This window comes from Diceros bicornis, chromosome 7, assembly GCF_020826845.1.
Source record: "Diceros bicornis minor isolate mBicDic1 chromosome 7, mDicBic1.mat.cur, whole genome shotgun sequence".
Lineage (NCBI taxonomy): Eukaryota > Metazoa > Chordata > Mammalia > Perissodactyla > Rhinocerotidae > Diceros > Diceros bicornis.
This window is the reverse complement of record NC_080746.1, coordinates 38,700,301-38,803,637: the sequence shown is the minus strand read 5'-3', so window position 1 is coordinate 38,803,637 and position 103,337 is coordinate 38,700,301. Positions and strand designations below refer to the sequence as shown.

General features: G+C 38.7%; 1 protein-coding gene across 1 annotated transcript; it reads right to left on the bottom strand.

Moving 5' to 3' along the window:
- Nucleotides 1-20,795: 20,795 nt before the first annotated feature.
- On the bottom strand, nt 20,796-90,370 carry SESN3 (sestrin 3). The gene is made up of 10 exons (XM_058545382.1): nt 90,080-90,370; nt 49,362-49,427; nt 46,546-46,743; nt 44,859-45,041; nt 40,493-40,729; nt 39,832-40,006; nt 34,076-34,194; nt 33,061-33,251; nt 30,248-30,392; nt 20,796-28,640 (listed from the first exon to the last, which is right to left on the bottom strand). Exons 1-10 carry the CDS (start codon nt 90,155-90,157, stop codon nt 28,554-28,556), a joined length of 1,479 nt encoding a protein of 492 aa, XP_058401365.1. The 5' UTR covers nt 90,158-90,370; the 3' UTR covers nt 20,796-28,553.
- Between the last annotated feature and the right edge of the window lie 12,967 nt (nt 90,371-103,337).

Below are 103,337 nucleotides of genomic sequence, written 5' to 3'. Positions count from 1 at the left end.
ACTTACTGAGGACTTCCTGTACATCAGGAACTTTCAAATAGGTTATTTCATTTAGTCTTCTCAACTACCCTGCCAAGATAAAGAATTATAATTTCCATTTTTGTGGAAGAATGAATCTGAAGCTCAGAGAGGTAGAGTAACTGGCCCAAGATCTCACAGCTAATGTCAGAACCAGGATTCTAAGCCAGGTTGGAGTCTACACTCTTTTCACTTGATCCTCCTCCCTCAAGGTTACTGAGGCCCCTGAGCCCCACATATAGTGACCTGGCCTTGCTTTTGGCTGATCCAAACATTTGGGGTCCAGCAGGGAATGCAAATTCTGCATGGATCTCTTAAGTTATCCACTACTGGAATTTTATTTTTATTTTATTTTATTTTTCTGTGTGAGTGTTGGTACCCATGTAGCATATAGGCCTGCCTTAAATAAGTAAAACTTCCCATCTGTACTGAGTCTTGGCAAGAAGAAGAGGTCCCCAGGCACTGCAAATAGAGGAGTACAGGAAAAGGGAGGGGTGGGAAGAATTTTGTAATGTATGGAGCTGTGAGTGCAAGCTCCTCGGTTTTGCATCCCCCTCATTTTGCCTCCCTTGCTAATATTCACCCAAGGAGTCATTCAGTCTGCATTTTGATCTGTGGTCCCTTAGTGACCCCAAAGCCAGCATCCACTGCCCTGTGCCTTTGGCAATCATCCTTGGTCTGGGGCTGGCTCTAGCCTGTGTGGATGCCTGTGGACACTGCCAATAGTTCCTTAAAGGGGGTGGGAGGGTAACCATCATCCACAGCACCCCTGAGGCCCTGCCTTTCTGCAGAGCAGATGGGAGGGAGCAGGTCCTCCCAAGTCCTGGCAGTGTGGCTAGACACTGGTGGAAGCATGGAGGGAGGGCTGAGAAGCCAGAGACTGAGGGGAGAGGCCATTCGGGAGGCACATCCAAGTAGAAGGCACTGTCCTCTCAGAACCAAAGCAGGAGGCAGGGGGCACATGAGGCCGGCCCCCAAAACAGTCACACTATGACCCTAAGTGCTACCAAGCAACCAAGGAAGTGGGGCAGGTAAGTGAGGGAGGTGGGTGAAGGAGGAGGTGGGAAGACCTTATTATTAAAAGACCCCCAGTTATTTACTGGGGGATATGGAACAACTGGAGTCAAGCAAATGCCAGCCACGCTTTTAGGGTCTAGATGGAAAGCAGACAACATCAAATACCATTAATCCTCTACCTCAGGTGGTGGAAAGGAAGAATATATATACATGCATGTATGTACACATATATACGTATATGTAATTTCTCTAAGTCAGACAATGCTGGGTTTCAGACCCCATCTGCCATTTACTAACTGTGGGACCTTGCACAAGGCACATAACCTAACTGCAGGCAATAACGCCTCTGGACAGGGCTGTCTGGGAGCATTCAAGTGCTGGCACGTACTCAGAGTGCAGGGAAAGTTCCCCTCCCTTCCACTCCCTCCCAGTGATTAGGAAGGCTGTTTTGTTTTCTTCCCGGGCAGAGACCTCAAAGGAGAGTGAGGCTTGTGGCTATCTTTGGAATCCTCTAAGGGGAGGGAGCCCTGAGCGTGGAGGGGCAGCATCAGCCCCGGGAGGACGGGCGACAAAGGGGCATTGTTCCCAGGAGGGCTGGCTGGGGCAGGCACTGGTTCGGCTGCTGGCCTGGGAGCCGGCAGGTTTGCTCCCCGTGAGTAGTCCTTCATCCCCGCGCACAATGGCTGACCTCCAATAATAGTTTTGTCAAAAATCGAGAATGCAGGAAAATGCCAGAGACTATTTATTTTCCCCGGGGGTACGCAGGGGAGAAAGCCGCTCCTTTTCTTGGGCTGGATGGAGCCTGTCCGGCCCGTGGTTGGGTTGCACGGAGTTCCGCGGTCTCCAGGGAGGCGAGCTGGTGACAGCACCGCTCCCTTCTCTCGGCGACTGCGCGCCTTTCCGAGCTCGGCTCAGCCCGTTTCCTCCGGCGCAGAAAGGAGATACTGATGCCTACGACGCACAGGCCCGAAACCGGGATAAACGTCACCTCACCCTAACCCCACTTCAGTACCGGGAGATGAGCGGGTGCTCAGTCCTGAAAGCTGGCAATCCTGCAGCTGCGATTGGAGAAAAACAGTTATACAAATCGCGCCCATCTACAAGGAAACCCGGCGCCTCGTGTGACAACTCCCCAGTCCCACCAGGACGGTGGTGGAGAGGGTCTCCGCTTGGAGGAGGGCGCTGGGTCGCGAGTTCTCTGTCTTGGGGTTGCCCGCTGCCTCGGGGGTCCTGAGGCGCCTCTGCGCCCCTTCCCAGGGCTCGGACTCGAAGGAGGAAGGATCGGGCTTTGAGACAACCTTCACTAGGATCGCAGTCGACCCCGGCCGCCTCCAGGTGGCACGCCCTGCGAGGGCAGCGGGCTGAGAGTCCCACGGCGGCGGCCCCAATCTGGGGGTCCTGCCCGCGCCTAGGGCTGCGTGTCCCAGGGCGGCTGCCCCCACCGCTGTCCCGACACCCACCCGCTCCCTGCATCTCTGGTGACACTGGCCGCGGCAGGGAGGATGAGCCCACAGAAGCAGACAGCGGCCGGGCGGGACAACCAGGGCTCCTGCCCGCTGGCCGAACCTCGCGTCCTTCCTCCGGGCGCGGTCCTTCCCCTTCCTCGGGCTGGGAGCCTTTGAGAGTCAGAGGGAAACCTTAGACTCCTCCCAGAAAAATGCACTCTCATCTACCCAATTCTGCATTAACCTCTGAGCCTTCCTGAACCCGCTGAAGACCCCGGTGGGGCCCGATCCCACTCCACCGGCCCGGCCTCTCGTGACCCTACCAGGGCCAGCGCGCGGGGGCAGGTTCCGGCAGCGCTCGGTGCCTGCAGACCCCCAACGGCCTCACCCTGGTGACCCGACTGGGAAGGGCTGGGCAGTGCTAACCATGCTAACTTACACCGAGAATGGACTGCGGGGTCACCACAGCTGGGAAGTCGCCTGTGGAGTGCATCTCCTCCCTGGAGGCAAGCCCCAGGGGAGGCCGAAGCAGGCCAAGTTGCTGGAAGACGGTGAACTCAGAGCAGAGGAGTTAGATGGCTCAAAGGTGCAGTGGCATCTGGCTCGGACAGTTTGTTGACCCATCTCAATGTGACCAGATACTTCCGTGAGCCGCATAGGCCCCGCCTTTACCTAGACCTGTGCCCCCTTTTTCGTGATGCGCCGGTCTGAGATGTATCACTACCTGCAGTCAGGTTACAGGCTAGTCGGGCTGTTCTTTACACTTACCTGCGCTCTTCCGCTGTGAGCTGATTTCATAGGTTCACCGGCAGAGGGCAACCTTATTCCAAGTTCTGGAGCACCCCTAGCCGTCTCTCCTTTCGCCACCTGACCCCTGAGACGGAACTGAGTATCTGCGCTGTTTACCGCCATTTCCTTCCCATGGCTTTCCTTTTCCTCCTCCCCTCAGGCATCCTGCGTGATCCAGTAGATCTGGCCTCTCCCTCGCCTGCAGTAAGGCTTAGGGGAGCTGGTCCCTGTACATCTTGTCTCTAACAGAGCCGTTCTGAACTGGCTTTGTCCTGGTGACTGTCCTTTTCTTCCTCCTCTAGAGAACTGTTTACATTTTAAGGATCCAGAAATTCTCCAATCTAAGGAAAGCAGGCCAGGGAAGGCAGGGTGAGTGAGGGTGTGTGCATGGGTGCATGTTGTGAGAGAGAGAGAGGCAGAGAGAGAGCGAGCTGGGCAGCCTCTGAAAGAGGGTGAGGCTTCCCTGTTTTCTGAAGTCGCCTCAGATTCCAATTCAGCTCGCATATGGAGGCACCTACTCTGCACCAGGCACTCCATTGCACACTGTCTTGTGCAGCAAGCTCTGGGTTTGGAGCTCTAAGATCCAGCTGGAATTCTGGCTCTCTCCCTATGAATTTCCTCTTGTAGCAGTACATCTTGTTCATGGCACTTACCACTATGCAATTAAACGCTTCTATAGTCATTTTATCCAGTCGGCACACATTTATAGAGTGCCTGTGTAAAAACACAGTTCTTAAAAAGATCCAAAAGAAATGAAAATACATGTCCATTCAAAGACTTGTACATGAATGTTCATAGCAACTTTATTTGTAATAGCTAAAAATTGTAAACAACGCAAATTTCCATCAACAGGTGAATGGATAAACAAATTGCGGTACACTCATGCAATGAGATGCTACTTAGCAATAAAAAGGAAGGAATTATGTTGTATGAACTTTGAAACATGCAACCAAGTAGATGAATCATTATATTGAAAGAAGCCAGGCAAAAAAAGAGTCTTTACTGTATGATTCCATTTATGTAAAATTCTAGAAAATACCAACTAATCTATAAAGACGGAAAGCAGATCAGCGATTGCCTGGAGCCTTGGGTAGGGGGAGGGAGGGATGGATTAGAAAGGGCTTGAGGAAATTTGGGGGAAAGGGGAGAAGATAGAAATATTTGTAATCTGGCTTATATTATGTGCCAATAAATGACCCCTTGCTGAGCTTGTAGTCAGGCGGAGAACAAGCAATAAATATAATAACTAAATCCTATCTGTTGGAAGGGGGCCAACTGTACAGGGCTTTTCAGACACTTTATGGACTTTGGCCTTAATGTGAAAGAAATGGGGAGCATCCGTGGGTTCTGAGGTTCTGAGCAGCAGACGGACTTTTACTTTTCGCAAAGATCACACTGGCTGCTGTGTTGAGAATAAACCGTAGAAGGTAATTCAGCAAAATAGAGGCCACAGTGGTGATCCGGGTGAGGGGGGTATTCTCTCAGGCCGGGGGTAGTGTTAGAGGTGGAGAGAAGTGGTCAGATTCTGAATATGTTTTTCAAAGTGGAATAAAAAAGATTGTTGTTCGATTGTGGGATGTGAAGGATCGAGAGGAATGGAAGATGATTCCAAGCAGCTGGAAGGATAGAACTGCCGCTGACTGACCCCTGGAAGACTGTGGAGAAAAGGTGTGGAAGAGCTTAATTTGGGACTTATTAAGTTTGAGGTGTCTATTAGAAAAACTAGTGGAGAGGTTGACTAGACAGACACTCAAGTCTGGAGAGGGCTGGGCCGGAGATAGACATGAGGGGTTGTCAGAATACACACGGGTGGTGCTGAAAGCCGCAAGGCTGGAGAGACCACGGAAACAGAGAGGAGGACAGAGGAGTCTAGGCACTAGGAGCCCAGGATCCCGGGGCGCCAACATGCACATCACGTCTGTTCCCTCTGCTTGGCTCTAATTCCCATGATCCTCTCCTGTTCACGGCTCCATCCGTAGCGCCTGCTCATCTACTCAGTGAGCAGAGCTAACCTCTCTGCCTCATACTTTCATTGCATGTGAAATGAAGATAAATGGGATACCTACCTTATAAGGTTATTGTCAGGAAAAGTTAAATGAGGTAATGAAAGTGGAAATGCCTTGCAAATAGTAGGCACTCAGTCTACTTTTTTTTTTTTATGTGTGGGTTTGATTATCTCATTCTCTCTCTTTTATAACTCAGGTTTATATGAACTTTACCGCTCATATTACTTGATGGTGTCTTCACAATTCATTTCTGACGCATGCAGAGCAAACACTTATTCTCATTTATAGAGGAGGAAAGTAGGCTTGGTGAGGTAAATAACCTCCTGAAGGCACGCATCTAACAGTAATACCAGTGGCTAACGTATCTGAGCGTGTCTGTGTCAGGCGACGTGTTAACGATTTTGCTTGTATCTTGCAACAACACTTTAGGGTGGGTGTTATCATCCTCATTTGCAAATGAGGACACTGAAGCATAGAGAGGATGGTTAACTTAGCCAAGGTCACGAGGTGGGTGAGTGGCAGAGCCTGGGTCATGAAGCAGATCTCCGGATCCTGCCTTGAATGTTCTTTCCCCAGCCTTGTAGCTCCTTTTCCTCATTCCTGTCCTGGACCCCTGCCAGGGCTGGGCCTCACTGTAGGCAAAGTGAGTGGCTGCCTCCTTGCTTTGAGTTGGCAAAATTCTGTCTTCTCACATTCTTTCCTACCAAGCCTGCTGCAGGATCTGAAAGTTCGATTACTCCCTGGGAACTTTCTAGAACAAGCTAGGTCAAAGCATTTTGGTTTATTGCTCCCCCTCTCTAGAATGTCCTTTCCCCTCTTCTCTATACGGTGAACAACTTCTGTGTGTTCCTCCAAATTCTGGTGAACTTATATGTGTTTTTCCAAATCAGCTCATGCGTCACTTCTACTGTGAAGCCTTCCCTGCTCGCACCCGGCAGACTTAGTCACTACTTAGTTCCCGTGACACTTTGTTTATACCTCTGTTGTAGCAAGTGTTACAATGAACTGACAGTTTCTATGAATTTGACTGATGCCTCTGTAAGACTGTGATCTCCTCTAGGAAAGCTGCTTATTTTTTTCTTGTCTTTGTATCTGACATGGTGTTTGCTTCATGAATACATAAATGAATGACTGACCCATCAATAATCACTCTCAGAGCAAGTTTATGGATATCTGGTGCTGTTTTAGGCATGAGCAAACAGGCTCAGAGAAATGACTTGCCCAAAGTCACTCAGCTAATTAAATATTGGAGCCGGAGCTCCAGAAAGGTGAGGAGGTTGTGCCTCCTGAAGTCTCCTGACAACTGGTGAAGCCCAAAGACTTCACACTACTGTTGCCTTCTTTTTCCACTGCCATCCAGGGTCCTTGAACTCTCTCCCAAATGATCCTGCAGGTGGCAACAGAGGCCAAGGAAAGGCGCAGCCTCCTGGAGGGAGCCCTGTCTGGGAGTGTGTATAAGGAAGGCAGAGCTCCCTGAGGGCAGGGGCAAGGCAATCTTAAAAAAATCCAGGCAAGGGAGAGCATCATATGCCTCCATCATTTGTAACTCAGAAATTGTTTAGACACTTGTAGTGTAAGCACTAGTCATAAAATCGACATGAAGAAAGGAAAAAGCAATTAAAATAAAGGACATCAAATAATAAAATGAAACCTTATATTTGGATGGAAAAGCCACGCCATCTGTCCCAAGCCACAGAGTTAGGAAGTGGCAGAGGGGAGGGTCAGTCTCAGGGCTCATTGCCTCATGTCATCTGCAGAGCAGGGTTCTGCCTGATGGCTGAGCACAGAGAAGCCGGGTGTAGTACAGGCACATTAGGTGGGACCCACAGGGTGTTTGGTCGTGGACTGATGGCCACCTGGAGGGTCAGAGCTTCTGGCTTGCTGTCGGGCTCTGTCCCCAACTCTGCCCTAGTAAACATTTTCCCAACGGCTCACTAAAAAAGCAGAGGAAAGGTCATCAAGTTTGCCAGGGACAGGAAACTGCGTACTTGCAAGTACCCATGCGGAAGAGTGGGGAATTGTATGAGTCCAAGCAGTGTGGCCAATGGGGAGATGGAACAAGGTGACATTTTACCCCTGTGTTCAAAATAATGGGGCGAGGACAGCATGGAAGAGACATGGCTTTAGCAGCAGTGTATGTGAAAAAGAATTGGGCTGGGGCCTTTATGATAATAACTCACGTTTGTGCAGTGCCTGTGAGGCATTTCTATTATCTCTTTACTCCTCACAACACACTATGAGATGGTAATGGGGAAACTGAGGCTGAAGAATCTCATCTAATTAAGTGGTGGAGCTGTAGCGTGAATTGCGTTTTTGTAACTCTGGGGTTACTTCTCTGCTTTCACTCTGCATCTCTAAGCAGGCTGCATGTTCTGCCCATTCTTTCTTAAGAACATTCTCACCTCCAATCCAGCCATCTGCCCTGTTATGGGAGTAGATTATTCATCTCTTTCTGGGGCTACTGCACAACCTCCACGTTTGACCTCATCCTCTCTTTCCTCCCATTAATTTGATATATGGCACATAAGCAGAGTTGCCAGATTTAGCAAAAAGGAAAAAAAACAAAAGAACAGGATGCTCAGTTAAATTCGAAATTTAGAAAAACAATGAATACTTTTTATTGTATGGGACATAGTATATTAACATTTTTTTTGTTTATTTGAAATTCAAATTTAACTGGGCACCTATATTTTATCTGGCAGCCCTACAGACGAGTGATGGTTCTGAAACAATATTTCCATCTTTGTGAAAATGTCCAATTTCCTTGTTACCCATAGGAATGGGGCCACAAACTAAAATTCCTCCAGGGCCTGGGCAGGTAACACAAATGTATGAATTGGGTGATCAACAGGAGTGGGGCCTAGAGCTAAATTCAAAATTAAAGAGCAAATGTTCCTCCACCCTCGACATTCAAATTCAGATTTTTAAAATACATAATAAATCCCTATTAAAGCAAAAAGCAAACACACACACACATCCATGGCTGTCAGTCTGGCTTCCTATCTGAAACCCAGGCTAAGTCAACCACTCAGCCTGGCACTGGAGGCCCCTGATTGAGCATTCTGCCCTTCACTCCCACCACCATCTGGCCAGCCCCTCCCCTACCACTTGGGTCCATGGCGATCTGGCCCTTTCCATGGTCAATGTGCTCCTTTCTGCCCAGGAGCATCTCTAGTGGTCACATCATTTTCCTCTCCTACAGCCCAAAGGGAAGACAGGAAGTGACTTTGAGAAGCCCCTACCACGTGCCAAGTCCTTTACATGCAGATCTTTGCTTATTTTTGGTCTCCTCTTCTTGGTGAGATGGTGAATCACTCAAGGGTAGCAACCCCATGTCATACCCCTCCGAATTCCACTTTGAGCTTTGGTATCAAGACCTGCTCAAGTATATACTTACTAGCGGGGCCAAGAGTGTACAAACGCATGAACTCAACAACTTCAGACTGGAAGCAAAACCACACACCAGTGCTTCCCCCGCCCGCACATTTCCTTACCACACCCCGCCACCTCCCAATTCTAGTTTCGTGCATTTTTCAAATCTGAGGCTTTAGCACCAGTTTAAGCCTTGGCTTAAAAATTCATTTTTTTACAGAGCTGATTAACACCTGAATTTGAAAGATGTTTGTTCTCTTTTGGCCTCTGTCCAAAAAAGTTTTGCTTTATTGGAAAATTAGCCACAGCACCTTCAAAGGCCTCGTCTTGTGCATGTTGAGCTGAGCCAGACTCAAGGCTTTGAAAGGAGTGCCATTTAATCTTGGCAAAGCCCCACCTTTCGTTTCTAAGGGGGAAAAAGGCCTGAGGAACATGGATGACTCAGGCAAAGGGCAGTTGGCCCCAGACCTGATCTGCTTCTGATGGGGAAAGGGCAAGAATCCTGGAAATACCCGAATTAGACACTAAGCTGGGAGAAAAAAGGGACAAGCACCAGCCGGGCAACCTTTCAGTTTTGCTTAATCCAACGATTTTTCAAATACCTTCCCATCTCGTGATTCCTGGCCTCCCCAGCTACACTCTGGCTGAGCTGTGCCGAGCACGGGCTCACTGAGCCGGGCTGGGCTGGGCTGCCCTCTGGGACTGCCCTGGAGCCAGCTGCACCTTCAATGAGCTCCGTCTTCATGACTTCCTCCGACTCCACAGCCGCCTCCTGGAGCTGCCTGGCCAGGGAGGGACCTTCTAGAAGCCCTGTTGCCTTTTGAATTCTGTTATTACTCTTTTCTTTGTAAATGGAATCCCTTCATTATGATGGGAAAATGTGTCATGACCAATAATACGTCTCTATTTTCTCATTAGGCTCCAAACTTCTCCAGGGGGAAGGAAAAAATGGCTGTTTTTTTAAAAACTGAACGAACTTGAAGAAGCTCTTTATTATTCATCATCTTCAAAGAGACTGGCTGTACTAGGCCCCTTGGACAGGACTCAGCAGAGTTTCTTAATCGGAAATCAGGACGGAAAGAAAAGGAGACAAGGACATGTGGGTGAATTTTACTGGATTAGTGGTTTTTCCATAAATAGTCTAGTTTCGTGTCTAGGGGGACAGGGGGGAGCGCGTTTGCATGTGCTTGTGTGCCAGGTACTGTGTGGGAGCTGGGGGTGCAGGAATGAATGAAACACAATCTCCAGCTCTCCCTGCCTGATGGAGGAGGTGAACTTAGGCGCCCTATGCCCAGGGAGAAGCAGTGTAGTGCAGCGGTTAGGAGCACTAGTGCTGGAGTCAGATGGTCTGGTTCGTGCACTGGCTCTGCCACTTATGAGCTGTGTGGCATTGGGTAAGTTACTTAGCTTCTCTGTGCCTTTCATTTTGCATCCTAAAGTGGGGTTAATTATAAAACCTACATTATAGGGTTCCTGTGAGGATTTAATGAGTTAAAATAGTTAAAATACTTAAGCACAGTGCTTGGCACTTGTGTTTATTATGATCACTCAGGAGGTGTGGAGGAAGTGTGTGGGAGAACAGAGGAGGGTGCAGCTGACTGCCTGGATGTGGCAGGGGAGGCTTCAAAGAGCAGGTGACATTTGACTTGCATCCTGAGAGATGAGTAGGAGTTTGTAGACAAAGATAGTGCCAGGGAACCCAGGCAGGGGGAACGTGGTCAGAGGGGTAGCGAAGGTGGTAGCTGTCAGGAGCAGAGGCCAGTGTGGCTCTTGCCAAGGACTTGTGCTGGCCTCAAGTGGGAGTGAAAACACAAAAGGAGTCTGCAGAGGCGGGGTCAGGCTAGATTGGGAAAGGCCCTGAGTTCCATGTAATAGGTGACTCATTCACATCTCTTCAACTGTATCTTGTTTATAAGTGCTTATAAATACTAGCATTGTTATTATTACTGTTATTATCAAGTCCTTGACAGACATCATCTCGTTGAATTCTTGCAACATCCCTGGGCAGTGGGTTCTGTCACCCCCATTCTGTGAGATGAAGAAGGAAGGCCCAAGGAAGTTACATAATTTGCCCAACGGCACTGAACCAGGAGGGGGCGGAGCTGGAATTTGAACCTGGGCCTCTCTGACTCCAGAGCCTAAGCTCTTAACCATGACTTGGTGCTTTCTCACAATACTTAAGGCTGCTGCCTTCAAAAGTGCTTCCTATTTGCCTAGTTAAATGGGATTGTATATGAATAATACTATACTGCTTACTTTGAAAGAAATAAAGGAATCCAATAAGGGAGTCTGACAGGGACCTTGGGTGAATAAATGCACCCTTAGGCTGGGGTGTATTTCAGGCAGCCTGGGCAGGGAACTCATGGGCTGTACACCCAAGGCTCAGGCCCCAGAGACACAGCTGTCTGACCCCCTGGTACCCCTGGCCCAAAAATCACCATGGCAACCCCAGTTAGCATTTCTCTGCAGACTGCTTGGCCAGGCTGAGTGGTACCTGACACCCTCTGGGTCACTTTGCTTTGAGCAAGGGCTTTGCTCCCTTAGAGGTCCGTGCAGGCCAGTTGTGCAGGTCGCCAGGCCTTGGACAAGAGCCCAAACATCTTCCTATTGGACCGGGGCCTGTGATACCTTCTCTCCCACCCGTTCACAGCCAGCTGGGCCTTTGTGTCCTAGATCAATTCTGCAGATCCTCCCCCCTTCTTTTAGAAGACACTCACTGGTGGAAGACACTTAGTCAGTGGGCCCCCAGGACCTCCTGGGAAGTAGCTGGGGTGGGAGGAATGGGCTCCAGTGGGGAAGCAGACAACAGGCACTGGGGAGTTCCCCTTTTCCAAACACTTCCCTGTTCCCTGTGCACTGGCGTCTTCAATGCCAGGGGTTTAAGAAATCACCACAGATCCCCTGGCATTCCCCCTGGGACAGCTGCCCCTCAGCACCCCAAGGCGGAGGAGCTGATCTGCAGAAATGTCACCTTCTCAGGGAACCCTTCCCACCCCACAATTCACCCTTATGCCCTATCTTTCCCTTTACAACATTTACTCCAATTTGTAGTTCTGTAATTTTATGATTTTCTTGCTTAATGCCCCCTGCCCCCTCCACCTGACTGTCAACTCCGTGTGGGCAGGGAATGCTGTATTCCCTGCTGTGTAGCCAGCACTGAGAATAATGGGGCATGTGGCTTTTTTGTCTGCATCTGTGGCAGTCCCTTCTCTACCTCCTTCTCTGGTGCTGATGCCTTCTCTTCTTCCTGGCCTTAAAAGTGGAGTCCCTCAAAGCTAGCTCTTAGGTTACCTTCATCTCTCACTCTTTTTCCTTAGCCATCTCACTCATGTACAAAGCTTCAATTCACCTACTTGACATCTTTGTATGTCTAAAAGTCACCCTAGATTCCCAATGACCAAGGCAAAACACGTGGTCTCTTCCCTAGAACTTGGCCCCTTTCCAGTGCTCTCTGAGTAACCGTCTCCATCAGGCCAGCCAGGAACCTAGGGGTCATCCCGACACCTCCTTATTGTTTACCCTCCCCCCAATCCAGTCATTGTTATCTCTTCCATACTCCCAAATCCGTCTACTCCTCACCCTAGTCTGCAGTTCCCACTCTAGTCTGAGCTACCTGCTCTTTTCATCTGACTGGCTTATTCATGAGCCTTCTGGCTTCTATTCTGGTCCCCTCCACTCTCCATACTCCAGCCAGAGTGTTCTTGAAATGCGAGTCTGATCATGTCACTATCATTCCTCCCTCCTCCACACACACAATTTAAAACTCTGCTATAGCTTCCGTTGCTCTTATGATAAAAGCCAATAGCCCAGACGACATGGCAGACTGACCTGGAACATGCACTCTCTGGGTGATCTCTTGTGATGCCCAGTGTCTGGCCTTTGTGCCGGGGGCACCTCACTCTGGCAGGGCCCCTGTTAGACAGTATCCCTTCTAACTTTCCAAGATCTCTTGGCTTACAGAGAGCTCACAAATCCTTGTCATGCCAAATGCTGAAACAACAGTTGTTCTCGCTGCTGCCCTCCCTCCCTCCCAGGCTGGCCAGCCCATCAGGACAGCTCATGCCACACGTTAGCCTCTGTGCTTTCTTTTAGACTGGAGTTGAACACCAGTCTATGGGGCCCTCTGAACTCGGCAAGACATGTATAAATTCCTCAGAACAGTCTCCTTGAAGACAGCTAAGACTTAAAGCACAGAGACTTCAATCTCAACTCTTTTATAGTCAGGAGTGGGGTTGAGGTAAGGGTCACAAATAGGTTTGGGATCACCTCTTTTGCTAGTTCTGAATCCATGGGCCATGATTTCATTTTGGGAAATGGGAGCACTTTACCATGTCCTGAATCCTTTTGGGGCCACAGGCAGAAATGAGGGGAAAGAGTTCCAGTTCCAGAATCCTGTTTTACATAGAATGTACTCAATGGAAGGAGCTGGTTAGAATCTGCCATTATGAGACAAGAAGGGGCATGTTCCTTTTGGAGAAGTTGGGTGGGCACAGCTCTGAGCAGCTAGAAACCCCCTAACAACACCAGGAAGCTGAATGAGAGGGCATAAGGGTTAATTTGGTTCTGTCACCACCAAGCCTGCTGCCTGAAGTTAGAGTGCAGGGTCTTCTGAAGCCCCCACCCCTGCTGATCTCCAACTCTCTCAGTCAGTCCCTCTACCCCATCTGGGGGCCTCTCCATGAACATCAGCCCCAGCCTCAGCCCAGAGAGGTTGCTTCTGTAGGGAATGGCTCTGTAAGAAGCATCCCCCAACTGTGTGCCAAGCAGCTGGAGACCTCAGTGCTGCCACATCCCCTCCAGGTTGGGTAGCCACACTTCTCTTGAAAACTGCTCCAAATCTTTTTACTTCAATCAAGTGGTAAGACTCCTTCTCTCTTGCGCAGAAGTCCCATGGAGGTCTGAGCCTTTCCCCTCACTGAGTCCTAGGTCCAGACACAGAGTATTTCTGTCTCATTTCACCATGGCCAGCATTGGGCAAAACCATGAAGGAATGCACTTTGTTTGAAGTGTTTTTGACCACAAGGAGGGCCGTCTCATGCACATTGGCAAGGTGTAAATTGGCACAACCTTTCTAGAAAGCAATTCAGACATGTGTATCAAGAGCATTAAGAGAGTTTTTGTCTTTTCATTGAGAAATTCCATTTTAGTGGTTTCCATTTTGGGAACAGTTTCTAACAGAGTTTTATAATGGGGGGTTCATTTTCACAATGGGAAATCTGTCTTTGATGCATCTTCTTCTGGATTCCATTTGACTTGCTGCTCTAATAACATGTGAACCTTCTTTGGCTTTTCAGTCATATACTGGACATAGAGAGGGTGTAGGCAGTCAAGGCTGATTTAAGACTGTGTAACTCTATGGATAATGTTGTCTAATGGCGCCTGCTCCCAAAAGGTACATGGTTCTCAGATGGAGACTAGAGTGGTGCTGAGTGCATAAAAATTTGTGTAGGGAGCTTGTAAAAAGGGAAATTGTATGAGCGCCTTACCTCCCATTCTGATTCATTAAGCCTGGGTGGTTTCCAGGAATGTCTATTTTTGGGAAGTTTTCCTGTAGATTTTGATTTGCAGAGAGAAGATTTGAGAACCATGGCTTAGACTGTAATCTACCATAGTCCATTTAGTTTTTCAGGAATTCCCCTAGGTCTTATTTTCATGGGAGTATTGTATGCCACACAGGATCCATGCATTCAAGAAATATCTGAAATACCAGACAAGCATTCTTACCACCAAGTTATAGGAAGTAGGGCAATTACAAAAGACGCTATGTAACCCATATACCACGCTTTTCAGTGCATGCACTGCGTATAGATACCGAGAAATCTAGAATGACTTAAGTACGCAAAAATGTTCTGCTCACAAGCAAGCTTGGAAACTTGACATTTTTTCCCAGGGTTCATATGAAATGGGTATACGTTTCCATGTTCACCTTCCCAGCGCTTCCTCCACTCTACCATAAGGTATGTTCTTGGAAGAAGCTGGGGATTCCTTTTCACATCTGCCTGATCCAACTGTCTTCTCTCGATTCTGTCTGCAGGTCAGTTCGGTAAATCAGAGCTGCAATTCTTTTCACTGTTGGGGAGATATCTATTTGGTGAGAGGTGTTATTAATTTTGCCCACTGGTTCTCAAAATTGCTGGACACTGGAATCACCAGGAGGGCTTTTCAAAACCGAATGTCCTGGATGCACTTCAGACTAATTCCATCGGAATCTCAGTTGGGGACCTGGTTCTCAGATATCAGTATTTGTAAAGTCCTCAGGTGATTCTAGTTGCAGCACGATTGAGAACTGTTAATTTGGCCTAAACTCACCTGAGGTAGGAAAGGATGTATAGCAAGAACTTTCATTGAAAAGCCAGGAGAGAAGTATTTCTTTTCCTTGTACCCTACCCCCACTCATGATTCCATGACTACTTTCTGTGTCCTTTCGTCCTTCGTGGCTTGGTTTGCTTTTATTCTTTTCACAGCTTTCAAGTATTACCCTGTGGTGCATACATGTATTGTAGTTTTATTACATTCAGAACTGGAAAGCTCTCTTTATAACCCAACTTTCTTAAACACAACCTAATTTTCTTTCAAAGTCTGACTGTGTGGCCCCCAGTTACCCAGGATGCTTTTTAAAAATGGAAGTTCCTGGTATCTGCCCCATACTCACTAAGTCAGAATCTCTGGGGGTGATTCCACGAATCTGGATTTTTAACAAGTTCCTCAGCAATTCTTATACTCTAAAGTTTGGGTATTTCTGCCCTAAACTCACCAGTTGAGCTGTGGATACTTTCATGTTTAGGGTCCAAAATACTGAGGATGAAGACATAAGAACAAGCTTAACAGTAATGTGATATTTTCAACCCCACGAGGTTGGACATTCTGAGGACAGGGATGAGCAAAGGGCTGATTATTAAGTTACCAACTACTGATTCTAGTTTAGAGACATAGATGAAAATCCCTAAGGCTATTCCCAAGGCTATCCTTCATAGACTGTGCTGTAAGGAAGACATTTCCCAGCCCAGATTCTCAATGGATGAATGCTGGCCATCTCCAGCATTTAAATTGTATCAGTCATCTATTGCCAGAAGGATGCTGTGTAACATGCAACCATAAAACCTTGATGGTACACATGAGTTTTGCTCATGAGTCTGTGGGTTGGCTGGGTGACTCTGCTGATCTGAACTGGGCTTGGTGGGGCACCCCCGTGAGTTGGCAGTCAGTTGTAGGTAGGCTAAATGACTTTACTGATGGGTGGGCTTTCCCACATGTCTTAAGCCTTGGCTGGAACATCTGGGGCATTTCAGCTTGCTCCACATGGCTCATCCTCCAGCAGGCTAGCCCAGGCATGGCAGGATTCTGAGAGAGTGTAGAAGCGTGCAAGGTCTCTTAAAGCCTCAGTCTGCAACCCACTGCCACTTCTGCCACACTCTTTGGGCCAACTCGAGTCACAGGATGAACCCATATTCAAGGAAGTAGAGAAACAGACTCTACCCCTCAATGAGAAGAGTTGTAAAGTCACATTCCAAAGGGCGTTGATGCAGGAGGACATTAATTGGTACCATTTATGCAAACAATCTACCACATCCGTTACCTAAACCTTATCTGTGTGGGTAATGCTGTAGTTAGAAGGCACAAAGTCCTGAAGGCTCCTATATTGGTCCTGGGCATCAGAAAGGTCTGTGTGCACAACTGTGGGGAGGTAAGACCTCATACGTCAACACTTTGCTTCAAGTATCTCATGCTTTGCCAGTGATAGCCTGGGTCCGTCATCAAGGGGACCTGCAAAGGTATCCAGAAAATTATTCAAGATATTCAGAAAATTTCCTGAAGAAGGCATTAGTTACCTTGCAGATCCTGTTTCTGTGCTGCCCTGAAATCCCAGTCAGGCTCTGGTTGTCAAGGAGATGCTGTTGTTTCAAAGTGGGACACATCCATCCCTGAGCTAAAGACCCATTGAAAATGGCTTTCCTCTCCTTCTCCAAATGAATAAATACGGGTATTTTAGCCTAACCTTTCAGACCCTGCACAGTCTGACCAAAGTACACTTTCCAAATTCATCTTCTAATCTAAGTCCTACACACAGGCACTGAGTATTGCAGTGGGGTTTTTCTCCGTCTGTCCTCTCCACCTAAATGTGTTGTTCCTCAATCTCTGCAAATCCAAATCTTCGCCATTCTACAAGCGCCTGTTTAAATCTTACCTGGTTAAAAAATCATCACTGATAATAGCAAACTAAAGTGCACTACTTTCTTCTTTATTTGGCATAGAGGAAAAAGAATAGTGATTAGAGTCAGACAAGTCTAACAGTTCTCCCATCTACTTGTTTGACCTTAGACAAGTTGCTTAATTTTGCTAAGCCTATGATTTTAACTTGCTAAAATGGGGATAATCCCTACCTGCAGAGTGATTATAATAAAATCATGTATTTAAAGTTCCTAACATATAGAAGGTTCTGGATAAACGGTGGCTATTTTTATGACCCCATGTTACAAGCTTCTACTTTATTCTTTTCTATGTTGTCTGATGTTGCTCATCTTACCCTCTTTTTTTTTTTTTTTTTTTTTTGTGAGGAGATCAGCCCTGTGCTAACATCCGCCAATCCTCCTCTTTTTTTTGCTGAGGAAGACGGCCCGGGGCTAACATCTGTGACCATCTTCCTCCACTTTATATGGGACGCCGCCACAGCATGGCTTGCCAAGCAGTGCGTCGGTGCGCGCCCGGGATCCGAACCAGCGAACCCCGGGCAGCCGCAGCGGAGCACGCGCACTTAACCGCTTGCGCCACCGGGCCGGCCCCCCCTCTTCTTTTTTTTTTTGATGTTTATTTATTTATTTTTTTCCCCCAAAGCCCCAGTAGATAGTTGTATGTCATAGCTGCACATCCTTCTAGCTGCTGCATGTGGGACGCGGCCTCAGCATGGCCGGAGAAGCAGTGCGTCGGTGAGCGCCCGGGATCCAAACCCGGGCTGCCAGCAGCGGAGCGTGCGCACTTAACCGCCAAGCCACGGCGCCGGCCCTCTTACCCTCTTCTTACCCACACCTCCCCCTTCGTAAGGACAAGGGCTATGTCTTCTTTCTTACTACTGCTATCTGCATTTTATGGATGAGGAAATGGAGGAACCACAAGATTAGGTAACTTGTTTAAGGCCAGAGAGTTAGCAATGGTGGAGTCGAGATTTGAGTTTATTCTGGGATCTGCTTTCTAAGCCCCTACCCTGTACTGCCTCATCTTGGCCTGGGCTCCCCGGGAAGCAAAGGCGGAGACCAAGGTTTATTTGAGACGGAGGGAGGTCAGAGGGAGGGAACAGGGAAGGAGGGGAAGCCCAGAGATTTCACCCGGTCCTCTGAGTCTCCAAACTGTGGCCTGGGGGAATGAAAGAGGGAAGCACTGCTCCACAGTCCCCAGTTAGTCACTGCCCCTGGGTTAACTGTTAACTCCCTGCACTTCTGGTTGCGCATGCTTAGCACAAAGGCAGTTCCCTCTGGCATCCTGCCACAAGCACTCAGAACAGCCCCAGGCCAGGAAGCCAGAAGCAAACAGGCCAGGGCCACCAAAGGTACTTACCCACTGAAGCTGTGAAAACCAGCCAAAGCCTGCGTGGAACTGGTGGCCGCAGCAGCAGGCAGGCGGGAGCTAGAGAGGGGCCGGGTGATTGTGCAGCGGTGGACAAGAGGCCTGCACTAATGCCTCTGAGCAAAGAAAGGAGAGGGTCAGTGGTGAAAAGTACTATAACCAGGGGAGTTTTCCCAAATTTCATCTTGATGTGAAAATGAAAGATGTGTTTACATGTATTTTAGGAGCAGGCCAGTGCAAGAGGGAGAATTAAGAATTCTTGCCTCCAATTCCTTTTAAAGAGTTCTGTGGAAATGTTTGGGCTCACCTGTGTTTGGAAACTTGTCAAGTATGTGAAATTATGAGAGAAGAGACATTTTCTGAGACTTGCTTCTCAATTCAGTTAGAAAGTTACATGCATTAGAAACTATGACTTTGAATTAGTAATTTCCACCATGTGGTAGAATGGTCCTAAAAATAAAAATGCAACACAGTTTTAAGCTTTCCTGAGTCTTCTTTATAATCACGCTTATTCTCCTGAGAGAAACTTTTAGTGTTTAAATTGACAGGTACTGATTTTATATATTGGTCTGTGAACCTTCCCCTCAGAGATCATCTTTTAAAATCAAAGGGCCCATTCAGGACTGGAGAAAAAAATCTATTTTTTAAAATTAAAAAAGCTGCAAGTTGGGGCCGGCCCAGTGGCACAGTGGTTAATTTCTCACGCTCCGCTTTGGCAGCCCGGGCTTTGCACGTTTGGATCCCGGGTGCGGACGCACTGCTTGTCAAGCCATGCTGTGGCAGGCATCCCACATATAAGGTAGAGGAGGATGGGCACGGATGTTAGCCCAGGGTCAATCTTCCTCAACAAAAAGAGGAGGATTGGCAACAGATGTTAGCTCAGGGCTAATCTTCCTCACCAAAAAAAAAAAAAAAAAAAAAAAGTTGCAAGTTAGCCAGAGAGGAAAATTATCTAAGCTCTGGCTTGGAGCATGGACTATCCTTTTACTTCTTAGTAAAATGTCATGTTGATAGCATGATCATTTATATCATTAAGCAAGAAATTTAGCCTGAGTTAAGGTAGTGAAGTTCAGTATAAAAAGTGACATCAGAAAGATCAGAATTCACATCCCCACTGTGCCGATTCTAGGTGCCAATTCTTGGGCAAAGCTAAGAGTCAATTTCCTCGTCTGTAAAATGATATCAGTTCTTTACAAAGTTATTGTGAGGATTAAATGAGATCATATGTGAAAGGACCAAGCACACACAGAAACATGGAGTTTTATTTTACTTTTAAAAATGACTCAAAGTTATTAATAAATTCTGAGGGAACTAGTGTCAAAAAGCTGGCTTTTGAGTGTGGGGGGGAGACTTGTGGAAGGGCTGGGCTGTTGGCTGAGTGCGTCTCATGTGCCCTGTCCTTTATCTCAGCCAGAGGTGGCCTATTATTGGAAAAGACAGGCTCTAATCAGCAAGGAGCTGGTTTCTGTTGATCCCCCATTACAGCTGGACATATGGCACCAAGGGAGAGCCCTTGCCTTTGATATGGACTTTTATGTCATCAGAAAGTTAAGAGAAATGAAAAGTTAGGACTTTGGAAAACCTGGCACAAAAGACTTTACACATCCCCTCATAGCTTTCCAAAAGCCTATCCTACATTTCTAGTTGGAAGTCTTATCATCACTTCACATTTCACATGTATAATGTCCCCCTCCCCATCAATTCTCCTTCCTACCTCCTTCTCTCTGGGCTCTCTCTTTTACCCATTCAAACTCATCACTGTACCGTATATTTCAAACACATTATTACATTTCACCCAATTCTCAAACAACCATCTCAAGAAGTTGTTAGTCCCCTCAGACTATGGTATGGAAATCAAGGTTCATAGAGATAAAATTACTTCCAAGGTCACAAAGCTAGTAGAATGTGAAAAAAATAGGTTTCTTTATTCTTTTGTGAGGAAGATCAGCCCTGAGCTAACATCCATGCTAATCCTCCTCTTCTTGCTGAGGAAGACTGGCTCTGAGCTAACATCTATTGCCAATCCTCCTCCTTTTTTATTTTCCCGAAAGCCCCAGTAGATAGTTGTATGTCATAGATGCACATCCTTCTGGTTGCTGTATGTGGGACGCGGCCTCAGCATGGCCGGAGAAGTGGTGCGTCAGTGCGTGCCCGGGATCCGAACCCGGGCCGCCAGTAGCGGAGCGTGAGCACTTAATCGCTAAGCCACAGGGCTGGCCCAAAAATAGGTTTTGAATCCAGGCTCTGATCCCATGTTCAGTGCTCCTTTCCCCATTCTACACTACTATTTTGGTTAACAAGAGATAACAGTGACATTAATTTGCTTCTTGCTGAGCTCACAATCCACATTTTAAAAGGTAATAATAATTATACATTTTGCACAACTGACACTATTGCAATATTCCATTAATGCAATACTGAGTGATTATAAGAAATGTCACAAGAAAACTGGGTCAGGAAGAAAAAAGGGGAAAAATGACTCAATTCTGATGTCTTTCAGAATGCCTGTTGCAGTAATTAAGCAGAAACCAACCTAGGCAAGAATGCTACTCCAATACAAACATAAATACATATATATAAAAGCAAATAATCAGGGTTCAGTTTTGCCAATTTTATTGAACCAATAAAATTCCTACTAATAACAATGAAATAAATTTCTGCAAGTATAAATGTGATACAGTTTAACAAAACCCATTGTTCTGTACCTATAAATAGATTTTCAAAATGTCATAAAAAGTGCAGTTATGAATTGTTGTTAACATGTTAATACAGTTCCTTTATTTCAAATGTGTTTGTCTTGACTCACTAACAGTTCCTTCTGCATCTGTTCAAATAATATTACCCATCCCTCCAAAAAAAAACAAAAAGGAGGCATTAAAGCACTGGAATATTACACTTAAACTGATCCGCTTAGGTCAGCTTTAGTCAGAATTGTAAAATCAGCAACATAAGAAAAATAAAACCTAGTTATACATACAAAAAGCTTTCATAAGTTCTATAATCTCCTTACTGCTGACTCACGGGGAGGGTGTAATAGTTGAAAAGGCTTATATGGTTAACTACCTTAGACTACATCTACAGCAGGATCTGGTCTGCCAGAACAAATTTAAAGTGGCTGTTTATCAAGTTTGCTATTTTCAGAATTGAACCTATAAATGTAAGACCGCGATTTGACACTGAAAATTGTGTGCATCCTTAAATTGCATCAATGAGCTATTTGATAAAAGCTTATTCTATTTGAAAACCTTATATAGTAAGAGACTGATATATATAGCAGTCTTAAAGATCACGTCATCCGCCTCACATTAGTCCAAAGTCACGTGCTTCGTAAAAAAAAGAAAATTACAGTAACAAAGCACAGGACTACAAAGGCAAAACATCACAGCTTCTGATTACACTGAATAAAAAGTACCGAGGAACGCAAAAGATAATTCTGTATTAATACTGATGAATTAAAGAACTATAATAGACGTTTCACAGCATGCTACATATATCACTCACAACTTAAGGATAAAATGATGTCTAAAATTCAAAGTCAAGAAGTTGGCAATCTGATTTCATGTGCAATTCAGCTACAAAGTCTTAATATATACATTCATTATGTAGCTGCCCTGCAAAATCAGGATTTTAAAAAAAGAGAGATTTCAAGTTCAAATCCTATTTCATACGCTAAAGGATACATCCAGTTCTTCTGTGACCAGGAAAGTTATTTTCAGGTTTGAAGGAGCTAATTAAGTAGCAAGGCCATGTTCCAGGTTGACCTGACAGGGTTCTTTTCTACCTTGCTCAGACTGTGCCTGTGGATGTGACTATTCTATTAGCATGGAGAAGATGCCAAACTGGCTTGTGTTTTCCTTTCTGTGTCTATCTTATTTTGGGTTGAAAAGAGTAAATGTGAAGAGAAAGAGGAAGGGAAAAGTCATATTTTCTTTCTAGAGAAGATATATGAATGCAAAGGAATTATTTGTACTAGATAGAGAGTTTGGATCACTTGATGAACAAGGGTATGATTTAATTCTCAGCTTTTATTTTAGAGAACCAGTGAAATTCAGAAAAGAGAAAATAGTCTCAACATTACAAAGGAAACTTCTTGGCTACCCAACTGATACGTTTCCTTTATCCTACCTTTGGATCCTTCCTTATCAGATTTGGGAGTCACTTGAAAATTTGTAAAGACTGATTAATTTAAGGAAGAGATGTATGATCAGTTTCATTTGGTAAGTGTCATAATGTGTACACTTATCTAGCCAGGATTCATGAACGATATTTTAGCATTAAAGACCAGAGATTCTCTCTCCCTTGGATATTCTTTCTGTAGAAATTATACATTCATTTTTAAGAGATTAAATTGAGGGGTGCAAAATAGACTGTTTTAGCAAAATGTATATAGCAAAAATTATATTTATCATACTTAGACTTACTAATGTTTGATGTTGTCCTATGAGCTGTAAAATGGGGTGTTTGTTCTAAAGCCTATTTTATAGTATGCATTTCATTATTTCAAAGATTTCCAGAAGCATTGAAAAGGATCAGATATTCATTCTTTTTCCCTCTCTCTATTTTTTTTCAGTTCTGTACCTCATGGTGGTGTAGTCTTAATTAATTTAAAGCTAGAATGAACACTTCATGATATATGATTTAATAAAAACCATCCCTTCAGTCTCCCATTATTAAGTCTCATTTCTTAACTAGGCATCAATTCATTCCTGGGCCCTTACACGCATTTACTGGACTCTGCTGTCAGGTTGGGTTGTTCATGAATGGGAATGGAAAGCATGCAAATACCACCATAGATCATAATAATCTATACTTTCAAACAGGGTGGTTCGTCATCAGGTCAGACAACCATTCATAAACATGCCCCACATTAGAAATCTGACAGAGTTTTCATCTACGAACTATACCAAGTGCACAGCGGCTGGAGAGGAAGAACTGTCGCTTCTTCCCCCTCTGTGCATTTCTTGTTCCTTAACGATACTGTCTGGACATATCTGAAGTGCAACCAGGGGAATAAAGACTGCAGTCAATGCATTCCTTTTTCATCCCATAGTACATTTTTTTCCCCATGAGAACAGGGTAGGAATGGGGTTAGAAGCTTAGTCTAACCCAGGCAAGTTTGATCAAAACCCTTAGGGATCCAATTTTGTGGTATTTTATCTAAATTATAAATCAAGTGGGCTTCTGAGATCCCATGGGACCACCTAAACACCCTTTATCACATGTTGTTCTATTAGAAATGTGTTTAAGGCCCAAACACCACCAAAAAAAACAAATGTCTCAAACACCACCCATTTGTATGCCAGAAATTTCCTGTTCTACTGAAGGGTTGAGATCAATCTGGCTGCTGGAGAATTTTAACTTTACATTCAAACAACTTAGACTAACATCAGTATTTATTACCTAATATATAGATCCAGGTTAGGATGGCAATTCAATCACCTTAAAATCCTGCTAAATGCTAAATTCTGCATGGTAGAAATAGTTCAATTTCTGTATCATGTATAAATATAAAGATTCTTACTTTGATAGAAGGCAAAAATCGTCTATGATTTATTTAAAATATGGAAGTAATATTACTGAACAATAGAGAGTGAATCCATGAAAAGGTTGGATACTCTGAATTTATAGGCTCTTTGGGGATGAGGTAGAGGAGAGCAAGATATTTTGGCAGCTGGGAAAGGGTAGGATAGTATGGGATGGACAAGATTACACTTGGTGCTGCATAATATCTGGTAGGGTGTCTAGGGCAAAGGTCAGCCAAAATATAGCTGGATGGTTGAGGGATTCAGGGGGAGTTGGGACAAAGTCATGTCAATGAATGGAGAAAAGTGACTCAGAAAAGTAAATGCTGGTGACTATCAGCAGGTGGCTGGTGATGTTTGGTTTGGATTGTGAAAAGGCATTCAGACCAAGACAGGCTGAGGGAAGGGGAGGAGAGCAAGCGTGCAGAGGTCGAGGCACTTGGAGGAGGAGAAAGCAGACAGGAAAGGGTGGACTGAATGCAGGCAGGAGCTTCCACAACAGGAACTGTTCCCTTACATTAGTTGTATGATGCTGAGGACAGCCACACTCTCAGAATTATGTTCCATGTGTTTGAAAAACTTTTCCTTCCTCCCAGGGCTCTGCCTTGTCACATACCTCTACCTCTATGATCTATCTCACCCCAGCTATTTTTGTTCTAGGTCTCACCTGAGCAGACACTGCTAACTAAGCCAAATTAGCATGGAAATACGCTCCAAATACAGGCGGCATTTCAATTCTGGTGACTGAGATGAATACATTCATGTTACAGTACTGCTTTGAGGAAAGACTACTTAATTTGATTCTCAGTCTCCAGAGGGATATAATAGGGAAACATAGTTTATGATGACGGCCACCTAGAAGAGGTTCTGATTATACAAATTAGGGAACTTAAAACTCATCTGAACAGAGGAGCCACATATCTCTCAGTTTGCTGCTGAATTATACTTCTAAGAAAATTTCATATACTATTTATAAAACATTACTGTCGCATAAATTTTACTCCATGCAAGACCATCTATTTGCATAAAAAGAGAAAAAGTCCTATTGGATAAAGAGAAGAGTTTAAGGTCTTGCTTTCCAGAGGAATGATTTACACTTGTCTTTAAAACACAACATAAAACAAAACAAAAACTTCATTTTACTAGGACAGTGCAAATCATTTTTATAACATGCACTGAAATTTACTTTTTTCCCTGATGAATTGTCTTTAGAGTATAAAAGAATCTTTCCATCATACATGCATGCACTCTGCACTAAAGTGGTGAACTATTTTTAAGTACAGATCTTTAATTGTTTGCTGATAATTTTATTTTGCTGCAGCATAAAAATCTAAGATTTTGGATCTGAAAAAACTTGATAAGACGGAAAAGGAAAAAGTTGCTCTGGAATAATATTAATTGGTTTTTAGAAGCATTTAAAACCTTTAGGAGATTTTATAACAATTAAAATAGGGGCTCTGGTTCAAATATGATTTTGATAAGGAGCTTACATGGAATTTTCTGTTCTAAAACAGTCCTGTGTTGCTCTGTTATTATTTGGGTTTAAGGCCATAATTAAAGGGCAAGGCCATGCCCCAGATTCCAAATTAGCCATCTTTTGTTTAAAAAGTACCCCAAATGGGACAAAGATTCTTCCTGAGACTGAGACAATAAGTTCAAAAAGATGAAGAAGGTAATAAGTAGTCCCGTCTCAAAAGCCTCTCTTCCTCTAATGGTCACGCGTGCATCTGAGGAAGCCTGATCTGAAGGATCCAATGCGGCAGCTGCCTGACCCCTCCCAGAGTCAAGGGACCGGGTTTAAGAACAGATTTCCTTTCAAATGGGAGAGTACTTAAGATATTTTTTAAGGTGATGTGAGAAATTAAGAATTATAACCGAAGCTGGAAAACTTGATGTTCAAAAGTAACTAGACATCAATCAAGCATACATATCAGTGGATTATTAGACTAATTTTAACATAATAAGCAACGAAGTTAGAGAATTCACATTCACATGTGCTTTCTTCACAGACACGTGCATTTACATTTGGCACAATGTGAGCCCCAGGTGTATGTCAGCATATTGTATGATCACATCATTACACCAATTGAACCAGATATCTCTTTTAAAAATATCACATTTTAATATAAAAAGCTATACTATAAATTACTACATAGTAAATTCAATACTCCGAAAAAATACCACCCTGGAAAACCGCATCAGAATTTCAAGTTTGCATTAGATAAAGTTTACAGCAAACTAGTTGTAAAATGGTATTCACAACCTGGAATGCTGTGCATGCTGCATCTTAGGAGGTGCTTTAGCACTTCAGAAGTCAATTTTTCTAGGCTGGTTCACTGAGGTTCATAAATATATTGTTTTGTTTTGTTTATAGTTCCAAGTCAACTGATTTTCCTGATTATTGATGAGATAGATCAATGCTGAGCTAAAAAAAAATTAAAAATTGCTAGGAAAGAGATCTAGTAAAGGCACTAATATTTCCATAACCCAAACTCCAACTACTTACATTTCTGGGGGAAAAAAACAAAAACAAAAACTAAGTGGCCATGTTAGTTACTTAAACCTTGTTTCCCTTTTGGTCTAAAGCTCATGTGGTGTTCTGTGAGAATTTCCCCTCCTTTTCAATATACAAAAATCATTTTTCATCCTATAATACAGATCACCTGCACAAAAACATAGGGCCATTAACTAAAAGAATTCTAGTAAAAAAACAAATGTTAAGAATAAAAGATATCATCAACTTGAAAGTTCTAAAGTTAGGGAAGTCAAAAGGACATTTATGTTGTCATCCATGTTTTGTCATTCTCCTGAATACTTTCTTTGTAGTTAATATGTATCTATATAATGTGATATTGAATAAAATCAACATATGGTATATGCAATAAACAAAACAGAAGAGATCTGGCATGAGTTCTTCAAATAATCTCTCTACATAAACCACCCTGTCTTAAAAAATATTAGTCATCTTTTCCTCACATGGAAGATTTCAAAGATCCTGTAATCCAAAAATGCAGAACTACCTTATGTTAATAGGTTTACAGTCATCTTTCTATTTTCTTATCTGGAACAAAATCTAAAAGAAAGGAATCTAATGTATTGTACCAGAAAAGGATGATAAATGGAAGGGGAAAATGATTTAATAGAACGCTAGTCCACGATTCTTTCGTGAGAGGAAAAAATGTGAGTCCTATATAACAGGTAAGTCAGTCTAAAATGAAATCTTTGTGGGAAGTCTAACGGAAAATTTTAACACTATTATTTACTATGAAAAAATGGATCTGTTTTAAAAAATTAGCATGTTTGTGTAAAATTCAAGTCACCCTTAATTAACCAAAAAGTGTTTATGCAGTGCATCCGTGTCCTACTGGATAGTTGTAAGCATCTCTTTAGGCACTTCACTGGTTCATGAGCATAATACAAATTAAAGCTATAAACATAATCATGTTGTGCTCTGTGAAGATAGTCTAATTAAGCAACAGAAACCAATGCAAAAATGTGACTTTCTGGATGCTTATTCCTCCCCTAAGACTTGATACTTTTAACCAGTTGTCCAAAGAGATTTTTCTGGGGAAGGGGATGCTTTGGCATTATGAAAGGAACGTTGTTCAACCCCAGTAAGGCAAAAGCCTTGTGCAATAAAGAAATTTGAACAAAATTTCTTTATGGCTCTGTTTAAAAGGACACTTCTGCAGTGACATAACAGGGGGAAAGTTTAGTTGAGTATTTTTTTTTTTAACATATTGCACTTTTTTTCTTGTTGTTGTTCAATCACATTAATGCATAGAAACACAATTTTTACCTTTGAATAATAAACTGTTTAACCTAGTATAAGAAAAATCATGGAAAATAAGTTCTAAAAGCCTAACAGGAAAAATATAGGTATAGTAACCTTCCTCTGCTTACTGCAATATAGAAAACACTATGAGAAAAGAAAAATGTGCAAAGAAAATTTTTGGTCAGTCTTGTGTGTGTACAGGTTTATATGCGCCAACTAAATGAACTGTAAGCAGCACTGTGAGCACTGATTATTCAAGATGACTGAAGATTACTGTCAGTGATAGAAAGGATTGTGCATAATTCCACTTTTAATATATACATCTGATATGGAAAACTGAAACTTCTGTTTCAGATGAGAAAGAAACAGCTGAATTTGGCATTTCAGTAGCATGCTATAGAATTCATCATGATTAATTTCACATTAAATTATGGACAATGGCTGTATCACATTTCACGTTATCGCCAATAGCAGTAAAAAAACGAAAACAAATAAACAAAAAAAACAAACAGTGCCTGACAAATAATCTCCTAGGGACACAGATGTGTGTCCTGTGAGCAGCTTAGTTCAACAGCGCATGCTTTTCCTCCACCAGATTTAGGACACAACATTAAAAGTTTAGAATGGCCAGAGGAGGTCATTCTTTGCCGAATTCCAATATCTGAAAAACAATTGCTTGAGCAGATTGTAAGCGCTTTTCCTTATTTAAAAAAAAAAAAAGGAAGGAAAAAATACACATACACTCAAACCCAAAAGCGCTGAAGTTAAGCATTAACAAACCAGGTTCATGATTTATGATCAGTATCCAAAAATCCAACTATGAACAATGCAAAGTAGTGCTCCTCAGTATTATTTTTGCAATTGTTAGTAATGTTAAGCATCAAGAAAAATAAAACACATCATTGCACATTACAGCCGCCAAAAAAAAAACGGCTAAACTTGGACACTAGAGAATTGAATAATTTTTGATGCTACATCACAAACAGCTTCTGATGCATATCTCATGTGAAAAGGTCTTTACGCATACACGCTATTGTCCCGGGATGACGCTTCAGGTCAAATGCCGAGTTATGGCACGAAGAGCATAAAGAAGTTCAGCTTGCATCCGCGCTTCCATTAAAAGTAAATTTACGTGAACCTAGAAATGAAAATGTTATCAGTTTAGTGACCGTTATAAACAAATGAAAAAACTTTCATTTATTTTCATATATCAGATATTCACAAACGTTTTCCACGTGTATTTAGACACATGTACACACATACACACACACGCCTGGGCATATTTATGCATGTACATGACGTAACACCCAAGAAAACTGCATTTATAAATAACAGCTCTTGTGAGCAGTAAAAATGACCCCAAAGACTTAAAAATTCCAATGATTTTGTAGAATATATGTTATGTAAAGCCAATCAATCTTTGAGTTAAATAAAACTAAATTTTATAAATTACGCTTGTCCTACGAATTACACTTTCCTCCAGTTGTAAAATTTTATATGGCTAAAAATCAGCCCTACATTTCTTATAGCCTATGTTTATTCCTTAGAAAGCTTTAAAAAACATCTCTTACTATTTACTTGAAATATACTAAAGCGAAACTCTGAATCTTACAGCAGTGTGTAATTAGTGTCTGGTACTCATTAGATATGCACAGCTTCTCTAGAGCCTTTTAGATAACAGCTGTGAACAAGCACCTGACTTTTGGGGGGCTATGTCTCAGCTGATAGGTTAAAATGAATACACACACGTTTTCAAAATTTATTACAAAGAGTACGTTATATTATATTTAAGTTATTTTGATATCTTTCTATAGGCTGGATACATTGTTGGATATATTCTCTTCACGGGTAAAGAGAATTTCTAGATATAACCTAGTAAAGAAAGAAAATCTAATGCAAACATATAAATAGGGCATAAAGATCCATTAAGGAGAGATGCTGGAGATAAAATGGGTATTTATTTGATGTGATTGGCTCTAAGACTTCAAAAAATCTATTAGGTATTGAAGCCATAACATTCTCTGTCACAGTCACACAGTTAAGTAGTGAATATTAGGACCCTGAAAAGATTTTCTTACCCTCAAGCTTGGAAACTGTGGTATAAATGGAAGATTCTGAGACTTAAAGGTCAAAAGACCTAGGATTTAAGGCCAGTTCTTCTACCATACAGTTGGTAAAGATCCTTAACATTTATTAAGTCTTAAATAATGAATCCTATATATTTCACCCAAAAAAATATTCCTATATATTTGGCTCAAAGGTCCTGCATTACATTGTCAAAATACTAAATTACCAAATTGGAATGAGAAGCTATTGTTCTAATGGGTTAACTCTAATGGCTAGGGTTACACAATCTCTAAATGGATACATCTTCTGGGCCAAGATAGAACTACGCATAACACACATCTCAGTAGGTTTGATTTTTATTAATAGTTAGAATGGTAGACAGTTTCCCAAATGTACTTTTAAAATATCAGTATTAAGATCCAATCTTTCAAAGGCCGATGCTAAACCTATACTTTATACACCACCTTGGACAAAACACATAACCAAAATTTAGTTAATATTCAATTAAACCAGAATTTAAAAACATTAAAAAAAAAAACAAAACAGATGGCTAGATGGTGCCACTTCCATTTCTGTAATGGCACTAATTTATTAATGTTTTTATGTATACCTTTTCATAATCATTATTTCTTATATTGAACATTGGTCTATGGTATAGTGTTTGGTCATGAAACACACCTTTTCTGAGTGTTTGAACTGACGCCAGTAACTGTCATACATGCGCTTGGTAGTTCTCTCAGGATAGCAGGTCACTGTCTTAATGTAAACCTTCAGGCTTCGTTCAAGTAATTGATTAACTTCTCCATAATCATAGTCATCATACCTAGATGGAATATGACAACAGCTTTATAACGACAAAGTCAAATTTCTGACTTATAAAGTTGTACAAAGAGACATTTATTGTCCAGTAATTACACACCAAAAGCTCATTAATTCATCTAACAAATATTTACTGAGTGCCGATTATCTGCCGTGTACTTTCCATGTACTCTTCTAGGCACTGGTGGTACACTAATGAACAAAATAAACAAAAATCCCTGGCATCATGGAATTTAAATTCTACCGGAGGAAAAAGAAAAAAATTAAAAAGATAACTATATAATATGTCAGATGGTGATAACTGCTGCAGAGATAAAATGAAACTGGAGGCTGGAGGAGAGGAGCTGTGATTTTAGATAGGGTAGGCAGGAAGGCTTCTCTGAAAGGCTGACATCTGAGCAAACACAAGAGAGGGAGAAGAGAAAATGTACAGCCCTAAGGCAGGAGTCAAGTGTTTCAAGGGAGAGGGAGGAAGTAATCGACTATGTCCCATGTTGCTGCCTAGTAAAATAAGATGATAACTGAGAACTGACCACTGGAAGGAGCTATACAGAGGTCACTGGCAACCCCCCCGGAGCAGTCTTGTTGGCATGGTAGGAGTAAAAGCCTGATACTGTAGTGGGTTCAAGAGAGAATGGGAGATGAGAAAATGGTGGCAGTAAATATACAAAATTTTTTCAAAGAGATTTGCTGTGCATGGGAGCAGAAATATGAGGGAATAGCTGGGGGAAACAGGGATGAAGAAAGGATTTTTTTTAAAAGAGAGAAATAACAGTATGTTTATGAACTAATGGGAAAGGTCCAATAAAGAGACAAAAGTTGATTATGCAGGAGAGAGACGGGAAAATTGCTGGAATAGGGAACTTTAGAAGATGAGATGAGATGGGATTTTGTGCCGAAGTGCATAACAGCATTGACAGTTCATTCATAATAACAGAGAAGAGACAGGGACTGGCCCCCTGGCGTAGCGGTTAAGTGCACGCGCTCCGCTGCTGGCGGCCCAGGTTCGGATCCCCGGCATGCACGCACCGCTTGTGAGGCCACGCTGTGGTGGCGTCCCATGTAAAGTGGAGGAAGATGGGCACTGTTGTTAGCCCAGGGCCAATCTTCCTCAGCAAAAAGAGGAGGATTGGCATGGATGTTAGCTCAGGGCTGATCTTCCTCACAAAAAAAAAAAAAAGAGAGAGAGAGAGAAGAGACAGCAGAATAAATGGGCACAGAGGCAGACAGGAGGGTAAATGCAGCGGTGGGAGCTTGTGGGATTTCTCTTCTATATTTTTCAGTTAATTTTTAACCCAAACACAAGGCTTAGTTAAAAATAAGTATCTCGAGGGCCGGCCCCGTGGCGTAGCGGTTAAGTGCACGCGCTCCGCTGCTGGCAGCCCAGGTTCGGATCCCAGGCACGCACCGACGCACCGCTTGTCAGGCCATGCTGTGGTGGTGTCCCATATAAAGCGGAGGAAGATGGGCCCAAATGTTAGCCCAGGGCCAGTCTTCCTCAGCAAAAAGAGGAGGACTGGCATGGATGTTATCTCAGGGCTGATCTTCCTCACAAAAACAAAACAAAACAAAAAAATAAGTATCTCGAGGATTTTACATAAGCTTTATTTAGTTACATCCAACAGATAAACACAATCACCATAACATTTGTTATTTGTTGTCTTGAAGATAATAAATATTTATCATAATTGAATTCAATTCTGTTACTGTTTATTTTTCTTAATTAGGTAGGCATAATATCTGTGTTTTAAAATGTGATGATTTTGTGATAACTTACCATCTAAGATGGTAAAGAGCAAATAGCATAGTCATCATTTACCATCATAACAGTGTCTTTTAAGTAGAATGTTTCATTATTATTTGATTTTTCAGGAAATTTGGGGGTTTTTTTCGTTAAAATTATAGAAACTACTTTGCTTAACAAATTGAATTCTAATTCCATTCCATAAAGGCTTTCTGATACTATATCAGAGAGATACAGTATAGAGTCAAACTGAATGTATTCATAACTGGGAATTTTCTCTTTCTGCAAATCTATTTCCACAAAAGCCTTCAAAACCCAGCAATAAGGCACATTCTCCAAAAAAAGCTTTCCTGATTACATCATTCAATCTCATTCACTTATTTACTCACTGTCCTCTCAATGCTAATGTTCTAAATTTAGAGGCCATTAATTTACATTGATAGTTTCATTTCAGTGTTCTTATGTGAGCTTATGTAAGTCAGCTTTATGAAGGCAGAATCTATCCTAGTTTTATCAATACCCTAATTACCATTCCTTCAAAAATAATAAATAAATAAATAATCAAACCAGCATTTATTATAGTGATCTAAAGGGACATAATTTATGTTTTTTAACTGTCCAATTCTTCAAAGAAGGATTCTCAAATTGAGTCTGATATAGAATCTTCAATGATTCTATCCCCAATGATTACTGATGTTTTTTTCCCACCTTAGTAAATTCTTACTACTGTATTTATATATGCATGTTAAGATTCACTACAGTTAAGCAAAGGAAAATGTTTTGTAAAATAGAATTAATTTTTTAAAATCAGAAGTCCACGTGTAATATTTTCTCCCCAGAACTGTATACTCCTAAATAGGATAGAAGTAAAACTCACGTCAGAATTTTCATCTAGAAATGTATAGAGCTCTCTCCACAATGAACATACCTGATTCCAAACATACAGTGAACATAGTTAAATAAAGCTCTGCGCAGCATGGTTGTGTCAACATCCTCATGGGTGGCCATAGTGTTATAGGTGAGATTGTAGACCATGCGAAACTTTTCATCAAGAAGATGTCCAATGTCAGAATAAAGTCTGTTCACCAGGGAGAACCCATGATTTTCCCAGGTATAGTCCTAAAAGAATAAAATGTATCCAATTACAAAATGGGCATTCTCCATTTAAACTCTACGTTTTTATTCAATATAACTACTGAAGCAAGTAAGTGAAGATATTTCAAATTTAATTCTAAGTCTGTAGCTTTACTAAGAACCTTTCCCACCAGTTTGTAGATTGGAGTGCCATGTAGTTTCCTCAATGGGGCCCAGGATTTGGCATGTTGGTGGTGAACTCTGGCCACCTCCTGGGGTCAGGTACTATGCAAACTAAGCCCTTATCTGGAAGGACCCCAGAAGATCTTGGAATATTCCTATGTGATCAAACCTACGCAGTGACATGGACAGTTAGTAGATCATCTAAAACAAGCACAAAAGAGTCTGTCTTAATTCAAACTTACACTCTCTCCAGGAGCCACATCACTATTTATTGTGGCTATGTTTCCTAGGAATGGGGAGGGATGCAGCCCTTAAGCCCATGATTACTGGTATATGATCTTATTACAAAACGCCTTTTTATTATAAATGCAACTGTATCACTTGATTTCCTCCCTGCTTCTCTCCAAAAAATGGTATGAACATTATACAACTACCATGAAATAATACGGGTAACCCATAAAACAGACAGTTTTCCTTTTGCCTTCTTAGGGAGAAAATGTTGAAATAATAATCCATCTACTGGGACATCAAATTAGACTAGGCTGAAAACTAGGTTACATAAAAAGATTACAGACTCTATCAAATGGCCTATTAATTTCTTTAGAAGTCTCTTTACATTTTATCATTTCACAGGTAAAATGACAGTATTGATTCTCTAGTTTCCCTGAATTAAAGGCATCTTATACCTGAGCTCGGAATGTTGGCAAATGTTCTTCTCCTCGCCTGGCAAAGTCTTCATATCCAAAACCAGGGTCTTCGATATAACGGGAGACATCAGAGGTTATAACCATGTCATCCTCAAAATCTAAGGACAATAATGAACAATCCAATGTTAAGGAAACTGTACACATTTAGAACAACGAAACAACTCCATTTTCCTCCACTTTTTAGCTTTTCCACAGGTTTCCAAAGTAACAGTATTGTCTACGTGCCTTAAATCATATAAAATATCTATTGCTGGCAACTTGAACATTTAATTGTAGTTATCCAGGCAAAAAACTGACTAAATTGAAATATCTAAACAGTAGTGGCAAAGGATGAACACACTACTGTAGCTCTACTTCTTTAGAAAAGGAAGACAGCAAAGGCCTGTAAGCACAGAGCTTAAATATTTTTTTGATCTCTCTAGGGGTTGAAGTGGGATGTGGGGAAAGAGAAGAGATGAAGGTGAAGACCACTTTAATTGAGTTTAATGTTAAGATAGATTTTGTTAAAATTAGATGGTGTTTCATCTGGATGTATTCACAGTGAAAATGAGTTCAGTATAGTTCATTTTTAGCTTACAGAGAGGGAGAAGGACTGGGAAGGGAACACAACAGGGAGGGAAGTAGACTTTTGGTGCCACTAAATTCTTATTTGACTTGGCTGCTAGTTAAACAGCAAGGCTCAGTTTGTAAAAATTCATTGAGTTTTACACCTAAGATATGTGCCTTTTTCTCTGCATATGAAAAAGTGTACAACACATGAAGTAAACATGTGCTAATGAGACTGTGATTAGAGATTGTAATTAGAATATTACCAAAGTGGCATTTAGGAAGACAGGAAGATTATAATATTTTAAGACAGCCAACTTCTGCATATTTCAGCACTGAAAACTTTTAAATGCCCAATGCATGTTAAACTGGTTTAAAGATTATCTCTTTCAACTTATTTTTTTTTTTACTTTTTATTTTTTTGTGAGGAAGATCATCCCTGAGCTAATCCTCCTCTTTTTGCTGAGGAAGACCAGCTCTGAGCTAACATCTATTGCCAATCTACCTCCTTTTTTTTCCCCAAAGCCCCACTAGATAGTTGTACGTCATAGTTGCACATCCTTCTAGTTGCTGTATGTGGGACGAGGCCTCAGCATGGCCGGAGAAGGGGTGCGTTGGTGCGTACCTGGGATCTGAACCCGGGCCGCCAGTAGCGGAGCACGCACTTAACCGCTAAGCCACGGGGCCGGCCCCCAACTTACTTTTTTTAGGTTAGTCTGTCTTTAAAATTACTTTTTTCTGATTTCAACCACTAAAAGGAAATGAACAATCTTTATTTACTGCCTTCAACTCTAGAAAATGAACATAAAGTTTTCAAAATAAAAATTAGCTCCTTCCATGCAAAGAACAATATTCTCTTAATAAGTATTTCAATTAATATTAAATAAATTCAATATTTAATAAATATTAAATAGTTAACAAAACAATTTTATGCCATAATAAAAAAACTATAATTCTTAATTAGACAGTCTTGAGAGGCTTAAAAAACAAGTGCAATTATAATAATTCATCCGAAACACCTGGTACCTTCATTATCTTTAACTTTTGCTATTTCATGAAAATCCTAGCAACAAGTATTCTTTTCTCACAAGTTTTCACCTTTCCTTAGGGTGCTGCCATGGATTAATTGGGATGCTCGATACGGGCAGAGAACCACCCTTATCGAGCCCAGGCCACCCAACTTTGGAAATATCTTATTAATATTCTTCCCTAACTTCTTTATTACACATAAACAGAAGAGATTGGCATTTGTTGAGTACTTACTACATACCAGGTACTGTGCTATTTACTTAATATCTATTTTTTCTTTGTTTCATTAATAAGAAGTATCTATAAAAGAAATAAGTAAACTAACTGTAAGTTACTCATATCATTGTCAGTACTGAGTGTGAATTAAGAAATACAATGGGGATTAGTTTAAGATGATGTGGAAAACTTGTAAACATTACACCACTTAAACTGATCTGAAGCTTTTAAGTCACTCTCAGTTCTCTGAAGAGAAATCTCAGACTTAGCCCCAGCCCAACCCCACAGCTACTGTGTCGTCTCCTTGCGCTCCAGCACTCTATGCAGGTATAGAAACACTTCAGAAATGGCATTTTCAATGCCTTATCTCTTAACATTTATGAACAAGGTTATGCTTTCCTTACTTCAGCCTGTCACGTAATAATCAACAGAAACAAAGAAAAAAATGTAGTAGCGATCACTGAGGCTGCTATGAAAACTAGGAGTTTTGTGGGTTGTAAAGTAAAATTAAACCAAGAACAGTGACTGATAACTAAACTCTGTAAAACAGTTTCTCTCTTGAAGTGATATTCCCCCCCCACTGTACAGCTGGGTGGTTTCGTTCGGCAAATATCAATACTGGAGTTGACTATTACATAGCTGGATCCTTTGACTTTGATGTTAGTTTTTGTTTTGCTCATATACGTTTTCAAGTCATCATATGACTTTTAAACATTTTTAAATAAACAATAAAGACTAACCAATTTATCCTATGAATAATATCCTATGAACTTATCCTATGAATAATATCCATTTATTCTTTTTAAAATTAGAAGCCACCAAGACCTGTTTTCTAGACAATTCTGTCCACAGAAAGAAATGTACAGAGGTCTCTCAACCCACAAATATTTTTTTCCTAAATTTATCTTAAGAAGTTAAAATATTTTTTAAAAAGAATTTAAAATTAGTACTCCAATCAACAAATCTAAAATTCAATTTTAATTCTGTCTGAACAAATATTTCAAAGTCTGGACTTAAAGGAAATAATATTTTGCACATTGTCTGCCTTCTTCTGCCCCTAAGAGGTGGCTACTAACATAATACAGAAGAAGCTATGTTACAGTACTGGAAGATCTTTCTAACTCAAAAAACAAAAAACAGTAAAAGCTAGTTGACTCTGTTATCAAGCTCTAGAATACGACCCCTATAGAACACTTTAAACATTTATTTTCTTCGAAAGGCTTGAAAAACTATTCTTAGAATCTCTACATGGAATCTGGAATGCCTTATCACACCGCTCAAACCAAGAAATATTTTATAGGAAAAAATAAATTTCTAATTCCATTTTAAAACATGCTAAGTCTATAAAAATGACTCAGCTACTGTACTGAGTCATTTTTCTATGTTCTTTTTGTGATCAACAAATTTAGTACTGGGAATGGTTAAGAATGAAATGATTTATTTCCTTGAATGATCTGCAAATGATACAGCCTCTTCTGTTAAAATTAGAATATAATTTTTGTCTAGGGTCTAAGACTTGCTAGTCAAAATTCAGTTTAGAAGGCAGTAGTTCCTGCTCAAGGGTCCAAGAAGGTAGAGAATGGGATCCAAAATATATTTTCAATATTTAAAAAAATCTAAAAGAAATAAAACATTTATATCCTTCAAGCTCTAGTGACCTTAGCAAAGTTCTTGAAAATTAATGCCTAAAAGCAAATAGATATTAATAACCTTAATAAATATGTTAGATTTTTAAATATTGGTTTACCTAGAAGGTTCACCTAGGCTCGTTATTTCCCTCTGTCCCATTTGTTCTCCCTGGATGATTTTTTTTTTTTTTTTTTTTTTTTTTTTTTTTTTTTTTGTGAGGAGATCAGCCCTGAGCTAACATCCGCCAATCCTCCTCTTTTTTTTTTTTTTTTTTTTTTGCTGAGGAAGACGGCCCTGGGCTAACATCTGTGCCTATCTTCCTCCACTTTATATGGGACGCCGCCACAGCATGGCTTACCAAGCAGTGCGTCGGTGCGCGCCCGGGATCCGAACCAGCGAACCCCGGGCCGCCGCAGCGGAGCGCGCGCACTTAACCGCTTGCGCCACCGGGCCGGCCCCTCCCTGGATGATTTTTATAATCAACTCTTTTGATTTTAACTCCCAATTATATGCTGATAACTTCCAAAACTTTATCTTAAGCTTAAACCTTCCCCTGACCTTCAGACTATCTGCTAAACCCTTGCTTCTCCAAGTGTGGTTTGCAGACCAGCAGCACTGACATCACTTGGAGGTGTGATAGAAATATGGCCTCTCAGAATCTGCATCTCAACAAGATTCCCCAGTGATTCATATGCACATTAAAGTTTGAGAAGCACTGTACTGGACATCTCCAGTACAGTGTCTCAACTCAAAATGTCTAAAATATGGCAGGTTTCATGTTCCTTTAGGTTCCTTTAGGTCATCATGATAAGGCCTCTGTCTACCTAAGCAGCTTCCTCCTCACATTATCTACCTCATGATTTATGTCCTAAGAACACAGAACCACTTGTTTCTGCGCCCAGAATCCTGTTTCCTTACCATTGTGCCTTGGCTCAGGCTTGGATGCTGGTTACCACCAACTCCCCTATCCCCTAGCCATTGCCTGACTCCCCTGCACTCAAGTCTCTAAGATTTAGCTTAGAGTCAAATGGTTGGAGGAAGTCTTCCTCTAGGATTCCTTCTGTCCACATTCCTCCCCACCAAGATTGGGTTCAGAGTCCTCTTCTAGGCTCATATACCTTTCACATTCTGCTATGTGTTATAATTATTTATTTCTCTCCCACTAGCAATGAGAGCTCCCAGAGGGCAGGAAGCATGTCTTATCTAGCCTGAAAACCTTAGCACTTACCATAATGCTGTCACAAAATGAGGTACTCAATAAATGTTTGTAGAATGAATATTCAACCAATAACTAAAACACTGATTTTTTTTTTATTTTGGTTTCCTGTTGATTAGAAGCTCTGAGAAACTCTTACTTAATACACTCAATTTCGCAGATAAAAAAAGATTGTCAGGGAAAACAATGAAAGGAGTTTTTGTCCTTCCTGGTAAAACATCTGAGAGCTAGTGGTCAATGTTACGTTTAATGTTAACAAAAAAGTTATGGCCAAGTCAATTACCCTCAGAATTTATGAGATTGACTAGCTGTAAGACTAGTAATTTTGAAGCCCTCTTTTAAACCAATGAAACACTATTCTAAAAATAAATGTTATGTAGATTGATGACTTTGAACGGTTTAAGCTTTCTATTGAGTATATGCTATTTTAATAACATTTACTATGTGGTATTTGATACCTTTTTAAGTCATAATCACAGTTACCCTCCTATTTCTGTCTCAGAATATTAGAAAAAACATATTTGTAAGACTAGAGCAAAGAAGCCTAGCTTTTAATACAGAACGAATTCTTCCAAATTCTAAGAAAACGACCTAAATAATACATTTTTATAAAATTCCAAAGATTTCTCCAAAGAAATGCAAATGCAAGTGCAATGTAATTTTAGAACTAATCTGGAAAAGCAGCAGTATAAGAACAGTCCTCCCACACACTCCCCACCCACAAAAAAGGCAAAGATATCTTTTTAAAAATTATATCTATTGAAACAGGATTTCACTTATCATTAAAGAAATCACAAAAGTGGGGTGAATTAAATATTTCTATCTACCATTATAAAAAACTGGTCTGCTTTGAATGACGTTTCACCCGGGCTAGAGTATGGACCACAAAGCTGGAAGTTCCTCTCGCCTGGATCTGAAATGTACTCAAAGGTGCACCGACCTGAGAGGTGAGGCATAACACTGGGGTAAGGAGGGACGGGAACTGAATAAAAGGAAGAGGGCGGTAGAATTTTGTACACATCCATGTGGAAGATACTGAAGGTGGTCTGTCAGGGTTCTAACAACAACTAAAAGGCAAAGAGTGAACACAAAAATGCACCTGAATGAGGAAATGAATGAAAAGTATCTCCAGAAACCACAAAAAGACTTTCTTTCTTCTCCTTCTCAAAACGAGTGGTCATTTCTTCCTGAGATGCCTCTTCATCTTCCCTTTCTTCTTGAAGCCTTTTCATTCTTTCCATTAAGGCCTCTAGCTCACTTAGAGAATCTACAATCTGGAGCCAGATAAGATAATGTTGGGTGTTATTAATATTAAAAATTGTTCCAGTAAATGTCTCCATCTCCCAATGTCACCTTATTACGTACAGTGGCATGGGCACCATTACTAAGTATCTGAGTGTTCCACTAACTCCAAAGAAAATCATAGGACATACTCAAACATTTTGCTTCAGTTATAAATATAGAAAGGTTATAAGTATAAATACATTTAATCTAGAATTCTAGCATTTGGTATATATTAAATTATATTATAGTTTATTTTTTTAAAAATGAGGCAGCCCTATATTTGTAATAATATCTATTTGCTTTAAAAGCCTCTTTAAGACAATTCAGAACTTCAGGTACAAGTTAAATTCTTACAGTAATAAAAATTATGCAATAATATTTCAAGTATATAATATCCTGTTTAATCAGAGAATAAATTCTTTCTAGATATTTTTAATGTTAGGAAGTTTAAAGGCAAAACAGTTAAGAAAACTAACCCCAAAGTTGCTGCCTGTAAGGGATGCATTCTCTATGTTGTTGTCATTAGCGAGATCACAAACACAGAAATTGTTGACTGATATGAGCCTGAATCCATTGGAGATTTCTGGATCTCTCTCTGGATTGATGCCACTACCAAAAACAAAGCTTGCCAAAGCATGATAATGTGCCAGTAGGACCACAGCATGTACCAGTTCAGGCAGAGACCAATTATTTTCTCCAGTTTTGACAAGTTTCTGAAATGAGAAAGCAAATTAGTGTAAAAATGTAAATCACAGAATGCTACAAAGCAATTTTAGGAAGCATGGAAAATTTACCAAATTTCATAAGTCCATTTATAGTAATAAAACTTAAAACTCCCTTTAAAAAATATTTCATATATTAAAGATACGGCTTTGGTCAAATAATCTTACACTGTAACAAACAATGTTACATTAAAACTATCAAACCTAACAATATAATTATGTTGTGGCTTCTTCTAAATTCCTTATATATACAATGGAACTTCTGCTTCCAACTTTTACATATTATGTTACTTTAGAAAGATATTTCAGAGAATCAAAGAACATTGAAACTAGAAGGGACTTTAAAGATTATCTAGCAAAACCATTCATTTTAAGGTTTTAAGGTAGACTTTACCATAAAAATCACATAAAAATCCAATTCAGTAAGTCAACTTTTAGTTATCTTTTAGATATCTTCTCTGATGGAGAAAGACCCTATAGCAGATGACAGAAACTGTAGAATGTTACCTCACAGTTGAATAAGAACTTAAAAAATTTCAAAGCATTTTTTCATATGCTATTTTACTTGATCCTCCAGCTGACTGATGGAATCACAAGTGAAGCCATTAAAAACAGTAATCCCTCCATCCCCTCTTTCTCCAAGAGCCAATTCCGTCTACTAATCTCAGGGATTCTTTCCCATCAGTGTTCTATCTCTCTCTCTCTTTTTTGGGGTGTGTGTGTGTATATCCTGCTGCTCCCTGCAAATCTAAAACTTTCATTTACCTCATTTCACAGCTAAAACCCAAAACCAAAAAACTGCTTTTGCTTTACTCCCTATATTTAACTACACACACACACACACACACACACACACACACACACACAGAAAAAAATCAATCATATTCTACCACCCTAATGTAACTTTTACATATCTTCTTTTATTTTTATAAATATACTTATATAATCAGAGTATACATCTATTTTTTTTTCTGCTTTTCAAACTTGACATTTTGACATATTCATTTTTCATGAGGCTACACTGTCTTATATTAATTTTAAACATGGGCTATATTACACAGCAATGGATGTACAGAATTACTTCTCCATTCCCTTACTGTTAGATATTCAAATTGCTTCTAAACTTTTTTTATTTGCTATTACTTAAACAGCATCTTCATGTTATAGATTCATTCATATTCTAGAAACAATTCCTAATGGGATTTTTAGGGCAAATGGTATTGATATTTTTACGACTTTTTGATAATACTGCCAAAGAGCTTTCCAAAAGGATTGGTTGAATTTACAATGCCTTTGCCAGTCTTTGCAGGATTATCATTAAACCTGAAAGGATAGCCAACAGTCATCATCTCAAATTTCTCACCTCACATTCATTTCTACTTTTTTAATTCATTATAATCGGGTTTCTTTTTCAAACAAACTCCTGAAGTTACTTTCACTAAGGTCAAATATGACATCCAAAAGGCCAAATCTGACTATCTCTTTTTAGTCCTTATCCTGTTTGATTTCTGCAGAATTTACATTTTCCTAATTTCCTCCCTTCTTGAAATTCTTGAAATGAATCTCCCTTGACATCAGCAATTCCACTATTTTTTTGCACCCTTTCTACCCTGAGATGCATTTTTCTCCATCTCCTTCACAGCCCTCTTCTTTTCCTGCTTGCCTCTAAAATGTTGGCTTGCTCTATTCTACCCATGATCTTCTTTCCTTGTACAGTATCTCCTGGATGGATCATTCATTCTTTCAACTTGACCTTTGCTTTTCTGTAAATAACTATCTGATTTTTTTCCTAATCTATTCTTATCTTGAGCTACAGACCTGTACTTTCTTCAGTAACTGGACTTCACTACACGCATGTCATCCTCTTTTGTTCTCAGGCCTCTGTATGCTATCCTGCTCACGGCATTGCCTTTTGCCCAGTCAAGAAGGGCAAACCTTAGAGTTACTCTCCTGTCCCAGCCTCTTTCTCCATTTTCACATTCTGCCAGTCGCCAAATCCTGCTTATTCTTATGCAGAATAGTTCAGACAGTCTGATCTCTCCTCTTTATCGCCCCACGTTTAAAAAAAAAAAAATCATCTCTCAGGTGGATTTCTAAGCTGTTTTATGACTGGCCTCCCTGCTTCTAGCCTGAACCACATATAATTTGTCTTCTGCCTCACCAAATATGCTCATATTACAACTCAGTTCAAAAACTTTTAATGATTCTTGATTCTTTATCACAGTTATCTCCAAGCTCTTTTTTTTTAATTTTATAACATATTTTATATAACCAAATATATCCAAAATATTATCATTTCAACATGTAATCAATATAAAAAATAATGGAATAGTTTCTAATTTTTTCTTTACTAAGTCCTGGATGTTTGGTGTATATTTTTACATGTACAGTATATCCTCTGTACTGGACAGCCCAGCCCTAGAAACAAAGGCACTCTTCTACCATGGGAGTACGATCTTCAAGCTCTTTTGATCATATATACTTCTGACAGCAACAATTGGGGGGTCCAACTCCTGATAGTATGTACATTTATTTATAAATTAATATATACTTATAAAATATAACATTTTATATAGGTTAGTTATATCCATGTACTGTAATATTAATATTGTAAAATATACAAATACAGAAGTTTAAAAGGATGAGATGAGAATATACACACACACAGACAGACACAGTTTTCTAACATTTTGAAGGACTGTCTTGTGTACCCCCTGGGGTACCATAACTCAACTCTTGAGACCATAGCTTTTTGAGGATAAAACACAAATTTTTTAATATAGTATTCACTGGGTCATACAGTACGATCCCAATTCTTCCTGCCTCTTATCCCCCACCTTACATAACCATTCCTACACGACAGTAACCTGAAGCTGTTAGCTTCTTTTCCAACATATCAATATTTCATATCCTATTGTTTGTCTGGAACACCCTTCATCTACTTCAAAATTCCCACTTATTCTTCAAGACCTACCTCAAATGTTACTTCTTTCTAGAAACCTCCTTATCCATTCTCTTTATTCATACCCTCAAACACTACTGTGCTGTGATTATTGTCATTACCTCCGTGTCTCTCCTCCCCTAGACTCCAAGCCCGTCAAGGGCGGGGGTCTATCTTTTTAGACCCACCAAAGTATCTGGCACCAAGTAATTAACATGTGACACAGAAATAATGATTAATTATCTTATCTATTTAACATATTACCAAACCAGAACATAAACCTCAGGACAACACTGTGTTTCAGATTCCCAGACAGATAATCAAAATCTTAGAGTACACAGATTGACAAAAGCTAAGTTGGTTTAAGCGAGCAAATAGCTAACAAAAATGTAGTCTAATAAGAGGATCAAAAAAAACAAGGACATTTCTATACATTAGAAGCAGGGATTTTAAATACCTAAAGCTTCTACTGATGATAATTTAGATGATAGCTCCTATTTATTGAGTGGTTACCAAGTGCCAAGCACGGTGCTAAGAATATTGTGTAACAACCTCACCCTGTATGCCTTTGATGGACACTCTTTTTGAGGAGCAAGTGCTCTAGTCAATCACAACTCTATTTCTCATGTAAGCTCTAGCTTCTAGAGGCATTTAAGCATTCACACACCAGTTGGCAAATCGCTTTTTATTTGTAAAATCATTTTTTGAAAGTCTTAAAATTATGAAAAGTTAGAACTAGAAAAGAGTTTAGAACTCATTTAATCTAGGCCTCTCATTTTATAGAAGGGGAACTACCGGGGGCCACAGAAGTTAACTCACTAAAGGTCACCAACTTGTCAGTAACAGGGTAGACACTAGAACCCAGGTATCCTATCATGCCATTGTATTTTCTTTATTCTACCTACGGCTTGAAAATAGAAATCAACTTTTCTCACAGCCACTCACTGAAGCACTTGTATAGCTAATTACTGATTACTTAAAGAGAAGTATTCACTTGTATCTAAATTAAACCCACTGACTTTCTAAATTCATTTCTTCTACACATATTAATATACTATTTTTTTATTTTTCAAGCTCCTAATATGCAAGTTATTTAAAATTAAGTCCTAAGCAAAAAAATTAACTCTTAGTTAGAATCATTGGTAAACTTCTTTTTTATTTCAAAGGAACACTCAGTACCTGAATGTGCTCTTTCGTGATCAGCCAGGGTCGGTGTGCTAGCAGCTTATTGATTTCATTAAGATTTTTCAGTCTTTGTGGTACATATTCCAAACCATTCAACCACTCAGCAATACCTCCTGTCTTTAAAAATTCGTCCACGTGCATGTTTATTAAGTAAGAACACTGATGTCTAGCTGCAGCCTAAAACACAAAGAAAAGAGTTAGTTGATAAAACAAGCATAGAGTCTTATGTTATTTCTCTTTCTAAAATAATTTAGATGGAGTTTAATAATTTTTATAGGCAATAATTCTTTTCTTACAGATTCCTCTTCCTTCTAAAACTTTCATCACAACACTGCCACAGATTCTTGAATGAAATCATGTAGCTGATACTCATATAAGCAAATAATTGTCACATGAGGGCAATTTTTTCCTCATCCAGAACTTGGTACAGGTCAACCTAGAACGCACTTTCTAGCTATATTAGGAAAACACATGTCCATTGCATTATGGTAAATGATATCACCTGTTTTCTGTTTAAAACATAATAAAATCTCATTAACCTGTATTCTACCAATTCAGGATGCATGCTAATTTGGGGACCTCTCTTATCCCCTTTAAGATAATTGTGATTTCAGTCTTATCTGTGCACATCACCCTACTGAGACTGAACCGAAGCTCACCGACGCGTTCCTTCCCAGGCAGTCACAATCAGCCCCCATACTGACAATCTAGTAAATCCATGCAAAGCAGACTTTTCACCGTTCCTTTCCTCAGGGCTGATTCTCAATAAAACAGCATTGTTTTATTCTATTTTCCACATCTTATTTATGTCTTTGTTCGTAACCATTCAAAGTCTGCTTTCAGCCTTACTGTTATCAAAACTTTAACCTGAAATTATAGTCTTAGTCAAGTTCATGATTCAATAAAACATAGAAGGCTGCCCTCTTTTGTTGCTAAAACTTCAGTGAGGGTATAAACAAGATAATCAAATTAAACTTGGTAAAAACTAATCTCCTAACTCCTGGCTAGCTCTGCCAGCCCAGCTGTTCTCCTAAACTCTCCAAATATATAGGACTTGCACCATGTTCTCCTTCCTCTTTTTCTCTAGTAATAGTCCAACTGTAACACTGTTTTCTTTCTATCCTTCTCATTCCTGCTCCCTATCATCCCAATTTATAATTCTCTCCCCCCAAAAAACGTTAATTGGTTAACTAGCTTGTACCAAGTATTATACTTAGAAGTATTATAACTCATTTAAGAATTCCTCTCTTATCCAGAGTCTCCACCAGTGCTGATACTTTCTCTTACTTGGCCAAATTACTAACATTGTTTATGTATAAAATGACTAAATAAAATGTCACAAACAATCTGTTTTATATTAATAATAAAAACAAGATATCAAGAGCAAAAACAAAACTTGTGGGATATTAGGGATATTACTTTGGATTCTACCAGCATCTTTAATCATAAGAGATTAAACTGATAAATGAGAAACATTCAGTACATTAAGTGGTTTAAAGCATTCATAAGGTATCCAAGGGATTTGGTATCCAAAAAGCCACAGGCTTCTTCAATTCTCATTTCTATAAAATCATATTTAGCTCTACACACACACAAACACACATACAAACAACATTAGGAGGGAAAAGGAATAAGTGAGGACGATGTCTCATGAACACAGGAAACGGGGAAACGCGCGCACCATTATTGCGATGTAGTGCCTGTGTGGTAAAGGAAGGGGGCCGTCCATGCGCAGCATGTAGAACTGGCTTCGCAGGAAAGACTCCAGGTACTGAGTGTGCAGACTCATGACCTGAGTGATGTTGTCCAGACGACCAGATGTAGAGTATTCTTCCACAAGAAAGTTAGTACGTTCATCCACTGTGTTTGCTTGGACAACCTTACAACCAAGAAACACAAAACAATTATTGAGAAGTAAACACATCTTTGGTTTACATAAATTATGCCACTATTGAAGCAAATGAATGTTCTTTTGATATTAACAGACATTGAAATGTTGCAGTTGCTCATACTAGAACTGAAATAAAAAAGAAAGGAACATTTATTTTTGGCTCTGGGACTACAATTTATTAAATAACAAATGTCAAATTATCAAACATAATACACATAGCTACAAAACTGGAGAAAAGAAGCTTCCATCTGCTTTGCCAGGCACATAAGGTGAATTTTTCAGGGCCCACTTGCCTGGCCATTGTCACACCAATTTGTGGTACGGCAAAGGCAGCGGCAGTTGATTACATATATTTACAATTTTATCTCAACATCCTATCAACATCCTTAATCATATTATCTTAAGACAGATATTTTCAGTCTGATCCTTTGCTTGTTTTTGTTATTCAACATTAAAAAAAAAAGCCTTCTGAAGTATCTTTAGGGACAAAGGAAAATATGATAATTTGTAGAAAAGTGTTAATTGAAAAATTAATAAGAACACTAGAATACTGTCATTCCTATTTTGAGCCTATCGTATTAATTACTAAAAACAAGTTTAAGTTATTAAAATGGACATCTTTCATCCTAGGGAATCAAAAGGGCTTTCTCAAAATAGATTATTTATATACAACTTTATGCACCATGATAGCTTGGGCATCACACCAAGAATTGGCTCTGAAGTTAAGTGTTAAGAGCTTATTAGCACCTTGTAGAAGGACTCAGCTCTGTGGGAATTAATGGACATGAAAGGCATATTTCTAGGATTGGTCCATTATTTATTGATATTTTAGAATTAGAGTTCCAGACTGAAGAAGAATGGATTCCTTATTTTAGATAAGGAAATAGATTCAAGATTAAATTCAAGCTCATACACCCAGTTAATAGCAGAGCCTGGACTAGAATCCAGCTCCTAAAGTCCCGACTAACGGTCTTTCCAAAGAGCCACAGTGCTACTAAGAGACTCCGTCTACTCTTCAGGGCTGGCTTCACAGCCGCTTCTGAAAAATAAGTACAAATTACACAAAGGCACTATCGAGTGAGGAAAATTTAATCCTGAAGGAAATATAATGTTTGAAAAGTGTAAATTGTGAGGAAATGTTAATTACAATGGTGTAAAAAAGAGGCAATTTCACTTCAGCTAATTATAAAGCCAGATATACTTTCATTTGCCCATTTCTCCCCATTTTGTCAACTACAGGAATCAAGATGATAGTTAAAAACATAAGAGGATCCAGGTAAACCACATACAATTAGGGATAGAATACTTGCTGTTTTTATTTTGACTTCCCCAGCAGAAGTTTCTTCTGTTTAACTGATGCCTAAGATACATTAACAGACTCATATGATGCAAAGATCCTGAAAACAGTGGTGGCTTCTGCAAACTAGATTATCTTCAAATATATACTGTGAAAATGACTGTGCTTCAGGAAGTCTTTATATCTATGAGGCAATCACTCCACTAAGAGCAGCCCCTATGCTGTTTGAGGGAAACAGGCACAAGTTCTGTAGTTTCTCTAATGTGCGGTCGCTACCTAGATCAGCTAGTCATGGAGTTCCCCAAACATTACTCTCAACTTTCATTTAACATTTTCCTTTAAATGGTAAAGTCACTAAACGAGCAAAATGAAGATGAAGGGACTGCTGACTTTGGCAACGACCTGGCATGTATTATTTGAATTCTACTTATCCCTTCTTTTAAGACAATGCCTGGCACAAAACAATTTATATAAAACTGCTCTACAAATATTTGCTGACTAATTTCAGAACAATATACGATAATGCTGGTGCTCTAAGCTAAATGATATCTTTGCAGTAAATAGTGAATCAGTATATATAACCGTATTCAATGTGAGTTACTAACTCCTCAAAGCAGAGAAAAACTCCTCAATTAGTGGTTCTTAAACTTTTCTTAGCCCAAGTGTATCTGCGAGACATCTAGGAATCTGGAAGGTCCTGCACATTGCTGTGATCTTTCATAGAGATATATAACACAACAGGCACAAATCTTGTATTGAATATAATCTCCTTTGTGTCACTTTACAACCTCTCATTTTTGCATTCACCAAAGGTGCAGGTTATATTGGAGAGTCTGTGACATTCTGTCCAATCAGAGACTTAGAAATGAAAACAGTGACTACTAGTGATGTAATAATATCATATTTTGTTTAATAGGTTTAGTTGGGAAACTCACTTTTTCATTTCAAAATATTTTTTCTTAACATTTATGTAACCTATAATCACCATGAAACAGCGGCCATTTTAAAACCTAAAACCTTCAGGTTAATATTAAATTTCATTACTGTTAGCAGCTTTCTTCAGAAAAGTTATATTTGAAATCAAATATTTTTCTAACCTTGCAGTACTATCTAACTCTGAAATAAGAAGGCAGATTACACACATAAACTTTTAAGTGAAGTTGAAAAGAAAATATCTCTATGGTTTTCTGACATATAAATAAGAAACAAGAGCAAAACACGTTTACTTCCACATTAAAAATGGAGATTTTTTTGATACAATTAAGTTATTTTTTTAAATCACACTTTATATATTTTAAGACAAACTCACTTCCTTCTCTGGAATAAAGGCACTTGGTCCTCTTGTCAAGGGTTGAGACACTCTGATTCTTTTATCCTGTTTTTAAAAGAAAAGTTTTGTGTATTAATGATGACTTTCTAAGGAAAATTAAATTGATGCAAATTTATTGCTAAGATACTAAAATAAATAGAATAAATAAATAGAATTATGTAAAATCAATAAGTGTTACATCTCAGATCAAAGAAAATCCAAAGGGCCATTGCGTGAATAAGATAATGGGGCGAGTTCCTACCATAGTGCTGGGTGCACGGTAGGTTCCCAAAATGTCATTTTCCTCAGTCATATTCTACAGCACCATTGATTTTCTAGCCCATATTTGACATGACTGAAAACCATCAACCTCCATAATAAAATCGTATCTAACAGTATATTAGCACACTGTTAGACCTCAATTTGAAAGCTAAAGGAAAAGTCAAATTCAAAGAGGATTACATCCAACTCCCCAAAGCAATGACCTGACCTGTTTTTTCCTGAATAAAATAGGAATAAGCATATCTAATATGAAGTTTTGAAGTTTTAAGCAAAAAAAAATGTAAAACTTGGAGAAGTAGAGATTAATTTAATCTAAGAAATGGAGAACAAAACAATGCTACTGCTCTACTTGCTGTTCTATTTAGTATTAATAACTAGTAAATTGCCAATGGTATGTCTGAGTGCTAGATTTTTTTTTTAAGTTAATTTTTTTGTTAAATTTTTTAATTGAAAAATATTTTCGTGCCCTCATTTAAGTGTGATTATCTATAATCCAGGAAAATTCCAACTAGGGAATAACTTCCTTCTCCATAGGCATGTTGAGGAGTAGGAATAGTCAGAGGGAGGCTCCCAGGCTTTGAAGTCCTTCTCAGCCAAGAGAAGAGATAGGAGAAATGGTCGCTTAATTTTCTATAATAAAAGTAATATTCTAAAGTTCTGAAAAAGAAGCCCTCCAAAACCATAACATAAAAGGTAGGGACTATGCCACAGTTTATAAAGATTATAAAGACTGAGCGGGCAATTGAAGAACATAGGAACAGATGTCTACCGGAAAAGAGTGTATTAATAGGTGCCACCAAGCCCTCCTCTGGAAACTTTTAAACTGAGGAAGTAACTCTAGGTGGTTCCTTATCTGAAGATGGCAATATCTATCTCACATGACCTTGTCTCCCTGTCACAGCTGACTAGACCAATCAACACAGACGCTGATCTACAGCCCCTTGATGAAAAAGTTCTGCCCAAATAGAGTTGAGGGTAAGTAGCTGGACCCGTAAGATTCTAGAGTACTAGAAGTAACTCCAGATTACTACTAGAGTTGTATGAAAGTTATATATTCCGACAGAGAGAAGAGAAGCAAAAGAGCACTCAGAAGCAGAGGCAAAGAGAAAACCATGAAGAGGCAACAGAGTAGGCATCAACAGATACCTGCTTCCAAGGGGAAAACCACGAGAGTTTCTATGAATTCACCAGAGAAAGCAAAGCCTAATCGTGGGCTCTGTTCTCTCTTTCTCTCCCTTCTCCATTAATTTAATCAATTTCTTAAGCAGAGATGTGGATCTAATACAATTCTGGGGGTGATGTAGCCTCTGGGCCAGAGAGACACACACAAAAACAAAGAAAAAAAGAAAGAAAACCCAGCTGAGAAGTGTCTGCTATAGCCCAGGGGAGAGATGAGGTGGCCTGACCTACGAGAGCTGTTGATACACTAAACAGAAGGGAAAACTAACATCATTTTTAAGTTTACCATCATGTATCCTTCCTCTGTTGTATTTTTAAAATGGCATCACTACTGAAATGATCAGCCTAGTTCCTGCTTCTGTATAAGGAGCATCTTTTATGGCGAGGACTCTACTATTGTCTCAGTTGGCTGCTTTGTGTATTTATACGAAGGTGAAAAAAACAAAATTTAAAAAATGATCAACACAGCTTATAAATTCCACTGTAAACTCATTTACAGACAGTTTTCTTCCCCCACCTACTCTCTATCTCTGTATGTTTTTAAGTTGATAAGATCAAATACAAAAGAAATAGGATGGCACTATATCCAAAAGATTCACTTTAAAACATAAAGCTGGAGTTCTGGTCTCCTGTAATACCTCGTAATACATTTCCCTCAGCTTTTATTTCATATCCAAAATGCCCAGGACCGAGTTCCTATTTCATTCATACCCTGATTAACTTTTCTGAAGTTGCTAGACTTGTGTTGCCTTGTATGGTAGCCATCAGCCACATGTGACTAAATTTAAATTAATTAAAATTAAATCAAGTTAAAAATATAGTTCCTCAATCATGTAGTCACATTTCAAGTGCTCAAAAGCCACATGTGGCTATTGCTACTGTTCAGGACAGGGCAGACGTTTCCATCCGCCATCACAGAAGGTTTTACCAGACAGTGCCGCTCTAGACTCTTCATCACATCTTCAGGCATTTTAATGCTTTTTTGAAATGTTAAATGACTGCTCTGCAGAGATATTGGTTTGGTGGTCACACCTGCTCAATCCCTTATCCAAGCATTTTAAGGTATGTAATTGCAGAAATGCTTTCAACCAAATTAAGAGTAAACCCAGATTGGGGCAATTCAGGAAAAGACAAAATAAAAAAATCAGCCAGTTTCAAGAATACTTGTCTCAATTTCCTCTCACATTACAGTCTCAGAAAAATATCAAGAACTTTTTTTCTTTTTCTCCCTTTCTTAAAAATTATGGTAAAAAAAAAAAGCATAACATGAGATCTACCCTCTTAACAAATTAAGTGGACAGGACAGTATTGTTAACTGTAAGCACAATGTTGTAAAACAGATGTCTAGGGCTTTTGCATCTTGCATAACTGAAAGTTTACACCCACTGAACAACTCCCCAGCCCTTGGCAACCACTACTTTCTGCTTTGTATGTAAGCACACTCCTCAGATCCCAGCTGAAAGGCTCCCTTTTGTAATCATCAGCCTTCTCACCTCCCTGCACAATCCAGATCTGCCTCTTTCTGTGCAGCTCTCTCTTTGCTCGGCTTCCGTAACACCAAACCATCCAATCCACTTACTTCCTTGACCACTTTTACACTCTTCCTAGACATTCCCTGCATTTCTTTCATCAATATTCATTCTCTCAACTGAGTGTTCTTGTCCGTGGCTTATATCTTCTTTATGCAAACAAAATTCTACTGAATTGTGTGACAGTCACTATATTGGGGGGAGGAGGGTGGAGCAGGTAAATGAGAAAAAAGGGCATGTGATATGAAAATAAGCAAGCCATGCAACTGACTCCTGCATCTTTTATATCTAGCTAGGAACTAGCTCTTCTCTGCCCTTCAGCCTGGCTTTGGGGTGTTTTGAACTGCCTGTGACATCCTCTGTTTGTAATATCAGCACCTTAAAATCAACATTTAAAACTAATCTTCTACCCCAAACCAGATGTTCCTCCTCAGTTTCCTCTCTAAGTTATAAAATCACCACACAGATCAGTAACCCTAGCTCCGATTTACAATTATCTTTGACTCTTCATTCTAGGAGTCTGCATTCAAACAGTTGCCAAATCCTCTGATTGCCTTTTCCCCCCTAAATCTTTAAGTCATCTTCTCCACAGACCCTTCTCAACCATAAGAGTTAAGAAATATTTTCCCCTAACAACTGAGAATAATGGCAATTCTAGGTCTTAGCTTTCCCTCTTATTGGGAGGCTTTGAGAAGGTAACACATCAAAATGTAAAAACTGCAAAGCACAAAACAAAATAATGCCTTATTTTTATTTTTCTCCTGCCAATTTTCCCTAATGTAAAACAAAACACCACAAGTAGAATAGCTACATTTTCTCAACAGATGCTACTTTTATTGAAGAATTCAAGGGTTGTTCTTTAGGTGAAAATAACCTGTAGCTGCACTAATTTAATATTGCCATATTTTCCTCTCTTTACATATAAAGCTAATATCTTATTCTGGGGAACAAATGCCTTTGATCATACTAGTGAATCTTATACAACGGCCTTTAAGTTATGAGTCTTGTTTTGTTTCTATGAAAATCTAAAACCAAAAAACAAGCACTTGAGGTTTTTTAGCTGCACTGTCCATTATAGTAACCATTAGTCACATGTGGTTATTTAAATTTAAGTTGATTAACATTAAATAAAATTTAGTGCCCCAATTGCACTAGTCGTATTTCAAGTGTACAATAGCCACATGTGGCTAGTGGGTACCATACTGGACCATGCAAATCTAGGATTCTTCTATCATCGCCAAAGTTTCTATGGTACAGCATTGCTCCATAGCATTGATTAGTCCTGATTTCAGCTACTGAAATGATGCAAAAATACAAAATGGTTAAAAATTCAGGAAAACCATAATAAATATGTATTAAGGTAACTTCATAGAAATAAAAATTGATTTGGATGTTAAAACTGGAAAACCAATAAAACCAACAAATTAACTACAATGGCAGAATAGTTGGAAGATACCATTCTTCAGACTCTTAACTTGATGACAATGTTCAAGTCACTAACTAAAAAGAAGAAATTCTGTAAAATGTTGACCAGGGTTAAAAAATTAAAAAGGGTTTACCTTAGACAACAGTCACAGAATTTGCTCAGATTTTGTCCATAAAATCCTATGATTTCAATCGAGAAAAAACTAGTTATAAAATAGGAACTGATACTTTCTATGTGTCAGTTCTATATATTCTAAGAGATTATTTTACAAGGGTTGTGATTTCAAGAACACTACCACAAGGAAAGTTTCTTTTTTCAAATATCTTATTATAGCTGAATGAAGTTATGCTTGAAATTCATCAGTTGTGATTATGCCTATTAAGTAATTATCTGCTGGAAAACAAAACACTGAATGGATAAAGATGAATTATATTTAGAAAACTGCTTATTTTGACACTTAACAGCTAAGCCAATTTACTAGATCACTTTATATAAATTAATCCCAATAGAAAATTAAGACACTTGGATGTTAGAAATTCTTAAAATTATGAGTCTTTAGAGGTAATCAGCAAATTACCTGGCCCTAAAAAGCTGACTGCCAAAGAGAATTAATTGCTGCATTTTAAGCTACTAAATGCTTTTAAAATAAATTATTAAATTTAATTTTTACTTATCTCTTCAGTTTATTTCATTAAAAAATGGAAAAATAAAAAAATACATTCTATCCATTAAAGTGTAAAAGCTGCTTATGAATTTAGCTCTATAGGAGAGAAGAATATTGAGAGTAATACGTGTAATTTTACACAGAGACACTTAACGAAGAGATTTATTAAAAAAATCTATTCAACATATAAGAAATTCTGGCAAAGCAGAAATTTGACTCCACCAAGCATACTAATCCTACAATTTTTAAAGATATCCTTAGAAGATAGTTTAATAGCTTCAACATTCTTTTTTAACACACCACAATGACAAAATACCTTAAACATGAAACACATGCCCCAAACAAAATTTTTAAGTGTGACTATAAGAAAGTCAACTACAATTACCAATACGAATAGTAAATTTCAGTTGTTGACTCTCCTTCTATTCTTTATAGATGTTCCATTTTGGCAGAGACCACTGCAAAAAGGGCAGAGATGGACAGGTGGCTCTATAGTATGAAATAATGCTGATGCCATCTTTTTATTCCTGGCAGACAACCTCAGGAATAATGGCTGTGTTTATAGAAATTGATGACATTACATATTTCAGAAGGAAAGGGCAAATAGAAAGGAACACAGAGATAAAAACTCTCTATGCCTAAATGAGAAAAGAACAGGTTTTAAATTAGATTAATTGTAATAGATTGGTAATTTTACAGTAAACACAAATTTAAATGTCTACCATTACCTGGAATGTACATTATGTTCCCACCATCCCAAAACAGCCCAAAGACTAACAAAATTGTGACTTCTACAATAGATTAAAATACGCATTGACCTTCGTGGTACTGTAATAACTGAGATCTAAGGTCATTTAGTGAGAAAAGATCTGGAAGCAGAAAATGGCAAGAGCACCAAGGGTGAGAATCTTTCAAATCACACCATCATCTCTGTTACTTAGAACTGGAGTGGTGCAAGGAATCACTGAAGATCAGGAGTCCAGCCAGGCACCACAGGGTGCGGCAGAAATTCACTGACATTCCAAAGAGCACTCAAAATTTTCCTCCATAAGTGGGGAATCCTGTCTCATGCTAAAGGCCTGAGACTTTAGGGGTGGACTCCTTTTTTTTTTTTTTTTTGCAGGGTAGGATTCACCCGGAGCTAACATCTATTGCCAATCTTCCTCTTTTTTTTTCTTTTCTTCTCCCTAAAGCCCCAGTGCATGGTTGTATATCCTAGTTGTAAGTCCTTCTAGTTCTATGTGAGCCGCTACCCCAGCATGGCAACTGACAGATGGGTGATGTGGTTCCACAACTGGGAAACAAACCTGGGCCACCAAAGTGGTGAGAGCACAGAGCCTTAACCACAAGACCATCAGGGCTGGCTCAGAAGTGGACTCCTTTTAACTGAACTATTAAAACCAAGGCTGTCATGTCCTGCCTGCAACAACTCTGGGTAGAGTCACTTGAGGAACATCGCAAAGATCTTGTTATGAATAGTGTGAATTTCAGCCTTCTTCAACAACACATACTGATTAAAATTTTTAACTTGAAATGTCAAAAACATTTCCACTAAAAGCAATGCATTTATCGATTGTATTTTAGCAATTTCTTTACCTCTTCTTTCCCCTACTAAGCTGTCAGCTCCAGGTGGGCCAGGATAGTGCCTTGTTCATCTTTGAGTATTTCAACTTTAGTACAGTGTACGGTGTGAGGTAAATTTCTGGTCCATTTTTGAAAGTTTTACATAATGGTCATTTGAACAACAGTATTATTTTTTTTTCTATTTCACTTTTCAAAAACTGAGTCCCAAGAAATAATGAGATATCATGATTAAGTAACTCATTAAAAAAACAAAAAACCTTGGTTGCCATTTGGTAGGAACCGTTAGGTAAATTTTGTTTTACCAATGTGGGCCTAAAAATAGACAAACTCACCTACTGAGTACTCTAGAAATGGTAGCTATGAGTACCACTATTAATAGCAGAAATCGGCAGTAGTTGTTGCTGTAGTAGATGCAGTTAAGCATGCAAAGATGAATGGACCTCATCCCAGCACTAGAAGAATCAAAAATGTATATCCACATAGCAAAGGGTAGCTAATGAGTTAAATTTGCAATGTATAGCTGAGTTTCTAAATGAGCTTTTCCTCGGCTAGTAACAAAATCCTTTACATTTCACTCATCAGAACACATAGAGAACATGTTCAAAGTGCCAGCAAGTTTTTATATTTATACACTGACTATGGAATAGCAAACTTCTAAAAACAAAAGGACCACTAGTATCCCGTACAACCACAGAGTGACACAAACCTACAAAGGTGGAAATATTAAGAACAAATATGGGGGTAGGATAGTTTTTCAACTACACCATTAGCATCATACTACCACTAATCCTTTAAACTGGAAGTAAATCTAAAATCTCGGTCATGTCCAGTGCCATCCAGAGGCAGGTAGCAAAGAATATATCTCCTTTTCCAATTTCTGTGTAATGCCACAGAGTAGCATAAATCAATCAAGTTAGATTCATCTGTAAGTTAAAAACTGGTAGTTCTAATACAGCAGGTCTTTTCTGTGTTCTGTGGAATTTAGATATATTTGAACCAGCATTTCCTGAGGCTCTGCCTTCCCTTTTTATCTCTATTGAAATGCTACCCATTCTTCCTTTAAGACCCAGCTCAAATACTGACTCCTTTGGCCCCCCTCCACTCCCTCTAATTCCCAAGCTCTTCTATGAATTTAAACCTATTCTTAAGAGTCACAATTATATTATGTTTCTCTCTGTTAAAGCTATTAACATATATCATTATCTTATCACTCCTTTCAGACCATAAATGAGCTCCTTAAAGAGCAGGATCAATTTCTAACATGATATCTGTAGCATTATAGCATAGCAACATGAAAATAATAGATATTCATGTATTTGTTCAATTGAATTATGGAGACAGGAGTCTGGTGCAGAGTCTTCCACCCCTTTTCTTGTCCTTCCTTCAACAGAGTAAGAGCGTCCTGTGGACTTGAGGCACTTCTCTGTATTCTTTTTGAGAAACACCAACAAATTAAACTAATAAATACAGTCCTAGACATCAATCCACTACCTTCTTTGTACCCTCTGGGTTCCCTATGTGACAAATATTCACTTTTCCCCATTTGTTTATTTTCTTATGTTGTTAAAACAAGTAATATCTGCAATTTCCTATAATTTGCACTATTTTATTAGAAATCAGTAATAATATTGCATGCTGTGACACTAATCTTGAGCAACAAAGGCTTTCTATATAAGCTTTTAAGTGTTGAGCACTTTCTTTAGAGATGCAGAACTACAAAAAATACTTGTTGAATATGCTGTTAAAATTTTGGCTGAAGCCCAAGGAAATGAGGGCTTCTTAAGTCTTTGTACCTGAGATAATGCAAGTCCACAATAACTACCTAAAACTCAATGCTTCCTTATTAACATACAGACAATATACTTTTCTACCACTAATTATAAGATCTCTCCCCAGGTTCCACAAAAGTATTAATAAGGGCTTTACCTCCATACAAACAATTTTTAGTTCTGTATTGCGTAATAGTAAAAACTCGCCTTGAATTTTATAAAGCTTTACCTATTAAAATTATGTCCCAGTTAGATTTAAAGAAATTAAAATTGAGAGTTTTAGAAAGTAAGACTCCCACTAGAGATAATTACAGTTTCATAACATTCTAGTATTACTCATTTGACAGTTGATAGCTACCAGTCTTTTGGAGAAACAAAAAATATGCTGTGCATGTTAACCTTGGTATATGAGGGAAAAGTAGAGTTTTAAATCAAACCTCTATACTCAGCACCTATCACCTAGATTGTAACAAAATCAAAAGGCCTTTAGGTTATTCAAATGGAATACAGAATGACAGAATAGTTTCCAGGTGTTTCAAAACACAGATTAATAAAACACAGGTCACTTGCTCAGATTAGAAGAATCGGAGAAAAAACATTAAATACAGTTGATTTCTAGAGATTTACAAAACATAAGCATTTTAGCCATCTGAAAACCAATACTTCTTTACACACGGAGTAGTCAAAAATAACAAGAACTCATGCTCTTATTTAAATTGAGAAAGTAAGTTTCATACAGCCTCCCAGGAACACAACAACTGAGCAAATTAAAATACATTTGATTTTACACTGAATTATATTAAACTTCAATTTTAATGAAACTTACAAGAAAAACAGAAGTTTTTGTTTCTAGTTTTGAAAAGAACAGTTGTGTTTTAATTTTCTCATGGAATAAAAATAGATCTGATCTGTATAGTGAATTTTCATTAACTTCATCTCTGCTCTATTTCGTAAACCCCTAAGACTATAAACAGAGGACTACGAACGAAATTGTGCTTTAATGTACTTAATGTATACAGATAAACTTAAAATCTATTGTAAGCAGAATTAACACCATGAATTGTGGGGCCGGCCCTGTGGCGTAGCAGTTAAGTGTGCGCACTCCGCTGCTGGCGGCCCAGGTTCGGATCCCGGGCTCACACTGGTGCACCGCTTGTCAGGCCATGCAATGGCGGCGTCCCACATAAAGTGGAGGAAGGTGGGCACAGATGTTAGCTCAGGGCCAATCTTCCTCAGCAAAAAGAGGAGGATTGGCATGGATGTAAGCTCAGGGCTGATCTTCCTCACACACACACAAAAAAAACCCATGAATTGTTATGCTTATTTAAATAGATGGTTCACAAATTTTTTGATATTAGGACCCCTTTATAGTGTTAAAAATTATTGACTCCAAAAGCTTTTATGTAAGTAGTATCTATCAATAATTACCATATTAGAAATTAAATCACAGGAAATTTTTAAGTATTTATTAATTCATTTAAAAATAGACATAATAAAGTCATTACATGTTAACACATATGAATTTTTTGCAAACTGTCATTTCCAAAACAAACAAAATTGCTGAGACTAGTAGCATTGTTTCACAATTGTGTAAATATCTGGCTTAATTGAAGAGAACTGGAGTCTTATATCTGCTTTTGCATTCTGTTGCTATATGTGGTTGCACAACATGAAGAAAATCTGGCTTTACAAAGATATGTAGTTGGAAAAGGGAGGAGTATTTTAATAGCCTTTCAGATAATTTTAGACATTCTTTCACACTACCCTAAAATTTGACAAGTGGTGGCTTTTAAAAGTTTGCTGCGAGGGAGAAAGTCAATTACCGTATGATCTCACTCATAAGTGGAAGATAAAAACAAAAAAATAAACACATAGAGACAGAGATTGGATTGGTGGTTACCAGAGGGGAAGCGAGGGGAGGGAGGAGGGCGAAAGGGGTGATTAGGCACATGTGTGTGGTGATGGATTGTAATTAGCCTTTGGGTGGTGAACATGATGTAATCTATGCAGAAATAGAAGTATAATGATGTACACCTGAAATTTATACAATGTTATAAACCAATGTTACCACAATAAAAAGAAAGTAAAAAAAAAGTTTGTTGAAATGTGGAATCTGAAATCATATCAATAAACTTCTTACTCTGTTACATTAAAATCCATTGGCTTATCTTGTACTTTGAATGAGTCATTTACCCATGCATGATTTTGTAATGTTAACCAGTGGTCATTTAGAAAATATTGGTTCACTGACCTTTGCAGGTTTTCCAAATGTTGATACATTTAATATGGTATTAATAATAAAATTTGTTAATACCACCACCGATCACATCACAAAAATCTGTAAATATTGGGAAATGGTTAAGCTCATGGTAGAAGATACAAATTTTCCAAAATCCTTTTCTCCTGAAAGCTCAAATTTTATCATTGGCAATAAATGCTGTGAGTTATTTCCTTTAATGTTCATTTTTGTGAAAATGTCTGCCAAATACCCAAGTCTGTATAACCACAGTTATCAGTCAGTCATTCTTTCATGTAAAAATGGTGTTCCATAAAAAGTGACTAGTTTGGCTCACAACTCAGTCACACGGCTGCTTTTCCTTGAGACAACCATCATTCTTCGGCATGCAGACGAGTTCTGTGCAGATCTTCCATTTTGAAGCAGAGATTATTAAAAAGATAAGTATTCAATGGTTGAAATTTAATAAAATGTTTAATTTTTACTGTTTCATCAAGGATATTCTTGAGTGAAACTGACATTTTTACTGTGAATTCAGGGTGCTGAGGAAAACAGCGATTACGATTACAGTGTGATGTCATGGCTTTGATTTGTGCTAAGGTGCTAGAGGTCCACAGACCACACTTTGGGAACCACTAATTGAAATAAATGTTTCCAATACACTCTTGTCTCTCTTCCTTTTAATTATGTATTCTTATAAATGGTTTCAGTCATCTGCAAAAAGATTGCTACATTAACCTTCATATTAAAACAAAGTATTAAGAAATCCTTAAGAACAATTATTATTTTTTATTTTTCTCATTACTACATGGTCATAGAACTTCTATGGAAGTGTTCATTTTCTTATTTGTGAAATAAACTTTTAATCAATTAAGCAAGCATGAATGATCGAGAAAACTCTGTAAAAGAAGAGCAATGTAGGAGGGATGCTAGCTATGTTATACAGAAACATAATATTTCTATAATTAAGAGTTGTGTTAGCACATGAACAGACTCACAGACCAATGGAACTTTCCTAATGATGACTCAAATTCAGAAACAATAAAACAATTTGGCAATTCAACTATACACACATACACAAAATATAAAACAAAAAACTTTTGCATGGTACAAAAACACCATAAGCAAAATCAGATCACAAATATTTGCAATTTAACACAGACAATGACTAATACTCCAATTATATAAGGAGCTCCCGAAAATCAAGAGGAAAAAAATCAACAACCAAATTGAAAAATGAACAAAAACTGGGCAATTAGAAGAAATTACTCATAAAAATAGAAAAGCAAATATTATATTTCATATATCAGATTGCCAAAAACCCAAGGTAGGAAACATATTTATTGACAAGACTGTAGGGGAACAGGCACTCTCAAAATTGTGGGAATGCAAAATCAAAAAACCCTCACAGATAGGAATTTGACAATGTCCAGAAAAATTAGATATGCATTTATCCTTTGACCCAGCAATCCCACACTTCCAGGAATCTAACCCATCAATACAGCCATAAAAAAGGATGAGGAAAATTTCTATATACCAAAAAATAACTTGAACCTGAATCTAATCGAGGCTTTAGCCCAAACTTCAAATTAATAGGAAATAGAGGAACAAGTTAAATGACAACATGAGGAAACACAGAAAAATATCCAGATTATGAAATATTCTATAGGACAACTGACCCAATCAGTTAAAGGCAAGAAAAACAACAACAAACAGGAGGTACTACTATTAAGAGAGACTTAAAAAACATTACCAAATGTTAATGGTGGACCTAATTCAGAAAAAGTCAACTCTAAAATGACATTAAACAACTGGAAGGAAATTGATTAAGATGGGATAACAGACGGTATCAAGCAATTATTACTAATTTTGTTAGGTGTGATACTGGCATTATAGTTATACAAAAATGAGTTCATGTATTTCAGAAATGCATACTAACCTATGCAGGGGTAAAAGGAAAGGATATTTAATTTAAATTACTTCAGCAACAATAACAATACAGAACTGATGAGGTAAGAGTGGCAAAATCTTGCCAATATTGAATCTGGTGATGGGTTTTGGAGGTTCTTTACAGTATTCTTTCTGCTTTTGTGTAGCTTGACATTTTTCATGATAATTTTTTTAAAGGTAACTACAAAGCACCTGCATATAACAGACATTTAATAAACAGCAATTTTTACAATCAAGTTTGGTAATTTATAACACAAGTTAAAGAAGAAAAACTGTTATGTATATTTAAACCTTCCTAAGATTAAAATTAAATATTATAACTTTTATAAAGAACTATTAATTTATTCAACAGATTTTTTTCCTTTTTAAGAGTCATTATTTGGAAGGTCTTCGGCTAAGTCCTGGGAGTACCAAGATAAATGAAGCCTAAGTGCTGACTTAAGGACACATCAGGTAAATAAATATGGATGCACAACCACAATTAATGTTCGGAGCTATCGTGGAGATGACCAAAACGGGAATGCCGGTCTGCCTGCAAAGGGATGGATCAAAAAAGCCTTCCAGAACGGATAAATTTTTAGGAAGGAATAGGAATGTGTCAGGCTACTTAGAAAAGAATAGATGAGTCTATGTGGGTACAACATCCCAGGCAAAAGGAATAGAAAATACAAAGACATGACACATTTGGGGAACTATATACTGTTCTCTATGATCCCTGAACCTCTCTCAAGGAATAAGACTAGAGACATGGGCAAGGGCCACATCATGAATGCCATGCTCAAGACCTTGGATTTCATATAAACAATAGACAATATTAAAAGGATTGTATCTGTCTTTTATTTATTTATTTTGGTGAGAAAGATTGGTCCTGAGCTAACATCTGTTGCCAATATTTTTTTTGTTTTTGCTTAAGGATGATTAGCCCTGAGCTAACACCTGTGCCCATCTTCCTCTATTTTGTATGTGAGATGCCGCCACAGCATACCTTGATGAGCGGTGTGTAGGCCCACGCCCGGGATCCAAACCCACGAACCCCAGGCCACCAAAGCAGAGCCATGAACTTAACCATCACCGGGTGGGCCCCTATATTTGTCTTGTAAAAAAATATTTGTGACATCAGTTAGAAAATGGGCTGAGGTGGGGGAGGCTTGAGGAAATAAAACCTGTTAGAAGGCTACTATAATTTCTAGGAAAGAGAAGATTTGGGGTAACTAAGCAGTATGGATTAAGAAAAGGAATTATGTTGAGAGCTATTTAGGAGACACAATAAATAGACGAGTGATTGACTGGATATGATGGTAAAGCAGTGAGAGAAGACTAGAATGCCTCACAGAATTCTGAATTGGATGACTGGGTGGATGAATAATGGTGACACCAACTGATATAAAAGAAATCAAGAGAGTGAGGCAGCTTGGATTTAGCTTATAATAATCCAGGGATATATGTTTATAAGGCAGGTATACAGAAGGATATGAGTTTCAGGGAGATGAAAGTGCTGGCAAGAGTCAAGTCTTTCATTATTTTAACCTGCATTTAAAGACTCAAACTTCCTATTATGCATAACACTCTAACATTTAATAACAACTTCATACTAGGTTATCTCACCACCTGTTTACAGAAGTTTCTTTCAGTGACTCTAATATGTTTTCTATTTCTACCACCACTACTACATTTAGTATATCATTTTATCCCCAGCTATGGGGGAAAAAAAGAACAGTAGAAACAGGGGGTAGGGTTTTCAACTTTCTGGCCCTTACCTAGCTTTCTGATGTTTGCTTTCGAAGTGTTCCAGACGTGAACACTTCACATTGGCTACACTGATCTGCCGACTCCCAAACACTCTTTTGCACATTTCTGTGCCTTTGTTCCTTTGTCCTTGAACTTTCATGTAGAATGCCACATCCTTTCTTCATATTTGTTACAATGTTGCTAACTCATCTCTTACCACCCAACTCAGTTCCCACATTCTCTATATGGAGTCATTCAAACCCACAGTGAGTTGTCCCCTCTCCTCGGTTATCACTTATATGACACCTGGTCACCTATGTGTGTCTTTATCTTCTCTTTCACTAATTTGATTATAAAAGAAGTGTTCCAGCTTACTTAATAATTAATTCAAATCAGGTGCTCAATAAATGTTGATCGATCATGTAACATTTCTCTATATTACTGAGCCTATTACACATTTAATGATATTAAGTAACTATTTTTGAACAAAAACCACCATAAAAATTGTTTCTTGGCCTCCTGGACTCATGTTAGCCCTAAAAACACACACACACAGGTACACACACAATTATAACTGAACAGAATTATTTTACAACATCCAAAGGTTTTGAATTTTTGTTTTGGCAACAAAATTCTCAGAATGTAGTTTCTGGGTGAAAGAAAGAGCTGTAATTATGCTACAATTAAGATCTGTGAAAGTAATTATCTTGTAATAATCAAAAAGACTTTCTTTAATTTGTCATTCTCCTGATAGCTCCTCCCATTTTCTTGATTAGCTTACAGACAGATGCTATTCATGCACATTTCTGTTCTTTATCATTCTATTTTAACTAACAACTCATTTTAACTAAGGATAGCCTGTACTTAAAGGCTTCAATGTTAGTATACTAAATCCATAATTTTCTAGTTAACTCTAAATAAATGAGATCATTCATATGCTATAAGAATTACCAATTTTAAGCAATAAAAGGACATCTAATGGGAACTAGAGCTGGCTGTTGGCTGAGGTGCCAGGCTTCTCCTCCACACGGGCTGCTTTTGCTTCCTCCAAGAATGGCAGGGTTCCGAAAGGAAGAATCCAAATGGCAAAGGCTGAAGCTGTGGATCCTCCTTGAGTTTTTGTTGTTAGCTCTTCAAAGCCGAATTTTACTTTCTAAAGCAAAGAATTTTAGTTTCCCTAGTTCACCCCAAACTATCTTTTCTCTAAGGTGAGTGTATTACAGTGGGAACAACTCTGGGTTCTTTCAGCACAATTATATGAGTGGTAACCAGACCTAAGGATTAAGTTCACATGACAAAGTACATTTCCAAATCAATACAACTAGTCCAGTGATAGTTTTAGAGAATTTAAAGACTAATCAAATGGTGATTTTACATTATGATCAAGAGCAGAAGTGAACTTATCAAAGTTAAGTCACTCTTACCCATAAGGTGAATAAAATTATTTTTAATAACAGTTTGAATAGACATATGTGATTACTTAATCAGCAGAGTTTAGTTGGCAAATATTTTTAAATACTTTTAACATACCAACAGACTTCTGCACTTCAGATAGCCAATAATTTCTTTTGTATTTTGTTAATGCTATTATTTGACTTTTTAGAGAAAAACATGAACGTATCAAATAAGAATGCTATATGGAACAGAGGCCCCAGCTTAATTTCACTGATAAGCATTGAAGTAACATTTATTCCTATAATGGAATCTAAATATAGATCTATAAGTCTCAAATGGCAATATTCTAAAATGTTATAAGGCCATGGGGTCCCTCTCCACAAAAGTTGACAACCTTTTTTCCCCAGGAAATATGTTTTTTTTCCCTAATTTAGAGAACAAGATGATAGTGTTTTTCTTATTACAAATAAAAAATCAATGAAAGTGTTTCCAAAATACACATTTCCCCAGAGAAAAAGAAAAGTAATACACCATAATGGTAACAGTGTAGTATCTAAGGAGCAGGTAAACATTTAACCTCTTCAAGCCTCAATTTATTCTCTCATAAAGTGGGGATGGTATCTCAACTTCATAAGATTGTTATGAGGATTAAATGAGATAAGGTATGAAGAAAAAAACCTAGTACTGTGTCAAGAATATAGTGGGCACAAAATGAAAAGTAGCCCTATATTAAAATTTTAAATAGAATTCCTGGCAAGATTTACTAATTTCCCTTCATTCTGGATTGTTTTCCTAAGACCTTCACTAAGAAATGAATTAAGTCATTAGTACCACATCCCCCGACACACTCACTGGCGTGCTTTCCCTCTCTCTCTCTGTAGTTTTCCTTTTTTTCTGATTATAAAAGTAACATTTACTTAAGGTGGAAAATAAAGAAAAGTACAAATAAGCAAATAAAACTTCTTTATAATTTCATCACACAAAAATAACCACTGTTAACATGGTGGTTTCCATCTTTCCAATTTGTAAATACAAATTTACCAGAGATCATAATTTTATACAATTTTGTAATTTCTTTTTCTCCCCCAAATTCCCCCAACATGTAAATTTTAATAACTTCACAATGATAAATTACACAATTTAATTATGAATTGAGGTGATGTGTTCATGACAGTTCTCTCTAAGGCCCTCATAGTTGACACGCTTTAAAGACAAACCCACTGAATTCCTATATCTGATTTATCACATATATAATTTGTAAATTTACTAGATTAATCACACTATTACAATGAATTAACTAAAATTCAAGACTAACTTGGAAAAAAAAAATAGGGTAACCTTTCAATTACAACCATTCTGCTATAACACAACATATGTGCCCCTAAAAAAAAAATCACTGCACTATGCAAAATCATGCAATGAAACCCACAGGGCTTATGGGGAAAATGAAGTTAAGGGCACAACACTAAAAAAATTGCATCTAATAAAAAATTGTACCACAGTTTCACACGTTAAATTGTTTAAAAAAATACATAAATATTACAATAAATATGGCACATTACTTTGAGGAAAGTTGTTTATGAAAGTGAGTATTGGAAGGTGTGCAGCTTATGAGTGATGAAGCAGCTTGTGAGTTATGAAGATGATCTGGGGGCTGGCCTCATGACGTAGCGGTCAAGTGTGCGCACTCCGCTGCTGGCAGCCCGGGTTCAGATGCCGGGCGCGCACCGAGGCACCGCTGGTCAGGCCATGCTGAGGCAGCGTCCCATATAAAGTGGAGGAAGATGGGCACAGATGTTAGCCCAGGGCCAGTCTTCCTCAGCAAAAAGAGGAGGATTGGCATGGATGTTAGCTCAGGGCTGATCTTCCTCACAAAAAACAAACAAACAAAAATAAATAAATAAATAAATAAAATTAAAAAAGAAAAAATAGGATATATACCTAAGATAATCATCAATTACTTCCTGGTGTATAGATAAAGTATGTTTTAAAAACAATAAGGACAAATCAAGTTTGCAAATTCCAAAGTTGTAATCAAGTAAATCAGCAAAATTTCTATCAACCAAAAGGTATTTTATATTCATATTTATAAGAAATATAGTTAAGTTACTCATAGAAACACTAGCTTTTAGAAATAAAGACCAAAAGACCATTCCCTTCCATGCTAGACAGAATAAAATCCAAATTATTTCAATATTTATTCTGTTTAAGTGAAAGGCTCTAAGAAGAGGAAAACCAAATCTATCATCTCTCTTGATACTGACTATGTTTAGCAACTCTCAATCAAGAAATGCAAATGTATTTACCTACATTAGAGTTTATAGACTTATAAAAGGAAATGAAATAAAATTATCAGGGCACTTGGATGAAAACTCCTTGGCGATTAGTAATACAAACACTAAAGGAGTTCATTTCTATTTATGAGATAGAAATGGGGGTAAAACACTGAATTTCTATATGCTTTCATTTCTGGGTATTGAGAATTGCTATCTAGATTAAGGGAAAGCAAACATATAAGAAAATGGTTAGGGGCACAGTCATCATAGTTTCAATCCTCATCATAGTTCATACCCTCATCTATGAAATGGGGACAATAACAGTACTTACCTCACAGGGTAGTACAGTGTAAAACCTAAAATTAAGCCTCAATATTATGTGCTGCCTTGACATCTGATAAAATCGGGAAGACCTCAAATGGCCTAACTGCAAGTTCCCCTCCCCATTCTGCTCATGGGGATAAGGTCCCTGGCCAAACAACTCCCCTTATCAAAAGGACCAGGTACAATTCCTGCTTATCCCTGAGTAGCAGGTTTCAGTTCCTTACCAGCCCATGGAATTAGTCAAACAAGTCAGTCACAGATTCCCACAGGAACCAGGGGTACCTCACCCTCTTGATACTACAAAGCCTCTCTCCCACAGCCCCTGATTGTTCACTCCTGAGTGCAACCTCCATATGGCCCTGGGTGGCATGCAGTGTTTTCCTCCCTCAGGCTGTGAGTATATGTAACTAATAAACTGTTGATCTCATCTGTCCAATGTTGGGCATTGTATGTTTGGTCATCCCCATGACCCAAAGTTGGGAATCCATCCCTCACCAATGGGATGAATAGGAGGCCATTAAAACAGGCAATGAGAATATTATATATGAGTTAACATCTGAAAAGCTCTTAAAACAGTGCCATATTGTCTATTACATAAGTATTTGCTATCATTAGAATTATGCAACACTGAGTCCATAAAGTACAATCTAACTAGTCAAAATGTTTAAACATTATCTAACAAGTTAAAAAAAAGATTTAGAGAATAGACTGGATTTAGAAAACTATTAATTGGCTCACAGTAGTCCCTTAATTCAATGTTTTGCACAACAAATGACCCAGACAATTAAAAATGAAAAATAAAATTGGCAAATAAAGTCACTTAAGTGAGAAACATTAATTTACAAAATAGTTGGTTATAGATACTCTATAATGAGTAGATGATCATTTTCAAGAATTAAAATTTAGATTTAAAAAAATGATTAAAAATGCAGAAAGTCATCAAGATCATATTACTCTCCCTTGACAATAAGAACAACTATTTAATATTTAATATTTAACTATCCTTTTCCACACAGTAGCGTATTCAGATGATTGAAACTTTATTCATACCTTCACAACTGCTACCGATAAATAATAATCTATGCATATCTATAAAAAGCCAAAAGGATATAATGTTTTCCATTTTTACCTCTCTTCATAATTATTTAGAAAATATCTTTCTCTCCAACCACAGAGTAAGCTCTTTAAAACCCAGGTCATATTCTGTATACCTTTTTATTCTTCAAAAACCCTAGAATGTAAATATTAAATAACTGTAAAATTAAATTATTTCATACAATAACCATCTTTTACTATCTTCAGGGTCTAATCGATAACATCTCTAGATTATACAATGTTCAAATTACATATTTGATAAATTCCTGAAATTTATACAGTCTTATCTACCATACAGCATAACAGTAGAGCAATACAATTGTAGCTATCTTTTGAATTCAAAATTAAAGAGAAAAAACTAATTTTCTGATTAAATGTTAATAAGTACATCAGGTTAATAAAGGGAAATCCTGGAATGATTGCTATGATAACATAAAGGAATATGCTGTACAGACAGCTGTAATACCTTCATTCATTTCCAGATTGTACACATGGGAGTCCTCATTAGCCACCTACACACACATTATTCCATTGGTAATTTACCCACAGCTTCTACGGATCTCTATTAAATCTATGAGATTTTGTTTTTATCTCAATGTGTCTTTAATTTACCATCTCATTTGGATTTGGTCTCTGCACTATCCTTCACTTAAATTATTTGTTCTACTCTATTATTTCAAAACAGTAACACCTCTTAAAATTTTTATGAAATCTACATTTATTGTTAAAACAAACAAAAGACAAGGAAGAGAAGTAGATGGTAAAAATAATTTCCAGTAATCCCACCACCCAGAAATTAATACTATTAGAGTTCACCCTTCTATATCTTTTTACCTTTTTAAATATGAAAATGAAAAACTTCATATCCTTTAAAAAAAAACAGGCTTTTCCACTCAATTACCTATTATGGACATCTGTTCACTTCAAAACATAGATCTACATCCTAAGAGTTGTCCAGTACTCCACTGTAGTTAGGTTGCACTATTTGTCTAACCAGTTCCATCCTTAACAGTGACCTCAGAGTATTAAGCATCTACTGATGATACCTTAAAAGTAAGAGATGATTCAACTGGAAATTAACCCTATATTGAGATATGATTTGGTCAAGGAGGAAATAAATATAGAAAAGAAAAGGACAAAAGAAGATTACAAAGGATAACATGGTCTTATTCTTTAACCCCTAATACACAGCACTCTCATTGACCTTCACTGGTTCTTCACTGACCCAGCGGTGAGAACCCACCACTCTTACGTGGGTGTGGATGTAAGAGGGAACAAGGGAAGCAGCTTGCCAGCGGAGTTTTTTACACAGAAGTGATCCATAGACACAAAATTGTAGGAAACAGTTAGAAAAAACTGGCATAATCTTGTTATTGCTTCCAGTGTTCCAGAGATAATTCTGTTTAAATATAATCAAGTATGACCCATAATTTAGGCAGTATTTTTATTCTTTATGAGAATAAAATTACAACCAGAGCTAGGAAACTCTTTTTTTCTCAGGCATGGGCCACAATCCTAAGCTTATATCTGAGTTTCTCAAGCTTTCTATTTATCTGAAGATAATAATTACCACTCATTAATTAGAAGGAACTGCTGTATAGCACTTTCAAATACTCAGATAAAAAGGGCTATATAAAAAAAGATATGCTATGCTAGCTTAATCAGTCATGTAATAAGTGACAGGAAATATTCTCACACCTTACTTTTGCTGCACTGCTATTTTAGACCATGAAAATGCTTTTTAAAATTTCCTTTTTTATGAGTCTCAAAGTCAAAAGCTGACTGCCCATTGCCATGGAGACAGTTCTATTTAAGGTACTATATTAATCCTTTCCTCACAGAAAAAGGATAGAAAAGTGGTCAATTGAAAAGCATCACTCTCCATGGTTTAGAATTAATTCATTACATATGCTTCTGGGGCAGCCAACACATAAGGGAATTTGGGGGTGGGGGAGCAACTTAATACGGTCCATTATTTTTCCTAAGTAAAATCAACACAGGCTAAATTTTAGCTTCAGCTAGAGACAATATGAGGAAAACTCCCATTACCTCAAAATTAGATGCAACCAAATAGCAAAATAAAATTACTTTTATTCACTATCCTCAATAGAACTGCAACTAACTGAAATAGTCTTTTCTTTTCAAAGAGCAATCTTTTATCCTTTTGATTTATCTAAGGCCCATGTATAATATACATTCCTTAGGTTTGTTTTGTTTTAATTTTTAGGCTTCCTGATGTGACTTTCTAACACCCCGTTTGTAATTGAAGAGTAAGCTACCAGTTTATAGGTGAAAAAGAATACTCATAATTTACATGCATATTTAATCTTGTCTAAGAGACTCAAAACAATAAAAATATATATATATAATGTATCAATCCTAAACCTGTCTTTAGGACAAATATTATCACTTCTCATTATGTTTAAGGAAAAAAAAATGTCCAAGATAATCTTCTTCTCCATGAAAGCTTAAAATATCAATCTTCCTTGAAATAAAAATAATCTAAAATGGTAAGACCCATCAGAGCCTACCAATGTTAGCACCAAAACACTTATTCTTATGTAAACAAGCAATCTCAAGAGATATTTTCACTTGATTTCAGTCATAAGCGAGCTTCCAAAACCCAACTTTCTTTTTTTCCTTAGAAGTTCAGAATCTAGCAACAGTAAAATAAGACATTATATTTTTCTTAACCTGAGAGCATATTGTGTCTGAAGATCTCAAGTCTATAACTATATATTTAAAACAGGCAAAAGGAATCTTCCTGATTCTAGAGCTGGTACTGCCATTATTATCTACAGAGTAGGGATTTAGTATTGATTTAATTTGAAACAATTTCCTTTTTTTTTTTTACCATATTTCTCAAATAACTGAAAATGCATACTGAAAATAAAATGGATGTATATAATTTTGACTTGTAAAAGCGTTTGGTTAATAATCCTAGATCAGTGGTTCTCAGTCCTTAGAGTGCATCAGGATCACCTGGTGGGCTTGTTAAAATACAGACTGATGGGTCCCACCTCCAGAATTTCTGATTCAGCAAGTCTGGGGCAGGCCCAAAAATCTGCATTTCTAACAAACTCCCAGGTAATGCTGAGGCTGCTGGGTCCAGGACCACACTTCAAGAACCATTGTCCTAGACATTAAACAATCTTATTAGCTTATGGAATTGTTATTCCCTGTTAATAAATTACTTCTATCTTTCCCAAAATGAACCATTTTAAATAAAACAATACCTTCAGTCTCTGGGGGGGAACAGTCAATCATAGCAATTTGGAAAGGATACTAATTCAATCAAGACCAAGTTAATTCCTAAAACTTGCTATCCAGAGGTTGGATAACTGCTGTGAATTACAATGACATTCAGGAAAATAAATCCCTGACCAGCAGTAAATGGCTTGTGCTGCCTGTGAGTTCAACTGGACTTAAAAAGCAAGCATCTACTATAAAATTGTGAAGAGGAACTCAGTATTCAAATGTAAATTTTTCTTAGAAATAACTATAAACCAATTATGCATTACACATGTTCCAGAAAAGGTATGTATCAGGTTTCTGTGAGTCCAATCTAGTTCTCCCACTGACTTACACCTTCATTTTAGAAATCCTTTATCCTGAATTGATTGATCTACAACTGACAGCACATTATAGTTTTCAAGTGCTTTACAGCTCTGTCAAATAGTTAATTATCCGTAAACACTAAAATGCATTAAAATGACTATAAAGACAGAATAAAAGGAAATGGTCTTTTATGATAACAATGCATTCCTCTCCTCTTTTATGGTCATGAAATGTAAACCTCTCACTGAAAAAGTGATGGACAACTTAGGAGTTCTAGAAAACAAATTGCTTCGCTTTTATGACATCAGAGTACCTTTCATGAATGATAACACAATGATTTATTAAAAGCTAAAATTACTAAATGCACACTGCCACAACTGGTTCGAATTTTAGTGGGACTCTAAAATGATGCAACATCTGGTAGCACACTGATGGCAGGATTCTGAGTTAGTCTCATACCCAGTATTTTAAAAAATCTAAATATTTCTATAAATATCTGAAGTCAAATGGAGTTTATCATCAAGGTACTCACATAATTATCAATTCTTTCCATTTGCCATTGTGACAAACATTTCTCTGCAATAGCTTTAATAAAGACCATTAGTAAAGGAGGCATAGATGTCACGTACTTACCTTTAAAAGTTTAACATCGATTAAAAGTAAAATACTTTCCATTAATGGCTGCTTATACATCATGGGAATTTGTTTTTTAAAACCAAGTGCATCCCATTAGTGATTACTTCATCAGATAAAAGAGAACAGGATAAGAATTATCATCCATATCAATGCTTGGATTATTTAATTCTTTAATTCACTTAATTCTCTCATATATAATCATAACAATATGCAATCATAACAAGATTTGGTCAAAAGAACTCCCTACCAGATCTAGCTTGAAGCACACATCATTGAAATGCATAGTTGTCAATCTTCATTTCAATGAAAATTCTGATTGCTTGAATAGGGTTTGAATCTTGCACTTTGCATTGGCTATGTCATTGCTGTGGGTATCATTAGTTCCCAACCATGGAAAACATCATATACTGATGCTTTTACAAACATGCAACCTGGATGAATGGTGCCTCATTATATTCACTGATTAAATGCTCAGTGTGAAATTTTTAAAGCTCACCTCCATAAAAAGTATCCTGAATAACAAATGATTTTCCATTTTTAAATTATTGACAGCCATCACTTCTGTTCACCAGAGGAGGGTTTGTTTCCACTGAATTACCCTCCCCTCACACACACTCCCCAACACCAACATTCATGTATCTCTGCATTCAGGTACTACTCTTGTCGGCTCTGGAGTATGTTTGTTTCACTTAGTCTATGACACATTTCTTGAGTGCCACTATGTTAATGTTGGTTGAAGAAGACAGTTAAGGAATTAGGACTTGAATGGAATAAGACAATGAGTTCAATACTTGAAAATTATTTACTATAGGAAAACTACTATGCTTGTTGTACTGCCTAGCTATAGTCATAAAGAATGTCTATGAAACTGCCATATATTCTCCTCACTCGAGACCTTAAAGAAAATATGAATGACAGAGATCTGAAGTCCTAACAAGGGGACTCTGACCGGCATGAAACACATTCAGACTCTTAAGTGACTAGTTTTGCACGACAACATATCAATCCAAACCATTCATATAAATTGGGTTTTGGAAAACTCTCAAAATGTAACTAATTAAAATGTAGGGCTCTGGAATACATAATGGCACTTCTACTGAAATCAAACAAGGTGTGACAACTTCGTAAAAGGTAAAAAACACTGTTTATAAGTGCCAAATGACCTGACAAATAGGCTTTCAAGCATATTTAGTATCTACAGATTTTTTAAAGTTTTATTTTGGATCTATCCAAATTATATCTATCCAGGTACTAAATAGGTCATTCTAATTAGATGGTTTTACAAAAATGATGGTGTTTATTACATAATCAGCTTTTGATTAATTTTGCACACCAATGAAAGTATAGTTAGAATGACATAGAAAATGTTTTTTTAACAGGTACTGTTACTATCTATATTTTAATAATGGGCAAAGCACAATTTAGAAAGGTCACCTAACCTACGCCTTTGATGCCAAATTCCTTGTACTTTCTTCTATACCAGGTTAGCAGGAGGTCACCAAACGCGACGCGGCGCCTCTTTTTGTACTGCTGGGAGCCAAGGATGGGTTTTATATTTTTAGATGATTGAAAAAAATCAATAGAATGTTCACGAGACATGAAAATTATATAAAATTAAAATTTCAGTGTCCATAAATAAAGTTTTATGAGAACAAAGCCACATCCATTCTTTAATGAATTGTCTACGGCTGGTTTCATGTTACAAAGGCAGAGTTGAATAGTTGTCACAGACACAACTATTTAGGCCTACTTAAGCCTCAAATATTTACTATCTAGACTTTTACAGGAAAAATTTGCCAAACCCTGTTCTATATTATCTGTCAAGTGAGGGGCATAATCTTGAAGATCTCTTTGTGAGATCCAGATGTATGTCACAACTCATGACACTGCTTAGGCAAGAACCCTGACGTTCTAACTCTGTGTTCTTTCAGTGCCCAACAGGTAGGAGCACTTAATGTTTGTTGAATGAACAAGTAAATGAATGAAAAATATTTGTATAATACATGAGTGGTTTATAAACGTTAACAGCCTTTACATTTCTTGCCTGCTTAAGAATATGAAGGGCATGAAAGAGTAAGAGCATTGAGACACAGAATAAGCATAAAATGGCAATGTATATACTTTTACCAAAAAAAGAGAATCATTTCTACATTTCTATTTACCTAAATATATATTTTCCCTCATTCCCTATTAAATACTAAGTAGGCTGTTGCATAATCAAAAGAATACTTACTAGAATTCATACTAATCTTGAGTGTTCAACAATGCACTTTGCCTAATGAATATTAGAACCTAGACCTTATAGTTATTTTAATAGCTACACAACATGAAACAATATCTCACAAGATTATTAACTATATAAGTCATACTCTATTAAAAAATAAAACTACAACACAATAGATATTCTACACCCCAACTGAGAATTCACTAATTTCAAGTAATACATTATACAAAAAAGTTTTGATTAAATAAAAGAATCTGAAACATTACTTGGGGTTAAGTGTGAAGGTAGCTTTAGCTTAGGTGATTTTTGTTTTATTTTAATTCTGTTTTAGTGGAGTAAATTTGCTGGGCTTGTTTTCCTTTATTAATATATACCAAAAAAATTCAGATACACAAGTTAAATTCCTAATTTCATATAAAAAGGAAACTTTCTGGAGAGTTAAAATTGACTATTTTTTAAATTTATATTACCTTAAAGACAACGACTAGTAAAAAATATGCCACCCAGGGGCCAGCCCCGTGGCTTAGCAGTTAAGTGCACGCGCTCCGCTACTGGCGGCCCGGGTTCGGATCCCGGGTGCACACCAACGCACCGCTTCTCCGGCCATGGTGATGCCGCATCCGACATACAGCAACTAGAAGGATGTGCAACTATGACATACAACTATCTACTGGGGCTTTCGGGGGAAAAAAAAAGGAGGAGGTTTGGCAATAGATGTTAGCTCAGAGCTGGTCTTCCTCAGCAAAAAGAGGAGGATTAGCATGGATTTTAGCTCAGGGCTGATCTTCCTCAAAAAAAAAAAAAAAAATTCTAATATGCCACCCAGCTTAAAATGCACCATGTTGTATGGCCAGAGCCTTATTTAGTCAGTACAAAGTGAACAAGGATAAGCCAGCTTGATGCTAGCCTTTGGTTATCCCAACACCCTGATTATCACAATTTTTATCCCTTTCTTCATTTGAACTCCTACCTGAACATTGGATGGAACTGCACTAACGCCGTTCTCCTATTAGACCCAATAACCAAACATATTCTCGGAGTGAACATATTAAAAAGTATCTTTTGTCAAAATCATTACCCTTTCTAGTATTAAGTACACAAGTTAGGACAGACAGCCTCCAGTGAAGCAGTTACTTAGATTTCAGGATATATTTTTCCCTGGAAACCATGTCATACCTAGTGGCTAGGTTGCCAGGCTCATCAGTAAATGCCTATTGAATATATCTTTAATTTTGATAATACTCTGGAACTTAACTAGGTATCTTACTGTGTTCCTATGGAAAACTCTCAAGTTTCTAATTTACAAAGAGCAGAACCACATCTTCCCACAAATCCCTCTCCCCAACATAAACCCTCTGTAAGACTGCAGACTCTTCTGAAGACCAAGCATTGCAGGGGGTGTAGGTAGAGGAAGGCCAGTGGAAGGATACCAGTCTCAGGGTTTCTTTGCTTCCTTTTACCATCATTTTTGCCTCAACACAGAAAGCCAAAATGACTGGTGAAAATGAGCATTCATGTTATTTCTTATCTTCATAAATAACTCTTTTTTTTTTTTTTTGTGAGGAAGACCGGCTCTGAGCTAACATCTATTGCCAATCCTCCTTTTTTTTCTTTTTCCCCCCAAAGCCCCAGTAGATAGTTGTATGTCATAGCTGCACATCCTCCTAGTTGCTGTATGTGGCACGCGACCTCAGCATGGCCGGAGAAGCGGTGCATTGGCGCGCGCCCGGGATCCGAACCCGGGCCGCCAGTAGCGGAGCGCGCGCACCCAACCGCTAAGCCACGGGGCCGGCCCAAATAACTCTTTTTTTACGGAAAAAAATTTACCAAAATGTGAAAACATTTCTTAGAGGTCAAGAGATACAATACTTAAACTCAAAATGTTTTTAGACAGTGTCTTTTGTCACAGATATTATAGCAGTATTGAATGAATCAATGTTATCAAACTAATGAATGACTGGTTGGCAAAAGGAGTAGGCCAAAGTTTGCCAGGAAATTAGGAAAAATATATCCTGGAATTAGGAAAGAACAGTCACATAACTAACAAGAGATTTACAAAGATAAATGAGTTAACTAGGTAGGTCAAAACTGTTCAATCAATGAGAACTTCAATTTGTTTCTCAATTGATTTAATCTTATAAAGAGAAAATTCTGCATTTCTAATGTAAAAATAAAGGAGTAGATAATATCTGAATACGAAATCACCCCTATTAATCTCTTGAATAATCAAGTCCTATTCAGTTTCATTAATTTTATATTTTCCTTTTGCATAAAGAAAACGTGCAATGTATGGAAATGCAGTGTTTATACCTCTATAGTGAGCAAGGCTTTGGAGTTAGACCTGGTTTCAGATCCTAAGTCTGTCACTTATTGGTCCTATAATCCTAAGCAAGTAACTAAAGCTCTCTGAGCCCTAGTTTCTTCATCCATAAAATATAAGTAATATTCTTTATAGGTTCATTGTGATGATTAAATGTGATACACATGTATGGGTTAAATACTTCACCCAATCTATGGCACACAGGCGGTATTCAGTAGAAGCTACTATTGTTATTGATTTTATAAAATGTATTTCAAAACCAAGAGTGACAGTCTCTGATTATTACAATAATCTTCCACAAAATCCAGCTTTAGTTACTCATGAGGTATATTTGACCTCTCTAAATATTTAGCATATATCTATAACTGAAAAGAGAGATTTCATTTTTCCAACTGACGAGTTGCATCTTTGCAATAGAGGAAGATGTAAAAATAAAATATATCTCTAGAAATGAGAACATATACCTCCATTACAAGTAGCTACTAATTAGTAGAGCAAATAAGTCTGACTCAAATATATATTTTAAGAAATCTCTGGTGCAAGAAATAATATGGCCCTAAATCAGCCATTTTTATACTTGGTCACACTTACTCATAAATATTATGAATATATATTCATATATATTATATTCAACCCATTCTTTTTGAAACATAAGGTAAAATGCCTGTTAGAAGCTTTTTTTTTTTTTTTTTTGAGCTTATTAGAAGCTTTGAGTAGTAAAATGCAAGGTATTTCAACCCACCATTGAATATCCCATAATATTCATGTGTCCCTCGGGGGGCAGTCAATACCCTGGCCCACAGACCAATAAATGACTCACTTCTGGGTAGATCTAAAAAGTAAAAGCCAGCTAAGGGGTAATCCAGGCCTACGAACAACTCTCTGCTTCAGCTCCTAAGGGAGGGCCTACTGGCCCAGGAGATCACAGCTGGCTTGGGAGACTTCCAAAGTTAAGGGACTTGGGGGGAAGCGGAAGAGGGGAAGGCTTGGCCAGAATTCTGTGGTGAAACTGGAACCTTAGGAAGAGGCCTACAGATAATCTTGGAAGTTTGAAGATTTCTAGTCTAAAATAGCCATTCCCTATAGAACACTAGCAGATTCCAGGAGGTGGAGCATGTGCCCATACCAAAGCAAGGCCATTTCACATTTCTGAGAAGGACCAGCAGCAAAGCCAGTGTCCTGACCCTCTTAGTAGACTAACATTCTTGCTTCCTATCAGAACTCCCTCCAAAAGTGGTATGATATTAACTGAAACATTCCCATGGTCACAAAGACAATAATTGCTATTGAAGTGCTCCTTATAGATAAAAGAACAAAATATGGCTGTAAGGAACAGACATATCAGACAGAGTTTGGAAAATGAGAAAAGTTTTCATTTTATTAGTTAGATTATACTGTATCCAATAGAAATATACTACCAATATTTATAAGCCCAATATATCTTTAAATCAAAATCCTGTTTTGCTAAAAATAAACTTTCCATTAACTAGATCCCAAATAAGTGGCAACCTAGTAGGGGAAAGATATATGTAAATTGTTAATTATAATTCAATGTGCTAAGTGCAATAAATGCAGTATACTGGATAGCATGGCAGTCCTGAGGACAGAGGGAAAAGGAAAAGAGTATGAAGATTAGGAAAGGCTGTTTGGAGTTGTCACAAGAGTTTTGAAGAAAATTTTTGAAAGACAAATAGGAATTCTACATGTTAACTATAAATTTAGATGGTATAAGATATATAGTTTTAAATAGTTTACACTGCATCTACTTATAGGTTTAAGGTAACTGGGACACATAACTAAATGTTTTGGCCTGGCAATGTTTTTACCATATATAGTGAATTCCACCTCCTCCCCCATCCCCACTCCCATCACAGTGATGTCTAAGGGACAGTTTAGATATTGGTAGGTATTGTAGATCTCACCAGATCTAATCATACAGAGTTAAGTAGATCCTTATGCCCATGCCTTCAAGACCACACTGAATTACAGGTGGTTGTTGGCTGCCATGGCTTTTGTGTACAGTGTACCACCACCACCCCCCCCGTCACACACACACAAAGTGGAAAATAATCTAAACCTCTGAAGATGGCAGTATGTAGGACTCCCACATTCAGAGCTATCCTATCTCCTGTCTACAGTGGTGGTTTTATTTTCCTTTATTATAACAATGCTCGCTATCAGTAGTCTACATTGATACTTCTCTTTGTTCTGACTCCTGTCCCTTCTTCTGCTGCTTCTCCCACATTTCTCAGCTTTCAAGAAAAAAAGGCTAACCTTGCTACTCGGGGCCTTTTTTTTTTCTTTTCAGCCAAGAACCAACCAATTAGAGCCCAATGGACATAATCTTTGGATCTGACCATTCTTCAGTTGTTGCGTAGTGCTAAGGAGAACATTCCTTCAAAGCCAAAGAGCTTTGGTTTTTTCCCTCCCTGGTTTCTACTAGGCAAAGAGATGTTCACAAAATTAGAGAAAGATCATCTCTAGTTAGCTTAAGTCTTTCTGTGGTAGTAGAGAAGCTTCTAGGATGTCACTGAAAAGGTGCTAGGCAGCAAGTAATCCCCACACAGAATAGAGGTGAGTGGGTCGGCCTTATCCATATTTTCTGTCAGTAGTATTAGCCCTTTTTCCCCTCATTGACACTCCTGAGAATTACAAGCATACCCCCCTTTATTGTGCTTCACAGATACTGCATTTTCTACAAATTGAAGTTTTGCGGCAACCTTGCATCAAGCAAGTCTATCGGCACCATTTTTCCAACAGCATTTGCTCACTTAGTGCCATATTTTGGTAATTCTCGCAATATTTCAAACTTCATTATTATTATATTTGTTGTGGTCATCTGTGATCAGTGATCTTTGATGTTACTATTGCTAGTGTTTTGGGGTGTGCCCATATAAGATGGCAAACTTAATCGATAAATGTTGTATGTGTGCTGACTGCTCCACCCACCGGCTGTTCCCTCATCTCTCTCCCTCTCCCCGGGCCTCCTTATTCCCTGAGACATAACAATGTTGAAATTAGGCCAATTAATTACCCTACAATGGTCTCTAAGTGTTCAAGTGAAAGGAAGAGTCGCACATCTCTAACTTTAAATCAAAAGATAGAAATGATTAAGCTTAGTGAGGAAGACATGTGGAAAGCAAAGACAGGCCGAAAGCTAGGCCTCTTGTGTCTAACAGTTAGCCAAGTTGTGAATGCAAACAAAAAGTTCTTGAAGGAAATTAAAAGTGCTACACGAATGACAAGAAAGTGAAACAGCCTTACTGCTGATAGGGAGAAAGTTTTAGTGGTCTGGATAGATCAAACCAACCACAACATTCCCTTAAGCCAAAGCCTAACCCAAAGCAAGGCCCTAAACTCTCTCCAATTCTATGAGTGCTGAGAGAGGTGAAGAAGTTGCAGAAAAGTGTGAAGTTAGTAGAAGTTGGTTCCTAAGGTTTAAGGAAAGAAGCCATCTCCATAACATAGAAGTGGAAGGTGAAGCAGCAAGTTCTGATGTGAAGCTGCAGCAAGTTATCCAGAAGGTCCAGTTAAGACAATTAATGAAGGTGGTTACACTAAACAATAGATTTTCAAAGTAGATGGAACAGCCTTATATTGGAAGAAGATGCTATCTAAGACTTTCATAGCTAGAGAGGAGAGGTCAATGCTCGGCTTTAAGGCTTCAAAGGACAGGCTGATTCTCTTATTAGGGGCTAATGCAGCTGTTGACTTTAAGTTAAAGCCAATGCTCATTTACCATTCCAAAAATCCTAGGGCCCTTAAGAATTATGCTAAATCTATTCTGCCTGTGCTCTATAAATGAAACAATAAAGCCTGGATGACAGCACATCTGCTTACACCATGGTTGACTGAATATTTTAAACTCACTGTTGAGACCTACTGCTCAGAAAAAAAGATTCTTTTCAAAATATTACTGCTCATTGACAATGCACCTGGTCACCCAAGAGCTCTGATGGAGATGTATAATAAGATTAATGTTGCTTTCATGCCTGCTAACACGATATCCATTCTGTAGCCCACGGATCAAGGAGTTAATTTTGACTTTCATGTCTTATTATTTAAGAAATATATTTTGTAAGGCTATAGTTGCCATAGATAGTGATTCCTTTGATGGATCTGGGCAAATTAAAAACCTTCCGGTAAAGATTCATCATTCTAGACATCATTAAGAATATTCGTGATTCATGGGAAGAGGTCAAAATACCAACATTAAAAATAGTTTGGAAGAAGTTAATTTCAACCCTCATGGATGACTTTGAGGGGTTCAAGACAAGTGGAGGAAGTAACTGCAGATGTGGTGGAAATAGCAAAAAACCCTAGAATTAGAAGTGAAGCCTGAAGATGTGACTGAATTGCTGCAATCTCATGATAAAACCTTAACGGATGAGGAGGCTGCTTCTTATGAAAGAGCAAAGAAAGTGGTTTCTTGAGATGGAACCTACTCCTGGTGAAGACTGTTGAAATGACAAAAAAAGGATTTAGAATATTACATAAACTTAATTAATAAAACAGTGGCAGGGTTTGAGAGGACTGACTCCAATTTTGAAAGAAGTTATACTGTGGGTAAAATGCTATTAGTCAGCAGCCATCAACATGGAGACTAGACTCTCCAACAGCAAAAAAGATTACGATGCACTGAAGGCTCAGATGATGGTTAGCATTTTTTAGCAATAAAATGTTTTTTAATTAATGTATGTACATTGTTTTATAAGACATAATGCTATTGCACACTTAATAGACTACAGTACAGTGTAAACATAACTTTAATAAGCACTGGGAAACCAAAAAATTCATGTGACTAGCTTTATTGAGATATTTGCTTTATTGCAGTGGTCTGGAACGGAACTTGCAATATTTCCGAGGTATGCCTGTATATTTATATGTACCATACACTGCTGTCAGGAACTCCGGCTCAGCAGTTCTCAAATGTTTTGGTCTTGGAACACCTTCACACTCTAAAATTATTGAGGACCCCAAAGAGCTTTTGCTTAGTGGGTTATAACTGTCAATATTTACTGTATTTGAAATTAACAGCAAGAAATTTTTAAATGTCTATTAATTCATTTAAAATAATAATAGTACATCTATTACACATTAACATAAGTCACATATTTTTATGAAAACTTTTTCAAAACAAAAAAGTAGTGAGAAGAGTGACATTTATGTGTTTACAAATCTCTTTAATGTCTGTTTAATAGGACAGCTGAGTTTCATATCTGCTTCTGCATTCAATCTTGTGGGGTTTTTTTTTTTGTTTTTTTGGTGAGGAAGATTCACTCTGAGCCAAAACCTGTTGCCAATCTTGCTCTTTTTTTGCTTGAGAAAGATTAGCCCTGAGCTAACATCTGTGCCAATCCTCCTCTATGTTGTATGTGGGTTTTGCTTGAGGAAGATTAGCCCTGAGCTAACATCTGTGCCACTCCTCCTCTATGTTGTATGTGGGTTGCCACCACAGCATGGCTCGATGAGTGGTGTAGGTCCACGCGTGGGGTCCAAACCCATGAACCCAGGCCACCAAAGTGGAACGCACCAGACTTAACCACTACGCCACAGGGCTGGCCCCCTGTTGTGATGTTTTGACTGAAATATGTGAGGAAAATCTGGCCTCACACAGATATACAGTTGGAAAATGAAAGAGATAATTATGAATATTCTTCTTTGATAGTATACCAAAACTCGACAAGTACAGCTTCTTAAAGGTTAGTTGCAATGTGGAATCTAAAGCCCTATCAGTAAACTTAACCTTCTGTATTATATTAAAATCCATTTGTCTATCTTGTACCTTGAGTGGATCTTTTACTCGTGTATGATTTTGACAAACATTTTCTCAAAGTGATCCTGAAAATTCAAGGAAAACAATTGATAATATTCATTGCCAGAGATAAAAAGAATGGTCAGATGGCAAAGATTATGTCCCTTGTGCTCTAAGTGGTTGGTTCTTAGCTGAAAAGGAAAGAAAGACCCTGAGTAGCAATGTCCTCATGCATTGGTCATTTGGAAGATATTGGTTCACTAAGTTATGCAGATCTTCCAAATTTTGACACATTTTGTTATACAGCATCAAAAAAACCACATCCATTAGTATAACCCTTGATCTCAAGAGGAGAGTCTTTAAGAATTGGGAAGCTTTTGTGCTAATGGTGTCAGATACACATTTCCCAAAATTCTAATTTTTCCTTGAAAGCTTTAATTTTATCACTGGCAATGAATATTGTCAGTTTTTTTTCTTTGAATTTTCAGGGTCACATTACTCATTTTTTAGAAAATTTTTATCAAATACCCAAGTTTAAATAACCGAAGTTTGTTGGACAGATGTTCTTTTAAGTAAAAACGGGGTTACATTTAAAAAGTGCTAGTTCAACCCGCAACTACAAGCACACAAGTTCCCTCCCTAGAGACAAGTAGTCTGCTGTACACTTTATACTCTTCTCATTTCCTCATACAGGATTTTAAAAAGATGGACACTCAAGGGCCAAAATTTAAATTTTTACTGCTTCTTCAAGGACATTCTTAAGTGAAATGGGCACCTTTTTCCCCACTATGAGTGTATGGCAGTGAAGAATACAGTGGTGACTGTTTCGTGCCCCTACGTTGGCTATATACAAAGGGGCCAGCATAGTTTTACCTCCTCTGCTTTTGTACACAGTGAAAAAGGCAATAAAGTCTTAGTATGATGATGAAAATAGTTTTGACCTCCCAGAGCCCCTGAAGAGGTCTTGAACACCCCCAGGGTCCAAAGATCATATTTGAGAACTGCTGCTTTATCTTATTAAGGAATTAACCAAACAACCGTTACAGAGATAATAAAAATAGCCAGCTAATTCTTCTCCTTCACCTCCAGTTGATCTGCAATAATATGTCAAAGAGTGGTTAAAATTCAAACTCCCAACTAATAGTACCTGGAGAGTTTCAGGTACCCATAGGCATTCCGCAGATGCTGAAGCTGGGAGTGGGGATATTCCCTGATGGCCTCAATACTGAAAGGGACAATTCGAACAGTTTCGTTTATTATAGAATAAATATAGAATAGTATTAAGAATTAAATGGACTTCTTACTAGTTGTATGACAGAGGCTATGCCACTTAAATTTTCTCAGTTTGTGAGAATCAACTGATAACGTGAAAGCACTCTAAAAATTGTGACGGTCTAGACAAACCTAAGTTATAGCCCAATCCCTTCAAAAGGGAAAAAAGAGATGAAGAGACGGGGAGAAAAGATTAAGAGATGCTTACTTCTATAACTCTTCTCCTAAATTAAAATAATTAAAAACTCTTTGCTTTTCCCTAAATTTGTCCCCACTTCTATTTATCATAATCATCCTTAACGCTTAGTCTTTTCAAACCAAATACCAATTTCCCTCATTTGCTGAAGTGTCCAAAAGGCAATTTTATTTTATTTAATTGTTTGAAAAACCAAAAGCAGAACATTGGATTACTATTGGGGGTGGGGTGGATAGAATACAAATAGAAATACCAAATCAAAAATCAGTATGTTGATCATTCTAACTAAAAGTATAGTATATTTACCTCTCATTTACAGGCAATAATTACACAGGACAAACAAGCAAAGGTTAACCAAATCACTCAGTGTGTAGTGAAAGATATTGCCACAACACACAAAGAACTAAGGTATTCTGGGAATACGGAAAATAAATAGGCTAGTTTTTTTCTTTCTTATATTTATAGTTGTACTTTATGGCTTACAAAGTACTTTAACACACATTACCTCTCTCGAGCTATGCAGCAACCTGTAAGACAAGTAGAAATGATCTACATTTTACACAGAAAACTAGGCTTCAAGGAAGTTAACTAACTTGCCTCAAATTAAAAGACCTATCCAAGACCTAACTGCGAGCACATCTTGTGGCTTCCAGTATACTACATTAGCAGTTATGTTTTAGCAGTTTATTTATTTGGTGGTGGGAGGGGAAGAAGCAAAATCCCTTTTACAAAAGAAATCTTATATTGACCTGAACTATGAAACATAACAATACACAAAACAACCATTTTTATAAATGTTTTAAAGTAACAATTACTGATAAAAATGTTTGTGTTCTCACAAGTAAAAATTTAACATGAATAGATATGTACAGGAAGAAAATTTTTTTTAAGGCCAGTGCCTTCTTAATCAATGGCAATCTTTCTCATCAATGTCATATTAACAAAAAAGTTCAAATGTATGTACAACAGTAGCAGAACAAGTTTAATTCAAGGCCTGCACAAGAAAAATCTTACAACTAAAGATTTTTAGGTAGCTGTATTTTTAAATTATAATTTAAAATGTACTTAAAAATATAATCCAACTCAAGCAGTTTTGAACACTGAAGCATCTTAGGCCTCCATAAAAAGCAGTTTGAAAACCACTGCATAATGGTTTGCTGTCATAAATTCACTGCTTGATCCCTGCTCAGTTCATTTAAGATAAAATTAAGTAAAAAACTGCTTTTGACAATCAAAAATATGTACATAAGAAACCTGATTATTCTTTTTTTTTTTTTTGTGAGGAAGATCAGCCCTGAGCTAACAACCATGCCAATCCTCCTCTTTTTGCTGAGGAAGACTGGCCCTGGGCTAACATCTGTGCCCATCTTCCTCCACTATTTTATATGGGACACTGCCACAGCATGGCTTGACATGCAGTGCAGCTGTGCATGCCCGGGGTCTGAACCCGGGGCCTCCAGCAGCGGAGTGCGCGCACTTTACCGCTATGCCACCGGGCTGGCCCAAGAAACCTGATTAAACAAAGCAGAATATAAGTACTAACCCAGTCAAAGCAATTCCATTCTATTAGTTGAACCATATAAAACTGCTATTAACTGACGATTTTGACTTTAATAAAGGGTTCAAATAGTTCAATCTAATATTTCCAATTTTATTTTCCCACTTCAGTTATAAAACCATCAAAAAGTTGTTAAAATAGTGGTTATATAAGCAAAGTGGAAAAGTGTAATAACCAACAAAGATATACCACTGGATCTACCTAAACATATTAAGAAGTTTTAAATGTTAAATCCTCTAACTCATAGTGAGGAGTTTACTCACTTCAGTAGCACTAACTGCTCAAAGCTCAAAGTACATTGTAACATGCCACCTTTTATGTATCGGAAGATGGGCAGTCTGACAGTTACCTACCTTTCTTAATGCAGTTTGGCGCTCCACTCTGAAATTTACCTAGTTTTATCACTGGAATTTTTTCAAGTAAAATGTATTACACTTCAAAACTCATTAACTTTTCCAAAGTAAATAGAACCATTTTCTTTTTTATTCAAAACTTTATTGAATGGGGCCGGCCCAGTGGCACAAGCGGTTAAGTGCGCGCGCTCCACTGCCACGGCCTGGGGTTCGCCAGTTCCGATCCCGGGTGCGCACCAACACACCGCTTGTCAAGCCATGCTGTGGCGGCGTCCCATATAAAGTGGAGGAAGATGAGCATGGATGTTAGCCCAGGGCCAGTCTTCCTCAGCAAAAAGAGGAGGATTGGCAGATGTTAGCTCAGGGCCAGTCTTCCTCACCAAAAAAAAAAACTTTATTGAATTATTTCATTGATAACATAGCAAGTTAGGAGTTACAGATTTGAGGATACTTTTGTTTGTTTCCCTGTATGGCATACTTCTCCATTTCTTTTTTACTGACATAAGGTTACCAAATTAGGTATATTCAATATTTTAAGAAGTCTCTTTAGGGCCGGCCCCGTGGCTTAGTGGTTAAGTGCGCGTGCTCCGCTGCTGGCGGCCCGGGGTTCGGATCCCGGGCACGTATCAACGCACCACTTCTCGGGCCATGCTGAGGCCGCGTCCCACATACAGCAACTAGAAGGATGTGCAGCTATGACATACAACTATCTACTGGGGCTTTGGGGGGAAAAAAAAAGAAGTCTCTTTATTTTGGAAGACATTGAATCAAAATTGTAAAGGTACTTCTAAGAATAAATGTGATTCTCATACAATATACAATTCAATTTTCAGATATTGGATTAAACCAAATTATTTCATTTGAAGGTGAACCCAGTTCCTTTCGAAGTTCCCCCCAAATTCAACAGATTGCAACAAATTAAGCCACTCAGAGAAAACGGCTTCACGCCACATATAAAGGTGACTCTTCCCCCATCATTAATGAGGATTCTAACAGCAAAGAGTACTTCACACTGGGTGTGCATGAGTTTCATTTTTCCATTATGAACAAACGACACTGAACTAAAATTCAAAATGCTATGACTCACTTGGTTATTACTGAACCTTTTATTAAGTGGAAAATACAAGATAAATTCAGAGAATCACATTTTGAGAGTTATTGATGAATTCTGCTTAGAGTTATATAGTTTCTATCAAAAAGAAAGCCATCTCTTTAGAAATAAACTCTTACATGCTATTTTTAGAATAATGAAGAATTCAAAATGCTAAACACTCGATATCTTTTAAGAGCACTTAAGAATGGCACTCTTAAAAAGCTACAAATGTTGCCAAGTCATGTCATAACTGGTTCAAACAATCCCATTTCCATCTAAAGTTATTTCATGCTACTGCATGAATCAATATTAAATACCTTGGAGTTACTAAAAACTAGAATATTGGCAGAAGTGTGAGCAGCAATTATAAAATATGAAAATGGTGAATATCCATTTTCCATATACTTCTTTTAATAATGGCTAGAAATGAGGATATTCTTTCCAGGTAAACAGAAATAGTTTCTTAAAAGCTAAAAGAAAGCTATAAAGATGTTTCAAATGCTAGCAAAAGTGTAACAGATCCATAGCCATGGTTCTCTCAAAAGAAAAATAGATTTTGAAGCCTAATATCACCTCCAAATATTTTATTAGCCTACCATCGCCAGAGCCATAAAAAAAAAAAAATCGAAGTCAAGATAGCTCTTTTTTCCCTTATTCAGTTAAAAAATAACTAGCTGTTATTTTAACCAGGCTTAAGTTTAATCAAATGTGTCTCAAACAACACTTTTTTCATGTTAAAGACATAACATCACTTTTAAAGTTAGGAAATAATAATCATTATTTTCTTAAAAAAGCTAAATTTCAGATGACATCTGGCCCTGAAGTGAAAGAGTTAACATTCAACTAAGTTGATCTGCACTTCTGATCCATTACATTTCTCACAAGCTGCTCTACAATGAGCTGAGCAAGTATCAACTGTAATTTGATCCCAGAGTTTATGGAAAAAAATAACTGCACATACTCAACATGCACATTTAATAAAAATCTGTTTCGAGAGAAACATATCCAATAACCACAATTTAAGGCATATTTAACTGTTCGCTTAACTTCAAATCTACAATCCCTTTGCTTTCTTCATGCTCGCAAATGAAGGGAAAAAAAAAAAACAGCAGCCCTACTGCAGGGAAAAGAGGCTTGAAAAACAACTTTGATTGGCATTTGGCCTGACCCACAGAGGAAGAAAAACAGTTTTTGGACAAAGAGCGCAAATATTTGAGCTTGCTTACTTACACGCTTTCTTTCTAATATATAAGGAACAATCCCAATTGAACCGTATTTAGAGAAATCGACTAAAAACGGTGCCGTATTCATCTCGCTCTTTCAGTCCCGGTGCATTTGCACAGCTCAGCAATTTTAATTCATTTGCACTGGACAAACAGAAGCACCTCAACTAATGTTTCCACTTAATGAAATGTAAAAACAGACTTTGGAGAAGAATAAACTGATTATAATATTACCCAGTGGCGGCTGTTCCAAGTCCGATTAAAAGCTTTTCTCGGTCTAAAACGACATCTTTTCACACCCCCCTTCCCCCTTAACGGAGCGATTAAGCCAAGTAAGCTAAACAATACTGGAGTAAACTTTCTATCAGTCACTCTGGGAAGCAATAAGCTGATTGTGCGTCTGATTTTTCTGGACCAACGCGGGAGGGGGAAGGGGGTGCTAAGGTGGGATAACCCACGTCCACCTCAGTCTCCTCCTCCCCCAACCCCAGCCTGAGGAACTGCGAGGTCGAATAGCATTTCCCATGGGCATAAAGTTTAAGCTGCTTTACCAGTTCCTTTCAGGACTGAACTCTAGGCACAAGACGACTATCAAAAGAATGTACAAAGGGGGTGTTAGGAAGGAACGCGCAAGGAAAGCAGAAACAACCGAATAAACAAAAACAACGCCCGCAAGAGTTGCCGCAGCAAAGAGGGGCCAGGCTCCTCAAGACCAGACCAGGCTGTGCTGGTTTCACACCGAGCTCCATCAACAGCACCGGGAGAAGGATCGCACCGGTCCCTCCTTCCCTCCGTCCGAGGAGCAGGCCTGGGGCGGCAAGGTAGGGAGGTGACCCGAAAAATAGACCACAGGGACCAAAAAAAAAGATATCCCCAACCCCTCGGGACTAGCGTCTGTCCCGGTGGAGATAAAAAGCAACAGCAGTCCCAACCCTCCACCCTAACCCACGCCCCCTTCTTCGGTCTCGGCGTAGCAAAGGTGCCCCGGGATCGCTCTGAGCCTCGCCCCAAGAGTGCGCCCCGAGGCCGAGCAGCCAGAGAGCCGGCCGGCAGGAAGCCCCCTCTCGGGCCGGACCCCAGGCCGAGCCCGTACCTTCCGCAGCACTTTCCGGCAGTTGGTACAGAGCAGGTAGTTGGCGGCGGCCGACGGGCTGCTGCTGCCCCGGTTCATTGTGGCTGCGGGCGCCGAGGGCGAGTGCAGGCGGCGGGCCGGGGCCGGGCTGTCACTGCGGCCGTCCGCGCCGCTGCGGGGCCTGACCGTCCCCCCGCCGCCGGCCGCGCTTCAGCCTCTGCCTCCTCCGGGCGGGATGTCGGGATGGCAGGCGACGGCCCGGGAGCGAGCGGCGCAGCCCGAGCCGACCACCGCGGCGGCTGCCAAAGCGACGGCGGAGACGGCGGCGGCTGCTCCTCACCGGCTCGTTGTTCCACCCGCCCCCATCCTCCAGACCCCCGCCCCCGCCAGGCTAGGATGAGCAGCCGCCACCGCTGCAGCCGCCGCCGCCGCCGCCGCAGCGCCTCAGTGCGGCCCCGCCCCCGCCTCCCCACCACCTTCACCACCGCCGCGCTCTGGTACCGCCCCCTCCCGCCAATCGGACAGCTCCGGCCACGCCCCCGGGGCGCTAGCCCGCAGCCAATGAGCAACTAGAACCCGGCTGGGAGCTGCGCCGGCCAATCACTGAGGCCGAGGACGCCTTGAATCTCCAGGCAAGTTAAGTTTGTCTCCGAGGCTCCGAACTGAAGGGAGCTGGCGGGTTAATTAGGTAGTGGGGTGGGAGGGGATACAGTTTGTGCTGCTCCGCCAATAGGAGGAAGAGGGTGTGTTGTATGCAAATTACCCCGGGAAGCCCAGCCCCTCCTCTGAGGCAGGCCACGCCCCCTTCTCTAGGTCCCTGCAGAAATGGTGCGGAGAGTGAGATAAATAAATGGGAGATAGAGCTCGCTAGAGGGTCTAAGACTGAGTTAAATATTTCCTGATTTCTTGAGCAAGATTGGGAAGGGGGGGGAGCTAAAACGTTCATACCATCAGGGCAGTGATTAGGCTTTCTCTCAGCCACAATCTTAGCTTAGCTGTAAAGAAGATTGCAGTCACGTAGCACTTTGCATCCAGGGATCTCAAAGAACTTTATGCATCATTTATCTTGAGCCTTGTTTTTGCAAAAAGAACAGTTACCTGAGGCTTGGGCGGGGGGTAGGGGATAGATGTTTGAGGTGTATTTACACCAATAATCGAGTTAGGGAGGAAAAAAGACACAAAACCTCTGGTTTAGCGGTTTTCTCCTCCCATCTGTAGCCCCTTCTCGCTGTCCTCCCAGCAATGAAAGTTCCTTTATTTGTCCAGCACGAAAGGGCCAAAGAAACAGGTTTATCCTCTCGCCCAAAAGTCATTTCTGAGGCGGCTAATCAGACATATACAGAGCACAGAGCCCTGCTTGGGAAGGAAGGTTTAGAAAACAAATTGCCTTTTAAAACTGTTGGGCTGGACCTGCTTCTTCCAAAGCTAAAAATGGTGAGTCAGGATTTGGGCGTCCATGCTGTGGGGAGAGAAGGCAGATGTAATTGGGGAAAGCTCTGCCTGGCAGGGTGTGGGGGGACAGGCGAGTGGGGGAGCCAGGTCTCCCGAAGGGGCCAGCAACGCGCGTGCTGGCCAATTGCGGGTTCCCGACACGAGACACCCCGAAACCTGCTCCCCAGTGAGAACAAAGGCAGGCGCCGAGCGAGAACCTGATTGGTGCCCGGTCCTCACCGGTGTCCTCCGGGCCCCGGAGATAATTTGCTTCACCCACTGGCGCGGAGCTCCGTGCTCACTGGAGCCCCAGCTCTCCACCCAGCCTTGGCTGTGACCACACAGGACTGAGCGTTATGACATCACCTGTTTTCCCTCTTTAGAACACGATCAGTATTCTCGGCTTCTTCTTTAAAGGTCTCGTGCATGAGGATTTGCGAAGGCCTGCAGTTCGCAGAATGAATCTGTGGAGATGATTTAAAAGCATCGCTGGTTTGCATTTCTTTCTTTTCTTCCTTTTCTTTTTAACAATTTAAAAAACTACCCTGGTTTCCTTAGGGATTCAGTGTGGTGTTGTGATGCAAAATCAGAAAGGTACACTTGGAGGAGCTAGCAAGTTTAGCATATCAAAGCTGACCAAATTGTGTGGTTAAAACTGCCAATCTCCTCATTTTTCAACAGCCGCCTCCTTTCTGTCCCTTGTAGAGACCAACACGCTTAAACCAGGTCTACACAAGAAATAAAGGAAATGGAAATCTGCCAGTGTCAGGTTTAAATAGTTTAAAATAGACTGGAAAACCCCAAAAGGATCTAAGTTATGTGGTTGAGTAAACGTGTTGATCCAGCTAAAGAGTGATACTTAAAGGTCGCTTGATGTTGTGTAGACATATATAGCCTAGAAAGCAATGGTATGGGGAAGGTGCTTAACATTCAGTTGGAAGAAGCTGTAAAAGCAAGAAAATTCGGCAAAGGGAGAAATTAACACATGCCCTTCAATATTAAGAACCAAGAAACACAGGGAGAAAGTTAGCAAGGCAGTTTTCCTAAGAACTGAAACACATATGTGTCCCCATTTAGTGGTAAATTTCCTGGGCTGTATTCCTGGCTGGTTCTGTCTTGTAAAGCAGATTTTATGTGAATACATTTTAAAGGAAAGGAGAAATTGAAAGATGACATGAATTTTTGTGCAGAGATGGAACTTTCTCAAATAGAATTTTAATTTCAAATTGTTTTCTATCATATTCTTCTTATAACCTTTCCTTTTACTTAATAGCTAAAATCCTTTCACAGTGAAGTCCTTAAGTTCTTCAATAACTAAAACAAGATGGCCAGGAGAGTCCAACCCTACACAACTATACCCTCTAACAAGGATTGCTACAAGGTTTTAGAGGAATATCTTCATTGATACATGGTCAGATACATGTATGTGACCAAACGATGGCTCTCTCCTCCAAACTCCTCCAAACTTTTATAATATTCATTGTCTATAGTGCCATTTATTTGGCAGTTAACCATGTACTACTGCATTGTGACATTTCTTATACATATTGAACCGTTATACTATATGTGTCTATGTTCCACCCCTGAAATCTTCAATCCAGTAACTCATTCTGAATACACAACAACCACCCTTTCTTCCAGTTCTTCACTACCCTTGCTCCCATCATATTTGTTCTCCGCTGTCATGGTGGTGTTCAGCTTCTAGATCCTTACTTTCTTTCCATTCCCCACCTGGCCTCCCTTCCTTTCCTAACCAGCCTGAACATCATAAAGAGAATGTGATTTAGAGAATAAGTGACTTGCAAATCCTGGATCACGCTGTTAGTTAAGAAAGAAGGAAACAAAAGCCAATTCTTTTGATTTCACACAGAGCGAGGAGAAACTCCACCCCTTTTGTTGTCTGTTACTATGTCTAAAACAAGAAAGGACTTTAGAAAAGGAAGATATGAGTGAAAAATCACAACCCATGTTGAGAGCTACTTTTTAATTTTTTTATTACAAAATTAAATGATACTTCATTAAACATTTTGCATCATTTTTTAAAATCATTTTTGCTCATTTTGAAATATTCTTTTAAAATGTGATTTTTTTTCTTATAATTAGTGCATAAAACCACATGGCTTGGATGTACCATAACTTAGTTAACCATTACTCCATTATTGAACATGTAGGTTGTTTCCGGTTTTTCAGTTATAAATAATGCTGTGATAAGCTTCCTCATACATAAGTTTCTGACAGCTTCTCTGATTCCTAAATTCCTAGTAGAATTTCTAACTGAAAGGACATGAATATGTTTTAAGGCTCTGGATGCAATTTGCTAAAATATTTTGTGGAAAGGTTTAACCAGTTTGCACTCATCTCCCAGTGAATAAGAACACAGGGGAGAGAATCACTTGAAAGCACAAATCGGATCTGTCGTTCTCCTACCTAAGGCCCGTCAGTAGTCCACTTATCTCTACCTCTAATGCCCTCCATCTCCTTCTGCCTGGTGATTTTATTCTCCCATTACAAGGTCTCCTGGTAGAGTCAAGCACTTGTCAAAGTGTCCATGGTGCCTCTCTTATATCTCTTTTTAAGCTTCAAGCTCAGTATTAAAATGATTGGTTTAAATTCTATTTTCTCATTAGACTGTGAACCCCTTCAGGGCAGGGATGGAGTTACATTTACTTTGTATTCTCAACTCCTAGCCCTCTCTTACTTTCCTAAATACACCATATATTCTTCTAGGGTATTTCTTTTGAACCTCTAATAATAGTGACAGGATCTTATATAAGGGCCTCAGTAAATATTTGTGAATTGAATGGTTCAAAAAAACTACTGCTGCAGAGCAGAGAGATAGGGCTCATGTCCCTATCTGTCACCTTTCTTTCTCTGAAGGGCTGGGGCTTGCTGTCTCTTTTATAAAATGAAAGTTCTTGCCATAAACCAAGGGTGTCGGGAGGGTTAGGGACAAATGTTTATGTTTAGCACTTTTGAAAGAAGGTGCCCTGTTAATAACATGCTGTGACTTTGGGACTTGAAATTGTTTACTTCTCTAGATATTTTCATTCTACTGACCTAAGAACTGGGCCTCTTTATAGTTCCTAAATAAAGATTCAATTGAAAAAATCAATTACTAAAGATATTTTTTAAATTCCATTTCTTGAGACAATAGGTCGTTTTCTAACATTTTGTCTCCTCAGGCTTCTTTTTCTTTCTCCCGGGGGGCACCCAAAGCCTTTGGATGGCAGGGTAAGTGCTGCCTTATTTACAAACTTGCAAATTCTGTAATTTGTTTCATGCACAAAGGAATTTGCACTTCACACAATTGTAAATTGATTGCTCCCTTTGAGCTGTTAATTAGATTCCTGCAATTTTTCCTAAGGCTCAAGACCAATACTACGCCAAAGGAGAAATTAGGAGGGTCTGATCCCAAAGGGCCACTGCTTTAGTGCCCATTCCCATTCCACCCCCTCAATCACCCACTGCCACCAGGAAAGTTATTCTTACCAAAACTCATTTTGCAAAGAACACATATTCCACTGAGATCCAAATTTCTGTCAGCCTTCTCTTCTAACTTCCCATTTCAGGGTTTCCTGCAACTTAACGCCATATAAAGCAGACTACAAATGAGAGGCCCAGGAATGTGAGGTTTGTTTCTGTTTGTTTGTCCTGCACAATGTTAGCTAACACAGTGCTTTAAAAAAAATTGAATTACTTTAAAATATTTACAATTAGGAAATTTTCCACCAAAAATCTAGATTTCCAGTTTCTCTTGAAAAATTGTCAGATCTGGTCACACTGGGTTCAAACTGCCACATGGCAACCATCTATTGAAGCCCAGCACTTGCTATTTGGTTTTGGACATGCCAACCCGAATTTACCAAAATCTCTGTCACTCCCTGGGAGTTACATTTTGCCACTTTATTTACGTGTCTTCTTGACATTTGTAGGGATTTGCCACATCTGAAAACTTTCTACAGCAGCTAAATAACTGGTCTGCTGATTGTCACTCTTAACTTTATCATAGAATATGAATTAAAAATAAACTTGTCATCTCTTGGCTACGACAAAAGTTGAAGAAACAAGTCAGATGCAAGAAATATCATGATTGTAGCTAGGTACCCTGACACAGTTAAGTGTGTGCACATAATGGGATATATTTATGTTTCCCACAATGGGAAGGACAGTTGTCTAAGAAGGGACTATTATGTCCTTTATGCCTCTAACCTACTCCTTATTCTAATTCTGCCCAGCATTCCCATTCTAATTGTGGCTTCAGGAGAAAGGGACCACATAGAATATGGCAATAGTAGAAGGGCATGGAGGGTGTTTTCTTTGATGGGCATTATCACTTTAGAGGCTAGGAGCCCTGGCTCTGGAGTCAGACATGGATTCGAGTATCAACTTTGCCCCTTACTAGATATATGACCAAGTTACCTAACGTCTCTGCACTTTAGTTTCCTCATCTGTAAAATGGAGTAGTAATGCTCCCTATCTTAAAGAATGATTGTAAGATTGAATGAGATAATACACTATAGTGCTCAGCAAGGTGACAAGAACATTGTAAGCCCTCAAAAAATGTTTGCTGCTAGGCCACAATACAAAGGATGTTATGCTCTTCACATACTGTGTGACCTTAGTCTAGTTACTTAACCTTTCTATGTCTCAGTTTTCGTCATCTGAAAAATGAGGATATTAATATTAGCTTAGTCAGAGAGTTGCTTTGAGGATTAAAAGACTTATATGTAAAGCACTTTAAAACAATGTCTAGCATATAAGAAATGCTATATAAATATTTGCTATTATTATATACCATGGTCAGGAGATTTTTTATTACTTGCTTCTTTTTTTTTTTTTTTGCTGAAGAAGATTGGCCCTGAGCTAACATCTGTGTCAGTCTTCCTCTACTTTATATGTGGGTCACTCATGGCTGATGAGTGGTGTAAGTCCGAGCCTAGGATCCAAACCTGCAAACCCGGGCCACCGAAGCAGAAAGCGCTGAACTTAACCACTACGCTATGGGGCTGGCCCCTTTTATTTTCTTCTTTTTATTTTTCAGTTAAGATCTTTGATTTTTGAGGTACTTCTCAAAAGTCAGATAATGTAGAGCAGTAGAAATAGCAATGGACTGAAAGTTAGGAGACCTAGGTTTAGTTCACTACTGCTGTGAACTATGTGATATCGGGCCTCAGTTTCCTCATCTGTTAAATGTGGAAGGGTGGGTAAGTAGGCTCAGGGCCAGATCCAGGTTTTAGGGGGATTGAAGCTTATATACTATTGGGACCTTTAAGAAAAAAATATAAAATTATGGTTGCAAAATTAGATATGCAAGTGAATACTTATTTAAAATTAGCAACAAAATCACAATAAATTTTAAAAAGCTTGAAAATACCATAAACATCACAAAATCCAAATAAATAAATTTTTTTAAATTAACTATCTGATACACCCCATAATACTTTTGTTCCTCTCATTTTTTGGGCTATATACTTTGATTTCCTCTTCATATGACAATGATTTTTGCAATGTTATCTTCTATGGAGAGAATAAAAAGATAGTTTAGCATACATTTCCAGTGCTAAATGCCCTAGGACACATATGCATCAAGAAACAGCCTCTAACCCTACATCTTTGTGCCGTGATACCAGTGAATTGGCTTGGTGATGTAGAAATATTCCTAGAACCCATTTTTACATTGGGACAACTCGAAACAACAACCACACACTGAAATGACTGTGATCTACATATATATATATAACCCACTAAACCCAAGCTAAAGATATCTCCATGTCAACTTCCCCTTAGCCAGATCAACAAAAATACCCATAGCTTCCCCAATTCCGGCAGCATCAGGGAGAGTTTGAAAGAGTTAAACTGGAGTGCAAGGAGACTGTGGTCTTTACCAATAAAGGTTAAAATAGCTTACTTTTGAAATTTAATTAAAAATATGACCATGTGAATACATGGCTCAGGCCTCTCCCAGGGCCTTGGAAGGGGCCAAATGCCAGTGACAGACCTTGAAGTTTAAACTTCATTAAGTGTGTGGTTAATCTATGTCTGAGGAGAGAATTACAAAGACCTTTCAAGCTCTAAAATTCTGTGAATTTGTTTTGTCTTAGTATTTCCATGAGACTCTAGTGTAAGCAGGATATAGGAGAAGTAGAAGAATTTCTTCAAGTGGGCAGGGAGAAAGTAAAAGCGGCTCTTTTCTCAAAAATCCCCAGAGTTGTGTTGGTTTTCCTTTGTTTCCTCAGAGATTATTTCTCCTGTTAGCCTGTTTGTCTCCTTGATAATCCAAATTCACTGTCCCAGAGTCTCAATATCCTTCTTTCAGAGATGAGGAAACTGAGATAGAGCAATATTTTGTATATTTTAAAGAAAGATCATTGTGAAATATACTGGCTTCTGGATGTTAAAAAGGAAAGTAGATAAATAAAATAGAAAAATCACGTGAGAGTAAGGGGTTGAGGAGTAGGATCTAATTAATGGGAGTACAGAGGAGTTAAAATTTGTAGACTCGGAAGTCTTAGATGCAATTATATTCTTTTGTGAGGGATTTGCAGGAAATCAACATGTAGATCTGAGGTGAGACTGAAGGAGCCCTTAGACAGGAATGGTCTACCCTTCAACTTTCAGACCCCCTGGATGTGATTACGGTATGTACAGACTTTGAGCATATTCAGGGGCGAGTCTTATTCATCTGAGTATTTCAAGTAGTTGTAACCTAAGAGGTGCTCCAAAAACCTTGTTGGATGAAATGATTCGATGTATTAGAGTTTGTTAACTAGAAAGCAAGTGGACATATTATTTTTACCAACAGAAGTTCCCAAATTGTCTTAAAATTGTAAAAAGATTTTCATGCAAAGGTAAAATTTGCCTTGTTAAAAAGAAGAAACTTTCAGAATTTACTCGAGTGATAACAACAAAGACAGCAATTTCAAAGATAAAATGTTGGCTTGAGATGATGCCTTCCTACATGAACTGCAAGCTTGGAATCACAAGAGCAACTTTTGAGATTCTGGAAGGCTGCAAGTTTGGAAGAGTATGCTTCAAAATATATGCTGTCCAGATATTCCTTTATTCACTCATTTATTTATTGGATGCTTACCAATTGGTAAGTCCTGGTAATAAAAATAGCAAAAGACAGGTTTATAATCTAATAGTGAGACTGAGGTATAATCTCGGCATTGGTATAGAAGACAAATAGAAAATGGAGAATAGAGAGTAAAAAGGATTATTAGCAAAGAGCTCAGAAAGATCTTTTGAGCATTTGTGTCTGCAACCGGATGCCTCTTAGTGGTAGTGATGGAGGCATGATACAGAATTGTTCCTGTGTCTTAATGCAAGTTACAATGTCAACAGGAAGACAGGATTAACCCTCATAAATATTAGAGAACAATACAGAACAGCATATGATGAAATCACCTACTAATTCCATGTTCATTACTTCATTCGTCCTTGCATTCATGCATTCATTCACTCAGCATATGTTTGTGGAGTGCTTACCATTTACCAGGCACTTGGCCAGTCATGGAGATAAAGTGATGAACATGAGAGTCAGGGTCTTACAGAACTTATAACCTAACAGAGAAGATGCACTTTAAACTAACATTGCCAATATGTAATGAGTGTCATGGTAGGAAAAACACAGGAAGGGAACATACAGCAGGGGAATCTGGTTTGGGCCTCCGTGAGGAAGTGAAATATAAACCCAAATAGTGGGCTGTCCCCTGGTTTCTGACAGTGACTCCCACGTATTCCATCCAGTAAGTCCTTTCCATTTCCACCTCTCCTCTTAATGTTTCAATTCCCCCTTTCATGCTTCAGTTATGAAACTCCTATGAATCCTAGCTTCCTACATTACAATAGACAAACTTTTATGCTGGGAGCAATTCCTCCTGTCATTTCTAAGAGGCACTATCCCTATTAAAAATTCACCAGAATTTTAACCTCCTTTTCCTGATTAAAGAATATCACTTAACATCATTATTTCACACTTAGCATTTCACATTTAACCCACCATTGTGCTGAGTTCCACTTGTGTATGTGCAAGTTATATGTATGTATGTACCATTTCTAATATATATGTCTATATTATCTCTCTTAAGACTGCAAAGTATTTGAAGATAACCCTCATATCTCTAATCTGTATTCTCTAATCCTCATAACACCCATGGTAATGATATTGTAATCGTAATAGATATAGTGATAGAAGCAACCACTGCCATTTACTGAGTGCTTACTATGTGCGTCATTTTGCAATAAACTGCATACGTTATCTTGCTTACTGTTTACAAAACCTCCATGAAGTGGTTATAATTATCTGCATTTTACAAATTATTTGTAGAGATTAAAAGTTTGGTCAAAGTCGCACAGTTATTACAAGACAGAGCTGTGATTTGAACCCAGATTTGCTTGATGCCAGTGTTTCTAGTGTTATGCAATCTGTCTTGGCCTTATACAATCAGTCATTACTGTAACTATTCTTTGAACTAATTCTCTGTATTAGGTTACCAAACTGTGAGGTCCACTGACTTAAATCTCCCAAATATTCACCAAATATAGTTTGGGCACCTCTATTAATTGGATTCCTATTGAAATAAAAGCTATAGGAGCAGGCAAAGAAGTATCAATTATTCCCTATTCTAATATCTTATTGCCCACTAGCATGTTACTCTAAAATAAAACAATTGAATGATCCTGGTTTCAAAAAATACTTTTGTTTTTATATATAACTAGGCACTTGGTTAGTCACGAAGATAAGGTGATGGATGTAATAGAGATAAAGTTGATAAAGTTGAGTGAAAGAGGAGGGGAAAGAAAGTGCTGCCGCTATTCTCACATGCTGTATCAAGGTAGTCCAAGTCTATTGCGATTAGTTGAGATTAACTCCTCTAAGAAAGAAGATGAATAAACTGATTTCCACATAATCTGCCAGCGAACTAGAGATATTTATCTCAACTTGTCCCATCCATATCCTCCTCTAAGACAATCTTTCTGCTTGTGGCCTCATTCTAAATAGTCATGCTCTATACTATGTGTTTGCTCCTTGTCCTAGATGAGTGGACCAAGGGGTAGACACTTGACTCAAAGATAGCCATTCTGTGACATGGCCAGCCATCTATATGGACTAGCTTAACATCATAACCTGGGCCAATCAGATGTCTTTCTTGGAAATTTGGCAATGGGAAACTAAGACACTAAGCCAGTTGGCAGCAAAGTCAGATTGTGAGAGGATACCATGAACCATATGCAAGCTAAAACTACGAAGGAACAGAAGAGAGAGAGCGTAAAGGCTGAGAAAGCTGGTTAAGAAAGGAGAATGGGAGCAACAACAGAAAGAAAGTGGACAGTAAGACACTGGAATTTAGAGTTGCCTTCAGTCCTGGTGTGTTTCCACTTCCAGTCTCTGTTGTGTATCCTTGTAACAATTCCCTTCCCCCATCTAATCTCCTCCCCCCACTCATTTTGTGAAGTAACTTGAGTACGCCTCTGTTTCTTTCAACCAAAAAAGACTGACTGAAACAATCTTCCCTCATTTCCGTGTCAAGCACTTACAGATATGAAATATTACTCTTAGTTCTCATTAGTAGATGGATGTGAAAGTCAGACATTCCAAAAGAAAGAACTAGAACTCACTGGGCCAGAAAACCCCATTTTAGTTTCTGCACATGAAAAATTCTTACAGCCTACGTTTTATTAAGAAAGTCTGCTCTGCAGAAACCTCAAACTTTTTAGAAACTTTTTGTGTTCCTAGTTGGAGAATAGAGATCAGTAACCTATTACCCAAACTGCTTCTCCTCTCCAAGTTTAATGTCAAAGTGATTCTAATGTGTCTACACTAGCAACTGCCCATGAAGAAAACCTTGAGAGACAAAAGGCATTCTTCCTTTCCACTCTTTATCCTTCATTCAGACAATGCCTGCTGGCCCAGTTTAATGATTTTCTAGGGTTTTTGAACCAAAAAGATTTTTTCAAAAGTAAAAACAAACAGAAATCAAAGTTAAATTTCCTTAAAAGTTTCCAAGAACTAAAGTAGTCGGAAAAAAATAAAGTGAATCAGGGCGTCTTTATGTCTGTTTGCAGGGTAAAGATCACTGTGACGGTCTTCATGGAGTATAAAGGGGTCCAGGCGTATACTAGGAAGTCATTGTGTTTTGGAAATATAAACACATGTAAATGTTTTAATTTGACTCAACTTGCTAAATGTGGAATGTACCTAAATAATTGATCTGTTTCTGTAGAGCCAATCACTAGCCTTAGAGGAGCTCATCTCAGTTAACCATAATAGATCTGGACTTTTCTTGGTTTCCGTCCTGGTGCATCATATGCCTCGTCTCTGCAGAAGCCAGTGCTCCTTTTGCCCTTTCTAAGTCTCTCTCTCTCTTTCTCGCTTTTGTTTATACTGGCCTCATTCTGAGCTCAGCACCTCTTGAACCTGTTCTCTACCTCATAGATAAAATAGTTCTCAGGATTTGCAAAGCTTTTAGAAAATAAAGAAGGATCCTTTTACCAAGGAGAATCATCTTTGCAGGTGTGCCTTGCCACATCTTTGAAAACTTTATGGATGGGGAAGGAAAGAAAATGATGCTTCTCCTTGAGCAATATGAAAAGGGTTGTGGTTGTGTTGGATTTGCTGTTGGTGAGATAACTCTACTGTTATTTCTGTATATGCAAGACCTGTCACTTTGCATTTTCTATTTTTCTGAGAAGACCTGAACATCTAGAGATTCACATATCTATGTGGAACTAGAATGCTGAGGAATGGAAGCAAATGGAAGCATCCACATAGTGTACAAGTGAAACTTTAGCTGTGATCTGAAATGTATTGCCTAAGAGCTCTGTTAAGGTGAAATTGAAAACTTTTCTTTTTCTCTCTCAATGTTGTATAATCTAGTCACTGTTCAAAAACTCTTCAAATTTCATTTTTTAGTACTTACTTTATAGGGCTTTTTGAGGACTAAATGAAAAAAATGTATGTAAAGTGGTTAGAACATTGTCCCTCCTATTATGAGCACTCAATAAATGTTAGCTATTATTATTTTTAAAAGGTTTCATACAACAATAATATATTTTTTCAATAGCAATTGAAATTTACTTGAATTCTGATGTTTGGGGTTTCCTGATACATTTACCACTATTTGTTTGAATTAAAAGGGCCTCCAGTGCTTAATAACATGCAAAGTTTATCATTAAGCATCTTTATTGCACTTGTGTTTGCAAAGTACATTTTTATCTTCTGTTAGTTAGTCTATCTGATCACATTCTAAGATAGAGAACTCTGTGTCAGAGACACTGTTGAATAATGAAGAACTGAAGTGCTTGGAGAAATTAAATGACAACACTGTATCCCTCATTCTAACCTCTCTCTAGAGGAAGAAAGACGATCTTCTCTAGAACTTGGGCTTGCACAGTTATATAGGTGAGTGTGCATGCACACACACATATATGTATATATACCTTTATGTGTCCTGCTCTCAACAAATTCTTTTTTCTAAGGTAGAGACAGTGAGTCATTACCATTCTTTAAGCTTTTAACTGAAGAGGTGCAGTTTTTTTTTTATAATTTTATTTATTTATTTTTCCCCCCAAAGTCCCAATAGATAGTTGTACGTCATAGTTGCACATCCTTCCAGTTGCTGTATGTGGGACGTGGCCTCAGCATGGCTGGAGAAGAGGCGCGTCGGTGCGCGCCTGGGATCCGAACCCGGGCCGCCGGCAGCAGAGCGCGCACACTTAACCGCCAAGCCACGGGGCCGGCCCTGAAGAGGTGCAGTTTGCTAGTTAATGAAAAGGAAATATTATTCCCATGTAAGAGCAGGAATTCTGAGACAGAGTCTCTTGGAATACTTCAAGAGCTTTGCCT

Coding starts and splice junctions, on each gene's coding strand:
- SESN3 (XM_058545382.1), bottom strand. CDS start 90,157: ATGAACCGGGGCAGCAGCAGCCCGTCGGCCGCCGCCAACTACCTGCTC. Junction 33,252..34,075: donor TGCCAACATTCCGAGCTCAG/GTATAAGATGCC, acceptor TTATTCTTTTAG/GACTATACCTGGGAAAATCA. Junction 28,641..30,247: donor AGTTCAAACACTCAGAAAAG/GTGTGTTTCATG, acceptor TTTCATTTCTAG/GTTCACGTAAATTTACTTTT.